General features: G+C 42.5%; 2 protein-coding genes and 1 long non-coding RNA gene across 4 annotated transcripts; all 3 read right to left on the reverse strand.

Moving 5' to 3' along the window:
- Positions 1-15136: 15136 nt before the first annotated feature.
- LOC309860787 lies at positions 15137-22055 on the reverse strand. The gene is made up of 3 exons (XR_014309639.1): positions 21211-22055; positions 17597-17750; positions 15137-15676 (listed from the first exon to the last, which is right to left on the reverse strand). It is a non-coding gene; the product is annotated as an uncharacterized lncRNA (long non-coding RNA).
- Positions 22056-24042: 1987 nt separating this feature from the next.
- MRPS6 (mitochondrial ribosomal protein S6) lies at positions 24043-90166 on the reverse strand. Its single transcript, XM_082723233.1, has 3 exons — positions 89939-90166; positions 39761-39900; positions 24043-24315 (listed from the first exon to the last, which is right to left on the reverse strand). The coding sequence occupies exons 1-3, from the start codon at positions 89981-89983 to the stop codon at positions 24126-24128; spliced, it is 375 nt and encodes a 124-aa protein (XP_082579359.1). The 5' UTR covers positions 89984-90166; the 3' UTR covers positions 24043-24125.
- On the reverse strand, positions 56093-90664 carry SLC5A3 (solute carrier family 5 member 3). 2 transcript variants are annotated; one of them, XM_082723218.1, is made up of 2 exons: positions 90381-90664; positions 56093-67725 (listed from the first exon to the last, which is right to left on the reverse strand). In XM_082723218.1, exon 2 carries the CDS (start codon positions 67385-67387, stop codon positions 65231-65233), a length of 2157 nt encoding a protein of 718 aa, XP_082579344.1. In that variant the 5' UTR covers positions 67388-67725; positions 90381-90664; the 3' UTR covers positions 56093-65230. The 2 variants fall into 2 exon arrangements, with proteins under 2 accessions (XP_082579344.1, XP_082579343.1); XM_082723217.1 differs by lacking the exon at positions 90381-90664 and adding an exon at positions 89939-90100.
- Positions 90665-144179: the final 53515 nt, after the last annotated feature.

Raw genomic sequence — 144179 nt, forward strand, 5'->3', positions numbered from 1 at the left:
TACCTTCTGGTGTCATTTACCATCTGTCTGAAGAAATTCCTTTAGTAATACAGCTGGTGATACCAAAGTCTCTTAGTTTCCCTTCACCTGAGAATGTCGTTATTCCATCGTCATTCCTGAAGAGAATTTCTATGGGATATAGAATTATGAGTTGACAGTTCTTTTAAAATGTTCTTCAAAAATGTTTCATTTCTTTCTGGAGAAATCTGTGGCTATTTAAATTACACTCACCTGTAAGTTAATGTGTAATTTTTCTCTGGGTGCTTTAAGGAGGGTGCCTGGGTGGCTTAGTCAGTTAAGCAGCTGCCTTTGGCTCCAGTCATGAACCCAGGGTCCTGGTTTCAAGTCCCACATCATGCTCCCAGCTCGGTGGAGAGTCTGCCTCTCTCTCCCAACTCATGCTTACTCTTTCTCTCACAAAAATAAAGAAATAAATAAAAATCTTTAAATATATTTTTTCTTTAGTTTTCAGCAGTTTGTGTCTGGGCATGGATTTCTTTGGTTTATCTTGTTTGGAGCTTCCTAGACTTCTTGAGTCTGTAGGTTTATGTCTTTCTCCAAATTTGGCAAGTTTCCAGCCATTGTATCTTCAAACATTTTCTGTACACACATCTTTTATTTCTAGGACTCCCATGAAAAGATACATTTTGGTGTTTTCTGCTAATGAGCCTATCCAGTGAGAGTTTTATTTTAGTTATAGTGTTTTTCCATTCTAAAGTCTCCTTTCAGCTCTTCTTTATATCTTACATTTCTTTTTTGAGACTTTTTGTCTTTATTCATGTTATAGTATTTTAGAATAGCTGCTTTAAATTCCGTGTCATCTAAGCATTGGCTTCTGTTGACTGTCTTTTCCCATGCAAACTGAGATTCCTCCCAATTCTTCATATGTGCTGAGTAATTTTTAACTGTATCCTGGATATTTGATGATTATGTTACAAGATTACAGGACTCTAGACTATGACCAAATCCTGTAGAGAGTGTTGATTTTTTTTTTTTTTAAACAAAGAATCTTCCAGGTTCAATTCAGGTCATAAGTTCCAACCAGTCTTCTATGGGCTGTAGTTCTAATATATGTTCTGTTTTCCATGACTTCAGATCTGTCCCTGGGTGCATTATTAGGTGGCAATCAAAAACCTGGGCAATGATCTTATTTGTATTTCAGTTCTCAAAAACAATAGTATGCTATTTAGGGTCAGTCTATTCTTGTGAATCTCAAGAGTGAGCCCAGAAGTTCATTAACAACTTCATGAGGTTGCTTCCTCTAGCTCTTCCCTCTCTCTGGTACTTTACAGTTTCCAAGGGCTCAACTTTTTGGTCCTCTGGCCAGAGATCTGGGGCTTTACTTAGCCTGCTCTTCTATGCACTTTCCCTAACTTTATCTGCATCCAGGGATAAATGGTGGGAAGACATAGAAAAAGAAGCTCTGGGGGTTTACTCCCCATCCTCTTGGGGCCACAACTCCTCTGATCAGAGGGAAGACCTTCCTCCTTCAGTTTTAGGTTTCTGAGGGCTCTCATGCTCCTGAGTCCACAGGATTGCTTAGAAGGCTGAGGCACAAGAGAATAGAGAACAAACAAAACTCTACAGGAGATTTCTCCACTCCTTCTAAATATTAGGAGACCTCCTTTCTGCTCACTGTAGTGCTTCTCCTGGGGTTCTCTCTATTGGCACCAGTGCCTACTTTGGGGATTTGGGCTGTACTGAATCCAGGCTGGATGGTTTTAGAATAGGAAAATGATATCTTGCAACTAGTTCAGGGGTACTTCAGATTCTGTCTTCACCATGCTACCAACTCCTAGAGCAGCATGTGCTTGGAGGCAGAATGGGTTGTGCTTATTGCATCTCGCCCTGAGGCAGAACTCAATGTGTTTTATTTTATACATTAAAAAAAGATTCTAAGATACAATTCATAGGCTTCATTAGCTTCCAAAGACATCCATGGCACAGAAAGGACCTTTAGACAAGAAGGAGGGACAGACATATCAACGGTCACTTGCAAATCAGCATATACATGCTCAGCAGGAACAGCTAGGATCTATGGAAGCCTTGACAGAACACCTAGGCTAGTTTGAAATCAGGGATGGCTTCCCAGTGGTCAAGAGAGGAAGAGTATTCTCAGCAGATGGAAAGTCATCCTCATGAGCCAGAAAAGAGCCAGTGTGGAAAGTGTAGGTCATAGCAAATGTTCAGAGTAGCCAAGACATGAACTTCTCTTGCTCTTGAGACCATGCACAGAAGAGAACCAATTGTTTTATTGATAGGATTTCATTGAATTTAGTAATTCATCAATGCTAAGTCCACTGGAAGCTGTCATCCTGATGATATCCATTGTGGAATCCAATTCCAGATCTTGATCTCAGTTCTATACATAGACTCTGTATGTAGGCATTTAACATTTGAATAAGGAACCCATTCATTTTGTATGCTTGGCAACAAACTCTGTTGTGGATACATATACCATTGGATAGCTATTTTAAATTGCTATTTTGGAGATCAAAAATTCAATGAGAGACTGAAAGCAAAATATAAAAATGAAGACAGCAAAAGAGTAAAATAGCCAAATGAAAAAAAATTTAATTCCAGCTTTTCATTATTATAAACTAGAAAGACCACAAATAATAGACATAATCAGTATAATGCAAATCTCTGTGCTTTTTGAAAAATTCAAATTTGTCAGAGCTTGGGGCAGAGTGTGGAACTAAATATAATGAAACAGAGAAAGTGTGCTAAGAAAGAAAAAAAGAACTGAATTCCCAAGGCAGGTAAATCCAGAACATAGTAACAGATTCAAATCCCCACAAACACATGTAGGCCAGTTGCAAGAAATCCAGTGGCTCTGACACAGAGATTGTGAACTGAATCTGCCCTAAGGCACTGAACTCATTTCTTTACCAAGCAATAGAAGAATATTTTGGAAGGGGGAAAAAAAGAAGGACCATGTATTTACACTACTGAGAGTTACTTACACAAAATATTACTGGCTAAGTATAAAAAAAAAGACAATAAAGAGCTAGTTCACTTATTTATCTTAAAAGAGCATATGACACCATCCCATTCAACATAACTTGCTTGAAAGTCAAAATGATTGAAGAACAAATTAGGGGACTTCCACTCAGCCTCTCAACTAACCTTTCTACCAACAACAAAGCCTGCACCAAGGTAGTGTGTTACAGACTAAACTGTGTTCCCCCAATTCATCTGTTGAACCCTTAATCTTCAATACCTCGGAATGTGACTAAATTTGAAGATAAGACCTTAAAAAGTTAACTAAGGTTAAATGAGGTCATTAGGGGGGGCCCTGATCCAGTCTGATGTGTGTCCTTAGAAGAAGAGAAAATTTGGACATACAGAAAGACACCAGGAATGTGTACACACAAGGGAAAGACCACGTGGGGACACAGCAAAGAGATGGCTACCTGCAAGCCAAGGAGAGAGGCCTCAAAAGAAACCAAACCTAATGACATCTTGTTCTTGGAATTCCTGCTTCCAGAATGGAGACAAAAATTTCTGTTGTTCCAGCTTCCCAGCATGTGGTCCTCTATTATAGCAGCCTGAGCTGACTGAGGGCGGAAGGTAAATGGAACTCCCAGGCTCGTGAGGAAGCTGACCTAGGGACAAATGATAACAATACCCAGGACCCGCCTCAGGGTGATGAAAGCAAGTGGGGGGGGGGGCCATAAACAGGGCACAAAGGGAAAAAAGAAGTGATTCCAGTAAATACCCAATTCGGTCAAAGAATAAACTCAACTTCAAAAACTATCAGCACTGGTACTTCCTCTAGACGCTAGAATCATCCTGGGATCTGGCAGAGTGAATGCCATCTGGGATCAGCCTGGGAATCTGAAACTGACTCCTGACTGAGGTAGTCTCCTCATCAAGAGGTTTGGAATCCTACTACTTTGGAGGTGTAAACCAGCCCCAAGCAAACCAGCATAAAAAGTTTAGCGTGCTAACAGTATACATCCATTCCTCCCTCCTGAACTTTCTCATGATGGTGCACAGGTTTATCTGAATGACCAATGAACTGGATTGATCTCAGGGCATAGCTCAAAAACTCAGTGAAATGAAAATCATAAAGAAAACAGAAGAGGTAGGGAGTACATATTCAAGAATACTGCATACTGGGCAAATATTGGCTATTGAATATTGAGAAAAATGACATGGAGATGAAAACTTGAAAAACAAGCAGAATACTCCTTACTCCTTAAAGAATAATTTGGGGACCAGAAATAAACTCAAATACCAAGCAGGATTAATAACAACAATTTGAAAAGCAAAAAAAGAATCATGCCTAGACGTAATCTGGTGAATTCCCAAATGCCAGCTATCAGGGAATGAAAACAAATTATTTACACAGGGAAGAGAATTCTAATATCACCAGATTCCTCACTGGGAGCACCTGGAACACTGAGGCAGTATAGCCAGGCTTAAGGCTTTTGAGAGGTAAGGTCTCTGATCCAAGATCCCCCTGACTGGTCAATACCATGCATTTAAAAAAAAAAAAAATGAAAAAGAAAAAAGAAGATCAAGACATCAGACATCTCAATAAATAGGACTCGATTAAATTCCTCCACTAAATGACACACAATCTGAAATAGAGTTTTAAAGAACTATTTGTTCCATGCTATTTATGAAAAACAGCCAAGTGAAATGACAAAGAAAGCTTGGAAAGAAAGAGATGGAAAAATATATCAGGCAAGAATAAACAAAATGAGAGTGGGGGCAGGGCCAAGATCAGACAAAGTGGAATTTAAGACCAATAGCTTTAAATAGCATGAAGGAGATTAGGAGAAGGCTCCACCTTAATGGACCCCACCCCAAAGCCACCCCCAAAGCTCCACCTCCTCACACCACCACCTTGGGGATGAGGCTTCCACATCTGCATTTGGGTGTTGGCGAGGAGGGAAGCAAACATTCAGTCCATAACAATTAGGCCACAAAAGAAACAGTAAAAATATAGACATCCTGGTCAACATGGAAGAGTGAACAATGAGGAAAGATGTCCTGCTCTGAACAAACGGAAATATTGAATAAAATACAACAGAAATTTGTTGCGCAGCTGAGCTCAAAAGCCAACAGACCGGGGAAAAAAGGTGGCACAGTACACTCGGGTTATTGCTAAAGTGTCTATACCAGTGCAAAGCCTGGCAGAGTACGACAAGAACAAATCCTTCGAACAGGCTGGGGACATCGGGACCAGGACTGGGGTCCGTATAGGCAGAGGAGCGCAGGTCGCTGCGCCAGGAGAGGCTGGCACTGGCATGAACCCAGGACCTGCTAGGAGCAACTTGGCTCCTGAAACCGAACTAGAAAAACTCTACCCAGGGACCCGGGAAGCTTGCTTCCGACCCAGACCAAGCCACAGAGGGGAAAAGAATTACCATGCATAAGGGAATGACCGAACTAATATATTACAAAGTTTCCTCTTATCCATGAATTCAGAGTTGCCCCCACAGTTAATACTGATTACTGATCGGGCCACGGGTGCAAAATGACTGAACCTTTTCTCCCACTGCCGACTACGTGTACTATGAAGAACCACAGACAACTGGACATGTCTATACAGTCTGCTTCTTCACCTGAAGAAATAGGTGTTGGGACACACAAAACCACACTGCAGTGGGTTCTTTCCACCCTGAACCCCAACTGACTCTGCCAGGCTGAGGTCAAAGGCATCACACATTTTAGAAACTGCAAGAAGGTCAGAGACAGAATGACTCGAGGCTTCAGAAAGGATCACATTTCTTTGACCCTCAGTTTCCTTGTCTGAAAATGGGAATGATAATAACTATTTTGGGAAGATTATCATGACAATCAAATGAGAGATGCAGGATGGTAACTATAATTTTAAAAATGGGCATTATTATGGTTGTTATTATTATTACTATTATTACATGTTTAGATATTATTACTATTATTACATATTTAGATATAAAGCCTTCCTTGGTGTGAAGTTAAAAAATGGCCTTAATGATTTATTTTTATTTTTGGTTGCTAGAATTCCTCTCTACTGCCGAATAATATTCCAGTATCCCACCGTATGGCTATTATCACGTTACTTATCCAGTCATCGGTTGAATGACATTTGGGTTGTTTCTATGTTTTGACTATTAGGAATAGCGCTACAATGGACCTTCACATGTAAGTTTTGTGTGGACAAACATTCTTCAGTTTTCCTGGGTTTACATACATATATAGGATTGGGAATCCTGGGTCCCATATAACTCTATGTCTAAATTTTTGAAGAACGGCCAGACAGACGCACCATTTCAAAAACAGACGCACCATTTCACATCCTCACCAGCAGCATATGAAGGTTCTGATTTCCCTATTGGTAGGATGCTTTTCAGAGCAACTGAGGGGCCACTGAAAACAGAAAATTGGGATATTCGGCATCGCCACCTCTTTCTTGGAGAGCAACACACATTGTTAAAAATTCACTTCCCTTTCATTGGTACAAATGGAGACAGAACAATAGGGTTTGATCAGTCTTTCTCCTAATTTGTGGGGATTTCCAGCACAGCAAACACCTCCCCCTCTGTTCTCTCCAGGAAGGAAACAACAGAGGCAGAAGCATCTCATTCAAGTACCTACTCGGTCCAACATACTAGAAAACACAGTTGGAGAACCTGGTGAAAAATGGGGAGAAATGTGGATTCAAACCCATGACTTTAGAACATGTGAAAAGCTTCACGTGAAATACAACCATAGTTTTCACAGGCCTATTTGAGCAATTAAGAAACCTCCTTGGTTCCAAAGAGAGAGATTTTCCTTGTCCTTTTTCCAGGCTGAAGAGAGCAGAGATCAGAGTGACAAAGAAATAAGCCGAGGGGCCCCGGGGGGTGTAACTGAATGCTGTCCCCAAGTGCCTAGAGTTCAGTGATCTTTTCAAATGGTCTGAACAGAAAGATGGAAGGACAAAATAAATACCATGCTCAAACTTCTCTCCAGAAGCCCAAACCATCGTGCTCTGCAGCAGTGGCATTCCTGGAGAGAACCATCCCCCACGGCCAAAATGGACTTCGGGTATGATGCGTAGGGTTGGCCATCTTACTCTTACTTACTCCACATACGTTGCATAGAAGGGTTCATTCAGAGAGTTCCTTCAAGTGTAAAATGTAATTTTGTTGGTCACAGGCAAAAAAAGTCATCATGGTACAGAATGACTAAGAGGATGCTACATCCTTTTTTCCACAATCAACTACACGAGGGGGAAAAAAAACACAACGGAATATTCTTTTATGTGTTGCTTCCCCTATGTATTTCAAAGCACAAGGCGGTAGGGTAATAAAATTAAATATGCCATAATGGAAAAAAACAGTTCCACTATAAATAAGCTTTATGACTCCATCTGAGAAAGAAAACAGGGAGCTGGATGGTGTACGACTCTTCCCTTTCAAAACCAAACCACAATCAAAAGCAAAACAGGTTCAAAAACACAAGAGAGATCTGGGATTTGCAGCTGTGACAGAGACCCACGGAGTGAGACCGCGCCACACAAGTGTGCCCGAGTGTGGTGCCGGGTTTTATTTGGGAGATGCCTCTGAGGCATCTCTGAGTTGGGGGACACCCCCAAGCTGGGACAAACAGCGTGAGGTGGCATTTGAGCCTTGAACAGAAGCACAAGAGCAGCCCCAGGGTAGGGGGTGGGGAATGAGTTTAAGAATCTGCAGACTGCCGTCCGAGAGTGACACAGCCCTGCACGTCCAAAGGCTCCCGGGGCTGGGTATTGCTCTCTGTGGTTTGGGAAGGCATCCTCAACCTTCCCCAACAGCAGACCCTTTTGAGACGTAAGGGGATACTTTCCGAGAAAGGCCTTGAAGGCGGTGTCAACACCAGACAGGCTTGGCATCTGAGGTTTACCTGTGTCTCTGCTCTTAGGTCAGGGTAGTCACCGACCTCAGGCTGACACTGTGCCCATGTGTCACCCAATTAATTTTTATGACGATTGGACCTCCAATGGCCAATACCTCCCCCTTTGTGCTTCTTACTCCCAAAACGGTCTAAACCCTTGGCTCCTCTGGTCACCCACTAGGCATCGCTGCTTAGGTAGCACTGCTGCCACAGAGTCTGTCACCATGAGAAAGGGGTTCCATGTTCCCACCCGTGACTCCTTTGGCTCCCAGCCACTCTCTGCCTTTACTCCTGTGCTCTGGGGAGTTTCAGCCACCTTCTCCCATGACGGTGTCAGGGCCTAGGCTTCCCCCTGACTCCCTCTGCCTCTGAACTCTTGCTCTCCAGTGTGACAGGTGCATCCATCAGAGTCCTAAACATTCTGTCACTCGGAATCCCCTCCTTTCCATTCTGGCCACACTGGCTTCACCCACAGCTCTCAGCAAAACCAAAACCAAAACCCAAACCAAACAAACAAAAACTAAAAAACCACAAACAAAAAGCAAAACAAAACAAAACAAAAAACCCAACACCTCCTTAAGGTTAGGAAAAAATTCCATTACCTTTTGCTCACCAAGGGGCTGGTTAATCATGGATTGCACGAGAATTAATGAATCCTTCTCTTTCAAAGAATGACCAAAAAATCCTCTATCCAGAGGAGAATCAATGTCATGCTCTTTCAAGCTATTGTCCTCATGTTACCTCATCTCCTTCCCATCAAAGCACAACTTCCAATAAGTCAAACTCATGATGACTCACATACAAATATATACCTGTGTCCAAAATGTATTTCACTTATGAGCAAACCAGTACGATAGCAAAGATGGTTCCAAGAGCATTTGCAGAACCTATGACCTTTAAACACAAAACAGAATGGTAGAATCACTGCTCAGTGAGGTACAAAACTGATTAACGCCTTACATGGGAATAAAACCATAACCCTTGTGGTTATTTTTCTAAGGGACAGAAATCGACAAGTTAACATGTAACTCTACTGTGTCTGGGCTTATCAACCAGTAAACGGTGAAGTCAAATGCAAGTATATTCTCCTGAAGAATTAAATAATCCTTGGGTGAGCATGTCAAACAGTGTCTCAGTATGACATTGAGAGGACGTGCCCTTTGCCTTATTTCTAAGTTTTGGATACTTTTTCTTAACATTCCCTAAAGAGAGAAAATTCTAAACTAGTTATCTCAAAATCTCCACACGTATTCCCTCCTGAACTTAAGAAAAGAAAGAAAAAAAGAAAACCATAAGGGCATCACTTACACTCCATTGGGCTCTTGATGACCAAAGAATGATTGCCACCCGGTAGGATCTCAGACAGCATGACTCAGCGGTACGAACGGTATTTTGGCAGGTGGCCCTCCCATCACACAGATGGCCACCAGCTCTCCCAAGACCAGTCCTGGCCAAGAATACAGACACTTCGAGTTCCAGGATAGCTCATTCAGGAATGGATTAGGTGTTTGTACCTTCATCGAGACATCACAGGATTGGAACTTCAAGGAACCTTCTGGAAAGTCTCCCTGGATCTTCTAGAACAGATGGTATTTCTTCTATTCAGTCCTCCCAGCACTGAGCATGCCCACCATCAGCCCATGCCAAGCTATCATCAGCCTCCCTGGCAAGGATCCCTTCTTCAAGCTCTCTTAATCAATTTAAGGCCATTTCTTCTATTCTCTGTGAAAATGGTTTGCAATTGATCAGTGTTTTCATCTAGAACCTCTTGATTAAAGCCAATTTTTAAACCCTAATTTCTTTTAGGCTTAATAATCCAAATGGCTATCATCTTTTTCATTCTATTATTATTTCATTCTATTATCATCTATTTCATTCTATTATTATTTTTCATTCTATTACTTCGCTGAGCCCTCTTGGGTCTCTCCTAAGACCAGGAAGAGCATGACAAAGGCCCTGGGGATGATTTCACAAACCAGGTCTGCTGTCTTCCACACCATTGGAGCTCTCTCTACTCAAAAGCCTGGCCTCACTCACACGTTTGCTATGATGACCCATTAGGCTGTCTCCTCTGTTGTTTTGCAAACTCCCTCCTTCCTCCCTCTCTCCTTTTCTCTTTCCTTCTTTCCCTCTTCCCTTCCTCCCTTAATCTCTCCCTCCCTCTCTCATTCTTTCCTTCTCTGTCTTTTTCCTTCTTTTTTTTTCCCCAATACTTCAATTTTTCCAATACTTTAGCTTTAAGGCTTTTTTCTTTTTTTAATTGAGTACCATTAACATACAGTGTTATATTAGTTTCAGATACTGCTCAGTCTCTCTTATTGGTCTTAGAAATATTTCTACTATGTTCTTCAGCACATGGCCATTGTTGTTTTGTTTTTAATTAGCCATTACAGTTAACAAAAAGAACAAAATAAAAGTTACCCATTATTGCACTCCTCAGAGATAGCATCTGCTCAGAAGTTGGTGTTTCACATCTCAGGGCTTCTTTCTGATGTATGTATTTTTAAGAAGCAACCAGACTGCACTGTACTGCTCTTCAGCGCCAGGACCGGGGTCCCACCCTGTCCCCTGCTCAGGGCCGCCTCCCCCATCAGGCTGCTGGGTCATTGCATTAGACCGTCCCCATTGCTACAACCCAATTCAATGCAAGGCAGCTCCTGGTCTCAGAAGCAGTCCTAGCAGCAGCTCAGATCGGTTTAGGTAGCAAAATAAAATAAACCCACCAACATTGATGCATTTAACCAGAGAAAGCAGTAGGTAGGTAGAACACACTGGAAAGCCCTTGGGAGGTGCTCAGAAGGAAGGCAAAGCCGATGTTCATTCAAATCAAAACCTCTCCTTTTTTCCGTCTTCTGAGTCTACCCAGGTTTCCACTAGGGACCTGGGGCCCCTACAACGGCCTTACCAGGCTGCCTCCATCAGGGCCCTAGCATAATCACGGGCACAGCAGTGCAGCTAAAGCAGGCCTTGTGATGATAAGTGAGTTTGCTTAGTGTCTAACCCAGTCCCTGGCAATGACCCTTAGGCTAGGTGGTTTTCTTCTCAACTTGTGCCTACCTAATGATATTTTTGTTTCAAGATTATGCTAACATACAATCGCTGATTTTCTGATGTATTTTATCAACTCCCACTGATACTACTAATCGGACCCATATGATTTCTTTTTACTGTTTTATAAAACTAGTTCTCTTTTTTTGATGCATGTTCTGTTTTATTTTCATATTAAGTTTATTATCTAAAATGCCATTAGGCATTGTTTAAATTTCATATTACTCCCATCGATAGGTCATAAATATTTTCTCACACTCTTCCACGTGGATTTTTACAGGAGGCATAGTAAATCCATTCACAATTTATTTCAGTGATCTCCTATTATAGAACTTTTAGGTGGTTTTCAACGTTTTGGTTTTAATAAAGAACAATCTGGTGAACATCCCAGTACCGTATGCAGAGCTCTGCACATCACCATGACTCAAGGTGAAGGCCCAGAAGTAGAACTTGAGTCACAGGACACGCATGCGTTTTTTTGACTTTTGCTACTTATAGTCAACTCGGCCTTGGTAATTCATGTTTTACACTTGCAGGTGTTTTGCTGTCCTTTTCCTTACTGGTCTTTATCCAGTTTTTCACCCATCCATTCTCCACCTGGGATGTCTTGAAGGGCTGTTGGAACGGGCTCTCTTGGAAGGAGAGGTTTCACCGCCCAGGGCAGCTCTCTAATCTGAGATACACGGCTTCAGCTTGACGGATTCCTCTTCGTTCATCCCATCCAACATCCAACCTGCTGCAATGGGTCAGGCACCATTCCAGGCAGAGTAAGTGCAGTGGGGAACAATCCGGCCCAGGAAGCAAGGGGCAAAGCAGGGGTGCGGGCCTGGTAGATAATAAATTGCTCTGTGTGCATCTTGCCAATGCGAAGATTCCAGGAAGTGTTCAGGAAGACGGCACTGCCAGCACCCAAGGGGTGAGAGCCAGAGGTGGGGAGGCGCTAGGGTGGGAGAGAAGATGGGGGTTGGTGAGAGGACCAGATAGAGTTAGGTTGCCCGGGCCATTAGGGCCTTGGCCTTCACTCTGAGTGAAACAGAGGCCTTCACAAGGTTTACACAGATAACTGCTGTGCTCAAGCTGCTGGGTTGAAGTCAGACCAGAGGGTGCCAGGACCAAATCAGGGAGCCCCGTGAGGAGAGATGGGTGGGTTGAAAAGTGTCCCCCAAAATCACATCCCCTGCAGAACCTTAGAATGTGACCTTAATTGGCAATAGAGTCTTTGCAGATTGAAGCAGCTAGGGATGTGGAGGTGAAATCATCCTGGACGTATGGTGGACTCGAGATCAAAATCTGTAAGGCCAAGAAGAGGAGAGAAGACAGAGAGACACAGGCAGAAGCCATGTGAAGACAGATGCAGTGATCGGAACAACATGGCCACAAGCAAAGGAAATGTCAGAAGCCACTTGAAGCTGGAGGAACAAGGAAGGATCCCACTCAAGAGCCTTGGGAAGGAATGCAGGCCTGTGGACACCTTGATTTCATACTTCTGGCCTCCAAAACTGGGAGAGAGTAAATTTGTTGTTTGAAATGTCCTCATCCATCATACTTTGTTAGGACAGCCCCAGGAAACTCACCCAGGAGGTTCTTGTTGTGCTCTAGATGTTGTGGTTGGGGCCCCAGTGGTAAACAGTGCAGGACATGAGAATCTGATAGATTTCAGGTATGTTCCGAAGCTCAGAAAATGGGACCTGCTGAGGGGACAGAACTGGGATGTGAAGGGAAGCGAGGAGTCCAGGGTGATTCTAGGATCTGGGGCTTGAGGCAGTGGAAGGTGAGAGACTCAGAAGATTGGGCCTGGGGGTTGGGGAGCGAAGCAGGAGCTCAGTGTTGATGCGTGAAGCCTGAGGTGCCTGTCAGCTTCCAAAGATGGGGTGTAGGCCACTGGAAATACCAGCGTGGTGCCCAGGACAGAGATCCATGTGGCAGACACAAGCTAGGGGTATACATATATATGCAAAACCAGAACAGGGGATGTGACAGGAGACACAGAGAAGGTGGGGCCTGGAGCACCCCAACACTAAGAGTCTGGGAAATGAGAAGGAACCATCCCAGAAGCCCACGGAGGACACTGGTGGGATGAGCAGAGCCATAATGCCCTAAAAACTGAGTGAAATGCCATTTCTAGCAACTGTGGCTGGGCCAGTAGGAGAGTGAAGTGAGCACCAAGTGGGCTTGGGCTTGGAGACCTTGACCTGAGATATGAGCAAGCCCAAGGAGGTGTGTGGGGAATGCACCTCAGTACAAGGGTTCTTTTGTTTCTTTCACCACTATGTTCATGAAAGAGACTAGAGGAGAGGAAATGATGACCACAGATAATTCCTGAAAAGTTTTTCTCTGCAAGAAATCATAGCCTATGTCTTGGCTGATGGGAATGCCCAGAAGACAGGGGAAGTTTGGTGAGGCAGGAGGAAGGGGGTAGATTTGCTGGAGTGATGCCCCCAGCAGGTGTGAGGGGACAGGTGCCCAGGCCCCAGGGGAGACCTGACCCCTCCAGCATCATGGGCAGTGCATCCAGGAGGGAAGGTGGGATGCAGTTACATGAAGGAGAACAGGAGGTGCGGTCTGAGCATTTGTGGAACTTTTTTCTGATTGCCTTCATTTTTTTGGTAAAAAAGGGAGCAAGATCATGTATCAGCTGAGAGTGAAATGGGGGCAAAGATGTACTAGAAGACTGAGGAGAAAGGAAGGAAGGAAATATCTACCTGGGAAAGATGGGAGTCAACAGACCAGAGAAGTCTTGCTGTGCCCACAAGCACCAAAGGCCCACGTGTGGTCTCTTGAAGAGACCAGTCAATAGAAACTTGTTCTTCTGGTGAAACACAAGCCAGAACAATGAAAATGGTTCCCTACTTCACATGGTTCACAAAAATTAACTTGAAATGCAATAAAGACTTAAACATAAGACCTGATATGATAAAACTCCTTGAAAAAAATATAGGGAATTAACATCGATCTTGGTCATGGCAATCAATTTTGGGGACATGATACCAAAAGCACAAACAGCAAAAGGAAAAAGGTCAACAAATGGAACATCACACTCAAAAGCTTCTGCACGGGAAAAGAAACAATTAAAAAAGACAACCTATAGAAAGGGACAAAATTTTTGCAAACCCATATACCAGATAAGGGGTTAATATCCAGTATCTATAAAGAGCTCAGTCAACTCAACAAAACAAGTGATTTGATTTAAAAATGGGCAAAAGAACTAAATAGACTTTTCTCCAACAAGGACATGAAAATGGCCAACAGGTACATGCAAACATGCTCAACTTCGCTCATCAGCGGGGAACTGCCAATCAAAACCACAATGGGATATCATCTCACACTTGTTAGAGCGGCTATCACCAAGAAGAGACAACAGGAGCCAGCAAGGAAATGGCGAAAAGAAAATCTTTATACACGGTTCATGGGAATTGGTCCAACCACGAAGGAAAACAACATGGAGATTGCTCAAAAAAATAAAAATAGATCTACTATACAATCCTGCAATTCCAAGAATGATCCCAGTTGCACAGTCAAAAAATGGAATAGACTGAGCAAAATGGAGATTGGGTTGCTGAGGGTGAGGAATGACCCAGAAATCCCAGCCTTCTTGTGGTGACTCTCACAATGAGAATGAAGGGCCTCACTGTATTAGTCCCGAAGTTCTCGAGGGAGATAGCAGAGCCTGATTCTGTGTGTGTGTGACAGGTGTGCATGTGTAGTGAACGTCAAGTGGGGGAAAGCAAAAATGAAAGGGGCTATCTCCAGAAGCACACAGAATCTGGGCCCCCCTCTTCACTCCTGACAGTGGCAGGGTGAGACCAGAGTGGTGGTCTTAGACCTTCACGAACCACGCTTGTATAGAAAGCATTGCCTTCCTGTTTCCTCAGGTTAGAAAAAGATGACAATCCAGGAAGGAAATTAGCAACGTATATATAGAGACAATTAATGGGAAAAAAAGCCCAAATGACCATCACCACAAAAATAAACTCACGCCTGGGGGCCCTGGGTGGCTCAGTCGGTTGGGCATCTGCCTTCAGCTCAGGTTAGGATCCCAGGGTCCTGGGGTGGAGTCCTGTATCAGGTTTCCTGCTCAGCGGGACATCTGCTTCTCCCTCTCCCTCTACCCCTCCTCCCAGCTCATGTCCTGTCTCTCTCTCACACAAATAAAATCTTTTTAAAAAAGATAAGCTCATGCCTATTAATAATAGAGAAAATACAAGTTTAAATAAGAGGTAGCTCTTGACACTCATTAGACTGGCAAAGTTTGTTCTTTTAATTTTTTAACATAATACCACATACTGGAGGTGTTTGAAACAGGAAACCTCAAATCTTGCCGTTGGGTATGTAAGTAGGTATGATGACTTTGAGAGAAATCTGACAGTAACCAATAAAAGTGAAAATGAAAATACCCAATGAGCCAGCAATTCAATGTTTAGTGAAATACCCATATACCCCAGGAGTAATCTGCCAGTGGCCAGAGTGATGGAGTCACATGCAGCATCTTATGGGACAAGGGGATCCACGATCTAGATCCAGATCTCAAAACAATAGTGTTTAATGGAAATAAAAATGGTGCTGAAGAGCTGCAGCTTCCATACCATGAATCCATTTAGTTTGTTGAAGTCCACGAAGCGGTATTATAAATTGTTAACTCCATATATATGTAGCGGGACGTACATATAAATGGGACAAATGATGCACACTGACTTCAGAATGATGGTCACCTCTTGGAAGAAGAGATACATGAAAGGATTTCAACCATATCTAACATTTTATTTCTTTAAGAGATCTGAAATAGAGCAAAAATACAGTATCAGTTCAAGCTAAGTGGTAAGTTCCTCACATCTGTTCTAGTATCTTCTGTACTTTTATGTATGTTTAAATATTTTTTTTTTAAAGGAGAATGTTTCTATGCATGTTTTAAGAAAGCAAGCAGAGTATGAAGAGTGCTGTCAGGTGAGCACAATCACTGTTAGGGCATCACATTCGCCCAGAATAGAGACGGAACCCAAAACCATTTCATTATGATTAGGAGGGATGAGGGATTAATTTCCTTAATATTTGCCTGAACCACATTAAATATCTTATGCCATATTATTATATTTTGATCTGGTAAGAGGTATATGGAAGAAAAATAAGCCTTCAAAGCACTAGTTAAAACTATTAACTATCAAATCAGTACCTTTAAAAATTTCTTGTGATTTTGCCTTGTGACCAAACGTTTGCTCTTGTTTTAAAGGTAATTAAAATGTATTGGATTTGGAGAATGCTGTGAAAATCACTAAGCTATCATGGAGCCGTGCCATGCTAGACTACTTCCCGAATTACCCCTTTCCATGGCCTTAACTAAACCCCATAGGAATCTGCTCGCTCCTAAAGCTGGGATGTAAATGGAGTGTTGTGTCCAGGCTCTTGTCTTCTTACAGTCTTGGCTCTTTCTGGCCACATCACCAAACCCCTCTGCTGAGATACTTTCTAAAAGAAGGGTTCATGTAGACAGAAAGCTCTCTAGTGGACGGGACTGTGGAGAATGAAAATATGGCGGACGAGAAGGGGAGGCAGGATGGCAGAAGACAGCCAGTCAAGCAAAGTCAAGAATGATGCTGGGAATAAAAGTGCTTTATTGCAGATAAAAGAGAATTATAGAAATATGCCAAAGGAGTCCTCAGCAGAAAAACAAAGGATGAACCCCAGGGTCTCATTACTGGAGAGACTGTGTCCTATAAAGGTGGGGCTGCAAACACTCTAGGGAATACGGACCCACTGCTCCTAGGAGAAACGCAGGGCTGGGTTCCTGCAAGCCTCTGATCACCTCTAGGACGCCCCATCAACATGCAGTCTTGCTTCATGCGTGTTTCTTTTTAAAGATACCTATTATATATTGATTTGTTAACACCGAACAAGGCTGACAGCACGGTAACTCGTGCCTCAACGAAACTAATCTAACACTCATATTTTCTCCTTAAGGCACATCACAGCCTTCTCGTGCTTAGGAACACCAGACAGCCCTTCAGTGCTATGCTTGGGCCATTTTAAACACTGGGACCACCAACGAAGAGCACACAGAGGCAAACAACATGACACTAGACAATATGATGGCACACATGACAATAGATCGCAAAACAAACAAACAAACAAAATACTTGTTCTTGATAGGAGAGCTGAAACAAGGCAGACGTCACCTTATACAAGCCCAGCTGGGAAAGGACTCCACGGAGGCTCACGTGTTTGCCTCCCCACCCAGGAATGACTGTGAAAATACCATATTGATTCGGGGGGCTTACAAATGAGTTTTTGCAAGTAGGCAATTTAGAAATACAGAATCTTTGAATAATGGGAACTGACAGATAACAGAGCCAGACATCTAACAAAAGAAGAGCAGGGGTGTCTGGGGGACTCAGTCGGTTAAGTGTCTGCCTTCAGCTCAGGTCATGAGCTCGGGGTCCTGGGATGGAGCCCCAAGTTGGGCTCCCTGTTCTGGGGGGAGCCTGCTTCTCCCTCTCCCTCTGCCTCCTCCCCTTGTGCCTGTATGCTCTCTCTCAAATAAATAAAATCTTTAAAACAAAACTAAACAAAACCAAAAAAACCAGCAGTTTCTAGTACTCCATAAAGAGGTACTTACATTTGGGGATTCCTTTGGACAAAGAACGTTCCATTCAAGTCATTTAGCTCAATAGGAGCTTTATGGAAACAATGGTCTCCCACTTACTGGGAATGGAGAGCTCCAGTCCATTTTGCATATTCCGTGCTTCTGCCATTGTCCGCTCAACAATGCATCCTTATCTTTTCCAGTCACAATGGAATCATCTCGGGCAAATCTTCATCCGATTTCCTTCCCCAGAGGAGGCACAGCTCAGCTTGTTCTGGGGGGAAAGGGTGCCGATAGAACACGCAGACGCCAATTTGGCAGCACTAGACGTCACCAGCAATAACCCCGAAGTCCCCAGCACTGTGGAGACACGGTCTGGTTTCAGGCATCTTTTGCTGATTGCCCTGCTGGGTTTGGGGGATCTGGGAAGGCGCAAGGTTATTTAGGAACTGCTGCTGTCACTATACTTAGGGGTTGACTTTTGGGGATCGTGGTGCGCCGCTCCAAAAACAAGACTTAGCCACTATCCGGGGAATTCTTGGCCACCACACTGTGACTTCCTCCTGTGGAATCACAGAGTGCCTTGGGCCAGTATTTGGTTTTAACTCCATGTGCCTTAACACTGGGTTTCCAGAGTAAAAAGTATGTTGGCAATTCGAGCCCAGCAAATGCTTGCGCTGGCCTCCGGGGTCCCTTTGCTGTTTTCTCATGATCAGGTACGGCACCTGCTCTGTTTAGAGTAACAGCCCCACGAAACTCACTGGCAGGCCATGGAAACAACAGCTAGACTAAAAGAAGTGTGCAAAGAATAAGCCTCTGAGAAAGAATTTTAACCCCTCCCTGTCTCCCTGCCAGGTTCCCAAATCACTGATAACCCGTCAGTAAACCAAGTAGTGGGACCTGATCTAGGGCCTTGTAGGCTTGGAAGGCTCTTTAAATCCCGCTGGTTCACTGGCCACATTTTCCATTGGAAGGCCGATGCCCCAGCCTGAGGAAGAGCCGAGCAAGACCCTGTGGCTGGAGGACGGCAACGCAGGGCCACTGAGCAGGTCTCCGACCCAGAGTTCTAGGTCCGTCACACCACATTCTTTTCTAGGTGACCAAGGATCCCATAAATTGCTCTGCGAACTTCCCACCACCGACACCATCCTGGCCTGCTCCCAGGAACAGAAGACAGGGCACTCGAGGTCAACCTCAGGTGAATCACCTCCCCCGCCCCCCCCCGAGCCCTCCCAACGAGAAGTGGGCACAGCCCAGACCACAAAAAGGAGCGTGAGTTCTACTTTCAAGATGCTTCCACACGCAGCATTTCCGAGCACACCCGGTTCAGCCAGGGGTCACTGGGCACGCACTGTCTGGGCAGCCCACTGTCCGTCGGCTGGTGGGCATCTGGAAACGGCATTCAACCACCCCCCTTTCCTGTCCTTCTCCACGGTGAATTCGTATCATCCTTTCTTTCTGACAAATACGCAGGCCGGGTAGAGAGTTGGTCCGTCAGGATGCCAGGTGCTCCGAAAACCCACGGCATGGCTTCGCCGCCTCTCATCGCCTGCCACCCACGCTCCCACACACGTTCCCATGCCTGTTCACACACTCTCTCTGCTGGAAAACTCCCCCCACCCTGTTCCAAGTGCTCACGAATCCAGTTCTGTTTCCACAACACTTCGTTTGAATCCTAATTATTATTTCTATCATAGCCTGTTTTCAGATAGCGGAGTATTTCCACCTCCCCTATCTACGAGGGCCCCAAGGTCAGGGTCACTGCCCATTCATCTTTGCATCCTGCCCCAGGGCACCACTTGCCATGTGTGTGCTTTATAAACATACCCCTGGAGTATGGAGGGGAAAAAAAAAAGCTCTGCGGGAAATTACAGGGCAGAGGAAAATACGTGCGGAAAGAGGCCTGGTCTCCAGGGTCCGCGAACATTTTTATTCTGTCATTCTCATGACTTCTCTTTGAAGACCTGAGATTAAAAACACTCCCAGGAAGTCCCAGATACGCGCTCTCTCCTCCTTCCATGATAAAGCCCAGGTCCTCGGACCAGGTGCGCGATAGGAAGGGCCCAGGCAGGACCTTCCTTGGAAGCAGCTCCTGGGAGAACGGCCTACGAGGAGCCCACCCAAGGAAGGATGCTGAGCCCAAAATGGGCTTTCAAATCGTCAATCCAGCTCCTCCCTTTATAGCCTTGGACAAGCCGCTTATTTTCTCTAAGCCGCAGGTGCCCCATCTGCAGAATGGGTATAATACGGCGTTGTAAAGAAAGTAAAGGAATACTGTTCACATCGAGCTCTTGCTGAAAGTATCCGCCAGCGGTGTTGGGGCAGACAATGACCTTCCTGGACTCAACCAGAAGGAGGGGGCCCGGCTCATGCTTTCAATCCTTCCTCGATCAAGAGTTTCACCTCCATCGACACACATGTGGTCTTTCAGCAAAGACCCTGAGAGGCTCACCTGGGCCTCCTGGGCCTTTCCTTATTGACATTCCCTGGTACGGGACGTAGGCATCTCCCATTCAGACGCCTGCTGAATGCTTCCATGACTTAGCGTCTCCAAGAAGCAGCCTCCGAGACACACCTGAGACTGGCTTCTCGGGGCCACGACTTCCATCGCACTCTCCACCTCCCCTCTTGAGCCCACCCCATGCGAGCAACAAAGCACTTCCAGAAGCTCGCTCCTGTCCACAGTGAGCCACAAGTAGTCAAGGTAACAAATCCGAGGAAGAAGTGTCTTTTCGAGGAAAGGAGCCCAAAGGGAATGCTCTGGAATCCTTGCTTCACCCTTGGCACCTGGCCCCCTGGGCTCAGTGCACTTGGGCAGACTCTGACTCTCCGGCTTTAGCCCTGGGGGGTCTTGTCTCCCAGTTCTGCCCGGATTCTTCGCCAGGGCCCCACCCCTCTCTCCAGCTCCGGCTTTCAGGGCCCCCGCGTGCGCAGGGCAGGCTCACCCTCCAGGCTTCAGCTCACTGGCACTTCCTCTGCAGGACTCCCCTCCCTGGGCACCACAAGCACTTTCCTGCCTTCTCCCTTACTAGCCCATGAGACAGGGGCTCGCTCTGTTTCCAGCACCTCACCCCAAGACGCCCGCTGCAGGCGCTGACCAGCAGAACGGTGCTGCAGGCCACTGGCAGCCAGGAAGGAGCCGAAACTCTGGCCTCTGACAGCAAATACGCAGCCTGAAAAAGACCTCCACACCTGCCCTGATCCAAGACCAGCTGTTGTGCAAGGGGGGGTAGGCCGGGTGGGGGGGGGGGACGCAACTAAGTGGCTGAGGATCCAGCTGTGAATCAGCAGCTCAGAGGGAGGGACCGTGGCTTCGCTTTGTAGCTTCCAAGGCAGGCAAGCGGCACACTGCAAGACTGCCCTACTTAGCCAGCCTCCTTCCTAGCGCTCCCTAAACTGTGCCACAGGATGCTGAACGCCAGCATGACCTGGAATGCTCAAGAACATCCATCGACTTCCCAGGGACTAGCAAGTGCAGGAAGAGAACGTGCCAGCACCACACTCGGGCCTTGAGGACGCCTGCTCCTAGCTGAGAGGTAAGAACTCGCCCCGGACATCCAGGGGCCTTGTGCAGCCTGAGAGGACAAGGACAAGCTCACCGTTACTGTAGGGAAAAGACCAGGGTCCCCACTTCAGGATCCCAGCTGTCATTTGGCAGTTGCGGGGTCAAGGCCAAATCACTCTGTTTCCTCATCTGAACACGAGGGATGACACAGTGCTTCCTCACAAGGTACCTGAAAGGGCTAGAGAAGGTCCTGGAAACATGTGCGGCACAGGACACGGCACGCAGACAGCACAAACGCAGCCTTAAGGAGATGGGAAACGTACCTCAGGTAGCGCCTGAGTCCAAGTGCACTGGACCCGGCCGGGACAAGTTCACTCTCCCAGGCCCTGGCCGCAAGCCCACGCTTTCAGGAAATTCCTAATGAAGCCGGAAATAGCCTATTTTCCCAGATAACCTCCACTTCATCCCTTTTATTTCCAGCCTACAGTTTTTAATGACCCTCTTTACCGAACGACTGCTCTTCAAAGAGAGTTTATTTTATAGTATTTTGCCTCTGGAGGAAGTTGAACCCCCGTGCTCTCTGGGCTCTTAAGAAAAAGAATGCAATCGGGCCATCTGCACTAACGTGGATGGCCCCGGGGATATGGGGCAAAGTGAAGCAACTCAGACAGAGAAAGACAATTACCGTGCGATGTCCCATCTCTGTGTAATCTAGAAAGCAAAACAAAACAGAAACAGACTCATAAACACAGAGACCAAAGCGGTGGTTGTCAGACAGGAGGAGGAGGATGGGCACGGGACAGGCAATGTAGGAGATGAAATACAACCCCGTGTCTGCACTCGGTCGGTCACGGCAATGTCACGGTGCTGCGGAGGGAAGAGAGTCACTCACTAACACTGCGAGAACCGAGGATGGTGACAGCGGGTAACTAGACCTATCAGAGTGATCATTCTGTACATTTGTAATGTACAAAAATATCAGAACCCTCTGCTGTATGCCGGAAACTAATGTTACATTACAGGTCAGTTATATGACAATTAAAAACAAACAAAAAAGAATTCAGGAGCGTGACAAGGCAGAGATGGGCAGCTCGACAGAGGGAGGAAGCCCGAGGTTAGTCAGGAGCCGGGCTCCTCCCGGTGCTTGGGGCCCCGGTCTCGCACATCTGTGTCTCAGTCTTGTCGTGGTTTAAAAGAGGCAGAGACCAAACCAGATCTCTGGGCCCCTCCCTGCTCTAACATGATCTAACTGTATGAATTACCGTAACTGGAGGTTCTGCTTAACAGTCGGCAGCTGCCCCAACGATGTGTGTAGCAGCTCTGTCACTGGGCTGCCGAGGGACACCCTGGGCGCAGCACCTCTTCTGGAAGGCGGAAAGGCTCGTCAACTTCTTCCATTTCACCGGCTCGGAGGAGCCCGAAGAGGGGATGCCACTGACCGTGCCAGGAGAAAGCCTCCTCCTTACATGCCTCAGAAGCCATCTGGCTGCCAGAGAGGCTGGGTCCTCAGCCTGGGGCAGAGCCCACAGGTGGACATCTTTTAAAGGAGAATTTTTTTTTAAGGCCGGTAGCACTTACAGATTCTAAGACTGCTGTGTAAATCAAGGCTCACAGAACAGATTATCTGGAACTGACCAGGAATGAAATTTCAGTCAGTTTCTCGATCAGTTCTCTGGCAGGCCGAGGGAAGAGCTCGCCAGCCGCAGTCTCTTCTATTAACTCTCCAAGCTCTTCAAACCCGACCCAGAGCGATGCAGTCCCCTGAAAAGTCAGGATGCAGGTGGATGCTGGCTTCTCTTCCCTGCAGCTTTGGGGAGCAGAGCACACCCTGTCTCCGGCTTAGGTATTACACCAAGGTTACCAGAAAATACGGAATACCCAGGTCCATTTGAATTTCAAATAAACACATCGTTTTTTGCTCTATGTTCCATGCAATATTTGGAGCATGCCTCGTTGTTTATCTGAAATTCCAATTTAACTGGGCACCCTGCATTTCTATTTGCTAAATATGGTAACCTTAATTACACCCATTTCAAGCAAAGACTAGTTGGTTCTTAGTCTCCGAAGTATAACAACATCCCCAAACCAACCTCTCCCCCTGCCAAAACAACAACAACAAAAAACCCCTCAAAACAAAACTTGTCTTTTTACTTCCAGGACATGTTTTTAAAAAGTACGTCCATAAGTATCTAATAAAAAAAAAAAAAAAAAAAAAAAGGAGATGTACCTTCTTGTAAGTTTCCCTATTTAAGAGCTCAGGCTGCCTCTGGCCACAGGTTCTGGCACCAGCAGAACTGGCTTCCAACCCGTCAGGGCAGGGGCAGGGAGTAGGGGAAGTAAGAGCAGGAATCAAAGGTGGCTACTTTCTCAAAGAAGCCCACTGGGGCAGAGGGACAGGGGAGGAGGCAGGTGCTGGGGCAGGAGAATGAGAGGAAGTGGCTCCAGTGCTCTGGCCACCGAACATCTGTGTCCCTCCACAGGGACCACCATCCACCCGGTGACAAGTTAACTGTGAGATGCAAGAGAAAGTTACTGCTCTTACAAAAGGCCTCATAGTTGGGAGAGAGACATGTCCCTGCCCCCCACCCCAGCGACCAGACTTCTCCCCGGTCTCTGCACCTGGGCTGGGCGCCCACGGTTAGCTTGTGGGGTGGACACGAGCTGCAGGTCTACCAGCAGTTTGCTGCTGGGGTAGGTGAAGACACAAAGCACCTCCCTGAGGTTTTTTTGAAATTATGTTTATTATTCTGGTCAAAAGTTACTCATATAATGCAGTGGTCTTAAATTTTTATTCTGTAGGGTTATACAGTCTGAACGGACTAGCTTGCAATCTGAGGCCGTTTTTATAAGCTTTGCTCTGCAAAATGGTGGCAGCATTGTGAGAGGGCAAAGCCCTCCTCGATAAAGAAATTACACTTAACGAAAGTAAATCAAGAATAGTGTCCTGCACCTCAGATGACAAAGTGGCTCTAAGCAAGCCATTCCCCCAACTTCACACTGCAAGAGCGTTCGAGAGCTAGAAATTCCTTGGAAAAATCAACTGGCACCCATGACACTCAGATAAGCATCAAGTTTGTAAATTTTTAATCCATGGCACTCAAAAGTGAGAGAATTAAATACAAAGCTAAAATGTGGTAAATCTTCTCACTTCCTCTTCTTTGTGGAATACAGTTTTTCTTCGAGTGGGACAGGGACAATCCCCTCACACTCTTTCACTTCCTGGGTCAGAGGGTGTTTTACAACATTCGGTCTAATCACATCAATGTCTCGGGACAAATGTTCCATTATGCTCTGGACAGCTGTGGCTGGTGCGTAAAAGTCCACCAAGAAATACCTGCAACAAAACAGAGGCCTGTGAGTTCCTGTGCGCTGCAGTGCAACACCCCCGCTGCTGGGTCAGTGCTTGTCCTCTACTGCTCGCCAGATAAAATCAGCTCCGTGCAAACACATGCATGCCCCCGTCGAAACAGAAACGACCAGCCGACCGGCTGAGCAGAAGTGCTTGCCCAGCTTCCCTCTTCCCTATGGCTGGTCCCCTTCCAATCCTGGGAGAATCTGAATCCGAACGAACTCCACGGTACCTGGAAGCGTGTGACATTAGAGTGCGGAGAACAGAAGGGACAGTAAGATTATGTGTCTAAGGAACAAGAGTGCTCCAGCCAACCAGGCTGAATTTCTCAAACCATTTTTGAGAAAACATTAGGTTAGTCTTCTCGTTTCCTAAAGGATTTTGCAAGTAACTTAATGCACCTGAGAGGCACAGAACCTACCAACAGCCACATTTCACAAACAAGGGAAAAGGTTCTGAAAGGCCTGGGATTGGTCTAAGACTGTCCTGCACATCCGAGAGCTGACAACAGAAGCAAAGTCACGGGAATCCTGGGTAAGGCGAAGAACCGAGCATTCCTCCACTCGCACGCAGCAGACTGATCTAGAAGGCCGTCTCATCCAGCCCACCGTTCTCACCACATGGACAACTTCATCGGCTCGGTTGGATGGTGTCAGAAAGGAAGAAACAGCCTTCCTCCCTGGCCGCGCCCGCCTCTCAATTCTAAAGTCGAAGCCTCCCTTGCACTGTTGGGTTCGAACCACAGGGCTGCGAAAGGGCAGTTTTTGGTGCTGTAGTTCAGAATTCTGCAACGTTCCAGCTGGCTGCGGGGACCTCTGACATCGCGTACTTTGCTCTAGCCGCACTCTCCTCCCCAAGCATGTTCCCTTCCTAGGTCTTTGCACTCACTGTTCCTTCTGCCGGAAATGTTCTTCGCCCGAGTTCCACAGAGCTCAGGCCTCACTTCCATCACGTCTGTGTCCGAACGGCCCTTTGTCAGAGAGGTCCTCTCTGATCACATCTCCTGAAGCAGCCCCCCTGGCCTTTCGTCCAGCCGCCTTACTCCCTCCGCCCGACTCAGTGCCTCACTGCGTCCCACGGCGCTCAGCACCACGCTGCAGGACACAGCTGTTCACTGGCTGTCTCATCCACTAACACGTAACTGCCCTAGGACGGACTCTGCTGCTCCATGCCTGCACCCTGAACAGAGGCTAACACACACCAGGTCCCCAGTAAACCCCGACAGGGGGAGTGTTAGCACGAAAGGTGGGATTCTCACAGAAAGCAGAAGAGACCAAAGTGAAAATGGACAGATTCGACAAGGGACTTAGGAGAAAGGGGATGACATTTTGTATAATTCCGTAACAAAGAGAGTTAAACATATAAAACCACTTCCCAGGTGAACATTCACACTTAGCTGAGCCTAGTGGGAAAGTTACTCAAGTAAACAATTATTACAACTGAAAGGACAGAGAACCATACACCGTGAAAAAACACTAATCCAAAGAAAGCTCGAGTGGCTACAGTAATACCAATGCAGATTGCAGATCAAAGAAAATTACCAGGGATAAAAACAGATAATATTTAATGATCAGCTCACCAAGACACAACAACCCTAAACGTGCAAGTAGCGGACAACAGAGCTTCATCATACAGGAAGTAAAAACAAACAGAACTGAAAAGAGAAATAAACAAGTCCATATAATTATGGTTGGAGACTTAATATTTCTCAGTAATCGATAAAAGCAGTATACCGAAAATCAGCCAGGATATCGAAAAAGTGGGCAGCAACATCCACCAACCAGATCTGACATTTATAAAACCCTCCAAACAAGGAGAGCAGGAGGCGCACTGTTCACTGTGGCAAACAGAACAGTTACCAAAGTCAACCATAATCTGGGCCACAAAATGAGTCTCCATAAATCAAAAGGGATTCGAATCTCACAGAAGACACTGGGGAAATCCCCAAATACTTGGAAACTACACATAAATCTAAACAGCCTACGGGTCAAAGAAAAAAAATCAAAAGGGAACGTCAACTGAATGAAAATGAAAACAACAAATCAAAGTTTGGGGAATGCCACTAAAGCAGGAAATTTATAGCACTAAACACCTATGTAAGAAAGGAAAAGCCTCAAAACTTCCACCTTAAGAAACTACAAGAAAGAACAGAGCCCCTGGGGGCTCAGTCCTTAAGCCTCTGCCTTCAGCTGAGGTCATGATCCCAAGGTCCTGGGATCTGAGCCCAGAGCCCTCCATCAGGCTCCTTGCTCAGTGGGAAGCCTGATTCTCCCTCTCCCACTCCCCCCACCCATGTTCCCTTTCTTGCTGTCTCTGTCACATAAATAAATAAAATCTTAAAAAAAAAAAAAAAAAAAGAACAAATTACAAACACAAATAAGACCAAGGCGGGGGGGGGGGGGGGAATGAAGATCAGAGCAGAAATCTCTGAAGCGGAAAACAGAAAAACAAATAGAGACCATCAATGAAACCAAACACTAGTTCACTAAAACCAGTAAAACTGATCCACCTCTAGTCAGACCAATCAGTAGAAAAGGGTAAGAGACAAATTACTAATATTCAGGAAAGACAGAGGTGAAATGGATACAAATTTTACAGATAATAAAAGAATGGAAAAGACTATTATAAACAAATTTTGCAGTAAATTTGACAACTTAAATTCCTTGAAAAATGTAAACTACCAAAACTTCTTCCAAAAAGTAGGTAACTTGAATAGCCCTGTATCTATTAAAGAAATCAAATGTGTAATTATTTTTTTATTTTTTATTTTATATTTTTAAAAGATTTTATTTATTTGTCAGAGACAGAGGGAGAGCGAGCGAGCGAGCACAGGCAGACAAAGAGGCAGGCAGAGGCAGAGGGAGAAGCAGGCTCCCTGCCGAGCAAGGAGCCCGATGTAGGACTCGATCCCAGGACCCTGGGATCATGACCTGAGCCGAAGGCAGCTGCTCCTTTCCACAGAGGCGCCTGGGTTAAGTCTCTGCCTTTGGTCATGATCCCAGGGTCCTGGGATCGAGTCCCACAGCATCATGGCATCATTGGGCTCTCTGCTCAGCAGGGAGCCTGCTTCCCTCCCTCTCTTTGCCTGCTGCTCTGACTACTTGTGCTCTCTCTCTGTCAAATAAATAAATAAAATCTTTAAAAGAAAAAACAACAACAACAACAAAAAACTTTCCATAAAGAAAACCAAAGCCCTAAATGGCTTCACCAGTGAATTCTGCCAAACGTTTGAGGAAAAACACACCAATTTTTATATAAATTGGTCCAGAAAACAGGACAACACTTCCCAATTTGTTCTATGAGGCCAGCATTACCCTGATGCCAAAATCAGACAAAGACATTACAAGAAAAGAAAAGATCTGATCAATAGCTCTCACAAACATAAATGGAAAAAAAAAGAAATTAGCAAACGGACTACTGAAATATATGCAAAGAATAATACATCATGGTCAAGCAGAGTTTATCATAGAAAACAAGACTGGTTTAACAACTGAAATCAATCCATGTAAATCACCATATTAACAAACTAAAAAAGAAAAACCTTAATATGGGTATTAAGGAGGGCACATATTATGATGAGCACTGGGTGTTATACACAACTAATGAATCACTGAACATTACATCAGAAACTAATGATGTACTATATGCTGGCTAACAGAACATAATACAAAGAAAAGAAAAACTCTATCATGTGATCATTCCAATAGAAGCCAAAAAAAAAAAAAAAAAAAAAAAAGCTTTAACAAAATTCCACATCCAATTCCTGATAAACTCTCAGCAAAGTAGGGATACAGGGGAACTTCTTCAACCTTTTGTTACAAAGGATATCTTCGCAAAACATGTAACTAACATCATACCAACTGGTCAAAGTCCTAATGCTTTTCCAAGACTGAGAATAAACAACGGTGTCTACTCTCATCATTTCTAGTCCACATTTTACTGGAGGTTTTTGCCAGTGCAATAAGGCAAGTAAAAAGTAAAGGCATCCAGATTGATAAGGAAGTAGATAAAATTATCTGTATTTACAAATGAAATGACTGTGTATATAGAAGAGCCTAAGAAATTTACAAAAAAGATCCTAGAAATAATATGTGAGTTAGCAAGGTTGCAGTCTACACAAATCAACTGCATTTCCTACATACTAGCAACAAATAATCACACCTTGAAATTAAATATGAAATACTTAAGGATAAATCTGACAAAAGGTGTGCAAGACCTGTATACTTAAAAACCATAAAACATTACTAAAAGAAATTAAAGAAAAATGACATAAATGGAGATACACCTTGTTCATGGGTAGGAAGATTCAAATTTATTTAGATGCCAGTTCTCCAAAATTGATCTATAAATTCCCAGGGATCCCAATCAAAATCCTAAGACATTTTTGTTAGAAATTGATGAACTGATTCTAAGCTACACAGGGAAATTCAAAGGACCTACAACAACCAAAACAACTTTGATATCAAGAATAAAGTTGAAGGATTAACATTACCTGATTTTAAGACTTTATAAGGAAAGTTATGGTAATCAAGGCAGTGTGATATTTGTATAAAGATACACAAACAGCTCAACAGAAGAGAGTCCAGAAATAGATCCATACATATATGCACAAAATACATACATGCACAACTGATTTTTGACAAAGGCGTAAGGGCAACTCAAAGAGAAAGAGGGCAGTCTTTTCAACAAATGGTGCTGAATAATTCCATATCTGTATGCAAAAAAAAATGAACTTTGATCCATACTTGTATCATATACAAAAATTGACTCAAACTTTAACACGGATCTAAATATAAAATATAAAGCTGTAAAACTAGAAAAAAAACACAGGAGAAAACTTTTATGACCTTCAGTTAAGCAAAGAAACTTTAGGCAGCACTAAAAGCAAAATCCATAAACAAAAATTCAATAAACTAGACTTCATCAAAACTAAACACTGTTCTCTGAAAGATACTATTAAGATAATAAAAAGACAAGCCATAGACTGGGATTTGCAAATCACATGCCCGATAAAGGACTTGCTTCTAGAATATAAAAAACTCAAAATTTACTTTAAAAATCCCCAATTTTTAAAAAATGTGCATAAAATTTGAACAGGCATTTCACCAAAGATATATTATGGCAAAGAAGCACCTGCCAAAGATGCTTAATACATTAGAGACACTCAAATTAAAACCACAAGGAGATACCTACTAGAACAGCTAAAATCAAAAAAAGACTGACCTTACTAAGTGTTAGTGAGGATACAGAGCAACTGGCATTCTCATAGGCTGCTAGTGGGAATGCAGAATGATACAATTGTTTCAGTATTTTCTTAAAAGTTCATACACTTGCTGTTGTGATCAAGCCCTTCTACTCCTAGGTATTCATCCAAGAAAATTAAAGCATTAGTCCACACAACTTGTATGTGAATGTTCACTATGGCTCTACTTAAAACCCCACACTGGAAATGACACATATATTCATCAACACGTCAACTGGGGTCACCTGGGAGGTTCAGTGGGTTAAGGCTCTCCCTTTGGCTCAGGTCATAATCTCAGGGTCCTGGGATCTAGTCCCAAATCAGGCTCTTTGCTCAGCAGGGAGCCTGCTTTCCCCACTCTCTCTGCCTGCCTCTCTGCCTACCTGTGATCTCTGTCTGTCAAATAAATAAATAAAGTCTTTAAAAGAAACCAAACACGTCAACTGATAAACTGTGCTATGTCCATACAACGGCATACTACTCAGCCATAAAAAGGAATAAGCTACCTATACAAATGAATCTCCTAATACTTTTGCTGGTGCAAAGAAACCGGTATAAAAAAGGGCACATGCTATCTGATTTTATTTCAGTAAGATTCTATGAAATATAAACTAATCTACAAGGAAAGAAAGCAGACCTCTGGTAGTTAGAGACGGGAACAAGTGGAGGGAATTGTCACAGGACACAGGACGGAACTTACAGGGTGACCAAAGTATTTATTATCTTGATTGTGGTGACTTCACAGTGATATGTGTGTGTGTCAAGCCTTATTAAAGTATACGCTTCATGTGCAGTTTATTGTGTTGTTAATTATATCTATATAAATCAAAGCTGTTGATTTAATAATGGCGCATAAAAAGCTGAATGGGCAGGACTTGGTGAATGATTTGATTTGGGTAATGGTGATGAGAAAGCAACTACAGATAACAAAGACTCCCAGATTTTCTCAAGAAAATAAATAAAAATAGCATAAACTGGGGTGCCTGGGTGGCTCAGTCGGTTAAGCATCCAACTCTCGGTTTGAGCTCAGGTCATGATCTCAGGGTCGTGGGAACAAGGGGAGTCTGCATGAGGACTCTCTCTCTCCCTCAGCCTTCTGCCCCTTCCCTGCCCACACTCCCTCTAAAATAAATAAATTAATCTTATTTTCAAAATAGTGTAGGGGTGCCTAGGTGTCTCAGCTGGCTAAGCAATTGTCTTCGGCTTAGGTCACGGTCCCAGAGACCCGGAACCGAGCCCCACGCTGGGCTCCCTGCTCAGTGGGGAGTCTGCTTCTCCCTCTGCCTCTGCCCCTCCCCCTGCTCCTTCTCGCTCTCTCTCTCAAATAAATAAAATCTTTTTTTAAAAAAATGGTATGAACTCTTCCATTATCAGGCAAACTTCTTGAGGAAGTAACTCGTAACGTTTGCTCACTGATGAGATTACCATTTGGGCTTACTCTGAAAATTATACACCAAATGGCCAAATTTTCCAAAACACAATTCCACTTGTTTATTTCTACTCCATATGAAAGGGACTAGGTTTGCAATCACCCAACTTAAGAACTGCTCATTTGTTCAACATTTAATTACTGATTACTTACCTTTAGTAAGGCTCTGCAAAAGAACCTAAAAAGTCAGTGTGATCAATCTTAAATTTCTCTTTGCCAGTCCGCAGCCCCCCATCTACCGGCCAGCCTGCAGTAACTATGGCCGCCTGGTGGCCAGGGCAGGGAACTCTCGCACTCAGCACAGCCCCGGCATTTCTTTCTTCGATTTTATTCATTTGTTCTTTCATTTCGTATTCATCAAAGCGTCCCTCCAAACTACCACCGACAAGTTATGACCTCCACCCCTGTTCACCAACATTCCCACCATAGCTGACTCTATAGCTCCTTCCTCTTCCCATGCCCTTTGTCTAGGTTCCCTAAAATAGTCTTCCTCTTTTATTACACTAAAGCCCAGCACCAACGGCCTGAGGCAGTGCACTGGTGAAATGCCACGTGTTACAACGGGGTAATATGCAGGCGAGTGCTTAGCAAGGGCCTGACATGCCCTGGACACTCAATAACCCGGGCAATCACCACTGCCAGTCCTGGGAAGTACCCGCCTCCTTCCAGAAAGTCCGCAGGGGGCTCCTGCTCTCCAGTTAAGTCTGCCCCAGCAGTCAAGTCTTCAAGTTATTTGATACCCTACCTGGGGTTCAGCAATCATTGTTTTCTCCCATTTTCCATTCAACTGTACCAGAGGCATTTTTGTGGGCTAGCGTCAGTGTCTAAACATGTTTTTAAGAGAAAGAGTGGGTGTGCAGTTGCCAACCACCACTCGACTGCCCACAAATCAAGTCTCACGCAGTCTTCCTGAACAACAATGTCCACACACGAGCACTCACCAAGTCATCCTAAGAAAGACCCCCAAAGCTTTTGGATACCATTTCGTGATAAGAGTAAAAAGACTACCCAAGGATGGAAGCTGGAGGCCAGCTACTATCAGAAACCTCTTATTTCTGGGGCGCCTGGGTGGCTCAGTGGATTAAGCCTCGGCCTTCGGCTCAGGTCACGATCCCAGGGTCCTGGGATCGAGTCCCATTTCGGGCTCGCTGCTCAGCGGGGAGCCTGCTTCTTCTCTCTCTCTCTGCCTACTTGTGATCTCTGTCTGTCAAATAAATAAATAATTAAAAATCTTGAAAAAAAGAAGAAAAACTTATTTCAGGAATTAAAAGGAAAGTGTCTTACATAGAGAGAGTTTTCTAGTTTTCAGAGTGCTTTCACATCTTTTAAACAGCTTCTGAGGAAGACGACGAACAGGAAGTAGATGCTACACTCCGTGTGGCAATTCAGAAAATGGAAGACGAGGAAATGGTGCTGCGTGCGGTTTCGGTCCAGGAGCCCTCTCCTAGCAACACTACTGCTCTAGTAGTTTTTAAAGTGGTCCTCCCACACATGGCCTCCTTTGAGTTTTATAACGATTAAGTCATTAGCTCAAGGTCACTCAGCTACTAAGTGGCAGCAGCCAGGATTCTAACAAAGCAGGTCTTTTCACTCTAGGAAAGTAGCCACACACAGCTTTGGGACCAGTGGGTTACAGAATCGCAGAATATAAGTGGCAGAGAGGACCAGAGACAATGCGGTCCAACCCGACTGTGCTTAGAAGGGAACGGGGGAACAGATCTGCTCCAGGACACAGGATAAAAAGCAGACCCGACAGTTCCCCACTCTGTCAATCACATCTCTTGGTACCTGCAGCCTCTAGAGGCTTCTCAAGGATAAGAAATCCTACCCAGAAAAAGGCCTAAACATCCTAAGATTAGGCTATAACTGGGCTTCTAGAAGATCCCTGTTACTACAAAAATGTTTCCGGCCTTTACCTTCTACGCAGTGTGCCTTCCCTCCCCCAGGCATGATACTCCCGCTAGCAACCAAACCTAAACAAGAGCAAGGCCAAAATGCAGATGGGTTTGTGCCCACAACTACAGCAGTGACAGTCATTTCATGCTTATCACCCCGCTGATCTGTGCCTAGGGCTCGTGTGGGCAAAAACTGCTTCTACTCCCATGCTCCTTTTTATACTGTGGAAATTTCCACAAAAATGAACCACCAGCAAAATAGAGAAGAGGGCAAGTAGCTTCAGAGATGGGCAGATCTTACTGTATTCACCACTCCTGGTTGAAAGCTGAAGCTCTTAGCCTCCAGCTAAGCCCCATCCAGGGCATGAAGTGGTCTCTCCCCACCATGGGGGAGCCAAGCAGAAATCGAGGACAAACTCAGTCTCCGCCTGGCTTAGTGGCCCAAGCACACAGGTCAACGGCCCATGATGGCTTTCCCATACAGAAAAGGCCATGACTGATTCCTGGGCATTGCCAATATATATACATTTATATATGTGTATATTTTGTTTTCAGGTAAGCAGACAAACTTAACTGGTCCGTGAACACCTATTACAGGCAGACCTCAAAAAGAGGCTAAAAAGGAGGTATGTATGGCCCTGACCTCCCAAAACATTTAGTCCCACTGGAGAGAGTGGTCACAGGGCTACTGTGCTGTCAGACCAGGGTCCCACTATTTATTTTGGCATCTGAAGAAAGTGAGCCTACAAACAACCTGTTTAGAGTAGTGGGTTCGGCAGTTTCTGATGCCTGCAAGGATCCCCATCCTGTGACCACACAGGTCCACAACTATTAAGTTGAAAAAAATGACCTTGAATTCCCCTGACCCCTACTCGTTACATCCTGAGGGCTACCACGGAGAAGCCATTCTGAAACCCACACGAGCGGCTGTTCAGGGAAGGGAGCAAAAGAGGAATGTCTCAGTGTCCAGGGGAATCCGAGAGCCCTCTGCCCCACCGTCAGCCTGGCCTTAAGAGGGGAGGATCAAGAGGATTCAAGAACCACAGTTAAATACCCACCTTTACTTCTACCCTAACAAAGCTAGGCAGAACCAAAACCAAGACTAAACTCACAACACATGCGGACTCTTTCTTACCTCCATCCTCACAATTTAGAGAATAGTTGAGAATTTTGACTACAATTGCATGTGCCTTGACATACCTCAATGCTGGCTTTCTGAAAAAGGAAAAAAGTTCTCCAAACAGTTTTCCATTCTCTAATCAACAATTAAATCAGTGCGTGGACAAATCATTCTGGAAAGCCCCGTTTAGCCATCTACGGTCTAATCAGATCATTCGATCGGCTGCTCCGTGGCACTGTGAAGTGGTCCTGCACAACGGGCCGCCCGGGCTGATGTCAGTATCACCCCTGCCTTAAACACAAAGCCCGGCAGTGTTTACATTGAAAGGTGTGGTTTCCCATGTGTGGTTCTAATTATAGAATCACACTTCATCTACGAGGTAGAAATCAGCTTTACCCAAGCCTCTCTTTCGCCTACAGAAAAGCACTTAACATTTACGCACACCAACTCCACCAAACTGGAAGTAGAGAGATGGCAGCTAGGGTCAAGCAGACAAAGTACAAACAGAGGTTCCATGCACTGATGCAACCCCCAGCGCAGAGTCTCATGTTCTAAAGGTAGAGGGAACGGTTTCCCAGCTAGAACCTGCCCACGTGGTGTTCGAGGTGCTAACTGACCCTCCTTTTTATTTCTTAAGACACTGAACATTCCCAGTCTCTCCGACGTGACTGAAACCCCAGGGATCGAAGAAGACCCTGAGAATGGCCCCCCAGGACAGACGGTCCAATCCCGGAAAATGACGCCGCCAAGAACGCTGCATGCACAGCACGGGCTTGCCGAGGGCGCCGCAGCTCTGCCTGGCCTTTCACTCCTCCTCTCTGGGGTCCCAGGCCCAGTCTCCCTCAGTCACCTTCTGCCTAAGCTGTCACCACCCACCCCCCTGGCTGGCCCCAGGTTGTTGAGGGAAGATATGTGTCTCCGTGCAGTGTTCCTACACTTAAAGGTCATTATTTGTTTTTTATTTCACTTTTGTCTTAACCCTGTTATTTACAAGTTTGGCGTAAAAGCGCCTGCCTGAATTTGAGTGATAGCCTTTGTTTCTGTTTCTCTCAGACACAGTCACACACTCACAGCCTCCCCTTCCCCCTAGCAGACAAGTGGAAATTTCCACTGAAGCGCTCAGTGGCTCACAGGGGGTGGGGGGTGGAGGAGGGGGATGGGAGAGATTTGACGCCATGAAGCATCTTCCAGCATCTTCCAGCCTTTCGGAGGGGAGGAAACAGATCCGTCTGAATGCCAGTTTCCAGACCGTATCAGTTAAACCTTGCTGGCTTCAGACTTCACTGAGATAGTGAATTCTTCACCTTAAAACCAAGGAACCGTCTGCATGGAAAAGCCCTATTTCTTTTTATATCTATTGGGTCTCATACATTTTTAAAACCACTAAACCTACTGGAGAACTCTTACAAATCTCGAGACGCTGCCACTAAAAAGGAACCCTGCCAAGGCCACAGCAGCTCTGCCTTGAAACCCAGCTGTGGAGCACCTTTGCACACAGGAACGGGGTCAGGAGGCTGGCCTGGGCCTACTGCTGGCAGGAAAGCACGAGAACATGGAAACGTCAGCTAACAGGAAAACTACAGAGAAGCCTCAATCCCCTCTAGAGTGGGTGCCAGAAGCTCTCTTGGAGTAAAGCTGCAGACACGTTTGGGGAGCGAGTCAGTAAAATTCCATGATTCACCACAGAGCCGGTTATTTTTACTGTTCTGCTTACCCGTAAATAGAAGGGCATCTTATATGTAGGCCAGCAGATCTTATAAGCACCTATTCACGTTTCAAAACAGACGAGAATGGAGAAAGGGGCAAAACAGGCAAGAAAAACCTCCTTCAGCACATAAGAGTTCCTTTACACACGCCTTCCCTCTGCACGAAGTTCCATCTCCACGCAGTAAAATCGGACCTGCTAGGAACGGCCAAAGCCCGTCGGGGGCATCCTTTTCCAAACAAGCACAAGCCCAGCACGGAACTATGGACCACAGTGTGTACTACGGCTGTCTCTCTACCAGAAAGCCCGCTGAGTCTCAGCCCAGCCCCATCTAGTGGAGAGAGAGCCTTACGCTAGTCAGGGCAGCCCTGAAGTCTGACACCGGAGCACTTCTGCAGCCGGCGCCTCACACCATGACTCAGAAAATGCCTGTCCCTCTTTAGCCAGCCCACCACTGCTCCCCTCTGCACGTGTCACATCGTCACCTTTCAGACTCTGAGGTCTACAGTAAGCATCTTCCACGCCAACCCTCCCTTGCTCCGAGTTGATAAAGGTGAGCATCTGAAGGTACCAAGTAGGGAAAACCAATGGGTCCCCAGGAGACCAAAGCAAATCCAGAGCTGAGAATGAATCTCAGAATGTGTAAGACCCACCCCCCACTTGCCTCCCCGCAACCTGCGTCAGGCTCCAATCATTTCCAGATACTGCCTAGAGACAACAGGTGTTTTAGTAAGGCCAAATCCTCCATCTAGAATTTGGTCCAGAAGACCCAAACCTCCCAACCACTCCAACGTGCCCAAAGAGCAAAGGGGACATCTGGTTAACTCCTTCCTGGTCTAATTCACATCACCTGGGGCACAACTTAACTAATATGTGGAACACCACACGCGTACTTGATTTTTTGGCATATACTGGTCAGAGACCTGATACAGCAATAAACACCTCCTCCCCTGGGGAGACCCCCCCACATAACCCTGAGGCAGCAGTATCTCTCCTACCTATGCACTTTTCTACCCACCCGGGCAAGGATGGAGAACGACAGAGGCAATCCCCCAACAACACGGGAAGTAACGTGGCGGAGACGGGCTGTCAGCCAGGCCGGGTGGTCACTGCTGTGCCAGGCCCCAGCCCGGGTATCTCTTTGGCCAGTGACTAGGTCAGCAATGTGCAAGCACGTCTCTGACTCAACGGAAAACCACTTGTGACCAGGAACCACACCGGATCACAAGAACCATCCAGAGACCTAGGAATACCACCAGGATAGACATTTCCTCCCATAAAATGTAAGAACAACAAACACATAATACCAACAGTACCACGAGTGATGTGCATTCTTGGAGGACATCTAGGCTCACTCGTTAGCTAAAAAAAAAAACTGGCTCTCAAATACCAACCCCAGGACTCAAACCAGTGCCTCACCGAAATTATAGATATATGCCAGGTCTCCAGGGATGTTCCAAGAGTTAAAAACTTTCGAATGCTAAATTTACAACAAACAAGTCTGCTGTTTCTTCTTAATCACTTCGAAAAATTGAGCCTTTCCAGCACCCAGCACAGAATCCTGGCATATAATCCACTTAATACATGTTTGTGACCCCTGATGTGGCTGTGTGCAAGGGACACACAGACCTTACCAAATGCACAAAAAACCTGGTACAAACATCACTGCAGGGAGTGACCTGAGGGGAGGGCTGGCTGAAGTCAGGAGAGAATATCAGACTACCCTTAAGCTCCACACTACAGACATCTGACACACCACTCAAGTTTAAATTTTTACCCCCCGGTAACTCCAAAATACATTAGCCTCTCATCTCTCATCTCCTCTTTAATCCAAAGTCACTGTGAAGAACAGTAATGAGTGTTATAAAAATAAAAGGTAACAGTCAAAGTTGATAAATGAAGGCGACTTACTGAAGGGCTTCTCACCATTACTACACTCATACGCTGCGCATCTCCGGAAGGGATCAGACTCTCCAAAGGATCCCACACCTAATTACTTACGCTCGCTCGCGCTCTCTCTCTCTCTCTCTCACACACACACACACACACACACACACCCCATTTTTTGGTAGAGTGTATCTGTCTAACTAGTATTTCAGAGACCACACTTTGGAAAATGCTACCTTAAACAAATACATACCAGACATTGATTAATACCAGAAAACCAAGCTTACATCATGAACCTCCCCAACTAGGAGGGAGGTCCCGTGTCTATATACAATACACATATATATTACCCTTTATGAATGTTACTCCTCCTTTGCTGAGGAGTCTGAGAGTAAAAGGGCCAGAGATAAAATTGTTAAATGTGAATGAACAGAGTGACAGCAAGAGTCCTTGGTGGGGCACATGCCCCTTGTCAGGAATCCAGAACGTGGGGCTAAGTGTTTCAGCAGTTCGGGCTTAGTTCGGGGGGGGGGGGGGGTTCTTCCAGGATCTGAATTTATTCCATCCACTAAAGAAAAACAGCACCACCCAACCCAGCACTGTACACAGAGGCCTGACAACTAATGAGTCAACACAGTTCTCAAAGTGTGGTCCTCAGACAGCAGCAGCAGCACTAAGCACTTTAGTGCTTAGTGCACTTGCAAGAAGTGCAAATTCTGGAATGCTGGTCACACCAACCCTCAACAAATTCTCCTTGGAAAGGGGGCAGAAGAAAGCACTCCTAGTGCACATCCCTGAAAGCACATGAATGAGGGAAGGGGCTTCTCCTCCTGTTCCGTGCTTTCTAACCAAGAACCTGGCTAATAATCCTTAGCTAAATTTTACATGCTCCTCTCTGAACAAAAAGGCAAAAGGATTCATGGCTTTGCTGTTAAAATGAAACCCTTTTGTGGTTAAGTTAAAAAAAAACACGTTACACACGCCATCCCCATCCTCTTTCTACCAGTCGTGGAAGAGGAACGGCCACTGTGCATTTCAAGTTGCCTAGCAACGGCGCAGGCGCTCTCTTCAGAGGTGTTCTCAAGCAGCTGAACGCTAGCACAGAGCAAGGTGAAGCAATCAGAAGAGGTCTGCAGTATGTGCCGCACGCTGGCAGAGGCTCAACCGCAGCGTGAGGCGGGACCGCACGCAGGCCTCTCCCGCGGCCGCACCGGCACAGACCCCCAGCTCTGCGGGGACAAGAGCGGCACCAGCCCTACAGCCCATGGAGCAATGATCTCATTGGATCCCCACGACAAGGATGGGAGAATGACCACCTGAGTTCAGTATCCAAGGGAACAGGAATCAGAGAAGCTGAAGACTTGGTGAAGGCCACACAGCTGGCAAGCACCAGTGCGAGAACGGAGTCTTCAGCTCCTGGACTTTCCCACCACTAAGCACTGATTTCCATCTTCTCTATCAGTACTTCTGGGAAACTCAACAGTATCAGAAGGTTTCTCCTCCAAACCAGAAATTATGTGTGTAAAAATAACATCATGAGGAGTCAGAGAAGCTTCAGATCAACTCAACAAGCAAACTGGTATCAAAGAATTTCTACCAGGACCGTTACTGCTACAGAGTCAAATCTTCGACATGTTTGAGGAAGGTGCTATACACTTTTGGGAGAAAAAAATTTTGAAACAGAGAATTGTGATTATTGTTCGGCATACATAAAACCATTTCTCTACTGCGGGTCAGGTGCTGGTTAAACGCATTACTCCCAGTACCTGGTGCTTGTCACCTGCAACCCGCATTATTGACAAAGGATGCACCAAGTGTGTGGACAGCACATTGTCACTGAGGCACTGTAAAGGCAAAGCTGAAGAAATGTCAGGAGGAAACAGTGCATAGGTTGACAAAAAAAGTTTCCCACCATCAAAAGCTTATACACCTGTTGCTCCTCGCATGACCTGTTTCTGTACTCTGGTTATGGTTTATTATGGACCAGCTATACTGGCACCCATTTAAATCACAACACCTCTAGAGTACGAACCCACAGGCCACCTGGTGCAACAGAGATCTCCTGAGAAATTATCATCATTTCCAACAAGAACGAAACAGCATTGTTAACAGCTGACCAAAGCCATTTGTTGAGATTCATGAAGACACTTACCCTCCTCTACTGTGCTGCTGGCTGTGGGCGGAAATCTTATAAGGCAGCGCTCGGTCACCCAGATTTTCCAAGTTTCTCACTATCGCCCCTCTGTCCATCAGGGCTTCTAGCGTACGTTTCAAAGCAGCAGCAGTCTCTGGCTGTTTTTTTGTTTTCATTTTTAAAGAGAAGAAAAAAACGTATCAGAATCAATATATGAACTAGAATGATTAAGTCTGGTCAGTTCCAATCATAACAGCTCTATTGGCAGGGAAAAAAGCAACAGAAACTGTCTAGCTATCTTAAAATTTAAAGAGAGAGACATTTAGTGTAAGGATACGAGATAGCTCACAGATACGAAGGAAAATCTGAAGAACCAGGCCTCGGAGAGTTCTGGAACCAGGGCAGCTGCAGGGATCTGGGAAGCAGGAACTAAGAAATGGCTTCTTCAGAGCACCTTGGCCAGGATGAATCCACGCCAATCATTGTCAGTCCTTGTATCCCATGACTCAAAATCCAAATTCCAGGGGAAGAACATCCCATCCTCTTGGCAGGACGCTTCGACCGGCCATCCCACCAGAACCAGAGCCAGTGGGAAAAGGGGTTGTCCCCAAAGAAAAACAGGGAGATTATAACCAAACATGGAAAAGGATGAGTAAGACCCACTCTCTGCTCTCTTGGAGCTTACAATCTAATAAAGGAATTAACACAAAAAGCCACCGCAAAGAGAGCTTGTGAAAGGCGGCACATTCGGTTGGGAAAATGAATGCACTAAAGCAAAGCTTATTCGGGAGAAACCCTGAAAAGTGACACTGGGAGATGCAAAGAACCAATGGAACAGGCTCTAAGTACAGGAGCAAAGGCAAGAAAGTGTGAGTGTAACTAGGATGAGTCCCGCCGGCTGATGATCGGGACGCAGGAGGGCTGAGAGGGAGAAGCCAGCGCGCGAGCACGGAAATCCTGATGCCCGTTAAAAACACCAAAATCCAAACAGTATAAAACCCCCACCACCCAGAGATCAGAGACTTGTAACACTCGGGTGAACTTCTTTCCAGATCTCTCCCTTTACGTACGTATATACAGAAGAACTCTGAAAGCAAAGACACTTTACAGGATGCAGCTGAGAAGACGCGGCTATGGCAATGGGGGAGCGAGACAGAGACGTGGCAGAGGAGGAGCCCCAAAATACGGAGGCTGGGGATGGTATTGTTACTAACAGCTAGAGGGAAACCTGCGGACGCTCGCTGGGCACAATACAAAGATGGATTGATGTGCTGAGTCTGAGTTGCCCTCAGCTCCTCCAAGCTGACCTCTCAAGATGTAAACCTTAAGCTCGAAACACCAGGGCAGGTTAGAATCACCCATTTCAGCTCATCTGCATGGCAGGGCTCCTGGAGCCCCAGGAGTAGGAGACATCGTGGAGGGAGGGTGCAGGGGGAGAAGGGAGCAGCAGACCCTTGGGGAACACAACCATGTGGCCTGCCAAGGGAACCCGAAGTCAGAGAAGCAAACAGACAAGGTAGTCCAACAGTCCGGGAAAATCAGGCCCGCCTTGTGACAGACTCCAGAATGACAGGGTAGAGGATGACAAGGAAGCAAAGGCCACGGTGTGGTGGCTGCGCTGTCACACGGAATGAGGCCAAGAGCCAGACGGCAAGTTTCTGTGGTGTCGTGTGACAGCAATGAAGGGCAAGAGAAAGCACAGGAGGCTGAGTGTGAGCCGCATGTCCGAGGGGGCAGAGAACGGGAGCAAGTTCGTAGTTACAGGGGAACGAAGCAGTCAGGGGGATAGAACGGAAGAGGTTTTAAGTAAGAACAACGGCAGAGCTGATGCACCGCGCACCTGCTGTGAGCCCGCGCGGGCTAGTGTGTTACTGTGACATACTGAATCTTCACCGAAATAAAGGAAAAAAAAAAAAAAAAGAGCAAAGACAGTTTACCAATGTGGAAGTTGGGGTCTCAGAGAGATGCCATGACTCTGAGAGGACACGGCAGCTGGTAAGCGGAAGAGCCTGGTGCAAGGGAAGGAACACCCGCGAAAGAAATTGGGGGACGGGCAGAGGATGCCAGAGGGGCGCCTCGTCAAGGAAAAGAGATGCTTCTCCTCAAAGACATAATTGAAGGGATCCAGGTAGAGAGATCTATCACAAAGTACAGGAGTGAACTTAAGACTACCTTCCAGGGGCTCATTTCAGATCAAGTGAAAAGAATTAATGGAGAATCATTTTAAGCGTGCACTCCGGCAACCAAAGGAAATCCACCATTCCTGTACATTTTCATTCGACAAATTCTGCTAAAATGCTGTGAATGCACAAAGTACTAGTTTAAGGTTGAGAAATTAAATTTTTACTTTCATCTCATACTGCAGCCCACCAGGAATTTTTTTAGATTTCTACTAAAAATTATATTTATGTATTTAACCAGCTTTATGATAAAACAAATTTCCTACCAACAATAAAAACAGGGGCCCAAATCACTTCACATTAACACTAAACAGGTAGCAAGTCTATGGCAATTTCTCCTCACAATTGTACACAAACGTGTTTTTATACAGTTCTAATCAACAGGGAGACTAAATTCTCACATTTCATTAGTTAGGCATTTCCACATTTCTGCGGAAGCCCCGTTAGTAACAGCAGGGTAATATTTCATTTCATTAACAATGCCACTTCTTGACCTGGTGCTGCACCTATTAACTTATGACTAGGCAGACAAATAGTCTTCCCAAATAAAGATGTGAGTTAAGTTTTTTAAAAAAACAACAACAACAAAAAACCCCAAACTTTGATGGCTTACAGTCTTCTGATTATCTACCCAAATCGTAAATTTTAATTTCAGCTTTGCTTGACTAAAAAAAAGAATGTATCTCAATAACTCGTCTTGTTTAAATCTCAACTGAAGTGCTTAGAGTATGAAACATGGAGCAACCCCTCTGAAGAACTTCTGAAATAAGAAATTTTCTTCTGTCCTCAAACAGGGTAAAGCTACCTAACAAGAATATAACTCTAGGGAAATATCAAAATACATTTTGTTTGACTTTAGTATGTCAAGGTCAAATTGCAGACTGCTGCAATGGTCACATTTGTTTCATGGTAATTTCACAGAACCCAAAAGTTTTAAAAGAAAGATGGAGGAACAAAAATATTTCTTGTTGAGGCATCGGAGTGGCTCAGTCGTCTAAGTGTCTGCCTTCGACTGGGGTCATGATCTCAGGGTCCTGGGAGGCTCTTCTTGGGCTCTCTGCTCAGCGGGGGGTCTGCTTCTCCCTCTCTCCCTCTGCCCCCACCTTGCTTGTGCGCCTGTACATGCACACTCTCTCCCTCTCTTTCTCTCTGATAAATAAAATCTTTAACAACAAAACAACAAATTTCTTTTTTATTAGAGGAGTTCAACTTGTCCCTCCTACCTTACCTCATCATTCTACAGCAGGGGTCTAGCATACAAGGGCTCCGGAGCCATCTGCCTCATTACCTGTTTGTGCAAGTAAAGTTTTATTGGAACACAGCCAGCCCATGCACGGGCATAGTGCCCATGGCTGCTTTCGTGCCACAGGTAGATCTGAAATTACATCAGAAACTGTATGTCCTGCAAAGACTAAGTTATTTACTAACTGTAAATTTACTAACTGTCCAACCTCTCCATTGCAGTAGACTGGGGGATACAGGCAAGGCCTCAATCCACTAACCCTAAAATGTATCACAAATAAAAACCATGAGCCTGGGCCACTGAGGTATGCAGACAGAGAAGGCCCCCTGGGATGGTCCTCAGGTGGACACACATGGCACCAATCTAAGGGAACACCACCAGCCCGGATGTTCCGGACATCGCGGGTCTCACAGAAGTGACTACAGATTCACCACTCCAACCACCAAGCTCACCTCCTCACCAACCCAAGATGCCAACTGCACCTTTCCTCATCCAGTGAAACCTACAGCTCTATTAAAATAAAATTCTTAGGCTTCAAAACCAAACCAAACCAAACCAAAAGTTCTCCTCAATCCAACCCAGCACAATGTTCGATTTGTAAGAACATATGGTCTACAGGAAAGGAAATGATCTTGCTGCCATAATTCTCATTCACAAGGTCTCTGAACCATTTCATTCCAACTATTCTAAGAAAGGTTGTATGTGCTTCTCATAGGCTTCTCCCAACCCATCTGAAAGCAGCTCCTTAAGACTTTCCTCCAATCCACCATATGGCAATGAAACACAATTTTGGCAAGGCACAGACTGAGGGGCTAAAAACGTTCACTTGAAAAAAACTATGGAAAAGAAACAATGAATGAATGTGAATGGGAACTAGGAAAACTGGATTCCAGTCCCCGCTCATTCACAAATGAGTTACAACCTTGCATGACTTGTTAAAATTTATCCATTTTTAAACCTGTGCCTCAGTTTTCTCCTGTGAAAATCAGCAGTTCCCAACAAATTTTCTGCCTCTACAAGCTTCACACAAACAACATTTATACTGTAATTCTCAAAATAGCCCAGGGGCATACAAAGTTTGAAAGTCGTCTCCCTCTCTTTTCTTCTGTGCCCCTCATCCTGATATCCTCCTCACCCCAACTGCCCTGCCTCCCCCAGGGAGTCTGTCATTCCTGTTTCTTCCTACACAGCACTTGTGGCAACCTGTAAATACCCTTTCATTGCTAGAAAGAAGCTGCAAGAGAGCAAGGACTTTTGCCCATCATGGACTCCTCTGTACTCTCAAAGTCTAAAGCACTTCACGTTGTCAGGGGGCAGGCACTAGAAAATGGTGGTTAAATAAGCAAATGAATGTATCAATTCCATCCTCTGCTTGCTTACTCTTTTTTCCTGGAGAAACCCTAACTAAGTTTCCTCCAATCTCTACTACAATTTGAAGCTGCTATTCATATATACAAGGTAGCTCATTGTCACTTAGTAACTGCAATATTCAAGCAAGCAAAATGGCAATACTAGTTTCTTTCTATTTATTTCATATAGTGCCAAAATGCTGTTAATACTAATATTGTAGTTTAAAAGAATCCAGAATTCATCTAATAGGAGTGAAACTAAATATTCATGTATTTTAGATAACAAGGCCTAGTATATATACAAATATAAATATTAAACTTAGTTCTAATTATCTGCTGTTAAGATAAAGTACTGTCCAAAAAATTTACAATAAACAATACTTTAAAAAAATCACACTGGAGGGGCGCCTGGGTAGCTCAGTGGGTTAAAGCCTCTGCCTTCGGCTCAGGTCATGATCCCAGGGTCCTAGGATCGAGCCCCGCATTGGGCTCTCAGCTCAGCGGGGAACATGCTTTCCCCTCTCTCTCTGCCTGCTTGTGATCTCTCTCTCTGTCAAATAAATAAATAAAATCTTTAAAAAAAAATTCACATTGGACAAAATGACCAGTTTTGGTCTTATTATTATGAATTACTAAAACTACTGATATTCAGGCTGCAAATACAACTCAGGGAAAATCCAAAACTTTATATATTTGCATGGCTACTCTGAAAAAAAATAGGTATGTCATATACTGATCAGACCCTAAGGTTTAGACAGGAACCAAAGGGTAAACACTATAGAGAAACAGTGTGTAAACCACACATTTCTGAAAATTCCAGCCACGTGAACGAGATGGGCTGCCGTGTGAAGCAGCGAGCCTCCCCCCGTCACTGGATACAGGAGGACCACCGAGTCAGTCTGCATTGGGTGGGAAGCTAGACTGGCTCACTTCTAAAGCCCCTGCCAAGATTAAATTCCAGCACTATTCTGGCACCAGCCCTGATTCTGCAGGACATTCCGAAGTGAAAATGGGTTTTTAAAAAGCTACAAGCGCAGAAGTGAGGAACACGCTGACGACTAGTAAGGCCTGGTGCTGTGCCTGGACTCGCATCAAGGTACGAGCTCTTTTACCCGCTACCGCTTTTGTAACGGTGTCCTGCGGGCGTCCCTGGAAGGCCAGGCAGCTCAGGCTATATTTTGAAAACCTCTAGAGAGTCTAATGGACAAAGTTTCTATGATAAAGACGAGAGCAAACAGGAAAAATAAAAAGAAGGACATCTCTACTTGCAGCAAAATAAAATCCCCCTTCAGTAAGGTTACTTAAGCAAAAAAGTTAAGGGAATACTAGGAATACTAGGAATACCACCGGTCCACAGCCAGTGTTTTCTCTCATTAAATGAAGATTAAAGAAGAGAGGCCTGTCAACAAAATCCTCTTGTAAATTAGGCTCCCTGGCCCTCGGATGCATTCAGCTTTCACCACAACACCCTCAGAGGCCAGCACACCCTCACAGTGTGCAGAATGCACACCGACCCGCAGGCAGTGCCCACCGACCCATCGCCGTCCTCACGTACAACACGGTGTGCAGCTGCGGAGGATTTACGGAAGGCGGAGCCAGGTCAGAAAACCGTCAAAACCTGGGAAAATGTATATGTGAAAGCCTCTCTCGTTCTCTGCTGCATCTTAATTCTGGGATTTATCTCCTCAAAAGAAATTTCCTTGAAATTCTGTATTGAGATGCTGACAGCGATGGAAAAAGAAAATCTGTGAGCACCTTTCAACAGCAGAAGAGGCTTTAAGGGAAGTTCTGTCACTAACAGACCTGGACGAACAATCTATCTTAAAACGTGTAAAGTGTCAGCCCGGCCTCACAACATCTGCAAAGGCCAACCCTGAAAATGGTTCCAGGAGAACTGTTTTTCAGAATATTTTTATGTTCAGAGAACCCCGTTTTTGCCCCACAATTTGAATCAACAGTTGCAACACTCCAGGTAATTAGGATTAAAAATTACTAAGCACAGAAGCTATTCTAAAAATCAGTGTAGATTCAGTAAGGACAAATCTAGAACACTAAAAAAAAAAAAAAAAAAGTAAAGCTACATAAATGCATGTTCAAACATGACTACACACTATGTACTGTTATACACTGCATAACTTAGGGGTTAAGTGACCAGAATAGTACATTTTATAGGCTTTTTCCAGGGTCAAAGATAGATAATGCTTCTAGAAAGTAGAACTGCACCGCTCTACTACTCTGCCCGTGAATCATATTTGCAAGACAATTTATAACAAACACGGACTAACTACTGAACAAAGACTTAACAGGCTTTCAAAAATGGGGAAGGATGGGAAAAGAGACGAGGACCAACAACCATATAGTGAAAGTAACAAAAGTAAAATGCACTGAAAAACTTCTTTTTTTAAGCAACTGTCATGTCCTCTGCATAAAGTACCTCAAATTCTAAAAATAATTTTAAATTAGAAACTGCATTCACAGTTCAGACATATCACACGACCATTTAACAAGGTTATAGAGCCCTAAAAGTGGCTAAAATGTAGAGCAAGTGAAAAGCACCTATGAATATGGTATTTAATTTACATGATCATCTTTGTGAGGCCACCTAGCAATCTTCACCAAGGAACAATTTTTAAAATAATCTTAACAACACAAATCAGTTGTAAAGAGGAAGCATACTCCTTATGTCTGGAAAAGGAAGGAGAAAAAACCGAATGTGCATACCACATTCTGTGGGTGTCAGAAACACAGGTTGAACCTGATGAAACTGCCAGTTGGGGGGATCAATTATAGTTATGGACCCTGACCATTTCTTAAGGCTCTACCTAATTTTTTTAAAATCTGGAAACCATCCTCTCAAAGGCCTCTTCCAGCCAAGTACTTCTGGGTTGCCCACAGTGAAATCCACCTCCAAAAGGGCACAGGGATGTGAAAGGCAAAAATCCCAGCCCTTTAAAAGTTTGCGACGCGGACATGAACACAGACACGTGTAGGCAAACTAATTAAAAAGGAAGTTAAACACAGACAACACCGAAGCAAAACCCATCAAAGTTCCAAGAACTCCAAGGGAGCAGCTACTTGTGACTGGTGGGCTGGAGAGGACAGCAGCCTGACCCCAACAACAGAACGCCTCTTCTAGAAGCAGAAGGAGGGTCAGTCAGAGCTCTCTCAGAGCAGGTCTGGACGAACAGTGGGACAGAGGAATGGGAAGATGCAGGGGGCATTTATATTTGGGGCAGAATCAACATGGGCACTGTGTTGGTACTCACACAAGCCATCGCTTTTTTTTCAAGGCAAGTTTTTTCCTTAGTACATTCAGTTGTTTCCTCAAACCTTCACCTACACTACTGGTAAAAATGTAAACTTTCTGGAGGGCAAATGGCAGGATATAGGAGTTTCAAATGTGTATCCCCCCTTCAATCCCACAGCCACTTCTAAGAATTTACTCAGAAAACTACCATATCCCTGCACAAGAACTTAGCTATGAAAATCTCCCCATAAAGTTATTAGGACAGTGAACAGAAATGTAGTTGTCCATTAATAAAAGACTGGTTCACTGAATTATTTTCACTGAATCAATCAGTATGATACAAACATTTAGTAAAAGGATGTTGATTCCTACATAAAACATAAAAATATTTTAACAAAACTAAAAACCAGCATGTAAGGTCAATCCATGTGTACTTACGTATACATATATGGAGAAAAGGTCTGGATGAATATACAGCTAAATGTTAAACTCTTTTCCCCTAGCAGTGAAGATAAGAGGACTATTCTGTTTTTTCCTTTTTTATACTTTGCTTTATTATCTGTTTTTTTTTTTACAATGAGCAATAAAAGGTGTTTTAGAAACAAACTTCTGTTGGGAAAAATTCATTTTGTTTTGATTTTAAAAGTATTTCTTCCGAGGGAAAAAATAAAACAAGACCAAAATAGAGAGGGGAAACAAACCGTAAGAGACTCTTGATGACAGGATACAAACTGAGGGTTGCTAGAGGGGAGATGGTGGGGGATGGGGTAACTGGGTGCTGGACATTAAGGAGGGCATGCGAGGATATGAACATTGGGTATTATATAAGAATGATGAATCACTGACCTCTACCTGTGAACTTAATAATGCATTATATGCTAATTAATTGAATTTGAAAAACAAACAAACAAATGGATTTCCTCCCCTAAATCTATGCCAACTGTTTGCTATCTTACTATGGATGCCAAAATTTGCTAATACTGTGTTGAAGAAATAAACCTATGCCTCATCTGGAACTCATTTGCTGACTCCACATCCACAGATTCTTAATGATGTAATAAACCAGAGAGTTATCATTGGGTCGCTCAGTGGTTACTGGAAGAGCCTTGCAAGCTATACTTTCAGCACCACGAGCTGTTACACTGGCTGCTTCATTTCTTGGTAATCAAAGAAATACCAGAAATCTCTAAGTCAGGGGCCTCAGCATCACTGGTTCTAGAATCAGAGTTAACCAAGGAGATGTGACAGGACAAGGCTGAGTCTGGCCCTGAGAACACAGCTGCCAATGAAATGAAGGGGATGAGGAACATCAGGGGAACCTGAACATATTCTACAGCCACGTAGCTCTGTCTGAGATTCTTGAGACATGGGAAATCAGACATAAAAATGTATTCTTTGGGGCGCCTGGGTGGCTCAGTGGGTTAGGGCCTGTGCCTTCGGCTCAGGTCATGATCCCAGGGTCCTGGGATCGAGCCTCGCATTGGGCTCTCTGCTCCGCAGGGAGCCTGCTTCCTCCTGCTTCTCTGCCTAGTTGTGATTTCTCTCTGTCAAATAAATTTAAAAAAAAAAATTTAATCTTTGGGGAATGTGATGAAAATAAAAAGAACCCCGGGAAGAATGGAAGAAAAAAAAAATCAGAGGAGCAAAACTCTTGAGTTCAGCACAGATTAATGAGTGCCAGTAATAAAGCACAAATAAGAAAACAGAGAGTCACACGTCATGGCACGGCTGAATCCGCCAATGTGAAGGTACCAGGATGACAAGTGAAGTAACTTCAGCTGCAAAATGCAGCAGGCATCCACGGGACACCTGCAGCGAGCCCACAGGGAGACACTGATATAAGCCTTGGTATCAAAAAGTTAGAGATGAATAAATTTAAATATATTTAAATATATAATAAATTTAAGTAGTATATATATTATAATTATATGTAAATATATTTAACTCGCAAGGCAAGAAGAAAGTCATGACTACCTGAGATCTAATTTCATATGAATTTACGAGCTGTCAGTTTCTTATGGGCCTAGGTTAACCACAATTCTGTGTAGTTCAACTACAATGCAGTTTTGTTCCTTAAATATAATCCACTTATTTCCTAGGTCTGAAGTCAAAAAGTATCAATCACATGTTATTTCGGGCCAAATTTGGAGGCTTAACTGCATACAATCAACTACCCCTTTCACGATTTGGGTAAACCGAAGGAAAAGGGCAGCGTCACCAAGGCATTCCTCTGCCGCACGCTGGCAATCACCTGAGGAACTTCAAAAATGAGAGGCCTATGTCTCACCGCAGACACTTCGATTCAAGTGGCCTGGGAATTTAAGAATCCTGGGCACTAGCCCTCCAGGCGCAGACAAAGGTAAGAACCACATTCTAGTACAAAGCTGGCCGGCTTCTCATTATCTCAAAAATGAGTAATTTGGCTGAACTCTAGTTTAGAAAGGTTTTCCGGCAATGATCTCCTACGACTCTAATCAACATAAAAGCTCCGCTTCTTCCACAGTAATAATGGAGCTCTCCCGGAACGTGAAATGGAGAAAGGACAAGCCCAACAGGCGACTACTTGTGGTTAATACAAACAGCTGGCACCTGCCAAAATGAAGATATCCATACTCGCGGTTCTTCAGAGCTTCCGAAACCCACACCCTTTTACTGGGAGATTTCCGCTTCTATCTTTCCCATCCCCCCTCCAGATGCACCTACAGATGAATAAAAGATGGGAAACAGGAAGATTGGCAGGAGTCCTGGTTACTATGGCAGCCAGTAAATGAAATGCCAAAGCTCCTGAAACTGATAGTGAGAGCAGGAACCAGGTATACGGCATCGAGCTACCTGTCTTGATTGCGCTCCTTCATGCGCAGTCCTGTTCCCTGCCTTCGCCTCCCGGCGGCCTCTTGAGAAAGGAGGAGGAGGGCAGCACCACAATGGCCTGGGCACTCGGGGAGGGAAGAACCGGCAGAAGATTTAGTGAGCGGAGAGAAAAGGGTTGTAAAAAAAATCATATTTATATCCCATGAATCTACTAAACATCAGTGCACAGTTTTAGCAAAAATGTGTTCGTTGACTGGGTTAAAAGAAACGTTTTTTAAAATATGTACTGGTCGACTCAGAAATTGGGCTCGGCAGGAGTCAGATTTGCACACCCTACGGAACAACAGACCAACAGCGTGTCCACCAACCAGGCCTCTGCGGCGATGCTTAATTCAAGTGGTGAGAGGAAGGCTCTTGAGGGATCCTGCAGGGAGGAGCAGGGTATAAAAGCACAGTGGAGTCAAAGGAACAGAAACATCCTTGAAGATGCAGCCGCCTCCGGGAAGTGTGCATTTCCTCTGCGATCCATGTGTCATCCCTCTCACTCCACACACATCTCGCAAGTGTAATTATGTAGGAGGGTGTCCCCTTCCTTAACTAAACTTCTTCAAGGCTGCATCCTACTCATCTTTACTAGGTGCTGGAGATGCAAAGAACCTGGCACGCAGAACGTGTTCGATAAAGGTGTGACGAACACGTAAGTCAAAGAATAAATGGAAAGATGAGGGGTGAAAGTCGCTAACTGCACTTATTTCACTGAAAAGGAAGAAAAGGTTAAGTAAGCCTTTAAGTCGTAAAATTCAGGGGGAAGTAAGATCTTCAGCTGCAAAGAGGAAAACAGCACCATTTTGTTTTCAAAAGACAGAAATGCATTAATAAAGCTAAAGCACATCCTGTGGGTTAAAAACAGGTGCACAGTCAAGGAACGAGGAATAACCAGGTGAGAGATGGAAACGAACAAAGACACAGCCAGGCTCATAAAGGTGCCTCCAAACTTCTCAAGATTCTTGGATGTAATCAAGAATCAGTGGGCATTCTACTGCTAGAGTGTACAGTGAATATTATACATCCAAACTCAGACTTCGAAAAGCTTTGAAAATTTCTGGAACCTGAGTCAGCAAGTCATGCTGTCTCTATTCACTATGTAGCCACAACAGGGGTTATACAGAGTCTGCCAGAGGATGTAACAATGACATTTCTTATTACAGCTGGAAGGAGAGTGAAGGCAAGGAAATGGTAGAGGAAATGGTAGCCTCATTTTGTTGTGTTTGCTTCCCACCCCTACAGCCTAATAACCTCAGTGTGTACCCTGGAGTACCGGATTAAACGTGGAGGCCACATATAGAAAGGAATATCAATGGCCTCAAAATTGTCCAGATAAAAATAAAGACCGACAAGTAAAGAGTCTGAAGCCCAGGTCCTGTGCTGTACATCCAAGAGAATGGAGAAGATGAAGCCCGATTTTGAGACTTAAGGGTATATGTATCTTGAATATTTATTTTCAAGTATTCCAAGTGAAGAAAAAATAACACTTCAGAGGCAGGACTTGAATTATCAAATTAAAGAGGCAAACTGGAGATAGGAAACCTCTTTAAATTCAGAACTTTCTGAAAGCAAAATGCACATTCTGGGAGAGGGGACAGATCAAGTTCTAGTGTCTGTGGGTGGTGGTTACACAGGTGTTTGCTTCACACGTACAGCTGATCCCCATCATTTGTGGAACACAGATATGCCAGTTCACCTACTAGCTCAAGTTTGTTTGTCACCCCCAGATCAACACTCCCACCACTTTCACAGTCATTTGAGGACATGCGTGTGTGGAGACTGGTGGAAAATCTGCCACCCAATGCACACATTCCCAGCTGAGGTCCAACAACTGAGGCTTTGCCTTGTTTCAGACCTCCCATGGTAAAGCAGGTGCCTTTTCTGTGGCCTATGTAGTGCCATGTTTTTCACAATTTTGTGCTTTTTATTGGTGCTACTTAAAATGCCCCTGAGTTGCGGCTCAGTTGGTTAGGCGGCTGCCTTCGGCTCAGGTCATGATCCCAGGGTCCTGAGATCAAGCCCTGCATCGGGCTCCATGATCAGCGAGGAGTCTGTTTCTCCCTCTGTCTCTGCCTACTGCGCTCTACTTGTGCTGTCAGTTAAATAAATAAAATTAAAAAAAAAAAAAAAAAAAAGCCCCTGGGTGAGGAGGTGAAATGCTGACTTAGTGTCCCTAAGTGCAAGAAGGATATGTGTTGTGCCTTATGGAAAAAATGTATTAGATAAGCTTCATTCAGGGCATAAGTTAGGATGTTATTATAGGCTTTGAGCTCAACGATTACAAATCAAAAATACATATTAAACATGAGGCCTTTATGAGAAACACTTAAAATGACATTATGTATCGATCAGTTAATTAAAATGTGGTGACCAGCCATTGGCTCACAGGAACCTAACCATGTACTTCCTCAAGGGGCAGGGACTCAGTATTGACTAATTCAGTGTCAGAGGCAACTTTACAAAATGTAACTACTGCAAGTAACAGTAACTAGCTATGTTCACTAAGCTGTTACACCTTTTCATATATGCTCAATTTCACACACACACACAAAATGTTTAGATGTTAATGTTAAATGTTTATGCATTATACACAAGAATCAAATAAGCAATCTCTCAGGCCCCTGCAAAATGTAATCATTAGCTTTGCACTTACAGAGATAAGCAGAATTTTAAGATTCCAACTGTGCGTCTTATCTGGTTGTCAACATGTCCTTTTTGGGAAGGGAGGAAATGGGCTATGAGGCTCTGAAATTTCAACTTTCAAATGCTAAGTGAGGAGGACCCAGGATGTTGGAAGATTCAACACAAGCATTTAATGATGCTCCCTCCTGAAAACCTACTAGAACTATAGTAAAGGTTTTTTTTTGCAAGAACGAGGAAAACAGCAATTCAATTTTAAGAGAAAGCAAGCGGATGGAAGACAGCAGCAATGTGGAAAACGAAATCAACCACACTTACACTGGGGAATTCCTGGAAAGATCCAAGAACAGGAACGATGGACACACCTCTGAAATTGGGGGTGAAGAGAGAGACTAAAATAAGGTTTGTCCAAAGTATAAGAAAATTGGATCCTTAGGTGCATGTTTGGAAGTCTACTACTGTCTGGAGTAGACAAAACAGAGAAACCTGTGGACCAGAAGACACATGCACAGATGGAAGTGGGGGTTCTACACCAAGAAGAGATTGAGAAAAAAAATGCATGCTGAATGAGAGGAGACCCTGGTGCTCTTTCCCCACTTAGCTCCCAGAATAATGGCCCAAGGTCTTTTACCCTTCAGGCAAAACCTCAAATATTCTTTGGGGAATCTAATCCATTCAAAAACTACCTCAGGAGCATCCAACAGATGGCAGGCCACAAGGCCAAACAACAAAGCTGACAAGCTCCGCCCACATGGTAGGTAGTGGTAGTCCGTCCTGCTTGATATAAGCCCATAACCAAAGATGAGCATACATTTGAGAAAAGCCTTTTCCATGAGAACTCAGCACGGGAAAAGCTGGAGTAAACAAACAGCACAGGAGGAGAAAACAGCATCTTCAGAGAGAAGTCCACGAAACAAGCATCCACGAAACAAGAGACGATAAAAGAGAAAGATTCAGGGAACAAAGGAGCACTGAAAAATTAAGCATCTGAGAAAATGACAGCAGGGTCGGAAGATAAAGTTTAGGAACACCCTTAGAAAGAGCAAAAAGACAAAGACAATTAGGAAAATTCAATAACAAAAGACTGTAAGAAATTAAGTGGACCCATACACGCGGTCTAAGAGTTGAACAAAACAGGTTCCAGAAAGGAGAGAACAGGGAGAATCATCATCCTGGAAATGAGACACAGGACTGTCGGACCGGGAGAGCCTACTGCAGGCCAGGGCAATGAATGGAAAACTTTCAAGGCATATAATAATGAAACTTCAGAGCACTGAGACTAGAAGCTAGGGGAAAAAAATGGTCTTATGCTTACAAATCTCTAAAGAAAAATATTCAGCAAAACTTCTAAAGATATTTATTGACATGCAAAAACTTCAATTCTAAGGACTTATAGAATTGAAAAAAAAATGAGTTAATGTGTCAATATTACTTGATTTCTTGCAGTTGGAAAAGGGAGATAAATAGAATGGGGGTAAGCTAAAAAAAATCCTCTAGTGCTCATTTGGAACTGGGAGGTATCAGTATGAATTTCCCACCTCGATATACCGAAAAGAGCCAGGAAGAATGACCATGTTTATGCCTGTAAGAATGAGCACACCCAGACCTTGGTTTCTAAATCCCATTCTCTACTAAATGCCTGATCCTGATGGGGGCAAGGAAAGCACAAGGTAACCATGAAAACACCTGTTTGGGGCAAGAAGTAAGTGTGTGTGATGGAAATGTGTCATGAGGACACAGAAACTGGCCTGCAGAGAGTCACAGGCTACATCTGGAGACATCTGAACAAAATAATGACAGTAATGTATTATAATCCAGTAAACAGGTTCATACTGATAAATAAATGGGGAAAGAGGGAAACTCTTCATTTTAGTATAGCATAACCAAACAAAAACAAAAAAAAATTAACTGTTTTGCATCATCCTAGTGATAACTTCGCTCAGGCAAGAACTACATCTGGATGCTGAAATCAGGGGTTCAAGCTCGATGAGGAATAAGTTATTTACATAATCTCCAATTATCTCCCCACAAATTACTTACTGGCAAAAGGAAAATCAGTAACTTGACAGTAGAGAAACCTGGCAGACACCATCTTAATCAAGTGTCAGGGTTAGTGTCAATAATAATGGGATAATACATCACACACCTCCCGCTGTGAAGTTCTGAGGGCATAGTACTGCTTATGCCGTATACCTGCCAAAAATGCACAGAGTGAATCTCATCATAAGGAAACATCAGATCGGGTGGGGGCGTTCTCAAAATGGGCTCTAAACTTCAGTAATGTCAATACCATGAAAGAAAAAAAAAAAAACAAAACTGAGGAACTGTGCCTAATTGAAGGGGAGAGACAGAAAAGCTTCTAAACTTTAAAAAAAAATGTTATGAAAGGACATTATTGGAATAGCAACACTTGAATCAAGACTTCCGATTAAAATATTGTATCACTGTTACTTTCCAGATTTTGATAATTATATTGTGATTTTATGAGTGACTTGTCTGTCTCTATCTTAAATATACTTTAAGTACTTAAGGGGTAGAGGGGAACTGTGTCTGCAACTTAACACTCAAATGGTTCAGAAAAGTGTGTATGATTAAGAGAGAATGACAAAGCGAATGTGGCAAAATGTGAACTACCGGCGAATCTGGATGAAAAGGATTCTGGAATTCTTCATACTATGCCCCATAGTTTTCATGTAATCTGAAATTACTTCCAAACAGAAGCAGTAAGAGAAAAAAGAAAAGGCAGTGAAGGACCACCTCTTCAACTCCAGCACAGAACCCTGTACATTTTTGAGGGCAGACGTGTTCACACTGAAAATACTCAAGTCACAGAAATGTAAATTTTTCATTTTATTCAAAGTTGGTACAGAAGTGCTAATAACATTTCCATAAAATAATTACTATACTTCAGTTACAGGACAAGATACCACAGAAAGGAATATACTTTGCAAGAAATGTAGGTTCATCCGAAGTTTCCAAATACTTTTGAAGGCTAATGCAGCAGCTGGCAAAATAACACACAGTACACAAAGAACAGTGTATTTTACAGAGTCAGTAATGAAAACTGACAGCTCCTTAGCAGATTTGCTTCATTATTTTTCCATTTTTTTCAACAATAACACTTTTTAAAAAACACATTAAACCAAGATCATATATGTCTACAATTTAAAAAATCAGTTGTATACAGTAGGTTAGAATAATAGTCAAGTTAGAATTGTCATGTATGGTTAACAATCCTAAATCTACAATTTCAATTGTATTCCTTTCGATACGGAAATAACCTGGTTAATACCAAATTCTACTTTCTGCTTGCAACTAAAACATTGTACAATGTGAAGATGGACCCTATCAATAAAACCTTAAAAACAAAACAAAACAAAAAAACCTGTGGACAATAAAGGGTACACTGGAAATCAGTTTACAATTCCAAAAACTCACCAATAACTCAACAGCTTCATTTATAATCACATTTGGTCTACAATGCATAATTGACGAAATGATACATGTACACGATACACACCCCCAGTGCACAGACTGGTCTCTAACAGAAAATATGAACAAAGCATAATAGGGAGGACACTGGGAAAAACAATTTTCAACGAAGACATCTTTTCAAAATGCAATACTTACATATCAAAAGTACTAGATAAAAGCAGCAGTACTCTGCTGACGTTTGGCTTAAAAATAAAGGAATGAAGCGATTTCACAGGATATTAGAAAAGGAATTGGTTTTCTTCTTGAAGAAGACTACTAACTTTTGCACAGCAACTATTTTTGATATCCACCTTATCAAAAAAAAAAAAAAAAAAAAAAAAAGCACTGAGAAGCATAACGTAGTTCATATGTGATTGCCAACATAGGTCTGGGCAACAGAAAATGGGATGTCCAAGCAAAGAATGGGTAGATCCCCACTGTTATCTCTGAACTCTGTTGGCAATCTATAAACCAAAGCAGTATTGGTGGGGAAAAGCAGGGAACAGATTCCATATCATCATCTGACACTAATGTAATATGTCATTATTAACAAAAATAAAGCTTTTGCATTTTAACAACGCCACAGAAAAGTCCATGAGCAAAAGACCTGTTGATCTGTTTTTGCCACTCAAAAGTTAGAGATCTCAAAGTGAAATTAGAAAATTCTAATTATACATATTTACACTGCTAGGACGACTTTCACCTAGACTAATTAAAGCAACTTTCCATGGAATTATAAATGAAAGATATTCTGCCAAAGGGATCTTCAAAAGCAGGAAGTTCTTACAAAGGATTTTAAATTTAAAAACAATACTTAAAGGTACAGACACATACTATATAGGACTAACAGGTTGTTAACTGCTTTGCCTTATCACACATTGCTAAGCCAAAGACCTTCCTCAAACCTTTCTCCTTTTTTCCTGCATTTCTGGCACTCCTCTGCCCTCATTCCCCCCAAACCTGAGGTTTTACATTCTAAAATACTGAGGGAACACACCTGTCTTTTGCTAGAGGAGCAATCTCTCCCGAAAGGTGTTCCGGTTAACCCTTCTAAAACATGTGACATTAGTCTACACCAGCTTTAATCTTCAGCCATGTATTACCAAAGGTGACTAACTCTTTCCTTAAGAAGATAAATACACAAAATAGAGGAGAGTGGGAACAAACATAGTCACTTCTCTCCCATTCACAGAGAGTCACAGCTTTTGACCTATGGGCAAAATCCAAGACAAAGACTATTTATTCATTCTTGATAAACTGGGACTATTCAGGTAAAGAAAGCAAGGGGTAAGACCAAGGCAATACGGAGTGCGAGAAAACACATTTTCTTCTGCACGCACATTCTGATTTCACCTAATCTAACCATGAAGCAGGGAATGGGACAGGTACAAGAATCCTTTGGACTCTCATAACCGCTGTGACAAGCAAAGTAGCTCCTTTGGCAGATGTGTGTCAGATTTAGGTTGATGCTAGGAACACTCGGATCGAATTCTGCTCTATTGAAATGAAGTGCAGTAAAGCACATGAAAAAATAAAGATACATTCACCTCTTACAAACCTACACAACAATTAAAGACAAGTAGTATTTGCCCTGTTAAAATGTGAAATTTCTCCATGTTTTCAGGGAACTACTCATAGCAGGTAAAATCTAAAGATTTAAGATAAAATAATAATAACACCAATGGCTCTACAGCTTAAAGCAAAAGTTGGTCAAACTCTTCACCCACCAAAAGCCTAGAAGTCTGTCCCTGTTTTAGTTCCAGATTATAAGAAAGAACCCATAGACCCCATCTTTGCTAGTAACCCCGAAATACAATTGCAACATTCTTGATATCTGTTTTTTCTCCCTCTACCAAAGTAGCACAAACTTACTCAGATTATTATATTTTAAATCACTTATCATTTACGACCACAACTCAGGATACCTCATTGTCTAGGGCTTTCAATACTGTGGTCCTCCACAACTCCCGAGACAAACACCTGGTGGGCTGTACAACTGGCACTTGCGGGATACTGAGAAATACTGTTAGTCTTGTGCTTTCTGCATGTGGAGATACACACCTGCATGAACATGATTTGTGCTTTCTATGGACTTTTACTTTAAGCTTTCACCTACCATGGAATGTGAAACTGCTGTCACATGTATGTTCTCAGATATGCCTATCAAACCTACACTGGAAAAACAATAGTTAAAATATATTCAGAGAATTAATAAGTAACCTTATAGTTTCAATTAAGGATATAAAACAAATATAGATGAATAAATAACATTTAAACTGTAACAGGAATTAGAGCTACCTGGTTTCCTTGAACCTAAACAAAGGCTGCATATAAAGTATGTAAATATAAATGTATTTTTCTGTATTTCCTCAACTAGTTGTAACAAAATTTAAAAAGAGGAATTGTAACAAATAAGTATATTCTATCAAGAAAGGGAAATGTGTAAACTAGCAGAGTCAATATTGGCAACCAGAAGGCACTAAACAAAACACTAAATTTCAGAAGCTGATTATATTACGAAATACCCTATATATTGGCCTTCGCCAGCTTGGGATTTCAATAAGAGCAATGAGCTTAATTTCAGTTTCCAACTATTATAACCAAAAAATGAGTTATTAAGGAACATTCATTCCACTTACAGAAGTCTAAGCTACAATGATATATTGAAAAATTATCCAGACTAGTTTATCCAAAGGCAATTTTTTTAAAAAAGTAAACGTTCCTTCCTCCAGCAGTACAAGGTGAATTTACCAAGATAAAGATAAGTCTCCAATAAGGTCGTGATTATCTACTGTCGATTTGTGCTGTTGCGGAAATCACTGAAATAATGGATTTTCCTTATTGACAGAGTTCACAGACTGTAAACTATCTTAAACTTGGGACAGGGGTCGGAGAGGATGGAGTGGCTTCATTATCATGGGCAACAACTGTGATACAGTGCTTTTCTGAGAGCAAAGCCACTGCTCCTACACTAGGAAAAATCTGAGACCACTGTGCTTTTGTCCTGACTTACTCTTCATTTGCTTATGTATTCTAGCATCCCTCTCTTCAAACATAGTGTGAATCCAGGTTAACCAAACCACACTGGAAAGTCATTACATAAAGTAAGGTTATTGGTTTAAAATCAAAAGCTTCAGATTATGGTCCTCCCCTAAAAAGTAAAGTATATGAAATAAGTAACAATGCAGACATATCAAACCTTTTTTATTTCTGAGTAAGACAATATATCCATGGTTAAGGCTGTTAGTTACTGGAACAACTCAAAACAAAAAAACTAAATCCAATCTGTTATAAAGGATCTGAGATGGAAAACAGAAACATAAATTATATCAATTTTCACAACATTCCTTTAAAGGTGAATCAGTAGTTTAAAGCCTTATTCCCAGCACTGGAAAGAAGTTTAAATAAACACATTTATAGGACTCCGTGAATAACGGTGTGGGTCTCAGCGCTGCCAAAGCCTGTAAGTAGTTTGTATCTTAGCTAAATTCAATTCTAAGAGTAAAAGAAGTTGAATACCTAGTCTTCCAACAGAGGGTAAAGTTTGATAAAAAGCATTCCAATTAAGAGAAATGACTTAATGGAGGAAAAGGGGTCTGCAGCCCTGAGTTAAGCCAACCAAGTCTAACCAAGTGTAGTAATCAAAGCTTCTTATATAATCCAGCTTCCTACCTAACGAGCACAAAAGGGCTTCTCTATACGCCAACTGAGTAGTTCCAATTTTTTACCCTTAAGCACTGCGAGAACAAGGCTTTCTGGCCATCGAGACAAACTCCACTCCTCTCTGTATTGAAATACCACCCTTTCAAAGGGACTGGTATGAATTTTAACTATTGCTGCCTCCCTCATTTTTGAAGAAAGGAATTTTCAGAATACAATAATGATGCATTACCAGGGCTGTTAGGATTAGTGAACACTAGTGAACATGAGTCTGAGAAAATCATTCTTGAGAATTTAACAGTTTAAGCTAATAGAAATTTAGTATATTTAAACACAACTATAGTTAATGAATCATTATTTGGATCCAAGTCTTCAAAACTGGGGCAAAGCAGCACTTTTGCACATCATCGCAATAAGCCTGAACGTGAATTAAGCTGAGAAAAGATCAAAATAGGAATCTGAGTAGTGTTAAAAGAAAGAACAGATGAAGAATCACAGCAAGGTGAGGAAGACAAACGGGGGAAAGACCAGTCTCTCGAAATGGTAGGTGGGTACACCACGAAGAGGAATCTACCCTATTTGTGGTCTGCTCAAGCTAAGGTCAACATCAAGATGTCTTAATGCAACTCAACACTTCGTTAATGAGAAATCTTACGAATACGAGCCTAAAAGCATTTTTTCTACTAAAGTGTCACTATCAAGTATCGGTCCTTTCAATTTCAAATATGTTTTAAAAACTCCTATATCACAATAGTTAACATCAAACCAGGGTTTAAAGGCTGGATCTTGTTACTGGTATCCTAATCTACATGGGGAAAGGTTTAAACTAGCCAAGATGCTTCAAGTTCTAGAATTCACTGAATAGAATTCTATGCCTGCACATTTTAAGTTCATGTTTGTCCTTTGCCTAACTTGTTAAGTTTGTATCACCCAGGTATTTTTCAGCACCTCATTTAATAGGATTGTTTTTTGGTTTTTTACTTCTTCGGAAAACTCTGTCCTGAAAAGTCTCTGTGGTCACATAACGTAACAGGAATGGTCTACACATATCTCTCAACCCAATACAGGGGAATGGCAGTGAGGCGGTCACTACTCCATACCCATATGGTCCCTTCTAACCATCACACCGCAGATGAAAACGACACAGCAGAGAAAAAACCGTAAGGAGAGTAAGTAAGCCAAATACTGCCCAGTGGGAACACTGACGGGCCTAACCTTTTAACAGCCAATGATATCGCCAGTCTGGAGGATGGTAAAGAATGAGAATAACCCATAGGCTGCACTAAATGATATTTGAAGAGGAAGGGGAAGATCCACGCACCTTGTAAGTACAGGGAAGAAAAAGCAATGGGCTGAGGAATGGAGACACTGAGACGAGACTTTTCAGTACCCCCACTCCCAATCGGCCTCGGGTTAAAGAACTGAATGACAGCCTCCCAATCAATTCTTAAAATGTGAAGTTTCCCATGTAGGTCCCTGCGAATTACCTGACATGCTAAGAACTATAGCCCTGGCCAGGCTCTTTGTGCAAAAAGACAACGGGTGCTCTGAGCCAAGTGAAGAGGAAGCCTTGCGAGAGGAGATCTGCGGAATGTAGGTCACAGGACACAGGACTGCCCTACTGCTTGCTGCCTCCCTAACCTAAAGAGAAGAGTGATTACCTCACCAGGAAAAGAATGGCCCTGGAAAAAGACTGACCCAGCTATTTCCAAACCCACTTACTACCTTGGGGCAAAGAACATAATATTTTTGGACCCAATAATTCTTCTGCATGCCAGAGTACTAAGCTCTGCTCATCAAATCTCAAGACTGAGACTGCATGAAAGGACAAAACTCTAAGGAATGGGGATACTACTAAGAGCAGATCAGAGAGTATTTTTTCTCTACCTTTGAAGACCAATGTCCTCACTTCATTTTGACTCTGAGGTAACTATTTTAGTCAATTTCATGCTTATTCAATTCTGAACCTTAGCTTGAGCCAGTATAAAAATATATACATATTAATGTCTACAGATGAAATGTCATCATTTAGGACCCATTTAGTGTAAAGTATGAACATTTTGCTAGCTTAACACAGACCAGGTATCACTCCATGAACAATCATTCTAAAGAAACAAACTGAACAATGGTCCCTGAATGAAGCTGCAACCAGCAATTCACATACTTATTCAAGCACATTATCTACTACTGGAGAGCAATAATAAGGGCAAGCTTCAGGGACTTCAGTCTCAACAGAATGATGTTTATACTGCCAAGAATAAACATCCTAATGGATATGCTAATAGTCATTCCTTATTTACAGACATTAGTACTCTAAACTTGACCTACTGCTATATATACACAAACAGACACAAGATGATGTATTTCATGTATCGTACTAAGACAGCAGCAAAGAGAAGGTTGGGGGGGGGGGGTCCTAATACTTCAAACTATTTGGGCTCAACATTAAATAAAGGGGGCGGGGAGACTCACATAAACACCACCTAGTAATTTATGCTCTAAGAAGGGATAAGAAGGCTGCCCAGCCAGTGTGTCAATCCTCTTTGCTGAGTTACACAGCAATATGTTCAAAGTCAAAGAAAATTTTAATTCCTGCGACTTAATACCAATTTAAAAAATCTAAGGTCCTATTATTTTCCCAAATACCAAAGTGTTGTCTCAAAGGGAAAAATAGTTCCTCTGAGAAGAGGACAAACCAGGAGTCCAGCTTTGGCTACATGGTTTTTCTGTTCTTCCCAATAGACTTTTCGTAATCTTGGACATGTCAGAGCCACAGCCTCCTCCATACAAGAAAAGGATGGTCCCTATTTATTTGGCCCCCAGCTTATAAACTGTAAGAATGAAATTGAGGAAAAAAAAAAAAAAACTCTACAAGGCACTCTAAGCTCTCAGAAATCATGCTATTCATACATGAATTATTTTTTCATCTACAGACTCAGTCCATCAGAAAGCCTCCTGGAGACGGGAAGACATTATGCTACCTGATAAATTTCTAAAATCAACTTTGGACTAAACAAGTCCATCATAATGAAACTCGTTTATAGAATACAAAAAATTTAAAGTCATTAGGACTGAGTTTTGATTCAAAATCTACAAAAGTATCTAAAAAAGTAATACTTTTCTCTAAAGAATACGAGCTTAATAAAATCATGCAATTTAAAAAGTATCAGATTACAGGAAAGTCAAAGAAAGTAGATACACAATTGGTTTCCTTCATATGTCATGGAGGAAAAAGGACCATGTTGAGAGCACAGACACAGAATTTCGTAATCTGTAGAGCTTTTCTCTAACATCTTTTGTATCCTGTCCTCAAAGAAGGGGAATCAGCCTGTGAAAAAGATTCCCATCCATGAAGGCTGCAAGGGAGTGCCATGCCACGTGAAGACAGAGGGTCCTATAAGTACACAGGTCATAGCATATCCTCCACAAGACATAATACTACATCCAGAAGTTCTTATTCGTGACACCTCTTTAACATGCTATCCACGCTACAGAAAGACTACACTGACAATCTACCAATGGCAAAGCATGCACTCAGTTTTCTGTTACTGATGCCAAGTTTGCACTGGAACCTCCTCATGCTCTAAGTCAAGGTAACTTTTTAAAAATGTTGAGGCTGTGTACAGATGGCAAGTCTTTCAAAGAAAAAAAAAAAAAAGTAAATTAGGGGGGGGAAAAAAAAACTTATCAAGGATACAATATGATCTCAGAATTATATTTTCCCTCCAAAAGCTCAGCTTCACTATTTCATGATCCAATCAAGCAGGGCAACCCAGCACAAACACAGTGACAGTTTTCTTCAAATTTCTAGACATATCTTCCAACTGAATCCACTTGGGAAAGTGTGTGGCTAAGAAAAAACGTTACCAAATGACAAGAACAAAGAACAAAGCTGGAGAAGTAGGGGAGTATGAATAGTCAGTCGCCTGTTGAGCGTAAGTTGCTCAAACACTGCTTGAGGACTGCTAATTCCCAAACTATATAAACATCTTTAACTCGGTCCATAAATTTGGGGATCATCAGCAATGTTTACTTCATTTTCTCCCCTTATCATCTGACAATACAATCATGACATATCTTTTTATCAAGACAGAGTTGGTGGTCATTTGAGTACGGTTCACTTAAACTTCGGTCGAAGTAGAAAAAGAAAAAAAAAAAAAACAGGAACTAGAACAAACTTTTTACCAACATTCCAAATGCTGGTGGTACAAAAACAGCTACAGGCAAACATTCTTCCTCCTTTCTTCTGGCAATCAAAATCCACAGGCTCCTGCTAGCAAAATGAACCTGGCAAACAAACTAACCTGTCCTGATACAAGGACCCCCCCCCCCAAGCACATCAGTTAGGTTTTCAGTACACAACTGATTACACAATGTCCACGAATTAGTTTTAAATGGTAGTAGGGATTACAGAGACAGAGAAAAAACTCTGAAATGAGCAAGTCTACTTCAGGATAAGAAGGCCTACCAAGATTTGGCAGTGCAGAAAGTATACCTTATTCATAATAACCTTAGCATCTATTCTGCTCTACGTGTTCTAGGAGAATAATTGGTCTCTCCTTACTTTGGTATGGAAAATTTTAAACCACATTTGCACAATTCAGTCTGTCAAACACGTTTCACTTCATTTAGGTTGAAAATTTACTTTCATCCATCTCTGGGAAAATAAAGTCTTGCAAATAGATGATTTTCTGCTAAGTAAAATTTGGCTAAAACCTATAGCGTAAACAATGCCTGAGAGATGCAACAGTTACATAAGTTTTGTTTTTGTTTTGTTTTTTTGTTTTTCCAAAGACCAGTATTTTCTTAAGTTAGTGTCTCATCATATCCTTAAAAAGTTCATAAGGAGAAATAAACAAACATGAAAATTCCAAGTGAACACACAGCAAAAAGTCCGATATTTAGTATTAGTTTAACTTGTGGAGGCTCTTCCAACATTTGTAAACAAACAGCCTCCTCCTCCATCAGGTCTCTGAGACTCCTCTTGCTGAGGCTCTTACTTTTAAAGCCACAGAACCAATCTATGAACTTCCAGTACCGGCCTGCATCCTCCGTCTCCTTCTTTCTCTCTTTCTCACCCATAAGAGCTGCTTGCCCATTGGAATAAGCATCTACTGGTGTTTCTGCCTCTGAATGTCCTAACGAAGCCACTGGATTGCCCTCTTCTCTGCAGGTCACTAAGAGATTAACATCTTCCGGCTGAAGGCCCTTGATGCTGTCTTCGGATTTCCCATTGGGAATGATGTGGTTGACGGCCTCACTGTTCTCCCTGCACCTCAGAATGCTCTTCTCTTGCATTTTGTACGGCTCATCTTTTGGGGAGCAGCTTTCCTTCACCACCAAGCTCTTCTTAGACCAAAAGGTGGTGGTACGAATCTGTTCCTTTGTGGGCGGTGGTGTGAGGAGGCTAACAATGACAGTAATGAGTCCTGTGACCCAGAACAGTGCGGTGGCCACGTACATGTAATGGATGTCTTTGATGAAGCCTGGCCTGTTATCAGGTTGGTCACATTCGGGGGCACGGTACGCAAAGGCCAGTGTCAAACGGACCGCTCCAAGAACAAAGCCAGCCATTCCACCATAGAAAGCCCCTTGCTCATTGCAGCGCTTCCAGAAAATTGCCAGAAGGAACAGGGCCGCAACTGGGGGTGTCAGGTAGTCTGCCACCTCCTGAATGTAAAGGTACATCTGGCCTCCTTGCATCTCCACGATGATTGGCACCCACGCGATGCTGATCACCACCATAAAAGCCACAAATATCCTCCCCACAATCATTAGTTCCCGGGAGCTCGCACTCCTGCGGATGAGTTTGTACACATCGAGGGTGAATATGGTACTGGCACTGTTAAAGATAGAGTCCAAGTCGCTCATCAGAGCTGCAATCATCACCGCCATCATTAAGCCACGGAGTCCCACGGGAACCAGCTTCATCACCAGGCGTGGGTAAGCAATGTTAGAGCACCCAGCTCTACTTCCACACACTTGCATGCAGTGCTCTGGGTTGATGCAAGCTATATCATCGGCAAACAGTATTCTGGATATCATTCCTGGGACAACTATGATAAACATGGGCAGAAGCTTCAGGAAGCCAGCCATAAGCGTAGAGCCTTTGGCATGAGCAATGTTTTTAGCCGCTAAGACTCTCTGCACGATGACTTGGTCAGCGCACCAGTACCACACGGAAGCCGGGGTCTGCCCAAGCACGAATCCAGGCCAGGGAACGTCTTCATCTGTCGGATTCCGTAACATTTTCAGTGCGTCTTTCTTAGGGTGGACATTACAAGAATTTGTGTTGGAAAGGTTGTATGTCAACAAGATGGAAGTAACATTGGGTGAGGCCAACATGTACCTTCTCTTAACTTCCTCAAACCCGCCAATCTCCATCATGCTAATAATCATAAGCGTGAGCGCCCCAACGATCATAAGCAGAGCCTGTAGCGTGTCTGTGTAGATCACTGCAACAAGGCCTCCGGTGACAGTCAGCAAAGCAGTCATGCCAATGAGCAGGATGACAGACACATAGAGGTTCCAACCCAAAGACTCCTGGATAAAGAGGGCACCCGAATACAGATCCACTGAGAGCTTGGTGAAGATATAGAGAATCAGAGACAAGGCTGCAAAATAGACCTGAATCCTATGGCCACCAAATCGCTTGGACAAGTATTCAGGCATGGTGTATACCCCTGACCGGATGTAAATCGGGATGAAAACCCATCCCAGAAGTTGCAAAAGCAGTAAGGCATTGAACTCCCATGCGCCCACTGCAAATCCGCTTGCAGCTCCAGATCCTGCCAGCCCAATGAAGTGCTCACTGCCAATATTGCTCACAAACAGAGAGGCACCAATCGCTACCCAGGTCATAGAGCGCCCCGCCAGGAAGTATCCACTCACGGTGCTTCTATTAGATTTCCACATGGCAAAAAAACCAATGCACATGACCAGGATAAAATACAGGGCCACTATGGCAATGTCTGCTGTCTCCAGTACAGCCCTCATTTTGGTACCTTTGTGAATCAAAGTGTCCAATAACAGAAGTGTCCAGCTTTTTATTTACTCATTAGTAACCCCAGCCAAGTCTGTAAACCATACGTGAACTGGACTACACAGAGCAACACAGCAGGTCAAAGTCTTTGTCCTTTGGTTTGCTGTCTTGATGGTGGTGGTTGTGATAAACTTTGAAGGAGACAGTTTAAATTTTCCTCCGCTTCTTAATTGGGATTGAGAACTTAGCTCGTACTCTTAATCCACTCTCCACAAGACCATCAGCATTTACTCAGGTGCTGGAGGAGAAATTCTGAGTTGCAGCTAAGTTAGTGAAGCCTACTGTACCAACCCTGCAAGGCAGCAAAGACAAAAGACAAAGATTGAATTAGAGGAGGGTCTCACCAAGTGATGAGGAAACTTTCAGTCTAGCAAAAACGGCGCAATAAGACATTCTTTATAAAAAGAAAAAAAAATTGTAATATACTTCAGTTCCACAGGAAAGAGCAATCTAAACTAGCACATCGAGTACTTAAAGTCATGAGAATACTTATCGTTTTGAACTAAGAACAAAAATGCATTGACCTCATAACTAAGTGACCTAACTTCTCTAGCAACTAAGAACTGGCTACCATGACACTGCCCTTTCTTTCTTGCTGTGGTCGGCGGCTCAGATTGGAACAGACACCAAAATCTTAAAGCACCTTAAGGGAAAAGGGTGGGGAAAAAAAACACTAATTATTCAAAAGGGCACCATAATGGATATTCAAATGCTATGAATCTGAATAATGCACTTTATAGCCGGTTGCGGTCCTGGATGGAATGGGCTCAGTTCAGTGTTATCGCCTACCCCCAAACACAAAATCAAGTATCACTTAGTCTATGCAAATTTATTAATATAAAATTTTCCTCAATTCCGACTACAAATGTGTATGTGGTAGTTATCATACAGTAACATAGAAACTGAAATGACTCCTGCCCTAAAGGAAAACAAAACATGCCACAGACAAAAAACAAAACAAAAACAAAAACAAAAAACTAGGAAATTCTAGTTTTATAAAACCCTAAAATGTTTTTATTTCTTCTAGCTAGAGGAAGACCTCAGAAGATTTTTGAAAAATGTTCAAGGTAATTCCCTTCCCTTCCTTCTCATCAGGCAATAATTCCAAGAGAATCTCTGAGAGGATAAAGGCACAATGACACAAAGTTTGATTTTGTTGCACAGTTCTTCCTTTGAGTCATGCTTTCTTATTAAAGGGTCTAGAAAGCAAGGACAGTAAGGAGGAGGAGAACAAAATTTCTGAAAGACCGAAAAATAATGTATTGTATCTTCCAAACCTGAATGAAACAAACATTTATCAACCATGAGATAAGTTATCTTTAATTAGGTCAGTCAGACATTTTTCAGTCCTGGATTAAGGGGAAAAAAACCATTCTGCAAAACAGACATTTAAATCCATCTAAAATCAAGTTTGTGAATCTGATGGTTTTTCTCCTGAAAAAGAGACAAATTCTAAATCTACAAAGTTAATTATAATTGTTGCTGACAGATCAATACGAAGAACATCTTGTTATTCATCCTAATGCCTGCCACACATCGACTTCGAATGTGAGTTTTACTTCTGTGATAAAGCTACCTCAAAGTGAAATGTTTTTCTATACCTGACAAAGTAGATGCTTTTCAATGAATCTACATATTTTCCTTTAAAAATCAGAACCAAGCTTAAGACCTATTAATGATACTAAAGCCACTGCTTTCCAAAACTGTTCAAAATAGACCACGGTATTAAAAAAAACTTAAAACACACACCTCTCACTGACCAGGAAAGGAGCTGGAAAGAATGGCTAAAGATAAACGTTCTACTGAATTAGGTTATTAGGTCTAATTCATAATGCTGCCTAGATGGAAATGTCTTAAACCCATCTTTAGGCCTTTTTTAAGCATACAGCCCTATAATAATTATACTAAGAAAACGGATTACTATCCTTCCTCCTGAGAACCTGGGTCAATAATGACTGACATGAATAAAACCCCCACACATAAAAGCATCAAATATACTAACAGTTGGGATTTGTATCACTTCAGACTTGCCAAATCTTGAAAGCTGGTCATATTTCTGTGACCACTTTCCTCATGCCAAAAACTTTCTAAAGAAACACATGGACATTTTCTAGGATCATCTCAATTTTTAATAAAATGTAATCAGATGACTAATAAACATTAACTACTTAAACGTGTCTTTAATGGTTCAGTATAAGCGGCAGGTCCTTGATTACAAAGAAAACAGCGATGGCAGTCGTGAAATCCTGCCTTGGACAAAGCTCCCTGAAATTCATCGTCGAAGCCACTTGTTCCAACTCACACAGAGAAGCCCAACTCCCCGAGAGGAGAGCCCTTTCAGGTGCTGCTTTTCTCCGCGGCAGCAGCTCACCGACCCTGTCTGTGTTTCCCTCAAGAAGGGGCAGCAAAACCCTCTGTGTTTCTCCTGGAAGGGGAGGAGGGGAAGGGCCCCACTGCAGCAGCCCCCACCAGTGGCTTGTGTGTTCAGAGAACCAAGTGCTTAGAAACCGAGCAAGCACCTTCTTCCTCCACCACTGGTAAGCACTGCTAACATCAGGAACATTGTTCTTGTCAAATACGATCTATGCAAGTCAAATCTCTTAGCCATATTCTATCCCGTCACAAACCAAATCCACACTGGTCTAACCCCTAACTTCTCTAGAACAGCAGGTAAGATAGAGAGAAAAAGACATTGTGCCCTCACTCCCTGGACTAGCAGGCAGTGGCCAAACACAAGCTCAAGGCTGACTTTTCTCAATTCCGTCTGCCTATGCTTCCTCTGACCGTTCGGAAGCCATTGCTGGCAGTCCCCATCTTACTGGATACCATACCAGTCTGTGGGCAGGTTTAAGATTTTCCAATTTAAACAAAAAACATCCAGAGACCAGCACCTGGTAAAGACTGGAAAAAGAAAAACAAAACCAAAAATAGGTCAATTTAGTTTAGAGAAAGAGAGACTATATTACAATGCAGCTAAATTTCACATTCTAGTCATAAACAGATTGTCACAGCCTCCAACTTTACTTTGTTAGGAAATAAAGTATGCATTCCTTAAAAACGGTTCCAAATAAAATATACAATGTGAGTTCTGCATAATTTTTTCTTTCCTTTAAATAAGTATTTCCAGAACAAAAATACAATGAACACTAACCAGAAGTCCTTTATTTTCAGGAAAAACATACATGGAAAAATTTTTTCATCAGCTAAAATGAAACTTTTTAATTTATGTTTTTACATTACTAGGACTAAGCTGCTACACAAGTCAGGTAAATCCTGTTAAGGGAGAAATATGAGACAAGTAATAAAATAGGTACAGGAATGATAAAATATACGGGTTGGTTCCCTGGTAGTACATTTTTAAGAAAACAAGTATTTCCATAATAAAAGTATTATGTGTGGAATATATAAAGTGGTCCCCTAGTGGTGATGGACAGTATAATCAATTTTTTTGCCAAATCAAAAAACACAAGGGCATTCACTGTGAAACAGAGCAGAAGTCCCCCCTGCCACCAAAAGGAGAGGGCTTTCTTCTCAGAGAGCATTCTCTTGACAGTTTTGCACAAAATTAGAATAAAATTTTGGTACTGTTTCATGTAGCTGGATAAATTAAATTACAACTGAAGAATTAATCTGAATAGAAAAGTATACCTAAGAATTTGCTGTGTTTGAACTAGAAAGAGGGAAATAGGTAACACCAAATTAAATCAGCTATTAACCCCCTTTAGGTAATATAATCAAAATATAATTAGTTATAATAACCAAATCCAACATCTCTTTTCTATTATCTAGGGTGACCATATAATTTATCTTCCAAACTAGGAAATTATTCTGGGACAATCTGTAAAATCCAGGACATATATGGTCACTCCAGAAAGTCACCGTCATAAAAACCCAACCGAGAACAAGAAACACAATCCGTAAAGCCATCAGTCTTCCAAGTCACAACAAATTCAGTGAGGCAAGGAGACTAACAAAGGGCAGAAAAGTGACATGAAAAGTAACCAAACAATAATCTTTTTGGCTTTGGAGTCACTTTAAAAACCACATACTCCACGGACAATCTGAACGGTAGGCTTGCCAGGTCTTGCTTCTATTCTGATCCAGTGAAAAATGCTCACTGTACCAGCTAGTAATAATTAAAGAATCGTGAAACATGCAGACACCTGAGAAAACGCACATGTATGGATGGCATGATCAAGAAAGCAGACAAGCTCTGAAGGGCCAGAACCCAAGCTGTTACTTCCTAAATGCAGGATCTAAGCAAGTAACAATCTACGAGCCCCCACTGTCTCATCTGTAAAATGAAATCATCATCTGGCTACTACTGGCTTAGTAAGGAACAAATGACATACAAAAAACACCTAAAATTGTCCAGGGCAACAAGCAGGTACTCAACAAATGCTGCTTTACCTTCTACAACTTGTACAGACTAAAAGTTATAATACCAGCTCCTTTAAAATTAATTTGTCAACTATATGCCAGACATATTAGGTTCCTTACCAAAGTTATTTATAGATAAAGTATTAAATATTCAAATACTTTTAAAGAGGCTCTCAACCACCTCAGGAACAATTAGCTCCTACTGACGTCACTTCGAGTTAAATTAAAAAAAAAAACAAAACCCTAAATTTATACAAAATTCTACTTATGGACTTTTCATACACATTTTCACTTTTGTCATCTTGATTCAAGGTTCAGTAAAGCAAATTCCACTATCAGAGTAGACTGATGGTGCATGGTAGAGAGTACACATGTATATATACATACAAGACCTTCCTCAACCCATTGTTACTCTAAAAATGTAAAAATGGATATTGGTAGCAGTTTATCAGTGACACTTAAAAGTGAAATGAGGGTTTCTAATACAACTCATGAATTTCAGCCACTTTTAAATTATAAATGGAGCTAAAGTAACACTGTATACAACAGTCCCTGAAACATAGGAGCTTGCCCTTAATCCTTTTCAGCTAAACATTTCTATTAAATCTACAACCTCAGCTATTCAAATTTTTGAAAGTATGTAAGCGATGCATGAAACCCTGGTTGAACTCAGAGGGCATTTAAACCATATTCCGGGGGTCTCTAGCCCCCGTATTTTCACAAGGGTGGGAAGCAAGGCAGAGTGGGCACAGATTTGAGCCTCCCTCCCTCAACCCTCTACCAACCAGACCAGCTCTACTTACAGCCAAGTATTGAGGAGAGAAGGGGTTTAGGAGGATGGTTTTCCATGTAAGTAAACCATGTCTTCAAATACAATTTTATTCACCTAGGAAAAATCATGAACTACCAGATTTATCGTTTCATCCACATACACACATCCCCTGAGATAATCCATTTTAACCCGCTTCTGTAGTTACAAAGTTCTGTGGTTGGTTTGTTTTTTTAAGTCTCAGAGAATGAAAACCTTTTGGGTATCGGGACAACTTTCAAACTACCACTGGTTTCAACTTCCACGTGGATTACACCAGATCATGCACATGGAACAAACTCCAGTAACGTTTTTGAGAAATGAAGATATGAGCAGAGAGAGCGGCCGTGCCTAAGTCTGCTCACAGGGGCCTGGTTGTCAAAGATAAGTGAATTATAAATAATGGAAATAAAAAAGACCTGACACTTACCAAGCTAAGTCCTAACACCTTACAGACACTGTACCTAGAGTGCTGTGTACACTACTGTTCTCCTCACAGCAATCATGGGATAAGTCCAATTACTACGGTCATTTTATAGATGAGAAAAAAGAAACCAATGAAACAGTATAACTTGCCCCAAGACAGTTATTTGTATTTACATCAGGATCTACACTCGCATCTATGGGTTTAAATGGTTTCTGCCCTTGTAATCGCTAGACAACACTACCTTCAATGACAGGAACACACCTTTACTAATAGAAAAAAAAAAAAAAAAATAGAATACAATAATCCGTCAATTAATAAAAGATCATTTGGTATCATCCACATTTAAAAATCGGTGCTTGTAGAGAAAATACCTGAGATGGATACATAACAAACGCTTACAAAATAGACTACAACAGCACATAGGACAAAATTCAACTGAAGTACTTATGTATGATCACATATAAATGGATGTATGTTAGGAGAAACTGAAGAGAATCAAAACAAAAAGAAGTCCCAGGCACAGGATTCTTAGGTAAGTAAACAAATAGAGCAGAAAAACCTTGAAGAGTCAGCTCTAAGACCAGGGCTTATCCTGGTTCTCACCATCCAAACCCAAGGCTTGTGCCTTCATTCTCTGATGAGTCAGTTCTTTCACCAGAGAATGAACAATTAAATCTAGTGCCTTCTACACCTGACTTTGTTACCACAGGCTAAATGAATCCACCCAAGCCAGTCTTCCTTCACTTGCTAACTCCTCCATCCTTAAGATACTATGTTACAAGAATCAGCAATGTATGATCTTCAGATCAAAGAGTTCTTACAGCAAAATCTATGGACCATGGTTCTTATTGTTTGTGACCACCTACCATTGCTTGGGAGTGTGAATAACTTGGCTCATATCCCTTCAACCTGTCTCACTCTCAATCTTCCCCATCTCAAGGAAAGGCAACTCTGTCCTCACTATTGCTCAATGCCTAGCATATCGGTAATATCAGTCATCCTTGACCGCTTGCTCATGGTTTCTCTTAAGCCACACACAACCCATCAGTCTGCTGGATCTACCTCAAAAAATCTACCTGGAATCAGACCACTTGTCATTTCAACCACTAGAACTCTGGTCCCAATCACCATCCCATCCCATCTAGTTAACCGACTGCCCTCACCTCTTAACCTGTCTGCAAACTTTGGCCCTTGGCCCACTGCAGGGCACTTACCAATCCAGGAAGCAGTCGCCCTTTTATTCACAATGCACCAAACACACCTCTGGGCCTTGACATTTGCTGTTCCTAATGCAAGGTACACTGAGCACTCCCAGATTTTCACAGAACTGGCTCTTCTCTCATGTACAGTTTTGCTCAAAAGTAACTCCCCGTACCATCTCAGTCCTTCATCCTGCTTTATTTTTTTTTTTAATTTATTTTAAAAAGTAATCTCTACACCCTACGTGGGGCTTGAACTCACAACCCCAAGATCAAGAGTTGGATGCTCTATCAACTGAGTCAGCCAGGAGCCCCATTCTGCTTTATTTTTTTCCCCATAGCACTCAATACCTTCTAACCTACTACAGGACTTATTTATGTTTATTCTTCCCTCACTACCAGAATATAACCTCCATAAAGGCAGAGACTCTTGTCTGCGCTGTTCAGTGATATGATCTGTGTCTCAAACAGTGTGGCACACAGTGTAGGCAAATGTTTGTTAAATAAAATGTTAATGATAAAGTACCCAACTGAGAGTGTTAAGCTTTCAATATCCTACACAATCCTCAAGAGCGGGGTTTTCTTTGTTTTTTGTTTTTGTTTTTTTAAAGCAATAAATGATCCAGAGTAAAGGCCAAAGGGGAGTACAGCATTTCCTCCCCCTACCAAAGTGATCAGCTATCAATGACAAGGCAAAGCAAACTAGGCAAGAAGCCTTTTGTTCAGATAAAAATCTCGATAGGCCAAGACGTAGTGAAAATTTGTTCCTTGGAGCCACTATCTATCTCATCTGACCCACCCACCGTTACAGTGATCTACTGACTTCACTGCACTAACTCCCTATCAGAGCATGCTCTAGATATTACCCCTGCAATTATCCACACCCCTCCCAGCGAGCCAGGATAGCCAAGCACTTCTTGTATTATAGTTGTTTCCATATAAATGGCAGGTCAGGGTGGGCAAGTAGCCCATTCTATACAAGCCCAGCCCTCTTGATGATCTCAGCTTATGAAGACTCTCTTCCTCCTCCTCCTCTCCATTACACCTGAAGTATTAGATGTTTCCACAAAACTGAGCAAGTTACTTTAAGAACTACCATTTACCAACACTAGTGCAGGGCACCATTTCCACACTACATGAACTAGCTCATGCAACTTCCGCAAAAACTCCAAGAGGTAAGCCTGATAATTATTCCCAATTTATCGATCAGAAAACTGAGGACATATCAGATAATCATTAAGAAGTCCAGAAACATCCTCTGTGAAGATGAAGAATGTATTCTTTTAAAAAATACTCCCCAGGGAGATACACATAAAAAAGGAGGAATGAACACAAGTCCAAAAAAAAACCTCACTGATAAAGCAGTAATAACATGATTAGAAAAATCACTCTTTGCAGTCCCTAATGGATTAACAAAGTTTAACCTTATCTCTAATTATGAGAAAGCAACTACACAAATCCTAGGCAATGATTACAATGGATGCAAGCATCCTTCGGTGAAAGGCTGATGGGGAACTTGAAAATGGATGGATGAGGCTGCGGGTACCTGCACCCACCAAGAATGAATCTTCTCTAAAAGACAGACGTGCAACCTGATAGCACACTACACCCAGAATACCTATGTGCTCTTGCAAAACAAGATCTGAGAACGACTCAAATTTCTACCCGCTAGTTGACAGAAAATACCTGGGTTAGACGAACACACAAAACAGCAGGGAATGATCAACCAAATTTGGAAAGGAAGAAAGAGTGGGGAATCAGTTACAGTGGAGACTCAAGGGGCCATCGAGTAAATGGAACTTGTGGACCTTGTCTAGATTCAGATTCAAGCAAATCAACTGGGGAGAAACTTCTAAGACAATTTAGGGATTTGAGCATGGAGATGTTACGGAATTCATGTGGTGTCACAGAGGCACCATGGCTGGGTTTTGTTTTTCTTATCTTCTGTTTTGTTTAACTTACCTTTATCTTTTGGTTACATACTAACTATTCACAGATAAAATTTTTTATCTGCACATTTTGCTTTAAAGACCTCCAGGAATAACTGATTCAAAATCATCAACAGATGCTAAAGACAACTGAAGACTGAAGAAAAGTATACTCAGCCTCAACTTTGTCACTCTATAAATCACTGATTACAAAAGGAAAAAAGGCACTTTACAATAATCTGGTAGATCTCACCTGAACCAAATGACTGCTTAACATCAACAGCGAGACAAACTGATGTGCCTCCTGATACAATACACGGACATCTCTATCTAATAATTATGGCAACCGTGTTTAACCTATCTTTAATCACAAGAAAATCAAGCAAACAAATCCAAATTGAGGGATTCTGCAGACTACTGGGCCTGGACTCTTCAAAGTGCTACTATCATTAATCATAAAGACCAGAGAATTGTTCTAGATCAAGGAGACTGAACAACTACATGCATGATCCTTGACTGATTTCTGGATTATGAAGCTGAAGATTATTAATGGAGTAACAGGATAAATTTGAACATGTATGTATTGAACATTTTATAATAGCGCTGTATCAATATCAGAACTGGGTAATGGTTATGTTGTGGTTAGAAAGAAAACAACCCTTAATCCTAAAAAAGACATGTCAAGATATCTGCATCTCTCAAACAGTGCAGATTACAAAAACAAAAACAAAAAAGAGCAAATACAGCAAAGTCTACCAATTGGTGATCTAGGTGAAAAGCACACAGGTGTGGGACGCCTGGGTGGCTCAGTTGGTTGGGCGGCTGCCTTCGGCTCAGGTCATGATCCCGGCATCCTGGGATCGAGTCCCGCATCAGGTTCCTTGCTCAGCAGGGAGCCTGCTTCTCCCTCTGCCTCTAGCCTGCCACTCTGTCTGCCTGTGCTTGCACTCTGTATCTCTAACAATAAAAATCTTTAAAAAAAAAAAAAAAAAAGCACACAGGTGTTAACTGACTGGTCTTGTAACTTTTCTAAATAAAGTACAAAATACTCCAGGAAGAACATCAAAGGCAGGAGTGGAAGTGGGGATGAAGCAAGCTTGGTAAACTGTTTGTTGAAGCTGGGTGACAGGCACAATATGTAGATTCATTAAACTATTTCCTTTTACCTGTGCCCAAGTCTGCTCCAAATTCTCACTTCTAGAAAATGGGAAAAACAGGTATCTCAAGGCAACAACTAGATTACTAAATAAAAAAGCCCTGTGGGAAAAAAATGAAGCATTCAACAATTGTTATGCATTGCCAATTCTTTCAGGGAAGGCTCAAAGATGACCTACAAAACAAAAGCCAGCTGAACTGCATTCAAGCTAACCTAACTCCAAGGTCTCTGCACTTGTCTTCTGCTCTTCTGCCCCAAGTTCATGGCAATGGCCTCCCTTTAAGTCTTGGCCTTACCTAAGCACTCTAACAAAAATGAAATTTGCTACATTTGTCTCTCATGACACCTTCTCCAGCATTTTTTAGTTTGTCTCCCTTACTAGAATGGAAGCTCCGGGAAAACTGGAACTTTGTCTTAGAGTTTACCACTACATTCCCCTCAAACATGGTAATGCTGGTGGTACCTGGAGGCACTCAAAATAGATGCAAAATACTTCCCTCAATCTAAAGGGCCTTTAACTCTACTACACCATTATGCTGGACACTCTTTTTACAGATACAGTGATGAAAAGTAGAGCTGCTAGGTGGAGACTGTCCTTGGAATGCTGGCCCAGCCATTTACTGAGTTGTGTAACCCTGGACACCTTTCTGCTTCAGATTTTTCGCTTGTAAAATGGAGATCACGCTACTTAATCCTTAAAGTGGCTGAGTATTCAAGGGGAAAATACATACACACACACCCTGCTTCAACTACCCACTAAGCATTAGAGTATACCTTCCAACCATGTCAATTTTGTGGTTCACCTTCATGTTTTCTATACTCTTCCTACTTGGTTCCAGTCTTATGTTCCTGGAGAAATCATTCCTAGAAGAACAGATGCCAAAAAGTTTCTTGTTTTTCCATGTGACTGGGGCCAGAAACTATAAACACAAGACTTTTTGTAGACCAGATTCTAATTCTCCCAGGAGGCCAAGTCATAAATAGAAGATCCTGAAAGTGGGATGTTTCCTCAGATATATTTGGTTGGAAAGTTTTTAAACTTTCTGATTTTCCTCAATGTTTAGGGAATGGAAGATTTTTAAGAAGTAAAAAATAAGACCAAACAGGATAACTTGACCAGTATTTGGAAAGACTGGTAGAAATATGGCCTGAACTAAACATAAAAAATAAACATAAAACTGAGGTTTTATGTTACAAAACGCTACAGATTATGAATGCAACTAGATTCTCATCTCGCATTTCAACAAAAGGACAAATAGACTGGCCTAAAAATACAGAGAAACAGACTCACAATTGCTTTCCATGAATGTAAGATAGGAAGATCCTGACGTTACAGGTTCCAATTATTTCATCCAAATCAAATAAAATATTTAATGTAGAAAATTTTGTTAGGACTCTTCCTACGCCTCAACTTTCTTCTGGATTTGCAACAGCTCCTGGCCCTCAGGCCACACCTGATAATGCTTTCCTGAGACCAATAGTGCTACTACAGACTCAAGATCCTCACTGGTGGAAACTTGGTATCTCAGGTTTTCAGAATAGTATGCTTCACCCAACTGCTTTCTCATTTAATTGCTAACAAAACAGTACGCCAGTAAGAATGAAAACCAGAACAACATACTCCTGGGTCATATATTTACTTAATAGATTCAACCAATTTTTTTTAAAGGACACTTAAATACATCTTTTCTATATGTAACATCTGCCTGGCAAAGACCCTACCCTCAAATTTAGCTTTTCATTCAGCAAGAGAAGCTCACCTTGTGTTTGAATCTAACCTGGAACTGAATATTTTATATTCCTAATTTATCCATCTAACCAAAGCGAAGACTGCACATGGGTTTCCACACAAGTTCCTTCCCAGTACCTGAAATCCAAGTGCAGCCAAGGTCTTGAACACACGTTCCCATACTGGACTACATTCACAGCAATCGGACTATGATAACTGCACTTGGGTTTCTTCACTTGACAAAATTCAAGCATTTTAACAGTAAGGGTAGCTGTCTACAAGAATGTTATAAAAACTAAAATCTAAACAAAGACAATACCAGCATTTCTTGATTCTGGAGCAGAAGCAAGCAAATACCAGTTTACAAGCACTGAGGGCTCCGGGTTAAGGTTTAAGGTTTTGTTAAGTCCGAACTTTCACTTGCAATTCCATTTTTAAGCTCTCACCCACACTGGCCACTCCTGAAGTGTTCCCAAAGCGGGTAGGGATTCCCTTAAGTAGGATACAGGAATCATAGTAAAGATGCTGGGGGGGGGGGGGGGGGGACAATCAATTATAACCTGGACCTGAAAGGCAGGAAAGAACTGAGCCTAAGTTTGTTTTTCTCATTGCAGTTGCTGTTACATATATCAAGTGAGAATGGGGACATGAGAAAGAAAAAAAGAAAAGTCAATCAAGGCAACAGCTTGGTTTCCACTCTATGGAAACACGAAGCCTAGTCAAAAATAAAAATATTCTATCACCCCCTTGTTCAACACTCTGACTCGAGGAACACCTACTTTTTTTTCATGGTAACACTATGTTCTTCAAGGATCATGGGTCATATAAGATAATGTGCACTTCAAAAAATGTCATTTTCTGTGGGGCGCCTGGGTGGCTCAGTGGGTTAAGCCCCTGCCTTCAGCTCAGGTCATGATCTCAGGATCCTGGGATCAAACCTCCCATAGGGTCTCTGCTCAGCAGGGAGCCTGCTTCCTCCTCTCTCTCTGCTTGCCTCTCTGCCTACTTGTGATCTGTCAAATGAATAAATAAAATTTTTTTTAAAAATTTCATTTTCTAGACAAGCAATCTGCTCAGAACAGTATTTCAAACCCCTAAGAGGTTAGTACAACGGGTATGAACCAAATTGCACTAATGCGTGCTTAAAGTAAGCACTCACTCAGACATAAAAAAAAAAAAAAAAAAAAGTGGACTACGAATACCAATTTTTGACAGGTTATACTAAGTCATGCTTCAGTCCTTGCACTATTCTCTGAGTCTGTACATACACTTTAGCCAATATGGACATATGTTATCCAATAGTCCATAAATAGAAACCAGTATTACTTTTAAGAATGGAACATGTTTGCCATTTACTAATTAACTATCAGTCCTATTGTAAATCAATGACCAATTAACAACAAAGTGGGTTTTATCAACATGTGAGCAGCAATTTCTGAAACCTAAATGCTAAAGGAGTCCAAAAGCAGTCACGGACATCTTTAAAAAATATCTAAAGCCAATTATCTGAATCAGAAATTATAAGGTGATAGCATATCTGACCAACAGATATATTTCACTTGGTCCATGATGTTTAAGTATTTTTGAGTTAGTTGCCATCATTTTAAAAATCAATTTCCTGAAAAATCTGAATTTCAGGCTATAAAGCAGGAGAGTGAAGGACGAGCTGGTGAACCAGGCCCCCAGTCCCAGGGAGGCCCCCAGTCCCAGGGAGCAGACTGGGCTGGGCTGGCCAGCACCAGCGCCACCAGCACACTCGTGCTCCCCGCCCTGCAGCTCCTCCAACTCGCCCCTGGCCCACCCACCCCCTCACAGTAAAGGAATTAAAACACTCCAAACTGTGACAAGGTATAATCAAAACTGAGGACAACCCTTCATACTTACCCAGTTTTTAGAACACAGTAGTTAAAAGAATTCAACACACATCCTGGCTATTTCTCAAGCAACTTTGTTAAATCACTTTTATTAACTCATGAATACATTTACAATTCACATTGCCATCTCCCAAACAGAATGAAAAGGACTTAAGTTACCAGCATTACTACTCCTCTTGGTCACATTCTTGTTTCTTCCTTTATACACTCAAAACACACACATCTCAAGTCTGCTCCAAGGGATGCCCAACACCTTATACCATCCCCGAGCCCATCATGCAACTTCAGGTGAAATAAAATCAGCAGGTATCAAGTCACAAATTAAGCCTGAAATAAAGTTGGATTTAGAAGACTGGCAAGGCAACATTAAAAAAAAAAAAGTATATTCTCTTGCAGAAGGTCTTATCTTGGACTTGTTAGATCATAAGTATTTCTGGCTTACAAAACAATTACTAAAAAAATTAAGCGTATTAATGAAATATATACACTCCAGCAACATGTGCCATAAAACACTGTTTTAATTCCTTCATAAAAATAAAATGTAAAAGGAATGGAACAAGTTCTTAAAACCACCAATTAAAATAAAATATGTAGCTTTATAATACACTGCTGTATAAAATGAAAAGTAGACTAACTGAAAATACTATATAGTGGCAGAAATCAATAGGCTACCAACTATCTGCTACAACTGTTTTTCCTACTGAAGAGAGGTTCTCCTTACAGCTTTAGCAATTTGCCCATTAGCAATCAAACATTTGCTAAATAAAATACTAACTACTAAATACTAACTATATACTATACAATACTAAATACTAACTACACTTGCCTCGAATCACCTTACTAATTAACAGCCTATCTTAAGTAATTCTTCTCTTTAGATTTTCCCTATTCTTTACTTTTCCCAATTTCTCACCTAAAACATACATTAAGTCTTACTGAAGTACTAGTTATAATCAAGTTGGATGGGAGAGAGAAACACAAAGACCAGACGCAAACAGTTTAGCTCTTGATGAGGAGTCCCAGTGCACAGCGCCTGGCAAAGGCCAGCAGCTGTTACTAAATGATAGACATCAGTCTAACAAAGAGGTTGTTCTAAGCTGGTGGAGCCCACGGGAACCCTCATACACACACTCTACATCTTCCAGATGCAAAAGTTTGCCTTGCTTCATTAGCACGCAAGCTATTATGTAGTATGACTCATGTTCACGGCGTCAGATACTTACTGAGCAACTACTCTACTCCAGGCTTGACTAACCCTCAGATTCTGATAAAACAACTTACACATAAAAAAATTTACCTTTTGTAGTCTCTTCATCATTAAGGTGGTAATAATGGAAAACTAGGCAATTAAAGTTCCATAACTTGCCCGATATCACAAAGCTACTTCAGTGACACACTGAACACCTATTACATCCAAGGTCATGTTACCACTTTATCTTCAGACTCTCCATCTTAGAGATCACTCCCATTTTACAGCGAGGAAATGAAGATCCAAAACAGTTAAGATCCCTAGGAGGCAGGTGCCAGGAAGCAAAACGAGTCGATCTGTCTCTAGCTCTTTCTAGTTTCCCAGTGCCAGTTCTTTGGTTTATTCCGACATAACATAACCAGTATCTTCATTTGAGGATCTTACGTTCTTCTATTCATTTAGAAAACAAAAATCAGAGCACTTACTAAAGAAGCTTTCATAACCAAAACAATCATACCCAAAAATAACAAGCAAAAAAAATGGATTAAAGCTAAAGTAGGAAATCAAAATATCATACATACGTACCTTAAACATTTTATTTAAGTTTAACCCATAAATGTACATGCATTTGCCAATCTTAACATGGGGTGAAAGCACCTGGAGAATGGGACCGATGAGGAGGAGCTCCTTGCTGATTGAAGTTCCTTCTGCTTGAGCTAAACCACACCTATAGATGCATCATCTACAAATTTTCCATTTTCAGTTTCATTAAAGTGGAAAGCTTTCAGAAATCCTTGTAAAGCAGTCTACATACAGAATCCTTTGGGACTAGGCTCTTCTTCCTCCCAAACTTTTAGATATTGCAGCCATGTCTAATTCTACAAGCATTATTTTAGTAACTCACCTTTATCAAGTCTTTCCAAAGAATCCAACTCGGTTTTCAGGGGAAAACAAAAAAAGGTCTATGCACTCATTTCATCAGTTCACGTGATATTTAAAATTATTTACATATTACCTGCCATGAAATATTCTTGGAAACCAGCAAAACTGCAGATAAACATACACCTTGCCCAGTGCAAGCCAAGTGTACAGACTTGAAAACAACTTACTAACACGAGAGGTCAGCATGCTATCACCCACAACGTTTCAGAGAGGAGAGCAGGAATCCTGCTAAGGTAGCTAAGTGAACATGGACATGTGCAATGCAGAGCAGAGGACAGAAATGAAACAGGCTGAACCCTCAAGAATTTGTCATCTGGCAAAGGAGATGAACATTCACCGATTAACTACAATAAGAAAGTGATCCATGTGATAAGACACAGGAAAACACCATGCAAATCCAAAGGAAAGGTTATAGTCTATACTGCTAACAGCGTAGGGCCTCAATATATATATATTTTTTAATGTACGAAATGAGATAAAATGGGCTTCAGGCAAGTATTCACGTGGACCATGGATAATTTCGAGAGGAAGGGCATTCTAAGAAAAGCAGTATGACACAGGCACCGAAGAAAATGAAAGGTAATGGTATTTATGGGGATTTGCAACAGGTTGTTTACTTGATATACAGAAAGGAGAATGAAAGAAACAGAGAGATGAAGTTTAAAAAATAGAGGGGGGTCCCATCAGAGGTGGCCTTTTATGCCAGACTTCAGTCTGAAGGTCATTGTAAAAACCAGGGGTGCTGGTATTTGGCAACAGTGCTAACACACTGAACTGTTATGGAAGGGTATTAAAGTAATCAGAAAGCCACCACTACACAATGCTTTGTATTATTTCCTTGCTAAAAATGAATCTCAAATGAAATCTCAATTGTCTTAAAGTGTCTCCACAACAGCTATTTTTTGCACTCCAAGAAGCGCATTCAAGACAGGCATTAACCATCCTCTCTCGGCTCTGCGTTAAATAGACCGGCTAAGAAACTGCAAGAATCAAACTAGAAATATTAGTGGTTCAACTAGAGCAGAGAAGACTACGTGGGATTGGGATTACAGGAATATAAGGAGTTGAATTTGTTCAGCCACAGGTGACGGAAGACAGAGAAGTCATGAACCGTTAAGACAAGTTTTAGGGCAGGCAACTCAATTTTGAACTGTACTGAGTTTGCAGTGCCAAGGGAACATCCAGGAGGTTATGACCAGCACACAAGAGAGTACAAAATGCCAGGGTTCTTAGCTTGTTACAAAAAAAAAAAGAAACAAAGAAACAAAGAAAAGGCAAATCATCCATACGAAGGTGAAAGGTATAAAAATACAAGGAAGGAAAGGAAGGAATCAAAGCAGAAATGTCAGAAAATAGCACCATAAGAAGCTTTGAGAAATACTGAACCTATGAAATTATTTGTATATTCTTAATCGAGGGTCAGCAAATTCTTCTGTAAAGGACAAGAGGAAAAATATAAACAAATGAAGAGGGTTATGTTCCAATACACCTACATTTATGGACTCTGAAACTTGAATCTCCTAAGAGTTTTCATGTCATAAATTAACCTTTTGAATTTTTTTCTCCTACAACTTAAAACTGAAAAATCCTTTCTTAGCTCACGAGCCATAAAATACAGGTGGCAGGTTTAAATTGGCCTGTGAGCCACCATTTGCCAGCTCCTCCTCTGACAGAACAACGAAGATAAGAGAACTGGATTAACTGTCCTCTTCTAAACTTCTGAGGGTAGTTTTTCCTTTAAATATATTAATAACTTACCAGATGTTCATTAAATTTGAATGATTTCCTTCAATTTGACTAATTCCTTAAATTTGATTCTGCTGAGAGATAACTACATGTGTTGACAATAATCCCTGTTGGTTAAGAATACTGCCTTCCATTAAAAAGAGGTAATCTTTATCTTGAACAGAAAAATTACACTTGTACTACAATACAGCAAAGGCGCTAGACGAAAATTATTACCTTAGAGTCTGTCCCTCACTGCTTTCAAGCTATTTCTTTTTCAAGTGATTTTGTAATCTAAAGGTAAGAAGATTCGACAGCAGTCTGCACATAAATTCCTAGATTTTAAAAAACTTATAAACATCAGTAATGAATGTATGAGTCATGAATAACAATTAAGGGGGAAAAAAATCAGTGCAGAATGTCAACTTCCAACAAGCAGTCTTAATAAATACAAACCACGTCTGGTGAGGAAGGACTCCTTACCCCCAAGCCACTCCTTGTACCTTAGCTGTAGCTCAGGGGCAGGAACAGGACTCCTTCTTCAATCACTTGCTGCGGCAATGAGCTGTAACCCAAGAAAACTGTAATACCAAATGAGAGTATAACATTGCCCACAAGGCTCAAGTCTTTCATTACTGGATAACTATTTTAAGTTGTCTGGTTTCAAGCAGACAAAACACAAAGGGTGATTATTATTAAGCTGTTCAAAGAGGGCCCATTAGAAGGAAAAAAACTAACTTAGCCACCTGACAGCTAGGACAAAGACATTTCCTTTTGGACTTTGGTCTGCTACCGTCTGAGAGCAGAAATGTCACTATTTCCTCGTTACCAAATGTTGCCACCAAGCGAAGCTACAATGACCTGTGTTTGGCTAGTCCCATACTTGAGTTTATCTACGTCTCCAAAAGTTATCTAAAACTGTAAACATTTTATAGGCATTTCTTTCACAAGATCCTACCTGGGATACAACTCTAGAGCAAATACAAAACTTCTGCCAGTCTTTCTAATCAGAAGGGCTTGACTAAAGAAAAACCAAAGACTCTTACCGCAGAGTCAGAAAACCTACGGCTTTCCATGTATCAAGAACTGGAATATTACTACCACTTGTATTTCTCAACTTAACAAGATCCAGGTTATAAAATAAACTCAAATTACAACATAAAACGCTTCACCCACAAAGAACTACTTCAATGAGTGATTTTTTAAAATTTAAAATATAATCTGCTTTTCAATGAAATTTAAAATAAGGAATATTAAACATAAAGTAACTGGTGAACTCTGTTTTAAAGAAAAAGAACTCAAGATCTCCAAAATACCTATCTGCTTTTTTACTCCTCTTAGGAAAATACATAGAAGATACATAATGCTATTTTATCAAACACATAAGGATTCATTTAGCAGTTAAACTAGTTATTATTGAAACCATTAATCTTTAATTCCTCATGTAAAAATTCCTGAGTAGCAACTGAGAAAACTTCAGGAAAAATATGTGTCCAGGGCTTTCAGAACTCTAAATATGCCAACTCTGGGTAAACATACTGAGACATGATAATTAAAATGCTCCTAAACTTAAAAAGTTCCTAAACTAAGTAACCACAGAATATAAATGTTATGCACAGATCTTTGTTTTTCTTAAACCTCAAAATTCCTCTTACTGAACCCATCCTAAGAGTAAAAATTTTATACAGTTTATACAGCTTTTCCTAGGCTTCTCTACACAGTACGGGGCTTTATCATTCATGTATCGGCAGTTCTGTATTCTACCTGAAATTAAATGCCAATATTTAAAGTCTAATTTCAAGGTGAAATGAAGGGACATCAGCCACTTCCTCAGCCTCTCCAGAGAAGGGTCCTCAGAAAGCAGCATCAGACCTTACCCACCACCAATGCATAACCTCTCTTCTTCACTTGAACATTCCCACTGCAAGACGACAAGGCAGAGGTGAACAGAGAACTCTCTGCAAAGGCAGTTCATTTCTTTTTCAGTTGTTAGAGAACTCCTCTGATGTTATCTTGATATAGGTGTAACATGACTCCAATCTTTTTATTCTAGGGACCCTTCTATAAATGTGGTCTAAGACTGGTCGAAGCAACAACCTTTTCAAATGGCTTTAATCATCACCTCTGAAGGCCTGGTTTCACAACACCCATTACATTACCACGTCCAGTTGCAGAATTCAGCCACACTTTTACCTACTTTTCATACTACGAGTTAGGGAGAAACAAAAATGAGACAACTTTTTTCATAGTAAAAATTAGGGAGAAACAAAACTGAGACAACATTCCAGCTAAAGGGCACCTGCAAATCACCTCCCAAAATTTCTTCTTGGGAGGATTGGTAACTATATTCAGAAATGCAGAAACCTGGATATGTGACAAAAGCAGACTCATTTAACTCCCAGTTGCAAACTGAGAAAAACAGCACTGGAAATTCTAAGTGACTGATCAACACAAAATTGTACGGTTCAAGGAGGACTCATATTATACCTTGAAACCTTTCAAGGGGAACCCCCACAGCTGACTGTGCTACAACGCAAGGGGTCTCCCATACAAGACATGCTGAGAGCCTTAACAGAGTTTCTGCATTTTCAATTTAAAAATTCTTGTATGCTCATTTTTAAGGAGCCCAGCTAGGGGTGGAAGGAAGTAAAATAGGGGAGGAGGGAGTAACGCAATCCAAAGAGACCAGGAATGCTCTTCAGGCTTCTAGAGCACTACAAAAAAGAAACAGAAAGGAAGACACCTCAGGGAATCTAAACAAAAAATGCTGGGAAAACTACATCAGTCTCAACTTCCACGCTTGCTCTAAGAGTCGTCAATATAAGCCCGTTTCCTCAATCCCGAGACACAGCAGTGAGTGGATGGGGGGTTTAAACCATCCCGTTAAAGGGGATGTACACTTCAGGATCTAAAAATATGAAAAACATGCCACTCGCAACTGAGGCGTCACTACATGCCTCCAGCAGACGAAACAAACTGCCACAGACTAGAACTGAGGTTCTCCAGGCCTGCCAAAGGTGTAGGAGCTCACAAGTGGCATTTCAGCATCACATAAACCTAATGTGAACATTTTCATTCAGCCCCCCACCCCCCACCAAGTATTGGTCTTATTTTAGAACCCCATTTTCCTAAGTCGAAATCAAAATCATTCAAAACCAGGAAATGTCTGTTATACAGTTACAGCCTACTCCAAATCTAGTTTTAATGAACAGAAAAAAAAAAAAAAAAGAGAGAGAGGTTTTTGTTGTTGTTTAATCTGACTTTATTCAGGTCAAGAACTCTTCAGACACAACTTCACCGTTGTTACACTGTCCTATCTGCACCCACGGAGGCCTCCTCCAAGGAGTTGTTCACCTTGATTTTCTGTTAATGGGTTGACCCCCCCACCTCAGAGACTTCAGGGAAAGTATTCAATTATCATTTTCACCACTGCACTATGTGTCTTACCTGAACTAAAGAAATGTTTGCACCACATACAGGAGCACACAAAAAACCAGGATACAAAGAAATACAAGTAACATGGTAAAGCAAATACATTTAAACTACTCTGCTTGGAGCCCCCTTAACTAACAGATGTACCTGGCAGCTACACTAAAACCAAAGAGTGTGGAGTTTTCATTTTAAAGGCTTATGGAATAAACAAATATTATGCCTGTACTCTGACTAATGCTACCCATTTGGTCCCTAAAACAAGGTAAGCATAAATTCCAATAACCACATTTTCCAGGCTCTATGGTATATTGCCTAAAAAGCACCAGTTAAAGGGAGGGCTTAACCAATGCCTACATAATTTAAAATGTTTCCTTTTTAAAATTAGACTTCCGATTTTTCCTTGTTTCTATTCTCCTTAAGCAGTAACATCTCAGCTGGAGGGAGAAGGGCCAGGAAAGGGGAATATTCCAGAGGCTAAACAATACAATCTTCTCTTTTCCCAAATTCTGGGAGAACAAGCTTGGGGACACAATGGCACGCCTGACCAACCTCTCTAGACCTCGTCACGAGGGACTGGTGTCCTCTCCCGCTTTTGGGTGTGCGGTGACTAACCATCTCCTAACGCCCCGTGACCCCCGGCTCTTCTATAGAAGTTGGACCGTGAAGCCAGGCCTAAATTTAAGCTCAACCAAACTTCAGTGAATAGCTACTCCTCCGAGTGGACCCAAAGCATGATTCTAGCGCTGTCGAAAGTTCTGCTTGCAAAGTTCAGACATGGTAGAGCTTTTATTCATTATCGTATCTGGGCGAAGGGGGAGGGAGGTGGAGGGGGGCACACACCACACTCTACGTTACCGAATTCACGGGAAGGATGGGGATTTCGGCGAAGGCTTGTGGAGTACCTGACCCAGCACAGAGGACGAAGAGCTGCCTCCGGGCCGCGGGGCCCTGTCCTCGGCCACACCATCACTTGCAACGAAGGGGCTGCAGGCTCGCTTAGCATCCCTCCAAACCTGAAATCCCCTACCTCAAGATCAATCAAAAGCAGGGGGGGGCGGGGGGGGGGGGAGAAAAGTTTCTTCCGGAAGGCGCAAAAAAGGCCACAACTCGGATGAATGAAACTGGGCTAAGGGCACCCGGAGCAGGATTTTCGCTGAAGTCAGAAAAAGAGAAGTCAAAGATTTTTTTTAACGTGAGATCGGTCGGAAGCGCCCGTGGTCCAGAAAACTGCACAAACCACGCTGTGGAGAACGTTTTATTGAGCGCGGACGGCTCCGGGGCGGCCGGCGGGCGCTAGTGTGGAGGCGGAGCGGGCGGCGGCGGCGGCGACGGCGGCGGCGGCGGGGCCGGCGACGAGGCAGCTTGGCGACGGCGGGCGCGGGGCCGGGCGCTCGCGCGTGTCCTCCCGCGGACCTTCCAGGGTCTCCCGCGCCCGCCCCGCCCCCCGCCCGCCCCGCCGGCCGGCCGCGTGCGAGGCACACCCTCCCGCGGCCGCGCTCCCGCGCGGGCACACCCCCGCCTCCCGCGCGCACGCGGCCTCGCCGCGCCGGCCGGCCCACGCGCGCCCCCTCAGCGCGGACGCCCGCCGCCCGCCCGCGGCCCCGGCCTCCCCCCAGCCACCCCGGCCGCGCGGGGAGGGCGGGGGGCGACGGCCTAGCGGCAGGGGGTGAGGGGCGCCCGCGCGGGAAGGCGGGCTCTGGGGGGAAGGTCACTTACCCGCTGCATGGCTTTCAGGATCAAAGCCAGCTCGTAGCGGGGCATGCCCGGTCGCACCGCGCGCGGCTCCGGAGCGAGCCGGCTCCCGGGACGCAGGAGGGGCGGGGACCGCGAGGGCCGGACGGACGGCTGGGCCGGAAGGCTCCCGGGCGGCGAAAGCACGCTCCGGCCGAGCGAGCCGGGGCTTTAAGGCTCTGGCAGCTGCGCAGACGGCCCGCCACGCCCCCCTCAGCGCGCCCCGCCTCCTGCGCGCCCCGCCCAGCTCCCTCCTCAAGGCGGCCGCGCCGCGCCCCCTCGACAGTCCTACTCCCCCAGGCGCGCCACCCCCGCCGGGACCCCTGGCCCCACAGCCGCTGCGCGGGGGCGGCGCCGGGGGTTCCGCCAGGAGGGGCCAGCGCGGGCCGCACTCCGCCTCCGACCCTGCCGCCAACGTTCCAGCTACCTACGGTTCTCGAACCAGCTGGAACTTTCCATGCCTCCGTCTCATCCTGGGCGGCGGGCGAGCGTGCGCCCTCGTGTGCGCGTGCGCTAAACAGTGCGGTCTTGTCCGTGCGCGCGCCCCTCGCCCGCGACTTGTCGGCGCGGGGGACCTTCTAAGGCGGCCACGCTCTTACGGGTGGGGTCTCAGCCGGACCTGGGCTTTCCCCGCCCATAGTTGCGCAGGGGAGTTCCAGAACGTTCCTGCTAAGGACTGCGCTTCCGCGCGCAGGGGATGCCCGGCGCAGCCTGCCCCTTCGCGCCCCCTGCCCACAGCCGTCCTCGCGTGGCTGCAGGCACCGGATTCCCGGGGTCCCCTTCCCTGGCGAGGTGGGCGCAAGGCGCCCGCTGTGGCCCACCGCGCGCGTGGTCGGCTCTGGCCCCATCCCTCGCCGGCTGCCTGACCTTGGCAGGCTTCTGCAGAAGGGGGATGTGAAGGGCACCTACTTCCCCGGGCCGCGATGCCTTTGAGTGAGCTGTTGCACGTAAACCGCTGAGAACGATGCCTGCACATAGGCGCGACACAAGCATCTGTTGTATGAGCCCGGCCTGCCCCACGTGTAGTTGCCAAGGGCAGGCTAATACTTTGGCTCAAACGGATATTCTTTAAATGTTTGCTCAGATTTCATTTAGAGGACCAGCTGAGAACTTGGAAAGCCGTTTAGTAACCGTCTGGGAGCATGAGTGTGCCCTGGAGGAGAGGCTTGTGGTACATTCATTCCCTTTACCCCCGCAAACAGGCACACAGGGCTCACCTTTCCCTCCAGCCAATAACGACTTTTCCCGGCAGGCAGGCGTAGTACCAAATGCATTTTCTCCAGCTCCACTCCTTAGAGCCTCCTGCAACTTAGAGCCCCCTGCAATTGTCGCCCCTGCATAGTATGCTTGTCCCATTAAAAGGGCCTGTGGGTGAAATGTTTGTCTTTAAAGTGCTTTAATGCTAATGGATAAAACTTAGCGCTTACTGTGTATCTGGCCCAACGCTAAGGCTCTTATAGGCCTCTCCTAAAATTCGTACTCTGTGAGGCACGTACTATTATGAACCACAACTTCAGGGATTCACGCAAAGTTTATGTAACTAGGCCCAGGTCAAACAGTAATAGAGATAAAATTTGGATCCCAACTATAGGAAGGCTGAGCCCATGCTTAGTCCAGCTTCTGGTTCTCTCCCACCACGCAGATTAAAGTGTCAATAGTATTATTCGGTTGATGTACCATGTAGCCCATAGAAACTGAGAATAGAGCCCCGGTGCCACCTTATCCGGAGACCTTGGTATTTCTCAGATCTTACCTCCCATCCCCCATCAAAGATAAAGATGATTTTTGAACATGTCTATTCTGTGATACTTGGGTTTTAACATTTTCTATTCTTGGACTTCTGAAATGTTTTCCAGGACGATTCCGTACTTCAACAATCCCTCCTGTTATCAACAACATGTCCCAGTTTGGGAATGAGAAAACATGGACCCCCAAAGTAATATGCCAAGGCAAAGACTAGGGCAATACCACCAGTTGACTTTAACTTTTAGCATTTCCTCTTGCAAGCGCCATAATTTTTCCCTAATGGCCAGGGATGAGTGAAGGGCCTAGTTTGCTGACAATTAGTATGAGGAAATTAGTCTCATTCCATTCTGCCTCAACACCGTATGCCCAGCTCTCCCAATCTGGTGGCTGCTCGGGGGCTCACTCCATTTCTTCTGAAAGGGAGAGAAAGGGCATCTACCCTTTCTCCCCCTTCAACTTTTTTTTTTTTTTTAAGCACAGGATGATCATTAAAAAATGACAACATCACAAGGAATGCTGATTCAGCTTTAGTGTCCTTCTATTATAACTACAAATTAAAATGCGCCGGAAAGATATTTTGAATTTTATACTATGTATTTAAGTAGACATTTAGAATTATAAATATTACTGTAATATTTGATGTATTAAAATTATTCTGGTATTTAGGAATAAGCTTAACCCAGAAGACAAAAGATCAGTGCACTAAAAACTGTAAAACAATATAAAGCAGTCACAGATGAAAAGATATCTGTGGTCATGGATTAGAAGAAGCAATGTTAAAATGCCCAGACTACCCAAAATGATTTACAGATTCAGTGCAATCCCTATCAAAATCCCAATGTCAATCTCTAAAGAAATAGAAAAAAAATCTTAAAATTCATATGGAACCACAAAAAAATAATGAAAGCAATTTTCTGCAAGAAGAATGAAGCAGGAGGCAATATACATTCTAATTTCAAACCGTATTACAAAGCTATAGCAATTAAAACAGTAGGGTACTGGCACTAAAAAAGACATATAGACCCAGTGGAACAAAATAGAAAACCCAGAAATAAACACACATATATGGTCAACCAATGGTCAACTGATATTTGACAAGGGCCTAAGAATACACAATGGGAAAAAGGCAGTCATTTAATATATGGTGTTGGGAAAACTGGATATCCACAGGCGAAAGAATAAAGTTATACCCTTTTCTTACACCAAAACCAACTCAAAATTGGGTGGCTCAGTTGGTTAAGGGTCTGACTCTTGATCTCAGCTGAGGTTATGGTCTCAGGGTCGTAATAAGGAGCCCTGCACCAGGTTCTGTCCTCAGCAGGGACCCTGCTTGAGATCCTCTCTCTTCCTCTCCCTCTGCCCATCCTCATGCTCCTGCGCTCTCTCTCTAAAATAAATATTTTTAAAAAATTAACTCAAGGGTGCCTGAGTGGCTCAGTAGGTTAAGCCTCTGCCTTCGGCTCAGGTCATGGTCTCAGGGTCCCGAGATTGAGCCCCGCATCGGGCTCTCTGCTCAGCAGGGAGCCTGCTTCCCCCTCTGCCTCTGCCTGCCTCTCTGCCTACTTGTGATCTCTCTCTCTCTCTGTCAAATAAATAAATAAAATCTTTTTAAAAATTTTAAAAATTAACTCAAAATAAACTAAAGACCTAAACATAAGACCTGAAATATAAAACTCCTTGAATAAAACACAGGGGAAAAAAATCTTCTTGATGTTGGCCTTGGTAATGATTTCTTGGCTATGACACTAAGAGCACAGGTGACAAATGCAAAAATAGACAAATGGGATTGCGTCAAACTGAAAAGCTTTTGCACAGCAAGGGAAATAATGAACAAAATGAAAAGGCAATCTATAGAATGGGAGAAATTATTTACAAACTGTATGTCTGATAAGGGGTTGATTTACAGAATATATAAAGGAACTCATACAATTTGATTTTTAAAAACAGCAAGAAGGGGTGCCTGGGTGGCTCAGTGGGTTAAAGCCTCTGCCTTCGGCTCAGGTCATGATCTCAGGGTCCTGGGATCGAACCCCACATCAGGCTCTCTACTCAGCAGGGAGCCTGCTTCCCCCCACCCCACCTGCCTCTCTGCCTACTTGTGATCTCTCTCTCTGTCAAATAAATAAATTAAAATATTTAAAAAATAATAAAAAATTAAAACAGCAACAAACACAAAGAATTACCTGATTTAAAAATAAGCCAAAAAAAATAGACTTTTCTATAAAGAAGGCATATAGAGGACCACGAGGTGCATGAAAAGGTGCTCAATATCACTAATCATCTGGGAAATGCAAATCAAAAGTACAATGAGGAGACACCTGGGTGACTCAGTTGGTTAAGCGACTGCCTTCAGCTCAGGTCATGTCCTCAGGGCCTTGGGATTGAGCCTCACATGGGGAGTCTTTTTCTCCCTCTCCCTCTACCCCACCACCTTGCTCATTCTTTCTCTCTTTCTCAAATAAATAAATGAATAAAATTTTTAAAAAAGTTTAAAACTACAATGAGATAGCACATCACACCTGTTAGAATGGTGTCGACAGTTAGCAGGTGTTAGGAGGCATGTGGAAAAAAGAAAATCTTTGTCCCTGTGGGGATATAAGTTGATGCAGTCACTGTCAAAAACAGTATGGAGACTCCTGAAGAATTTAAAAATAGAACTACCAGATGATCCAGCAATCCCTTTTATGATCCTATATCTAAAGGAATGGAAATCAGATATTAAAGAGCTATCTGCACTCCCATGTTCATTGCAACATTATTCACAACAGCCAAGACATGAGAGTAATCTCAATGTCCACGGGCAGATAAGGAAAATGTGATGCTCTACAATACTACAGACTTAAAAAAGAAGGCGATCTTGCCATCTGAGATAATGTCGGAGAAACTGGAGGACAAACACGACACAAAAGGACAAATACTACATATCACTTACATGAGACATCTGAAATCCTCAAAACCATAAAAGCAGAGAGTAGAATGGCTGTTGGCAGGATCTGGGAGAAGTCACCATGGGGTTGTATTAGTGAAAGAGTCCAAAACTTTAGTTATACAAGAAAAAAGAATATTCTGTAACCTAGGGTCTCCAAAACATTTAATGTGGTATATATTGAAGATTTAATTAACCAGAAATCTTGAAGATTTGGTTAACCGGAGATCTTGACTCATTTTCAAGTAAGGTTTTATGAGAGGCAACAGAAAAGAAAAAATAATTTGAAATCCAGTCCTATTTCAAAAAAGTAACATCACTGTATGCCTTGGGCCACCTTAATCATTTTTACCTTCTTATTTTATATTACTGTATAATAAAGCTTTACCTTGAGCCCACAGAAGATTGTTAATTTTGAAAGATATGTCACAGACAGGCCTTGTGTGTCTAGAGACAACTCAAAAAAGTGAAGAAATGGGAATGTTTTCAATCAAGCCAAGTCAGATTTTCAGCTGTCAATCAACACTCTCCTCAGCCCGTCATCTTCCCCCTGCAGAAAGTATGGCGTCATTTCTTGGCCTGACTGCTCAGCCCATGGCCCCAACCCAAGTCACAACATTTCAGATTCACTCTGTTTTTCAACGTTTTACCACTGAACCTGCTGGTGTTTCTAAACCCCCTTGCTCATGCTGTCACCCACCTTTTCAGAGACTCAGTGGGTCATCTCACAGCTCTGTTGGCTGTGTGCCTTGCCAAATGAAACACAGTGTACAAAATACATACATTATTAGGTCAGGCATTTGGAGAGCTCTTTTAATCCACTAATTTCCAAATCATTTTTCTCATTTTGATCGAGTATGTTTTCTTGGAGGAGAGGGAGCTCAAATTTGGGTTCCACTTTATAAGAAAAAAAAAGAAAAGAAAAGAAAGCAAAGTTTGCCTAAATGAAATGTTTCCTTACTTTCACCTCTGCCTACCCTCCCCTGCAATAAATAAATAAATAAATAAATAAATATGGCATGTTTGTGGGAAATGTTCTCTTCACCATAGTACTTTTTCAGGAAAAAAATGCTTAATATAATTTTTAACTTTAACTTGGGAGGGCACCGGGTGGCCCCATGGGTTAAGCCTCTGCCTTAGGCTCAGGTCATGATCTCAGGGTCCTGGGGTCGAGCCCCACATGGGGCTCTCTGCTCAGCAGGGAGCCTGCTTCCCCTCTCTCTCTCTGCCTGCCTCTCTGCCTACCGTGATCTCTGTCTGTCAAATAAATAAATAAATAAATCTTTAAAAAACAAGCAAACAAACACACAATTATTAAAAAAAAAAAAAAAAAAAAGACCAACAACAAAATCCTCCCTACACCTTCACTTATCAAAGGACTTAGCTTTCCTCCTGACATTGTTAGAATGTGTCCGGGTACCTGGGTGGCTCAGTCAGTTAAGCATCTGCCCTTGGCTCAGATCATGATCCTGGGGTCCTAGGATCGAGTCCCGCATCAGCTCCTGCTCAGCAGGGAGCCTGCTTCTCCCCCTCTCTCTCTTCCTGCTGCCCCCACCCCTGTGCTTGTGCTCTCTCTCTGTCTGTCAGATGAATAAATAAAATCTTTAAAAAAAAGAAAAGAAAGTGTCTCCAGCAGCCTATGGTGGGACACTCATGTTAAATGTCAGTAATGTTGGAGGTAACAGCTTTATGGTCTTCCTCCACAAGTGCAAAATTCAGAACACACATGGAAGGATTTTAGATTTAGTCAAAGGAACGAGGCCATGGTCTGGAGAGGGTGCAGGAGGATGAAGCAGTGTCTGAAGGGGTCTTCAGGGGGCAAGGCACGAAACAAAAGTCAGTAGGAATGCCTGGCAAAATAAACTAAGTGGCCCTCACTCAGGGCCCTGTGAGGTACAAAAGCCAGGCCTGCTCCACACAGAGCAGCTTTCACGCTGTGCAGAATGTGACAGGCCTGAATGGATTCAGAGGGGGCCGGGGCACCGGCGGGGGCAAGCTCAGAGGGCATGGTGTGGGGGCTGACGGAGGTTGAAGGAAGGAGTGTCAAGAGATAGAATCCGTAGGATCTGGTGACTGACTGAATATTTGAGGGGAAGTTAGTGGGGCAAGTGTCAACAGCGGATCCCAGGTTTCTCTTCAATAAACATTCCGGACCGATTTGCCTTTGTTCTGGTCATATCCCTGTGTGGCATCTCTTCAGCTCCTAATTCAAAAAGCTTATATGACAATTCAATGTATTAGTGTTTTTTTCTCTCCAGATATCTTATCTTTGCAAATCTTCATAGCAAGATGATGATCTTCTGAAGAACTGAGGTGATCTCTTTTATGTCTCCAAAGAGTCTCCCTCTTCAGGGTTTCCACCAAAGGGAAGAAAGTGGTAGGCATAAAAACGCCTGCACAGATCCACAACTCAAATGATCTGGCCACCCTAAGACTGTTGGAGGTTGGGGGTCATGACATCACCAGTCCACACTTCCTGGTAAGAAGGTCAATATGCCAGTATCATTTCCAAGTCCACACCCTCTGTGGGGATCATCTCACCTGTGTTGTTAGGGCTCTGTCGATTCATGTTGGGGAGAATGCCCTCATTACAACAAGAAGGAGTTGCATAGACTTGGTACAAAGAGCAAAGCCCGTAGGCACTAGACTACATCCAGTGGTTAGGCAGCCCCCCATTGCCTCAAGGTCAAATCGGAATTGTGCCCTTTATCTAAATTTCATTGGGTTTTCCTTTTACAAAGGCACATGACAGGCAGGTAAAGAGCATGTAGGAGGGAGGCAGAGGGGATTCCAAAGGAGCCCATATTCAGGGAGAAAGTGATCTTTTGCAACAGAGAACCTCGTAGGAAGTCAAACCCCCAAATGCAGCCATGAGGAAGATCTTAGACTTGAGAATGTATCACCAATGAAGATATAATGCTTTAGTATTAGATAATATCTTTTTTTTTTTCAAATTGCCCATAGTTTTTAAAAAATCAACTTCCTGGCAACAAGAGCAGCAGCTGTTTGTTCTGCCAAAAAGAAAAAAAAAAATCCTCACGTGCAATTAAAATTACAAGATAATTGAGAGCTATCAGGTGATACCTCCTACAATAAATCATGAACTTTTCAGCCTCCAGTTACTGAGACCTTAGGAGAATAGAATATGCAGGAAATATCTCAGGATTTAGCTCCCAAATTGAATAAAGAAATCCACAACTGACCTTAATACTAAACACATAGTTACTAAGAAAATTTTAAATAACCATGTTAATCAACTGCTCCCCTGTATTATTGCAAATGGAACAAGTCACTTAAGCCATGAAAGAATCATTACATACAGTGCTATCATTAAACGACTCCTACTAAGGAATTCCCAAGGGGTTAACCTTGGCAATGATCAGTTATTTACAAGTCCTTTTTTTTTTTTTTTCTTTCTCCAAAGTGTTCAGAATCCAGAAGGCAGGGCCTTTGGGAGCAAGGACAACACTTTATCTTCCATCAATAATAAGGGTGGTTGACATTAGAGACAGCCAGGTTGGCAAACCTCCTCCTGCTGTTAAAGATTCAGTGATTAAGACATGACCAAGTTCCTGCATTCGGGAAGGAGGGCCGTGGTCGGCCAGTGAGGAAGGGCAGCTTCAGGCCTGGGAATCAGTGCTGTTAGACTTGACTCCAGCTGGAAGCTGTGGCAAGTCCTGGGTAAGTGTCACAGGCAACACACAAGCACCAGGAACCCTTTCTCTGACCACCTCACCTCCACTCACCTCGGTGCTGCGAGGTACCTTTCACACTGCGGCCATAGGATGTTTCAGAAACCCATATCTTTTTTTTTTTTTTCAGTGTATTCATTGTTTTTGCACCACACCTAGTGCTCCACGCAATCCATGCTCTCCCCAATACCCACCACCTGGTTCCCCCAACCTCCCACCCCCCACTCCTTCAAAACCCTCAGGTTGTTTTTCAGGGCCCATAGCCTCTCATGGTTCACCTCCCCTTCCAATTTCCCTCAAATCCCTTCTCCTCTCCATCACCCCATGTTCTCCATGCTATTTGTTATGCTCCACAAATATGTGAAACCATATGATAATTGACTCTCTCTGCTTGACTGATTTTACTCAGCATAATCTCTTCCAGTCCCATCCATGTTGCTACAAAAGTTGGGAATTCATCCTTTCTGATGGAGGCATAATACTCCATAGTGTATATGGACCACATCTTCCTTATCCATTCGTCCATTGAAGGGCATCTTGGTTCTTTCCACAGTTTGGTGACCATAGCCATTGCTGCTTTAAACATTGGGGTACAGATGGCCCTTCTTTTCACTACATCTGTATCTTTGGGGTAAATACCCAGTAGTGCAATTGCAGGGTGATAGGGAAGCTCTATTTTTAATTTCTTAAGGAATGTCCATACAGCTATATGTAGAAGAATGAAACTCGACCATTCTCTTACACTGTACACAAAGAAAAACTCGAAATGGATAAAAGACCTCAACGTGAGACAGGAATCCATCAGAATCCAAGAGGAGAACATAGGCAGTAACCTCTTCAATATCAGCCACAGCAACTTCTTTCAAGATATGTCTCCAAAGGCAAAGGAAACAAAAGTGAAAATGAACTTTTGGGAGTTCATCAAAATCAAAAGCTTCTGCACAGCAAAGGAAACAGTCAAGAAAACAAAGAGGCAACCCATGGAATGGGAGAAGATATTTGCAAATGACAGTACAGACAAAAGGCTGATATCCAGGATCTATAAAGAACTCCTCAAACTCAACATACATAAAACAGATAATCATATAAAAAAATGGGCAGAAGATATGAACAGACACTTCTCCAACGAAGACATATGAATGGCTATCAGACACATGAATAAACATTCATCATCACTAGCCATCAGGGAAATACAAATCAAAACCACAATGAGATATCACCTCACACCAGTCAGAATGGCTAAAATCAACAAGTCAGGAAATGACAGATGCTGGCAAGGATGCGGAGAAAGGGGAACCCTCCTACACTGTTGGTGGGAATGCAAGCTGGTGCAGCCACTCTGGAAAACAGCATGGAGGTTTCTCAAAATGTTGAAAATAGAACTGCCCTATGTCCCAGCAATTGCACTACTGGGTATTTACCCTAAAGATACAAACGTAGTGATCCAAAGGGGAATATGCACCCGAATGTTTATAGCAGCAATGTCTACAATAGCCAAACTATGGAAAGAACCTAGATGACCATCAACAGATGAATGGATAAAGAAGATGTGGTATATATACACAATGGAATACTATGCAGCCATCAAAAGAAATGAAATCTTGCCATTTGCGACAACATGGATGGAACTAGAGCGTATCATGCTTAGCGAAATAAGTCAAGCAGAGAAAGACAACTATCATATGATCTCCCTGATATGAGGAAGTGGTGATGCAAGATGGGGGCTTAAGTGGGTAGGAGAAGAATCAATGAAACAAGATGGAATTGGGAGGGAGACAAACCATAAGTGACTCTTAATCTCACAAAACAAACTGAGGGTTGCTGGGGGGAGGGGGGTTGGGAGAAGGGGGTGGGATTATGGACATTGGGGAGGGTATGTGCTTTGGTGAGTGCTGTGAAGTGTGTAAACCTGGTGATTCACAGACCTGTGCCCCTGGGGATAAAAATATATGTTTATAAAAAATTAAAAAAAAAAAAAGAATGGCCAAATTTAGCAAGACAGGAAACAACATGTGTTGGAGAGGATGTGGAGAAAGGGGAACCCTCTTCCACTGTTGGTGGGAATGCAAGTTGGTGCAGCCACTTTGGAAAACATACATCTGATTCAGTTTCTCCCCAGCTTAAATAATTCAATGGCTCCCCTTTACCATTAGGGTACATTCCTAACTCCCCAACAGGGGTCTATAAGGCCCTTCCTTGAGCGTGCCCCCCATGCCCACCCCATCCCTCTTCCCCCTCCTCAGTGTTACCCCATGCTGTTTGAGGTCCCTGAGCTCCGCATGCATTTCCTCTCCTGCCATTTCCACTCTGCCTGGAAATACCACTCCCTTGCCCTAGCCTACTTTTATTTGGCCCCCATATATTTTTTTAAATTATGAGATGTTTCATGGGATTGCATGAAACACACATGGAGAATTACAAAGATTATTTTATAAGGGGTGCCCGTGTTGCTCCATCAGTTAAGTGTCTGACTTTTGATCTCAGCTCGGGTCTTGATATCAGGGTCATGAGTTCCAGTTCACGCTGGACATGGAGCTGACTTAAAAAAAAAAAAAAAGAATTATTTCTCAAGCTTCACAGAAGCCCACATCCAGAATCTTCTTCCGTGCCTCTCTAGAAGCACAACCCCTCTCCTCCCCCACTTTTCCTTGGCTTCCTTTCTGGCTTTACCATCTTTGGATGCATTCCCCAAACAGCAGTCTGTTTCTGCCCACTTCCTGAATGTCCTGTGAGTGCCTTGCCTTTCCTCCCCTCAAAATGTATTTAAGAGATTCATCCAAGTCCTAGAGTGTAGTTGTTGCTCACTTATTTTCATCACTGAAACTATTCTACTGTACAGCTAAACCACTGTCTATCTGTTCTGCTAGGAGGGCATGATGGTTTCCTTTGTGGGTAGCTATTTCAGAGAACAGCGGTGGGAACATCTTACAGACACAACCAATGCATATATGTGCCCATACAAAGAGTTGCATGCTCTTTCCTAGGGTATGCAAACCCGGACCGGAACTGTTCTACATGATGCCAAACTGTTCCTCAAAGTGCTGGTACCAGTAGGCATTTCTCCAATGGTATATGTCAGTTTGCTTCCCTCTGTTCATGTCTCAGTTTTGATGACTGCCAGGCAGAAAGCCTACCCTGAATTTTAAAGTCTGGATCAGGTGCACCTCCTCTGGACTCTTTCAGCCCCTATGCTTACTCCATAATCCTGTGAACCATCTCTTGTTGCGTGTGCAGGACAGAAATGCAAAGATACTGCTCAGATCCCTCGCTTCTGGCCCTCTGGGTCCATTGCTTTATTAGCACTGAGGTCACGTGGCTCCCAGGCTGCTCCCCATCAAGGATGGAGCACAGTAAAGTGAAGAACAAATTCAGGTTCATTTCTATTACCCCAGGACTCCTCTGATGGGTGACTTGGGCTCAAGGACTTCCCAGTGATTGACCAAACCTTTCTTGGAATTGTCCTGCGGTGTGAGACTCTCTCTCCCCTCCCCATCTCCAGGATAGATGTCAGACCTGTGATGCACTCCTCTCCCCACCTTCCCTGCTTCCCTCCTTTTGTTCTTCATGGATATTTCCTCCAAGAAATCTCTTCCACATCTGATCTTGTCTTGGTGTCTGCTTCTTAGAGAGCCAGAACTAACAAAGTGTCACCTCTTCTTTACTTTGTGACCTTAGCAATGAATACAAAAATTATCAGAAAAGAAACCCTTGTGCCCCCAGCGCCAAACAGTGGGATAGATACATGATAGACTGGTGTCATCTTGAAGGCAGAAGAAAACTGCTTGCCCCAACTCTGATACCCCACTTCTTTCCATAGGCCTAGCCACAGGCTCCACTTCCTACTTAAAAAATGACCAAAGAGGGGGCCTATAGTAAGTGGCCTCTAAGAGGGTCTTCTATGATCCCTACCTGTTGGCATTACACTTTATATAATTCCCTGTCCTCCAGTGTGAACCAGATTTAAAGACCTCTAAGGAATTGAATACAGCAGAAGTGATAGGATATAACTTCTGAATTGACATTATAAAAAGATGGGGCTTCCATTTTGTAGTCTCAGTGGTAAAGACATGGGGTTGAGAATCAGAAGATCTAAGTAATCGTTGTCTTGAGGGTCCTCACCAAGTCATTTTAATTTCCTTATGTTTTAGGTTCTTTATCTATTAAATGGGTTAGGCAATTCTTAATGACTATGATTGCTTTGTGTAAGAAATAAAATCCTAATAAAATTAACAAGTGTTGGTCTACGTATCTTTTTTGTATCAATGCATTTAATGCTCACAGCAGTCCTGAGGTGAATCCTCTTATTATCCTCATTTCATACAATGGAATACTACTCAACAATACAAAGTCAACTATAGATATGTTCAGCAACACGGATGAACATTTATTATGCTAAGTGAAAGTAGTCAGATCCCCCCACCACACACACACTCAAAAACATACTGAATGATCCCATCCCATAAAATTCTAGAAAATTCAAACTATAGTAACACAAATCAGTGGTTGCTTGAGGTAGAAGTGAAGAAGAGGAATTATAAAGGAACGTGTGTAAACACTTAGAGATGATGGCTATCTTTATTATCTTGATCAGAGCAATAATTTCATGGTCGCATACAATGTCAAAACTTATCAAATTATGTACTTGAAGTATGTGCAATTTATTAGGTATCAATTATAGCCTAACAAAGCTGTAAAAAATATAAATCACATCATTATTATACTCAGAAAAATCATTTCCAGTCATTGTTCTATTGTTCTAATATACCTCTACTCACATCTTTTCCTCTTTTCCCTTCCCCAAATTCCTGAATAAGAGGTCAAACCACACTCACCTCTGGTATTCATATCAATTAAGAAAAAAATGTCCATGTGGAAAGAATTTTAAGTTCTGCAGGAGATGCAAAGATGGATAAGAAATAGTCCATGTCTTTAAGAAGTTATAATCTACATAGGCAGAGATGATATGTTTATTTTTTAATTTTTTTATAGAAGTATGTTTAAAACTAAATCATCTAACAAGATTTAAGTATCAATTCTAAGAAATAGAAAGTATATAAAAGGAGAGAGATTAGCTCTCTAACAAAGAGTACAAGCAAAAATTTCCAAAGCCACATGACTTTGGGCTGGGATGGCTTGGGAATGTTTCATGTAGGATGTGGGATTTGAGTTGGAATGTGAAGAATGGATAACATTTAGATAGACGGGAGCAGAAAAGAGGATAAACATAAGATGTTTTGGTGGGGTCAGGGGATGGTGACATTGAGTGTACAAGTTTGACAGAAGGAAAGGTGTCTGTAGAAGACTTACAGAAACTTTATAGAGTTAAAGTGGGACCAGAGTTCGAGGGCCTTGAGGACCAGGTAGAGAGTCTAAACTCTTGGCCTTTATTTCATTTCAACAATAAGAATGTAGGGAAGCTTTCACTGTTGGAATCATTCAGCAAAGAGTATATGAGCATATACGAGGAATGTAGAAAGGAGATGACTTTGCTGAATGGACTAATCCCTCCCAGTCCTGAGACACTGGTCACAGAATGATGAGCTTTGAAAGCATCATGATAAGTAGGACTGGAAATTTGTCCCATAGTATCTTGGGCTCTTCTTGGAGGTAGTGCCTGACTTCCATGCTACAATCAACAGAGAGAGATTTTCCACTATTTTACCATGTGAAGCCAGCAAATGGAAAATAATCCCATGTGCAACCATCAGACTCTCTCTCATGCTTTTGAGTCCTGAGTGAATGACTCAGTGACATGAGGAACAGCGAGAGGTCATTCATCATGCTCACCAGACCCTTCCTTCTTGATGGCTATGGTTATGCTTCCTGCTAACCAGCCCTTGAGAATACTCTTGGTTCCTGGCCAGTACTCTAGACTCTGGTCAATTCTGAGATTCCCCCAAATATCATTCCAATTAATTTCATTTTTGCCTAAGATTTTAGAGTCTGTTTATATTGCTTGAAGCCAATAACCTGGACTGATGTAGAACTCGTTAGATCTTAGTGCTTCAGTTCCCTGCATAAACCTATTGGCCTTGGTTCAGCCCCCTTGGATCCATATGGAACAGGTTTGTCCCCTCTTCCACATGAACTCTTCCTATGTCTGAAGACAGCTTTCTGACTTAATCTAACCCTTTCTTTCCCTAGGCTAAGTGCCCCCTTGTTTCTTTGGGCACTTGTCATCTCATGTGGGTGAGATTACTTTACCAACCTGGACGGTTTTTCCAAGGGCACTCAGCTGTTCACATTCAGACCTTGGTGACTCGATAAACATTGGTTGAATGGTTACAATACCTCTTGTAAGAAACAGTCATTCATTTTTGTTTTTCCATGCAAAGGCTATGTCACAGTTAGGGTCCTCAGCTACTGAAATACAAGTCAAAACAACAGTGACTTAAATAAGATGGTATATTACATGGGAAGTTCCAAATGTAGGTAGGTCTGGGGATCCAGGCACTTTCCAACTTGTTGCTATCCATTTGTATCCATTTATAACATATGGCTTCCATCTTGTGTTCTAGCATGGCCATTCCTGCTTCTAGAATCATGTTCACATGCCAGGAGAAAGGGAGAAGAGTAGTCTTACAGTATTCCTTTTAAGAAGTGTTACAGAAGTTTTACCCATCACCTCTACCTATTTTCCATGAGTTGGAACTTAATCCTATAGCTTTACCTTTCCTTCCAAGAAGGACTGGGAAATATAGGTTCAGCTGGGAGAGGATGGTGAACTACTAGTTTCAATTATAGACCATATAACACAATTTGGGTATCTTCCAATGAAACACTCCAATATGATGATGTTACACAAGTCACAAGTAGTTTATTGGCTCTAACTTTCTTATATTCAATGTTGAATATTTTGCAAGTGATGATCAGGCTAGAGTTACATTAAGAATTGAGTTTTAGGTAAATTCAATTTCATGGATTTACCAGGGCATATGCCTTGGACTAGCCCCTCTACTTAATCCCAAGAAGTCAGGTCTACAACCACAAAGCTCTTCTGAGACAACCAAGCAACTAATACTTTTGAAAAAAAAATCTACAAGTTTGTTCCACACAATGAGTTTAGTATATCTCATACATATTAGATAGTATTCTTTTGATTACAAATAATAGAAACTGACTCTAGTCTGTTTATACGGGAGGGATGAATTATTAGAAGTGTGCCAGATGCATCCCAGGTCTCAAGGCAATGCATAGCTGACTAGGCCTTTGGAACAGACTAAAAACCCGGATGCTTTCCAACTTTTGTTCCTGCCCTGCCCATCAGCTTAATTCTTCTTTCTCCAAAAGGACCCTTTCTCTCTGTTCTCTGGTCTACGCAGTAGACAGTGGCTATTCCTGCCTTTTTGGTCTACATAGAATCCCTCTAGCCACCCAAACATAGTCTGAGTCTCTCCCTCAATTGGCACATTTATTAGCATTGGTTAGGTTAGCAGTCCACATTGGCCAATCAGCAAAGACTAAAGACTAGGTCAAATCATATCATTATGAAAGTGAGCAGCTACCTCTGAGCCCTGCAGATCTGGGGGGTTGCAGGTAAAGAGAAATAGCGTGCAGCAAAGGAGATTCTAAACAGGCCTCTCAGTAGGCATATCCTCCACCCATGCATATGTAGAGGGTTGTCATAAGCAGAAGAAAGTTTAAAATGTGTCTATGATGCTTATGAAACTCAGAGTAGAAACAGGATGTAGTGAATTTGGGGGAGAAACTATGTCTTATGTGCAGAGGATCACCTATAGTTACTTGTTTTATTACTCAAGTTGTTAACGTTGTCATGCTTTAAAAATACCTTATTCTCTTAGAGCAATTTTAAGTTCACAGCAAAAGTGAGCAGAAGGTACAGAGATTTCCAATAAGCCCAACTCCTGGCCCCACATTTGCATGGCTTCCACCACTATCCACATCACATGCCATAGTACATTTGTTACCATTGATAAAATCGCATTGACACATCATCACCCAAAGTCCATAGTCTACATAGACATAGCTCACTCCTGATGTTGTTAGTTCTGTGGGTTTGGACAAATGTATAATGACATGTATCTACTATTAAGTACCATACAGAGTATTCTCCCTTCCCTAAAAACCCTCTGTGCTCCACTTATTCATCCTTTCCTACTCCTTAACCCCTGTCAATCATTGGTCTTTTTAGAGTCTCCATGAATTTGCCTTTTCCAGAATGTCATATAACTGGAAAAATACAATAGGTAGTTTTTGTAGATACAACACAAAAAGCACAATCCATGAAAGAAAGAACAACCTGATTTAAAAATAGGCCAAGGACCTTTTCACAACACATTTGCCACCAGAACACAAGTGTTGTAAAAACCATCACTACACCTAAACCAAAATGAGAAAGGAAAAGACTCATGTCAATATCTTCATCACTGGTTATGTCGATTCAGGAAAGTCCACCACTACTGGTCATGTGATCTACAAATGTGGTGAGATTGACAAAGGAACTCTCAAAAAGTTTGAGAAGGAGGCTGCTGAAGTGGGAAAGGTCTCCTTCAAGTATGCCTGAGTCTTGGATAAACTGAAAGTTGAACATGAACATAGTATTACCATTGTTATTTCCCTTAGGAAATTTGAGACCAGCAAGTATTATGTGACCATCATATTGAGACTTTATCAAAAACATGATTACAGGCACTTCTTAGGCTGACTGTGCTGTCCCAATTGTTGCTGCTGGTGTTGGTGACTTTGAAGCAGGTTATCTCCAAGAATGGGCAGACCCATGAGCATGCCCTTCTGGCTTACACACTGGATGTGAAACAACTAATTGTTGATGTTAACAAAATGCATTCCACTAAGCCATCCTATAGCCAGAAGAGATATGGGAAATCATTAAGGAAGTCAGCACCTACATTTAGAAAATTGGCTACAACCCTACAATTATGCCAGTTGCTGGTTGAATGGTGAAAACATGCTAGAGCCAAGTGCTAATGTGCCTTGGTTTGAGGAATGGAAAGCCACCCATAAAGATGGCAAGGCCAGTGGAATCACATGTCTTGAAGCATGGCATTCTGCCATCAACTCATCCAACTGACAATCCCTTGTGTCTGCCCCTCCAGAACGTCTGAAAAATGGGTGGTATTGGTACTGCCCCTGTGGGCCTAATGGAGAGTGGCATTCTTAAACCTGGCATGGTGGTCTCCTTTTCTCCAGTCAATGTTACAACTGAAGTCAAGTGTGTTGAAATGTCCCCAGGAGAAGCTTTGCTTCTCCTGGGGACAATGTGGGCTTCAATGTCAAGAACATATCTGTCAAAGATGGTCAGCATGGCAATGTGGCTCATGACCCCTTAAATGACATACCCATGGAAGCAGCTGGTTTCATGGCTCAAGTTATTATCCTGAACCATCTAAACCACAGAGTGGTCGCTATGCACCTTGCTGGATAGTCACACAGCTCACATTGCTTGCAAGTTTGCTGAGCTGAAGGAGATTGATTGTGGTTCTTTAAAAAGCTGGAAGATGACCTCACATTCTTGAAATCTGGTGATGCCACCATCACTAATATGGTTCCTGGCAAGTTTATGTGTGTTGAGAGCTTCTTTGACTATGCTCCTTGGGGGCCGTTCTGCAGTTCATGACATGAGATAGACAGTTCCTGTGGGTGTCATCAAAGGAGTGGACAACAAGGCAACTGGAGCTGGCAAGGTCACCAAGTCTGCCCAGAAAGCTCAGAGGGCTAAATGAATATTATTCCCAATACCTGTCATCCTAGGCTTAATCAGTGGCAAAAGAACATCAGAAGTGTGTCAATTGGCCATTTACGTTTAATAGTAAAAGACTGGCTAGTGATAACAGTGCATCATAAAAACTTCAGAAGGAGAGGAGAATGTTTTGTGGACTATTTGTGTGTGTGTGTGTGTGTGTGTGTGTGTGTGTGTGTGTGTGTTTTAAGTTATTAGTTTTTTTAAATGAGTACTTTTTTAATGGAAACAAGTTAACCAAAAGTCTGTCACCAAGTTTTGAGACCCATTAAATTAAAAGTTTAATGAGAAAACTGTGTATTCTTTTGGCCAACACTGTAACCTCATATAGTACTATTCAGGTAATTAAGAGTTGCCCATAATCAGGGTGTCTGGGTGGCTCAGTCAATTAAGTGTCTGCCTTCAACTCAGGTCATGATCCCACAGTCCTGGGATTGAGCCCCTCCATCATGTTCCCTGCTCAGTGGGGAGCCTGTTTCTCCCTCTGCCTCTGCCTACTGCTCTGCTTACTTGTGCTCTCTCTCTCTCTCTCTGTCAAGTAAATTAAAAAAAAAAAAAAAAGAGTTGCCCATAACCTATTTCTGGTATTATCTTATGCTGAAACTCGGAATTTGGGCCAACAGTTTTTTTCCTGGTGGGAATTTTTTGTAGGTGTGTTTTTTTTTTCACCTTGCCTAAGGGAAAGAAATCAACTGTTTAAGTACATAGTAAAAAGCTATGGGGATGCCTTGGTGCCTCAGTCAGTTTAGCATCTACCTTTGGCTCAGGTCATGATTCCAGGGTCCTGAGATTGAGCCCCACACCAGGCTCACTGCTCAGCAAGGAGTCTGTTTCTCCCTCTCCCTCTACCTGCTGCTTCACTTGCTTGTACTCCTTCTCTGTTGAATAAATAAATAAATATCTTTATAAAAAACTGTGGGGAAAGGAGATCTGTTGGTGCAGCACATCATAGCTTAGAACAGATAGGCGAAGAGTTTACACCATAAGATAGATTATAAAAAGGTTAAATTCTGTAATACTAAAGTCAATGTGTTGCATATAAAATTTTGTATTCTATCAATATTGAGTAAATTTATTGATACCAAGAAAAATGTGCTAAAGAGTTTGACAGACAAGATGCCTGGGTGGTTCAGTGGGTTAAGCCACTGCCTTCGGCTCAGGTCATGATCTCAGGGTCCTGGGATCGAGTTCCATGCTGGGCTCTCTGCTCAGTGGGGAGCCTGCTTCTCTCTCTCTCTTTCTCTCTGCCTGCCTCTCTGCCTACTTGTAATCTCTCTCTGTCAAATAAATAAATAAAATCTTAAAAAAAAAAAGAGTTTGACCGACACTTCGCCAAAGAAGATATATACTTGTCTAAGCATATGAAATATTCTCCACATCTTGCATCATGTAAATGCAAATTAAAACAACAATGAGATATTGCTAAACACTTATTAGAATGGTCAAAATCCAGAACACTGACAACATCAAGTGTTGGTGAGGATGTGGAGCAATAAGAACTCACTTAACACTGATGCGAATGCAAAATGGTACAGCCACTTTGATAGACAGTTTGGCAATTTCTTATAAAACTGAACGTACTCTTACCATATGATCTGGCAATCATGCTCCTTGGTAGTTACCCAGCATGCAGATGTTAATGACAGCTTTACTCATAATGGCCAAAACTTGTAAGCAATCAAGATGTTCTTCAGTGGGGAGTATATAAAGAAACTATAGTCTATCCAAAAACTGGAATATTATACAGCAATGAAAAAATGAGCCCTCAAATCATGAATAGAACTTGAAGGAAAATTAAATGCATATTGCTAAGTAAAAGAGGCCAACCTGAAAAGTTGCAATACTTTAAAACCTGGCTTCTTCCAAAGACTTCATGTTTAATTCACGAGTCTTGCCCTTATTTGTGTCTAGTAATTTTTATGTAAAAATAAGATTAATCACTTTCATTTTTTTGTCTGATTCATGTCAAACTGAAAAAGTTTAAATAGCAAGTCCTATTAAGTAATTAGCCCTATTTAGGAAATTATTATTTAATTCTCTAAAACTTTTTAAGTTTTAATTTAAAGTATTTAAAATTAAAATGCACATTTAAAGTTAAAATACAGGGGCACCTGGGTGACTCAGTCTGTTAAAGCCTCTGCCTTCGGCTCAGGTCATGATCCCAGAGTTCTGGGATCGAGCCCCGCATCAGGCTCTCTGCTCAGCAGGGAGACTGCTTCCGCCCGCTTCTCTGCCTACTTGTGATCTCTGCCTGTCAAACAAATAAATAAAATCTTTAAAATAAATAATAAATAAAGAAATAAAGTTAAAATACATGTTTCTCTAAAACACTTCAAACATCCAGTGTGGCAAACTTACAAAACGGACAAGTGAAATTTTTCTAAGCCTTTCAGCAATTGTTAAAATTTCACAAACCCAGCAAATGAGCTTTCTTAAGATTCATGGTAGATGTACCAAATGTTTTCTAGTGTTAATTCTCCCCTCTTTGCCTTTAATTAAAACCCCTGAGCTTTAGCTGGGCATCCATCTGCCCAACGATAGACTACATTATGCAACCATCTGTGGCCAGGTGGCCAAGTTAGCGTCGATGGGATGTGAGTAGATAGGATGTACACTACAACCAGATAATCGCCTTTAAGACACTTGCAGTGGACCCACTTCTTTCCCACTTCCCTTGGATGTGGTGGTGAGCCAGCTTCAACCATGTTGATGAAGGCACCAAAGGCCATGGCAGACACAAAGGAGAGAAGGAATCCGTTCCTCACATAGCAAAGCTGCTTGGCTACAGCTCTGAGCCACTCACTACTAGACTTCTATCATCTTTGAGGGGTTGTACTTGGGGGTTAAACTGTACCCTAATAACACAACATTCAAAGACTTCCTTCAAAATGATTATATCTTCTTAAACATTTCCAATTGAACTGCAAGTCCAATATGCCAGGTTCTCTAATATGTTAGATTTTCTTTAATGTGTCAAGTTCTCTATTTTTATTTATTTGGGAGGGAAAGAGGAAGGCTTAAGCAGGCTCCATGCCCTGTGTGAAGCCTGAAGTGGGGCTCAATCTCATAACCCTGAGATCATGACCTGAGCTGAAATCGAGTTGGCTGCTTAACCGACTGAGCCACCCAGCACCCCTGTTTCAAGTTCTTTAAATAATATACAGATTATAAGGATGATATAAAACTTGCTCCTGAAGTTACCATGAAAGGAATGCTCTATTTCATGGGATATAAGACGCCTTCAATTATAAGATATAACATGATTTTTATGATACCACTATTCATAATTGTTTGATGCCATTGATTAGATTACAGAATGCCTTCCAAATTCCAAGATGTTAAAATTGAGAAAATATAGCGATATTCTGATTTTGAGTGAGCTCACCATCTATAATGATCTGCACATTTTCCTGGGGTTGCAAAGTCACTTACCCAGCCAAGAGGAGGTGATTTATTGTCTTAGACCATCTGAGTCTAGTAGTGGAGGATTCAGGATTTTAAAGTAGTTAAAGATTCAAGTTCTCAGTAGGGAAGTGAAGATGGCACCTGGTTGTGGGTGTTGGTATGTCCAGAATGCTTCTACCTGAACAACTGTGAATACCAGTTGGAATATTAGAGTTGGAATCTGTCTGCCCTGTCAAGAGGGAGCTCTGTGTCCATACATTTCACCTGGAATCTAGTTTCCTAACATGGTCTCATGTGTTCTCTGGGTGGCTTTCAAGTTTTTTCTTTAACCTATTTTAATTGAAGCTTCTTTCAACTTCTTTATCACCTGATGTGAGTAGGCATACCCCCTAGGTACATCGAGGCTCACACCCATTCATACACAGCAGACTGCAGCCAATCTCTTTGCTGTAAGATTAGGGTTCATTGAATGCTGTCTGTAACACTCTCTCTCTCTCTCTCTCTCTATATATATATATATTTTTTTTTTTTAAGATTTTATTTATTTGACAGAGAGACACAGTGAGAGAGGGAACACAAGAAGGGGGTGTGGGAGAGGGAGAAGCAGGCTTACTGCTGAGCAGGGAACCCCATGCGGGGCTCCATCCCAGGATCCCAGGATCATGACCTGAACCGAAGGCAGACGCTTAACAACTGAGCCACCCAGTTGCCCTATAGTTTATATTTTTGCCTATCTCATTGACTATCATTCTGTAATTATTGCAGTGAAAAGGCAAAAACGGGGATCTGTTGTCGGATTCCAGACTATATCCTAGAATCCAGGGACAGGATGTGCCACCGGGGCTCCTGAGGACCTAGATGTGACGCTTTTCGTTTCTCTGGGACTACATGGATCTGTCTTTGCTCTGCTCATCTAATGTCTGATCCTGCATCCCCCTTCGCTCTGCCCCATCTTATCTCTCAGAGACCAGTGTTCTCTGCTTCCCTGTGCCCACCATGGAAGAGGGTAGCCCACAGCATAGAATGCCCTGAGGACAAACATGCTGAGTTCAAGAGACCAGCAACAGTGATCCTCATCTCTCATTTGAAATCCACCTTGAATTCAAGAGAGTGCTGCCATGAAATACAAACGCTTAGTCCTCAGGAATGAACTGTCTTAGGGAGCCATAGACAGGGCAGATCTCACCAAAGGTGGCTGCCTGGGGCAAAGTAGATCTCGATGGTTAAGGCTATGGAGCCCAAGCGAGACCACCTGGATCCAAACCCAGATCCTGCTGCTTAATGGCTAGATGACCCTGACCAAGTAACTGAATTCTGAGAGCCTTAGTGTCCCCATCTGTAATATAACCCTACCTAAGGTACAGGGTCATAGCAAGGATTATATGGTGCCCATGGAAAGTATCGGGAATCATGCATGCCACGTGGGAAATGTTCAATAATTGTTTGCTGTGCATTGTTATAGAGACAGACAAGTAAACAGATGCAGATTGCATGAATTTGCTCTCTACCTTAGGTGCTAGAATCATTGCTTTCATCTCTTTATTTGTTTGTTTATCTAAATCCACTGGTCTGGTTCCCATCTTCCAAACCTGGCAAGTCATTCCAACCTCATTCATGATTTGCTTCGGGACTGCTCCTTCTCCATCCAGACCAAAAGGATGCACCCAAAGGCAGAGGATTCCATCTCCTCAACACAACCGTGAGTTCACCGATTCACTCCCCATGGAGTGATCACGAAAGGTGCCGAGCACTGGGGACACAACGGTGAGCAAAAAGCACAGCCCTTTCTGCCTCTTGAAGAAAAACTTCAAAGCATCTTCAAAAGCAAGGTTTGGTGATTGAAAGCACATGGAGGATGAGGGTGAGGAACGGGTCAACCACGCCTCTGGGCTCTTGTTCTATGTCACCAGGTAGATATTGATGACACGTAGGGAGGCAGCCTGGGAGGGAAAAATCACAATTTCTGTTTGGAGCAAAAGCCAGACTGTAGGAGTGAGAGTGTGGCGTTGGACATCCAGCTGCCGATGTCCCAGCCCAGCATAGCGCTCACCACTGTTGTCACATCCGGCAAGTCCCTTTATCGGGTTATCTTGTCTGAAAAGGAGGAAAGCAATAGCTCTAGGTCACCAAGCTGTTGCGAAGATAAAACACGTTTATATAGGCGTGTCTCATTTTATTGTGCTTCCCTTTATTATGCTCTGCAGATACTGCGTTTCTTAGAAATTGAGGGTTGGTAACAACCCGACGTTGAGCAAGTCTGCCGGCACCATTTTTTCCCAACAGCATTCACCCACTTCCTGTCTCTGTGTCACATTTCGGTCATCTAACAATATTTCAGACTTTTTCATTGTATTCATTATGGTGACGTGATGAGTGATTACAGTTCGCCGGAAGCTCAGGTGATGGTTAACGTTCTTTAGCCATCAAGCACTTTTCATTGAGGCATATGCATTGTTTTTTTAAGACATAATGCTCCTGCATGCTTCATAGACCTCTGTGTCGTAGAAACATGACCCTTGGAAGCAGTGGAAAACCAGACAATGCCTTGACTTGCCTTATTGCAATATTCACTTTCCTGGGATGGTCTGGAACAGAAACTACACTATCTACGAGGTGTGCCTGTACCTGCAGTGTCTAAAGCCATACCTGGCCCGGTAAGTGTCAGCCTTCAGCACATGATAGGATTGAGGTGCCTTTGAGACAGCAGCAGAAGGCAAGCGCCCCATGGCAGGGCGTTGGTCAAATTGCTATTGGATCCCAGCCTGACACAGGGAGGGTGCTCAAGGACTATTAGTTAGTAGGATAAGGTAAGGATTTTGTCTAGAGGGTGTGCTGGGAATATCAACCTGTGAGTCCCTGTGGGGTCAGGACCTGAAGCCCTCGGCTGGTATGAGTCCCTAGGGAGAAAGAGTCAAGGGAGAAAGGGCTTGACCTGGAGGCCTTGAGGAGCTTCAGACTTGGGCCCATGGGTTCCACTGAGACATGGGCATCTTCCATTTTTGCCCCCCATCCCTTAGCCCTTGGTAACCCTTCAGCATCATTCCCCCAGGGGGCCTGAAACATACACATGGAGGGAGAATTTGAAGACAGCTTGAACCTTAGGATAGGGATGTTGGCCTGAAACATACACATGGAGGGAGAATTTGAAGACAGCTTGAACCTTAGGATAGGGATGTTGGCCTTTCCATCCTAGCATAGGTTGGAAAAAGGTGGGCTTCTCCACGCCTGCATCTACAGCTGTGCAAAACAGCAGTATTACAACCCCATCGGGGCTTTTCTCCTTAATCATTCATCCTGTGGAGGGTCAACTGTACCTGACGCTGGCTGGCCTGCTCCTGCAGCCAAAGCCCTGTTTCACTCTGCCAGTCCATACTCCCTCCCTTTCCTCCCCCTGCTCTTGTTGGAACACCTCTCGGGTGCCAGAGACTGGCCCCAGAGCTCTGGCAGGAAGGAAAGTCACCCCGCCATGGCTTGTAGGCCTCCCTGGGCCAGCTATCTGGCAGGTTTCCCCCTATCTTTGATGGTGTTACTTCCCTGTGGCCTAGAACTTCACTCTTGGCGGGCCAGGACAGGGCACTCAGCCAGAGGGACCAAGAGGAGGCCCCACCCTCTTGAGCCTACGTCAAGGCCTCCGTGACTAGGTCAAGGACAGGCTGTGGGAATGGGCCTCAAGAACTTTATGGTAGCTTCCCCTACTCACTTTGTGCTAAGCTTTAAAGCCGTATTTAATAGTTTTTGCACATTGTAAATGCCAACACCCCAGGACAGGGCCCTGCCTGCCCCACCCCAGGAAGAGGGTCTGGTTCCTGGTGGAAGCTCTGGTCTGCCTCTGCGACCTTCCCCAGATCAGTAGACAGAGCCCAGGCCACAGAAGACAGAGGAGACCAGAGGGAGAACCAGAATAGCCTCATCCTTGAAAGCCTGAGAAAAGAAGGGAGCTGTCAACTTTGGTTTCAGTGTTCTGAAAGTTATTTTTTATTATGTGCATTTTTTCCATTGTAAAATCAATATAATCTTATTACAGAAAATTTGGGAAAGAGGGGGAAAAAAATGCCCTCAATCCCACAATCCAAACACAGCCACTGTTGACATTTTAGAGGTTTGTTTCTAAACTTCCTATGTGTGTTTTTATTTACATAGTTCTAATCACACTGTATATATGATTTCGTATTCTATTTTTTCCTTGGTATCTAATCAGTAGCATTTCCATGTTCTTAACCGACCTTTGTAACTAATATTAAAAACTGTCGCATTATATTCTACCCAAGGAAATGCGGTGGTCCCCTGAATCACCCCCTTTTAGATATTTCCAGGTCACACTTTTTCACTCTTTGTTCTTATAACTAATTCTGAGGCAAACATCTTTATGCATCGGATTTTTCTGCATTTAGGGACCTTTGGTTGGCATCCCAAAGAAGGGGGTCTTGAATCATGTGTGGTTCCTCGGGTCTACTGCTGTTGTTTTTCCAAAGGGCACACCAGCAATGCAGAACAGGCCTCAGGTTAGAATCAGAACGACGAGAACTGAGTCCAAACAGCCCAGGATCCTCTGCTCTCAGTACCCAAGAAACCGGAACAAAACTTCCCTAGGGGCAAGAGTGAGAGGTCCAAGGCTCTAGGAAGAGGAACTGGGAATGAGTGGAAATGCCTGATGTATGTGAAAATCTGTGCCAAACAATGTGAGTAATGAGGAGACGTGTAATTGCCTGCATGTGGGTGTTGTGTACCCAGGCCTCCCCCGAGCTGCACCGCCCCGCACAGCTGATTGCTCCAGGGCCATATAGCAGTGAATTACAGGGGAAGGAGAGACAGGTGAAGGCCAAGATCCCAGGGGCAGAACATTTAAAGGCGAAGCTCTAATTACCTGGCAGGTGGCATGGAAAGTTACTGAAAGAAGGAAACCGCCCCGCCCCGATGGTTCCTGGAGGCCACTTTGCCCTGCACCTTACTTAGGGCATCATGTAAAAGGGATTTCCATCACCCGCTCCCTGCTTGGTTCCAGGCTGCCTGCCTCACCCCGTTCCTCCCACCTCATGCCATTTGGATTTTATCCTTCCGACTTGCAGTTTTACTGGTGTTTTTTCATATTTCAGGTGCGTTCAGGGACAGAGTCCTTGTACATCTGATACTGGTTCCTTCAAACCATAATTCTGGCTCTACCACCACCCACTAGCAAGCTTTGTTTGGGCACCTCTCTGTTTTCACATGGCTTTGGGGCCACGAAAGCCTCCACCCTGGAGGGCTCCCTCCCTGCACTCTCTCCTCCTACTGTGGGGTTCCACGCACTACCCAGACCCTGCTGACATCTGTTATCTTCTTCCCTGCTGGGCTTCAGACGCCCATTCCAGCCTGGAATTCCAAATGCAGCTCAGAGCCAGCAGTCCAGTATCTCCCCTTTGGGTCAAAGCTGCTCCAGTCCCTCGTCCAGTGAGTGGTACCAAGAACACCTAGGCCTTATGTCAGAAATGCAGCCCTCCTAGGTTTGCCCTTACTTCTTTCCTCCCACAATCAGTCGCCAGGCTGCTCTCAAATCCATCCTTTCCTTCGGAGCCCCCTCTCTCCAGGGTCCTCCCACATTCACTCCCACAATCACTACTCACTGACCTGAGTCTTTCTTCTTTTGCTCTGTGTCTCCCAGAGTGCTCCTTCTCAAGTGTTCATCTAATCAGTCTCTTCCCTATTTCAAACTCTAACGGGTTCCTGGAACAAGGGAAACTACAGGGTAACATTCCAGATTCATTCATTCATTTACTCATTCAGCACATACTTACCAAGGTCTACCATCTGACAGGCACTGGGCTAGCAAAAGGTATACACTGAGAAAGAGAACAGACACAGTGATATAATATTCAATGAAATTCAAGGTTGTCTGTGAATGGCTCTTCCATGCATGTCCAGTTTAATCTCTCAATGCATCCCTGCCTTGTACCATTTAGCCCTACCCATGACCTTGCAGGTCCCCAAATGCACGACACCTCCCTGCCTTGGAGGAGTTGCTTCCCAGACTTATATAAGCTTCCCCATTTCTTTGGATAATTACATTCTTCCTAACTCAGCCCCTCTTGAAAGCTTTCACTAAACACCTCCCCCTCCAACCCCTCTGGATTGACATGTGCTTCCTCTATGCCCCAGCACCTGTGTTTACCGCTGTAATTGTATTTACAACACAGTGTGGTGACATAATTTACTGACCTGTATTCTCTTTCTCACACACACACATGCTCCTTAAGATAAGAATAATTTTTATTACCCGTGCCTAACAATGTATGGTACATAGTCAGCATTTGGCAAATGAACTATATAAAAATGACACGTCATATTTGTTATAGAGTTAGTATCATATTTAATGCATTTATTTATATAATTCATAATAACTGCAAGTAACTATCTTGGTCACTTTGGATGCAACATTTAAGAAACAGTTGAGAGAGTAGCATTAAATTAATCTGTTCTGTCTACTAAACAAATTTTTATTGAGTGCCTATTATGTGCCAGTCATCATATTAGCACCAGGGATATGGCAGTGAAAAGTTAAACAAAATCCCTCTCCTCGCGGAGCTTGTCTTCTGGTGGAGTGAGGTAGACTATAAATACATAAGCAATTAGAAATCTCAGAAAGTGATAAATATCATGAAGAAAACACGAGAATAATGGAGAAGAGCATTCATGAAGGAAACAGGGGGCCCTCCATGTTAGGGTGGCTGTTTTGGGAGGACTCTCTTGATCTCAACTTCCTCATGTAGGAGCTGGGAATCGTAAAAGCAGCTCCAGTGTCAGGATACTTGGAAGATCACATGAGAAAATATGGATACAACACTGGCATTTCATAAAAATTATCCTTCTTGAAGGGTGTTAAGCCAAGGAGAGGGATGATCTAAGTTATACCCTGAGAGGAGCCAGTAGAGAACGGATTGCAGGGTTGGGAAGGGTAGCAGGGGGATCACCCGTGAGGCTGTTGCATGGAAAGATGAAGTCTTCTGACTTCATGCTTCTGGAAGCAGATCCTGCCACATGTCCCTGTGTTTTACTGACACTCTCAAGGCAAGTTTACATAACCATCTGCTGGACATGAAAAGCATGTTTGTGCCTGATGGAATGTGTAAGAACATGCCATCTTTCCTGCAGTTCACAGGAATCACACACGTGTCCTGAACCAAGTTCTTCCATGACTGTCACATTCTGCTGAGTGGGATGATGTTTCTCTCTTTCTACTGTTCCTTGCCTACTCCTTGGGATTTCCATCCGTATGTCTGTTTGATTCCTTAGTATTTCACCAGCATTTCTCCTACAGTTTCCCAGAGTTCCTAGAAGCTGCTTGGCCATTGTTATATTTTTAAGAAATGTAAAGATTTGATGAACTGAATAAGAACACATACAATTCTGAGATTACATCATTAGAAGTACACACAGTTCTTATAAATATGTTGTCTGTTAATGGTGAAGGGTTTGAATGTTAACAGGGTGAGATTCTCTTGCTATCATCACATCGTTGTCTACTCAGCAGCATGTAAACTCCAAACAGGTCTATCTCAGGAAACACAATAATATGCATGTTTGTTGACGGAGAAAAGAAAGAAGGAAGGAACTAACTCTTGAGACTCAGTGGAAGTAGGAAAGAAACGTCTAGGAAATTCTCCTGGTGAAGCTGCTCTAGACCATCTCCATGGAGATCTTGGGTGGCTTGGCTCCAAATTCTCGGCTTGGTCCTCTCTCTATTCCTCTCTCCCACACTCCCTTCCTTCCTTCTTTCTTCTTTTTTGTTTGTTTTGGTTATACAAAATCATACCTGTAGGCCCTCTCAATGACACCTAGTCCTCTCCCTAGAGATAACCACTGTTTTTAGATTGGTACGGATCCTTCTGAAATTATTTCCTTACATGTCTATGCATATACAACTGTATATGGAAAAATACATGGTATTGTTTTGTTTTGATATAAATGTATCACATTGTGCATATCTTCCTGTGATTGGTTTAGTTTACTCAAAGATAATGATATGTCTTCAAAAACTCCCCAGTGCCACTACATATAAATCTACTTTAGTTTTTATAACTGCTACTCAATATCTCAACATGCCATAATTTGCATGTGTCTTGGTGTATTTAATCATTCTGGTTTTTTGTAATTAATCAGTTGGTTTTATAAAAACTCAGTATCCAGTAGAGAAAATCCTTCTATGTTACTGTTCTTCTCAAGAGTGCTTTGTTAGAAGAACAAACATGGTTAAAATAGCCATCCTACCCAAAGAAATCTACAGATTTAATGCAATCCCTATGAAAATACCACAGCATTTTTCACAGAACTGGAACAAACGATCCTAAAATTTGCACACGCTGCAAAAGACCCTAAATAGCCAAAGGAATCTTGAAAAAGAAAAAACAAAGCTGGAGGTATCACAATTCCTGATTTCAGTTTATATTACAAAGTTGTTATAATCAAAACAATATTATGCTGACACAAAAATAGACACATAGGTCAATGGAACATAATAGGAAACCCAGAAATAAATCCAAGATTATATGGTCAATTAATCTATGACAAAGTAGGCAAGAATATGCAATGGGAAAAAGACAGTCTCTTCAACAAATGTGTTGGGGAAACTGACCAGCTACTGGCGAAAACGGAAACTGGACCACTTTCTTACACCACACACAAACTCAAAATGGATTAAAGACCTAGAAGAGAGACCTAAAACCATAAAAATCCCAGAAAAGAACACAGGCAGTAATGTCTCTGACATCACCTATGACATTTTTCTAGATCTGTCTCCTGAGGCAAGGGAAACAAAAGCAAATATAAATTACTAGACTATATCAAAATAAAGAGCTCTGCACAACAAAGGAAATGACCAACAAAACTAAAAGACAATCTACTGAATGTGAGAAGATATTTGCAAATGACATATCTGATAATGGGTTGATATCCAAAATAGGTAAGGAACTTATACAACTCAACACCAAAAAAAAAAAAAATCAATTAAAAAATGGTCAGAAGATGTGAATAGACATTTTTCCAAAGAAGATATACAGATGGCCAAGAAACACCTTAAAAGATGCTCAATATCACTCAGCATCAGGGAAATGCAAATCAAAACTACAATGAGATATCACTTCACACTTGTCAGAATGACCAAAATCAAAACACAAGGAACAACAAGTGTTGGTGAGAATGTGTAGAAAAAAGGGGGGCACCTGGGTAGCTCAGTCGTTAAGCGCCTGCCTTTGGCTCAGATCATGATCCCAGGATCCTGGGATGGCGCCCCGCAGGGGGTGGGGGTGGGGCTGCTGCTCAGCAGGGAAGCTTCTTCTCTCTCTCCCCTCCCCCTGCTTGTGTTCCTTCTCTTGCTGTGTCTCTCTCTGTCAAATAAATAAAATCTAAAAAAGAATGTGGAGAAAAAGGAACCCTTGTATACTATTGGTAGGAATGAAATCTGGTGCAGCCTCTGTGGAAGATGGTATGATGTTTCCTCAAAAGATTAAAAACACGACTACCCCATGATCCAGTAATCACACCACTGGGTATTTACCCAAAGAATATGAAGACACTAATTCGAAAGGATATATGCACCCCTATGTTTATTGCAACATTATTTACCATAGCCAGATTATGGAAGCTGCCCAAGGGTCTATTGATAGATGAATGGATAAAGAAGATGTGGTATATACATATACAACAGAATATTATTCAGTCATAGAAAATGAAATCTTGCCATTTGCCACAACATGGATGGATCTAGAGAGTATAATGATTAAGTTAAAAAAAAAAAAAAAGGTAGAGAAGGAGAAATACCATGTGATTTCACTCATAGATGGAATTTAGGAGACAAAACAAATGAGAAAAGGAAAGAAAAGAGACAAACCAAAAAACAGACTCTTACCTATAGAAAACAAACTGGTGATTACCAGAGGGGAGGTAGGTGGGGAGACGGGTGAAAGAGGTAAAGGGGATTTAAGAGTACACTTATCTTGATGAGCACTGAGTAATGTACAGAATTGTTGAATCACTGTATGGTACACCTGAAACTAGCATAACACTGTTAACTACACCGAAGCTAAAATTTTTAAAAATTTAATTTAAAAAGAGTGCATTGCTATTCTTGGTCCTTTGCCTTTCTGTGTTTATAGGTTCTTTTTTTTTTTTTTAATAGGTTCTTTTGGATATTTTACATATACTGTAAATACCATCTATGAGTAATGAGAGCGTTATATTTTTCTTTCCAATTAATTTATCTTTTATTTCCATGTCTTGCTTTTCTTCATTGGCTAGGAGCTCCAGTACCATGTTGAATAGGAATAAAACTGGACATTTTTGTCTTATTCCCACTTTCAAAGGGAAATCTTTCAACATTTCACCAATAAATATAATATTTGCCATAGCTTTTTTTTTCCTACATAAATTTCACCAGATTGAAGAGGTTCTCTTCCATTCCCAATTTTCTAAGAATATTTTTGCATGGATGGTAACATTTTATTAAGTTTTCATTTTAATTCCAGTATAATTACCATTAGCGTTATATTAGTTCCAGGTGTACAATACAGTGATTCAGTACTTCTGTACACTACTTAGTGCTCATCATGACAAGTGTATTCTTTAAAAGGATGACAAAATTTACCTAAAGATTTTTTTGCATCTCTGGGATAATCATAGTTTTATTTGTTCATGTGGTAGTTTACATTGATTTATTTTCAAATGTTTTTGGAGCTAATTTAATTTGGTCATGAAATTATCTTCTGCATAATGCTGAATTTGGTTGGCCAGTGTTTGGAATTTTTGCCTCTGGGTTCTGATTGGCTTGAATTTTCCTTCCCTGAAATGTCCTTGTCAGGTTTTGGCATTAAGGTTATGTTTTCCTCATTTAATAAGTTTGGAATTATTTTTCCTTTTTCTATTTTCTGAGACCATTTGTGTGAGATTGGTGTTCTCTAAATGTTTATGTGAATTCATCATCAAAGACTTCAGGGACTAGGGTTTTCCTTGAGAGGAAGTTTTAAATAATAATTCAATTTCTCTAATAGTTATTCAGGTAATATGTTTTTCTTGAGTCTCCATTTTGATATGTGGAACTTTGCTAGAAATTTCCTGTGTCAGGCTCCCTGCTCAGTGGGGGTCTGTTTCTCCCTTTCCTAATGACCCTTCCTGTGCTTGTTCTCTCTCTCTCTCTCTCTCTCTCTCTCTCTCAAGTAAATAAATAAAAACTTTAAAAGTCCCCCTTTTTTGATGCCTATGGGATCTGCAGTGATGAATTTCTGACTCTGTGGTCTACTTTAAATATAATCAAGCCTGGATGTTTACTGTCACACAAACACCATTTCCTCTGTTGTTTCTCTCATCTGGAAAGCCAGACTTCCCTTCTCTTTCTTTTCAAATGATGCTCAGGCATTAAGTCTCCTCACAAGTTTCACAGTCTCCATGTAGAATTTGATGAGTGTCTCATCCTGCACGAATTTCTTTCTTCTCTGGACATCTATATATTTTTATCTTTAATCTCTAATTTATATCTCCAATTTGTTCCTAATCATACACTTTTTCTGTCTTGTTGTTTTGTGCCCTCTAACCAACTGTCTATTCTGAAGGTCAGAACAAAGACATTTTCAAATTTCCTATAGCACTCAGATGGTGATAATCATACAAAAGGGTTCAGTTTAAAAAAATATTGAGAGACTAATCTTATAGTCCTATAAACTCAGTACTAAAGAAATGTCATGAAAAGAATTTAAGAAAAACTTTTAGTGATAAAATAGTAAGATAAGATACTAAGGATAGGAAAAATAAAAGCACAACTGAAACTGTTCATATGCCAACTCTTGAATAAGAAGAAAAGAGCATCACTCTTCCACACCTGTGGCTCCACTGTCATATCTATTGTCATAAAAATTAGTCTGAACTTAGTACACTTGCATAGTAAAAGTTAAACAATGAAGTTACAATTCACTTAAAAATGTAGAGGAGCAAATAAGCAAAATAAAACTAAATAGGGAAGAAAACTACTTCCAACTGGAACTAAGAAAAGCCCCAACCTTTTATTACAAATTCTGATTAATATTACCCAGATATGGTACAATGTGGATTAAATGAAAAGACAACTCCAGGAGTCACTACACAATTCCATAGTGCATTACCCTAGTGCAGTGGAACAGCTAAAGTTGTTTGGAGAGCCATCAGAGAATAAAGAACATGAAGGCATTGGGAATACTGCAGAGAACATGGGAGAACTTTATAAGAAGTTCTAGTTTTCATCCTTGTCTTAGTCTGTTCAGGCTCCTATGACAAAAATACCATAGATTGGGTGGCTTATCAACAATAGCATGTTAGATCTGACATGCCTTTTGGACATCAAAGTGGAGGTGTCAAACTGGTGAGTGGAGTTTTGAGGTCAGAATTAGAGATACAAATTTGAGAATTATCTGGGAAAGATGATGTGAAGACTGGGCTGATGAGATTACCTAAGGTATGAGGTAAATGAAAAAAGAAGAGAGTCCATCTTGGCTCACTCCAATATGTAGGAGTCAAGAAGAGCAGAATCAAGCAAAAGAGAATGAGAAGGAGTCTCCTAGAGATAAGAGAACACTGAGATTATGAGTTGTCATAGAAGCCACAGAAGGAAAGTAGCTTTAAGAAACCAATAGGGTAGGGGGCACCTGGGTGGCTCAGTGGGTTAAGCCTCTGCTTTCAGCTCAGGTCATGATCCCAGGGTCCTGGGATCGAGCCCCGCGTCTGGCTCTCTGCTCAGCGGGGAGCCTGCTACCCCCTCTCTCTCTCTGCCTCCTCTCTGCCTACTTGTGATCTCTCTGTGTCTAATAAATAAATAAAATCTTAAAAAAAAAAAAAAAGATGTCCTTTAAAAAAAAAAAAAAAGAAACCAATAGGGTAGTTATACCATTTAATTTAAAAATTGTTTAAAGGGGGCACCAGGCTCAGTGGGTTAAGCCTCTGCCTTCAGCTCAGGTCATGATCCCAGGGTTCTGGGATCGAGCCCCGAATCTCTGCTCGGCAGGGAGCCTGCTTCCCCCCTCTCTCTCTGCCTGCTTCTCTGCCTACTTGTGATCTCTGTCAAATAAATAAATAAAATCTTTAAAAAAAAAAAAAAGAACTTGGGAAACATGAGACAATGCATGTAGCACAACCATCATACTTGGCACTTAGCACTCAACAAGTAATAATTGTATTATTTCCATTGTCATCATCCAGACGTAGAGCGTTCAAGAAGAGAGAGTAAGAGTAAGAAGAGAGAGTAAGAGTAAGTAAGGTTGTGGAGATAATAGAAAGGAAGGGGAGTTATAAATGCTATTCTATTCTTGATGTTGATAAATGAGGTTAAAATAGGCTTGTTGAAAATTTAAGAATATCTAATGGGATGAATTTTTTTCTTCCATCTCTTTTTTTAAAAATTACTTTTTTTGTTTTTAAATTGAGATACAACTTAAAAACAATAAAGTTCATCTTTTTAAAGCATACAATGTATTTCATTTTAGTATATTCATAAAGTCATGCAACCATCACAACAAAAGATCCTACATATCCATTACCAGTCATGCTCCATTTTCCCTTCCCCCCACCCTAAACCCTGGCAACCACAATGTACATAGAAATGTACTTTCTGTCTCTACAGATTTGCCTATTCTAAACATTTCATACTAATGGAATCAATTTGTGACTTTTGATATCTGACTTCTTTCATTTAGCATGATTTTTTTTTTTTTAAGATTCATCCACGCTGTATCATAAGTCAGTACTTCGCTCCTTTCAACAGCAGAATAATGGATATGGATATACCACATTTTGTTTATCAGTGCATCCTTTGATAGATATTTGGATTGTTTTCACTTTCTGGATACTGTGAATAATGTCGCTATGAACATTCACGTACAAGGTTTGGTGAGGACATATGTTATCATTTCTTACATATGTGCCTGGGAGAGAAATTTCTGGGCCATACAGATATTCTGTGTTTAACTTTTTGAGGAACTGTCAAACTCTTTTCTAAAGCAACTGTATAATTTTATAGTTCAATCAGTAATGTACAAAGTGTCAGTTTTTCCACATCCCTGTCAACATTTCCTGCTGTCTGTCTTAGGTTATAGCCATGCTAATGGATGTAAAGTAGTATTTCATTGTGGTTTTGATTTGCATTCCCCTAATGACTAATGATATTGAGCATATTTTCATGTGCTTGTTAGCCATCTGCATTTCTTCATTGGAGAAACATCTATTCAATTCTTTGCCTATTTGTAAATTGGATTATTTGTCTTTTGATTGTTGAATTGTGATGGTTCTTTATATTTTCTGGATACTGTATCTTTATTAAATAAATGAGCTGCAAATATTTTCTCCCATTCTGTGACTCTTTTCACTTTCTTGATAGTGTACAGATCGTCCCCAACTTACAAATGTTTGACTTCGTAAAGATGGTATGAAGCAATATGCATCCAATAAAAACCATAATTCAGATTTCTGATTTTGATCTTTTCCTGGGCTAGCACTATGCTCTATGATATTTTCTCATACCTGTGTTTTCCCCTAAGAGTTTTATAGCTTTTAGTTCTTCGATTTATGTCTTTGATCCATTATGAGTTAAATTTTAAATGTGGTGTGAGATGGGGGGTCCACTTTCCTTTTTCACACATGTGGATATTCAGTTGTTCCAGCACCATTTGTTGAAAAGAGTACTTTTCCCCACTGGATTGTCTTCACAGACTTGTTGAAAATAAATGTATGTCCATAAATGTATGGGTTTATCCTGGGATTCTCAATTCTATTCCATTGTTTACGACTATCCTTATGCCAGCACCACACAGTCTTGATTACACAGCTTAGGCTGGAAACTGGGAAATGAGAATTCTCAAATTTTTACTTTTTTAAAAATTGTTTTGGCTATTACTGATCCCTTGCATGTCTACATATGAATTTTAGTATCAACTTGTCAATTTCTGCAAAGAGTAGCAGTTGGAATTTTGATAGGGATTGTGTAGAACCTGAAAATCAATTGAGGCAGTATTGCCTTTCTCTGATCCACAGCACAGGATGTCTTCCCATTTGTGTAGGTCTTCTTTAGTGTCTTCCACCAGTGTAATAGAGTTTTAGCATGCAAGCCTAGTGCTTTTTTTGTTAAATTTATTCCTAAGTATTTTATGGATGCTGTTATATGTGGAATTATTTTTTTTTAAGTTTTTGTTTATTTATTTGAAACAGAGAGCAAGAGAGAGAGAGAGAGAGTACGTGCACAAGTGGGGGGATGGAGAGGGACCACCAGACTCCCCACTGAGCAGGGAGCCCAACATAGGCTATCCCAGGTCCCTGAGATCATGACCTGAGCAGAAGGCAGACACTTAACCAACCAAGCCACCCAAGCGTCCTTGTAATTATTTGTTTAACTTCATTTTCAGGTTGCTCATTGCTAGTGTATAGAAATATAACTGATATTTTTAATATTGATCTTTTCTTTTTTTGTGAGTTCCTTAAGATTTTATATGTACAAGACTTTTTTCCCCACTTAGTATGTTAGTCAAGGTTCCCATTAGTTTTGTCTTTCTTAAACATATATAATATAGATGACTTATTTATATAATAAGGTCAGTTTCTGTGTCTCCCCAGAGACTGTTTCTAGTGACTTCTTTTTTTCTGGTGTGTGGGACCTACTTACTCATTTCTTTGCATGTCTCAATTTTTTGTTGAAGACTGGAAATTTAGAATACTATAATGTAGCAACTCTGGAAATCAGATCTCATCCCAGGTTTGTGGTTTGTTTTGTGTTTGTTTGTTTATTGGCTTTTCTGCACTAATTCTGTAAAATGTATATTCTTTATTGTATGAGGCCACTGAAGTCTCTTATCGGTTACCTTAGGGGTCAGTTAATGATTCAGCAGAGATGATTCCTTAGATGATTGGAACCAATAAGGCTCCCAGTCATTGCCAAGAAGTTCTGTGTATGTTTAGGAGACACATTCAACATTTAGCCAAACACCTTAGAGCTCCATTTTAGCCAGTGGGGAGAGCCAGGGACTTCTCAGGTCTTTCCCAAACTCACATACAGCCCTTCGCAACAACACAGTCCTACACATTTGCATGGTCTTCTACATTCCCAGGGAAATGTTGGAGATTTTCAAAGCCTCCTATGGACATCCATTCTGCAGCTTTTCCTTTAAGTCTTTTGGCTAGCCTATTGTTTGTCCTGACTGTTATCAGCCACCGCATGCAGCCATGATGTTCAATAATTGCCTCTGATTCTTTTCAACACACACCCCTGGGGAAAAGGCTGTTTGTGCTAGATGAGCTCTGAGTCGGATCAAATAAAGACAGCCTCACAAATGGGGTCTTCTAAGGAATCATCAGACAGGTCAAATAATGACAATTCTCTAAGAATGGAGCTTTGAAGGGGCTCCAACCCCTTTCTGCACTCCCCCCTCCCCCAGTGGCTCCCAGGCTGCTGGTTTTCACTGGGACTGTCTGCAGACTTTTGGATTTCCAGGCTGTTGCAGTACTGGGGAGAAGATATGGGAACATGGCAAGTTAAAGTGACACAAAGCTCGTTGTTCTTACCAAGATTCAGCTGTTTTTCTTGAATAAGTGCTCACCAGACTGCTCCAAGGCTTTGGTTAATTTCCAGAGTTCTGAAAAAGTCAATTCTGAGAGTATTTGCCAGAGTTCTTGCTGCTTTTATGGAAGAGAGAATTTTTGGAGGTCTTCCATCATTTTTGCTAATGTCCTAGAATATAATTTTGTTGGAGATTTTCAAACCTCTAGAAGTGTGTCAGCTACATGTGATTATTGAACACTTGAAATGTGGCTAGTGCAAATTGAGATGTGCTATACATATAAAATACATACTGGAACTTAGTACAACAAAAATGTTTTTAATATTTTCATCATAATTTTTACCCTGAATATATACTGACATTATAATATTTTGATTAGCTTGAATTAAATAACACCTATTATTAAAATTAATTTCACTTTACTATTTTTAATCGGAATTCTAAGATGGTCCCCAATGATGTCATGGCTTCCGTGGCTGCTAGGAAATTTGAAATTACGTGTGTGGCTCTCATTATATTTCTATTGGACAGTGTTTGTCTAGAAGGGAAAAAAGTACCAAAAAAAAAAAAAAACCCAATCTAGTAAAATAAGGCAAATAAACCAAAAATAAGAAGGAAAGAATAAGAAAGAATAACAAATAGAAAACATAAAACATGGTTCCCAATTACTGGGAGCCTGGGTGTCTCAGTCGTCTGCCTTGGGCTCAGGTCATGATCCCATGCCCCTTGTCCCCCTCAAGCTCCCTGCTCAGTGGGGAATCTGCTTCTCCCTCTCCCTCTGCCCCTCCTTCTGCTTATGCTCTTTCTCTCAAATAAAATGAATAAAATCTTAAAATACGTATATAAAATACAGGATTGAATGGAATGAGACTAAACCCATTTGTTTGTTAGATTCTGTCTAACAGAGTACTCTGCAGATATTAGGAAGATGCAACATTGTCCCTGGGAGTGTTAATCTGGGATGGAGTTCTGAAGGCTGGAGCTTTACTGGGAAAGGCCCTCAGGTACACCTGTGCAGGAGTGAAAGCAGTAAGAGGGGACAGAAGTAGTGAAACTGAGATGTGTTTGGAACAGTGGTCCCTGCTAACCTCACACGAGACTCTGGAGGTGGGAAGGCTTTTTAGAGGAAAGGCTGAGCCTCTGTTCCCTGCACTGATGGCCCCCTGGATGTGAGCTTCCCCCGGGAGAAGATGAAGGGCAAAGGGCAAAGCTAAAGGAAGGACTTAGCTGGGATCTGTCACCAGCCAACTTCCCGACAGCCAGGGAAATGAGTGCCTCAGCTCTGAAGCAGGATCTGGGGAGTGTACTGTTCCGACCACTGGAGAAGTTGTCTGCTGTACATTAACTGGGGGGAAAAAAAAACAACTATGAGTTATAGACAATATGTTAAACATTAAAATACATGTTAGGGTAGGAAAGGTACACATCGAACCATTGTGAGAGACTCTCCTGGGGAAGATGAAAGGAGGAAGGAAGGGTTGGTGGTGGCTGGAGTGGGGACAATAGGTACTTTGAGGTCCTCATTTTTTTTTTTACAATGATTATGTATTACCAGGAGATGGGGGGATAAACATATGAAAATTGATAAGAGATTTCTAGTACGGGCACGTCTTTGGTGATCAACTGTGGTATAGAATTCAAATCTCTGAATTAGAATTGCTTTCTCATCGTTACCTCCCACATTTTCCAAGATTCTACAAATAGACAACAACCTCAGGTAGTTCTGACATTAAAGAGAAGACTCCCACCTTCATTGAATTCCTACTGGGCCAGATGGCATCTGCCTCATTGTATAAACTTCATCTTTTTTTAGGCCACATGTCTGCTTATTTCATCTGGCTGAATTATTCCAGTCACTTTTTTAGTACCAAAAAAAGAAAAAAGCAGCAGACATAAATTCAGGTCCTTGCATCACAAGGATGCCGTGTCTTCTCCAAATTTGGTTTTCTCAATCACCTAAGCAAAGATAGTGGTTAGGGCCTCTTTTCATCCTGAAAGAACACGGAGAGTTTTCCAGGCAAGGGAAAGCATGGCACCTTCCACCCCTACTTGGGTGGGGAATTATTTTAATTGTCCTATAAGCCGAAGTAACAGCTAGTGAACGATCGATGTAATAACAGGCATCTCCCAGTCAGAACGGACACAGGCCCTTGGGAGGTTGGGAAGTGGCTAGCTGGTGATTGGTTGGCAACATCATGAAAGCAGTTCCCTGTTTTAACAGACTGAGGAGCACCTGCTAAATGGCAGCTCTGGCCACAGGTGCACATGCAGACACATGGAGGGAAGGCAGGTCTCAGGGCTTACCAGGTGAATGAATGCTCTGGAACATGTCAGGGGGAGATGAAAGCACACGGCAAAGTCATTCAACTATGACTCGCCCACTTCCTTCCCATGATCCAACCTGAGTCACCAGCATCTGTAGGTTTATCACCACACTTTGCTTCGGCAAAGATAGAGGTGAGCAAATAAAGGACGAACAGTCCCCCTTCTTCTTGATCGAAAGTCCGTGTGTGCTGCCGTCTCCAAAGCACCAGGAGTGGGAGGCAGGAAGAGGAGGGTGGGTTTTTTATTACACTTTAGAATGCCACCGGACTTGTGGTAAATTGAAACATTGTTTTAAGGAATTGTAGGTATTTCCAGGCAGGAGAAATATGAGATCAGTTTGATCATGGTAATGTTGACTTTAATTTTAACTAGTGTTCCTTGGGCAGAAATCTAAAACCACTGTGGACAAATGGATGTTCTAAAACACCTAACCGTGGGCAGAGAACTAAAGGTTTAGGACGTGATGTTGCTCTTTATTTCAATAGAAATAAAGAGCTGCAAAACTGCCTCTTTGCATCTCATCTGATCTTGGCTATTAGACCCCTTTACAGGCTAAATCAGGCCATGAGCATCTCTGAGGCCCAGATCTCTTCACCGTGCCCAACCTCCCCCTGGATATCATGCTCCTCTCTGAATAACAACCTTCTCATCAAGTATCATCCTTCTGACCAGGTACCCTCCTCCCTGAGTACTAACCTCCTCCCTGGGTACCACCCGCCTCTCTGGATGCTAATCTCCGCACTGGGTGGGAGGAGGTGAAATGGCATCCTCCATTTTACAGATGACAACAGGAGGACTCAGCAACGGAAATGACTGCATTCAACTTGAAGAGGACAGGCATGTCCCTGGACCCCATACTGCTCACACATTTCAGAACCATAGGATGTGGATTGCAGCCACTTTGGAGAACAGTGTGGAGATTCCTCAAGAAATTAAAAATAGAGCTTCCCTATGACCCTGCAATTGCACTACTGGGTATTTACCCCAAAGATACAGATGTAGTGAAAAGAAGGGATTCTTGGGATGCCTAGTTTGGAAAGAGCTCAAGGAAGATGTTGCTCAACTGTTTCCCTACCTAACTTCCAGGTGGGGTGAAAAGGTAAAGAGATGAGGTAGGTCAAGCCTGTATTGATGTGCCTGGCACAACAAATGATTGATGTTATTATGAATCCAATATAGAAGATGCTCTGGGCAGAAAGTCTCATCAAAGCCCTGCATAGCACTTTTTGTGCCAAGGTGATTTTAGCTAGTGGTTCCACCCTCCCCTGGTGTTAAACCTGGGGGCCTGTCCAAATACCTTCCTTTGCAAGGTTGTGCACCACACCTCCCATGGAGCCTCTACAAACTCGTGCCCATACCACATGCTGGGATCACATTCCAGAGCTATTACAACCACATGACAGGGAGAGGACTTGTACAACCATATGCAAAGAGGGATCCCAGGCCAACATCTAGTCAAGCCTGACATCATAACCAGTCATGGCCAAAGAACCATCTCTGAGCTCCAGGATTAACATTTAGGATGGGTCTACCCCACTGATAATTATACAAGACTCTCCTGGACCACCAAAGGGTTACAAACGACAGCCAGGATCTTGAGTTCCCAAGACTCTCAGTACAGCCAGCAGACCAGGATTTATACAGGTATAAACTCATCAGTTCCAATGATGGGCTAGAACACAACACAGGCTCACATGGAAGGTGTGTGTTTGGAAGTTTATATGCTATGCAAGTATCACTATGTGGGTATTATAAAATGGAAAGAAATGATGAACCATTTTTTAAAGATCCATGATCTGAACAAGTGTGAAGATTGTGGGGGATAAACCAGGTGACTCCAAAATTCCAGATCCTCTTTCAAGTGTCAAAACTTGTCTCTCCAAGATCACATCTGGAAAACAACCACCTCTTTGTTTTCCAGCTTAACCTCAGAAGGCTTCTGGAATCTAGAAGGATCCGGGTTGGCAGTGCCCCTGGCATATTTTCCTTAGGTGAAAAAAACAAAGGAAAAAAACTACAAAACAGCCCCCTGCCCCCACAGCATCCCCAGATAAAACCCAGAAACAGATCCAGCAGGTTTTTCCCTCCCCTTCCCTCATCCCCTTTCTTTGAGTGTTTTATCAACTACTGTAGCAGGCTGTATCTGGCCTACTGGTGTTTTTCTACTTATAGGAATAAGAAAATTCCATTAACTGAAGAATAATATGGTTGACTGCCCCAACGGGAAAGGCATTCGGCATGCTGCGTTCTTGTTTCCTGTGTCCCTCTCAGGACATAAGGTCTAGACTTGCTGGCTCCTGCTCCCCAGGTTGTCCAGGCCTCTGGGGTTGTGACTCCCACTCACAGAGAAAGTACAGTGCGTGCTAATGGGGAGCACAGGGGCAGAGGGAAGAGAAAAGAGGATGGGGGCAATTAGGTAGGTGAACTATTTCCCTTTCAAGAAAAGAAAATAAGGGGAAAAAAAAAATACAGGCACAAATCTGTCTTAGAGCTCATGTTGAAGACTCTGGAAATATAATCAGGGTCTGGAACCATCCAGAAAGGACTCAGGAATTGCACCCACCAATGAGGTGGGGGTTAATGACTTTAGCCTCCTTATTTGTTTGTTTTAAGAGGATCAGTTCTCATGCTTCATTGGTGTAAAAATGATGCAATCACATGAGAAAACTTATAAAGTTAAACACACAGTTACTTTATGCCCCAGTAATTCCATTCCTAGGTATATTTACCCAAGATAAATAAAACATATGTCCACATGAAGACTTACATAAGAATGTTCCTAGCAGCTTTATTCAGAATAGCCCCAAACAACAAACCACCTAAATGTATCAAGAGGTGAGTGGATAAACAAATTGTGGTATATCCAGAAAATGGAATTACTTCAGTGTCAAATTACTGCAAATGTGGTGATTTAAAATAATACAAACTATCCTTTCACAGTTCTGGGGGCAGAAGTCTGAAATCAGTTCTTCTGGGTTAAGTCAAGCTGTAGGCAGGATTGGATCCTCCTGAATGCTCCAGGAGAGAATCTGTGCCTTTGCCTTTTCCAACTTCTGGTGGCCTCCTGTATCCCTTAACTTATAGTCCCTTCAAAGTGCACCACCTTGATCTGTGTCTCTGTGGTCATAGTGCCTTCTCCTCTCTGGGAGTTAATTCTCCCTCTTGTCCCTTTGCCTGTGATTATGTTTAGGACCCACTTGGATCACCAAAGCTAATCTTCCCATCTCAAGATCCCTAACTTAATCACACCTGCAAAGTCTCTTCTGCAACATAAAATAAGATTCATGGGTTTTGGGATTAAGACCTAGATATGGTTGAGACCATTACTAGGTCTATCACAGGACCATACCACCTAGAAATAAAGAGGGATGAGTTGCTGATACACATGACAATGATGGATCTTGAAAACTGCTTGTTGAGTGAAAGAAAGAAGAAAAAGGAGGAGGAGGAGAAGAAGAAAAAGGAGTAAAAGAAGGAGGAGGAGGAGGAGAAAAGAGAAAGAAAGAGAAAGAGAGAGAGGAAAGAAAGAAAGAAAGAAAGAAAGAAAGAAAGAAAGAAAGAAAGGAAGGAAGGAAGGAAGGAAGGAAGGAAGGAAGGAAGAAAGAAAGAAAATGGAAAAGAAAAAAAGAGAACATCTGTATGATTCCATTTTATGAAGTTCCAGAACAGGTAAAAACTCATCCATGTTGATAGAAACCAGAACAATGGTCACCAGAAAGCAAGGAGATTTACTAGAAATAGACACAGAATTTTCTGGGTGATGAAAATGTTCTCTATCTTGACTGGAAGGTTGATTACATGTAGGTATACACTAAACTGTATGCTTCAGAGTTCTGCATTTAACTGTATATAAGTTGTACCTCAATAGAAAAGAATATTGAGGTAAAATACACAGCAACAAGGCGGGGGGAAATAAAGAGGACAGGGACAGACAAGCGAAGCCCAGTCTATGCAGGGAGCACATTTCCCTTCCTCATTATCACCAGGACAAGTTCCCTCATGATGAATTTTCTGATATACGTGGGGTTCAGTGGGGTAGAGTCCAGATCCGACAGCCAAGAAAGAATTCTTGACACATCTTTGGTGCAAAATGGTGGTTTATTAAAGCATGGGGACAGGGCAGGAAGAGTCACTGCCCCGGGATGGTGAGGAGTGGTCCATTACATACTTGCAAGTTGGGAGGGGGTCAGGGATGGCCTAAGTCTCTAAAGAATTTTGGAAGCAAGTTTTCCAGGACCTTGAGGGGCTAGCTGTTCTCAGGAAATGGTCATTTATTACCGTCTAATAAAACCTTAGTGATATGACCCTTCAGATGTTTATTGGTGGGCCATATACTTGAGGATGATCACCAGCATGTATCTTGGAGGGTTTAGAGATAAAGGAAGTTTCCAAAGGAATTTTCATATGTTAAAGTAGACTTACAGGATCCTGGTTGGGGGTAGGGGTCGGTCAGGCTAGGATTGCTTTTTGCCCTTAGCAAAGTATTAAGGTGGAGGCAGACAGTTGAGTCCCTAGAGGAATGTCACTTTGCCTGTTTCAAGGACTTGTCGGTGGGTTCTAGATAGTAAGGAAATTTAATATCTTTTCTTCTGCCTCTGTTTCCCACATCACTGGCATGAAAAGAGCTGGGACACAGAGGAGGGAAGTCAGCTATCCTGTAGTCCATTCTAAGCATTGATGGGGCCCAAAACCATTAGTTGACTTTGGAAAAATTTATAAGACAAGACACCCAATGGAAGACCCTGAATCTATTGAACACTTCCCTCTTTTCACAGGAAGTGAGAAAGTAACCATATTTTTTACACACCAACTGTTTTCACTTTTTGCACTCCCTACCAGAATTTGTACATATTTCTCTACATCCTTTACATGTTTTTACGGAAGAGGGGTCATTTACCTTCTGCCTTTTTCATTCGACATCATACAAGAACATGCTCCCATTTGCAAGAGAGTCTTCATAAACATCCCTTTTGACCATTGGATGATAATATTTCACTGAGTTGCTTGATTTTTCACCAAATAATCCACTTAGCCTTTTCTTCCTTATTAGACTTTTAGGCTGTTTCATTTTTTTATCTTGTAGAAAAATAATAGAACACTGTTTGCCTTTGTTCTTTTTTAAAATTATTTAAGAAGTGAATATTGAGATAAGAAATCAAGAAGAGGATAAAGGAACAGCAAAGAAACCACTAGCCCAGAATTTAGAGCTCAAGAAGTCTCTGGAATTCTCTGGTCTAAAATCTTAGTTCTACAGAAGAAGAAACCAAGCAAGTCCAGGGCAGAGGAAAGGCCAATGTCACACTGAGTCTCAGAGCTGAGACTCAAACTCAGAGCTTCCGACCTCATGCAGCACTCTCCAGTTCAAACAAAAGAATCACAAGCTACCCTCCGTCTTGCCTACACAGCAAGCACTGACAGGGATGAATTTCTCCTGTTGAAACTTGTCGTAAAATTGCCTCCTGGGTCAACTGTGAGAGAAGTAACAAACAAAAAAAGAACAGTTGGTCAAAGCCCATAATGTTAGCATGAGGTAAAGTTTCAGTTACCTTTTAACTCAGCAATAAAGGAAAAATACAACTGAAAAATTGAGAGAAGATACGTTTTTTTGCATTTGTGTTCTTGGGAGATGCTCTGGGCACAGGGCAGTTAAAATGAAAGATCGTTGCCTCTCACTTACTGTACTAATAGCAGGAAACCCTGCCATGATCATACGAAATAGACTAATGCAAAAATAATTTGCAAATGTTTTGCATAATTTCCTGGCAGCAGATTCACCTTCTTAATTATGTTTATTATAAAACTTGTTTCTAGAATATTCATCAATTGGAACATAGAGAGTGGCTTGATCATGCTAGGAGAAAGAGGAAGAAAGGGAAAATGGCTATTCACAATGTGCCTATCTTGGTGCCAGGCAATAAACTAGACTTTACATATTCTCACTTGTGGATTTTTATCCCCAGGAAATGGGAATCTGAGGCTTGGCTGGATTAAGTAACTTTCCCAAGGTCACCCAACTAGGCCAAAGTTAAGATCCCATTCCAGCATTGTCTGAAGTGGAAACCCATGTGTTTTCAACTCTACCCGGAAAACCAGATCAAATTTTATTCAACGAATATATATTTATGTGCCATCTATTTTTCAAATCCTGTTTGCTAGGTAACAAGGGTATAAAAAATAAGAGAAAAAGAGAAACATCCCTTATGGGTAGTACACAATTCTAGCAGATAGAATCAGTCATGCACAGTAGGTCACACATAAATGTTTGATAAAGGAAGGAATGAAGTCTCTAGAGAGGTTTGTGAGGCAGCTCACATCCTTACGTCAATGATAGATGGTTTAAATGCCAATTGGCATGGTTACATTCTTGATTGTTTCCTAGAGAATGTGAATTTCATGCAAAAATATTCAGCCCTACTCTAATTCTGAAACAAAAAGTATTTTGATTCCCATTTTCCAATGGGGCTGCAAAAAAAGGATTAAAAGGTGAGTTCCCTGAAACCCAGACCCGCTTGTTGCGTTCCACCTGTTTGCCTAAAATGAATTATAATAATATATGGGTAATAATTTATCTAAATAATGTAATTAAGTTCATGGTTTCTGAATGGGGATTTTTTTTATCATAAGTAATAGAAAACCCATAACACCAACCAAAAACATTTGACAATAGGAAAAGGTTATTATCTCTCATTTAGAAAAATATCTAGAGAGAACATAACCTCAGGCTGACTAAATTGGCCTCTTCGTGATGTCATCAAGGACCCAAATTTCTTACTTCTTTCCTCTCCTTTATTTCAACATGTTAGACTGATAGCCCTCATGGTTGTAGCATTGCTGCCATAATTCCAGGCATTACAGAGACTTGCTATGCCCTGACTATTTCCATTCTTCTATATGGGCACACAGAAAGACTACATTTCCCAGCTTCCCTTGTTCTTAGCTGGGGCATATGACTGGATTCTGGCCAATGGGATATGTACCAAAGGGCTGAACCTACCTGGTGTGCAATCGCCCAGCCTCTTGTTTCCCATTTTATAAGGAATTGATGTGGCAGAATCACGGGGTGGAAGGAACCTTGATCCCTGGGTCTACCCTTGAGGAGAGCCTCCGACTTGCTAAACTAGATGTAAAGGAATATGAGGTTAGGCCACTGAACTCTTGGGCTGGCTTGTTCTAGCAGTAATTACCCTAACCCTCATGCAGACTTAGTAACATCCAACAGAAGAAGAGAGGCAACATCTTCCCTGAGTGATGGTTCCCTGATACAAGGGCTCAGTCAGGAGGGAAAGGGAGTGAGTGGGAGAAGCAGTCATAACCTCTGCTACACCCCACTTCCAGCTGGGATGTTTGGTGCCTAACAGTCCTCTGTGTCCCTTATCAGCCCTCTTGGTCTGCCCATTGGTTGTTCCCGCCTTGTTCTCACATTTCAAACCTCCCTTGGCCCTGCTCTCCCTACCCCAGGATGGCCATGCACTCTGGCCCCTAGAGGGCTACCTAGTAGATTAACTTGGGCTCCTACACCCAAACCTCCAGACCCACCCATGTCTTCACTGATCTCACTGGCTCTCCCTTCTAGATAACATACCTTCCCCGTTTAGAGACCCTGCTCGTAAAAATTCTTCACTTTCCTGTATTTTTAAGGAAAGGTTTTCCTCTCTAATGAGGGTTTCCATCAGTCCTTTTGTAGGATCACATTCTCGTATTCAAAATAAAATCTCGTGAACACCTTGTAGCTCCTGCCCTCTTTTTCTCTTCCCTCCCTACCAGAATTTTTTAAAGAGTTGCCTATGCTCCATCTCCACTCCCCACTGTCTTTAGCTCCACTGCCCCATGCAGCATTGGGCCCCCTCACTGTTATACCCAACCTGCTTACAGCAGTTTCTTATGACTTCCTTGTCACTATATCTGGTGGACATATTCCTTTCTTGTATTAGCTTCTTAGGGCTGCTGTAACAAATGGCCACAAATTATGGGCATCTTAAAACAACAGGAAGTTAATCTCTCATAGACCTGGAGGCTAGAAGTCTAAAATCAAGGTGTCAGCAGGGCCATGCTCTTCTGAAGTCTCTAGAAAAAGTTCCTTCTTTGCTTCTTCTAGCTTGTGGAGGTTGCCAGCACTTTGGGGGGAATGGCTAATAGTTGCATCACCCCAGTCTCTGCCTCTGTCTTCATATAGCCTTCCTTGTGTTTCTTGGCACATAAATTACCCCTTTCTTATAAGAACACTAGTCATTGGATTAGAGTCCACCCTTAACTCTAGTATGATTTTATCTTAACCTGACTACATCTACAAAGACCCTACTTCCAAATAAGGTCAATTCACAGGGGTTAAGTCTTCAACACATTATGGTGGGGGGGGGGGGCGGACACACACACAATTCAAGCCCACAACACTTTCCTACCCAACCTGACCTGGCACCATCTCTTCTTTCCTTGAGACACCATTCATTCCCAGTCTTCCTTGGACTTCTCATATTCCTTCTTGGTCTTCTCTTCCTCTGTCCATCCTACTATCTGTGTCTCTCAGGGCTTCCCTTGGGCCCCCTCATTTTCTCAGTCACCTGGAAAATCCCAACCACTCCTATGACTCCAATGACCATCATATAGTCGGGCCTACACATACAAGTGCTCACAAAACCAAAACACATTCAGTTGAAAGGCTGATCCTGAAATTTCATCATCTTCATCCAAAACCTTCTCCTCCCTTCTTCTCCCCCATCTCATGACTGACACAACCATGAATGAAGCCTCTTGAATGGGCCTCCATTCCTGACCAGTGAGCCTTCCCTCTCCCTCCTCCCCACTGCCAACCAGCCATTGAGGCCTACCAGTTCTACTTGCCAAATACCTCTCCCTGCACTGCAATGGTCCTGGTTCAGGTCACCATCATCTTGTTCCCTGCCCATCATAAGAGATTTCTCATAGTGTCCATGTCCCCAGCTTTTATCAAGACTCTCACATTAAATACTCCTATAGTCCTTTTCACCCTCAGAAAAAATTCCAAACTCTTTAACTTGGCTTACAAGACCTTTTATGATCTGGCCCTGCTTACTCCTAGACTCATCTCTCTATAGTCCACCCTCCTATGTGAATACTGTTAATACTCAAACCCAAACAAATGCCATAGACAGAATATTCGTGTTCCCCCACAATACCAAATTTGTATATTTATACCTAATTCCCAAAGTGATGGTGTTTAGAATTGGGGCCTTTAGGAGGTGATCAGGTCATAAAGCTGGAGCCCTGGTGGACAGGATTGGTGCCCTTATAAAAGAGACCCCAGACACCTCCCTGCTCCCACTGTCATGTGAGGACACCATGAGAAGACAGCAAGCTATGAACTAGGGAGTGGGTACTCACCATTCACCAAATGTGCTAGCACCTTGATCTTGGACTTCCAGCCACGAGAACTTTGAGAATTAAATGTCTAGTTTTTGTTAACCCCCCAGTCTGTGATATTCTCTTACAGCAGCCTAAATGGACCAAGGCTTCAAACCATCAGCACTTTGCATCCTGGTCTTTGCTTACGCTTATTCCTCACCCGGAATATTCTTTCCTGTCCTTTTGGCTGCCCAAATCACACTTATCGTTTCCTTTTCATTCATTCAGTAAATATCTGTTGAGTGCCTACTATGTGCCATGAGCTATTTTAGACCCTGAGGATATAGTAGGGAAAAAAGAGAAGAGAATCTAAGTTTGTGTGCTTATATTTTGGTTGAGGGAAACAGACATGAAGCATTAACAAGCAAACACAGCAGAGTGTATCAGATGGTGATAAGTGCTCTAAAAAGAAATTAAGCAGGAGAAGGGGATAGAGGGTACAAGTGAAGGCAATTAGGCTTTTAAATAAGGTGTCCATGAGAGTCCTCATCAAGAAGATGACATTTAAGCTCTGTGTGGACCTCAATTCCTCCAGTAAGCCTTCTGGAAATTTTCCAAGTCCAGGTTAAGTGCCATTTTTATGAACTTCCATGCAGTCCCTAGCTCCACATCACAGCACTTAACATGCCGTATTTTCCTGTTGACTTGGGAGTATCAACTGCAGACCGTGGGACAGGGAACGTGTCTATTATTTATTGTATATCACCGTTCCTTGTGGATGTTCATTCTATGTTTATTGAACCGATAAATTAATTGACAATCACATTACTTACAAGTCATATGAAGAATTTATAACCTGTTTATAGTCATGTTGTGTCTGACAAAATGCTCTCTCACCCGCTGTCTCATTTCAGAGAGGCAGGTATCATTGTCATGGTCCCCTTTTAGCAGATAACATGTCTTGTCCAAGGTGGTGCAGCAAGAGGAAATTCCCGTTGAACCCCTCCTCTTCCATCTCCAGAACCGACGTGCTTTCTAGAAAAAAATAAAACCCACTGCCTTCCTCAATCATGTTCTGCAAAAATACAAACCACCAGTTCAAGTGCATTAACCATCCACGGCCAGTGTACAGTTATTTTTTTATCACGAAGGGACCTCTGTTCCTCCCTGGATTCCCATATTCCCATGTCCCCAGAAAACTTTCACCAAATGCAAAAGCCAACATGTAACCGCAAAGATAAAACCTTCTGGGATTCCTTTATGTAGCCACTGCCTGGTGGGCCCCATATCTTCACGCTCTTTTCCAGAACATTTACTGTCCTTCTCCAAGTACACATTTAGCAGATCCATCTGGACAACCACAGAGTGGGGATCAATTGAAGTACTCCCGTCCCTGGCACTTTTGAGCTGACATCCTCTTTGCGATGTGTTAATTAAAACATGTGGGGTTCATAAAAGCTGCAGGCAGAATTGCAGGCAGGAGTCAATTAGCAATGATTAATATCCTCTATCTATTGCCTGCCCCCCAACTGATAAAGTATCACTCCATTTGGACACAGGGAACAGAGAAGGGGATTGGGTGACAAACCTTACTGTTTAACGAAAACTCTACTCTATAAAAAGGGCAGGTCCCCTTAGAGTGGTTGAGTCTCCAAGGATTGAAGGATCACGCATAGTGGGGAAGTGAACCTAAGCTACTTTCACTTCGACAAGATGACGTGAGTTGTAGGCGGAGTGAGACAGTTCTTGGTAGTTTTCCACTAGCTGCTCACAAGTTCTTACCCTCTTTGGTTCTTTGTCACTTGGCCCCATAAAACCGCCCACTTTGAGGAACTTAAACGCTTGCTCAGGCCACCCACCAACCCAGTGGCATGTGGGGTTGAGGGTTAGAAGTTCACATACTCTTCCCTTTTGTTTTCTTCTGCTACTTTCTGCATAAGCACCTCTAAACAAGCCAAATGGTTATCGTTGTGTCCACGTGATTTTGTGTCATTGGTTTCTTCCACCCTCCCATTCTCAGGGGGAACAGGGATTGGGGGAGAGTTAACTATTTGAGAAACAGTTCACAGAGTGAGTAGGCACAGTCATCAAGAGTAAGACTGGAGGCTTTGAAATGAGCTGCTTTATCATTGAAGGGCTTATTTCCGTCCTAAAATACTTCCTTGCAGTTGAATAGAATAGTGCAAAGGATAAACACTCATCTTTCTAGGGGGAAAAAAATTATTCTCTCAGGAAGCTGGAAAATTCTTCTGTAAGTGTAAACATTTAGGGAAAAACAAGAGATAAGTGCCCTAATTCTAGTAACTAGGGAGGTTCGATTGGCTCGTATGTTCGCACCTCCATCCCTGCTCTTCTGGAAGGTTCATGCGGCTTACGTCCCACCCCTGTTCACCCTCAAGTTGAACAACCTCTCTCCCCCTTCCGATGCAGATAGCTCAAACAGCTGGACCCCTTTGAAAAAACGACTTTCATCATGACAAAAACATATTACTTGCAAACAGAGCTGAGAGAAAAGAAAAACATTTCTGTGATAGTTTTTCCTTTGGGTTTTTGAAAAGTGAGGAAAGTTTTCATTTAAAAAAAGCCATAAAGTTGTTTTAAGGATGCATTCAACATAGATGAGAGAGGACAACCATTAAAATAAATTACAGAGTGATAAACCATTATGATCCCCCACTGTTTCTTTTCAGAAGGGTTTTTTTTCCCCCCAGAAACTTTTAAAACATCTAAAAAAAACCAAAATGTTGTAAGTTATGAGTGGCTTTTCAGGAAGGTATCCATTTACCTTAAATATGACTCACAAAAACAAGTAAGATAAACCTGAAGAAAAAAAGAAAAAAACGTGGATTACCTTCCTTTTCAGCTAGAGCTTAATCTCAAGGATTGTGCTGAACCATCATTCCTGGTGATTGTGGACCCAAAGTCTATGGAAGTCTAAGTGACCTCACCAAGAGAACAGGTAACAATGCCTTGGAATTGGGTGCTGGGTTCAAATCTAAACCAAGTCATTTCCTAGTTGTGGGCAGTGGACAAGTTACTCAGCTTCTCCACCCTGAGCTCCTTCATCTGTAGAATGGGAATAATACTACTACTGCCTCATCTATCTTGAGAAGATGTTGAGATGTGGAGAAGATACTGAGAAGATTGAAAGATAAAATAATTGGACAAACTGTCTAGTATGGCACCTGCTGCCTTTTAAGCCATTGTTAAAAGATAACCACCATTATTACTACCTTATGGAATTGGCAAAAAAAAATGACTAACTGCTGCACACACGTGATTTTTCCTCCTGTGTGCAAAGAGTTGATGCTAAAGCCTGTCATTCAAGGTGTTCCCGTGTGGAAGCATGTTTAACCTGGGCTAAAAACCAGATGGAACAGTATTTGCAAAATCAGCTCGCAAACTTTCAGGGTGTCAGGTGACATGGCATGGTGCTCGGGGATAGGGAGAGAGTATTGTGGACTGGATTTGGTTTACCCTCCACCCCAAATTCATATGTGGAATCCCTGCCCCTCCAGTGTGAGTATATCTGGAGACAGGACTTTTAGGAGGTAAAGTAAATAAAGTCATAAGAGTGGGGTCCTAATCTAATAAGGGTCAATGGCCTTCTGAGAAGAGCGGAAGGAAAGTGATCTCCCTCCCCAAGGGCATGCACCAAGGAACTTGACACTGAAACACCATGTGAAGATACAGCAAGAAGGCAGCCATCCACAGGGCAGGGAGATAGTCCTCACCAGAAACAGAACTGGCCAGCACCTTAATCCTGGAATCCCTAGCCTCCAGAACAAGTAATTGCTTAAGCCACCCAAACTGTGGCACTTAGCTATGGGAGCCTGCAGTGACTAAGAGATGCCACCTTTTTTTCGTTCCCTGCAACCAGAAAACTGAAAACACTTCTTCATGGACAGAAAATACCCTGTTCTAGTCTTGAGAGATGGCCAAGTGTGCATGAAATGCATAATGGTTTCATCTGATTTTTAAAGAAATACACCCAGTCCCATTTTCTAGGTTAAGTAACTTTGACATGGGGAAAACCCTTCATCTTCCCTTAGAAAGAGCCATACCTTGCACAGCAGACACGTGGGGAATATGTTTTGCTGCACAATTCAAACCTGTAGGCAAGTTTGAGTGAGAAATCCACCTCAATGACTTTTGTACAAAAATTCCTTGAAACTAGAAGGCTCAATGCTCTCCTGACGAGCATTTCTGCAAATGATTCACAAGTCTGAAGACAGATGCTATCGTCCGTGGTTAACATAGTTTCCCCAAGGGAATGGGCAATGTCCCAAGAGAGATAAAAATGTAGACAGAGGATGAGTAAATCCTGAAACATTCTAGAAATTTCTGCGGAAATGAGGTTGATGGCCATAGTTCTCCCTCCTCGCCAGGTCTACCTTCAGCAAAATGCTGCACAGCCCTTGAGGAGGTGGCTTCTGTGTGACAGGGGCAAAGGTACTAGGCTGGGATTCAGGAGATTTGGGGTAAAGCCACTAGCTCACTACATATTCATTGAGGGCCCGTTTTGCACAATGGTAAAGTGGTGAGGATTAGAGATGAGAGCCAG

The sequence above is a fragment of the Mustela nivalis genome, assembly GCF_964662115.1.
Source record: "Mustela nivalis genome assembly, chromosome: 1".
Lineage (NCBI taxonomy): Eukaryota > Metazoa > Chordata > Mammalia > Carnivora > Mustelidae > Mustela > Mustela nivalis.

Bases quoted from the DNA above. Each gene is read 5' to 3' on its own strand.
- MRPS6 (XM_082723233.1), bottom strand. From the start codon at position 89,983: ATGCCCCGCTACGAGCTGGCTTTGATCCTGAAAGCCATGCAGCGG. The intron at 39,901-89,938 runs GTAAGTGACCTT...ACAAAAAAACAG, and splicing joins TCCTGAAAGCCATGCAGCGG to CCAGAGACTGCTGCTGCTTT. The intron at 24,316-39,760 runs GTAAGTGTCTTC...GTTTTGTTGCAG, and splicing joins CAGCAGCACAGTAGAGGAGG to GTATTTCTTGGTGGACTTTT.
- SLC5A3 (XM_082723218.1), bottom strand. From the start codon at position 67,387: ATGAGGGCTGTACTGGAGACAGCAGACATTGCCATAGTGGCCCTGTAT.